Source organism: Mustela nigripes, chromosome 2, assembly GCF_022355385.1.
Source record: "Mustela nigripes isolate SB6536 chromosome 2, MUSNIG.SB6536, whole genome shotgun sequence".
Taxonomy (NCBI): Eukaryota; Metazoa; Chordata; class Mammalia; order Carnivora; family Mustelidae; genus Mustela; species Mustela nigripes.
This window is the reverse complement of record NC_081558.1, coordinates 104885263-105029441: the sequence shown is the minus strand read 5'-3', so window position 1 is coordinate 105029441 and position 144179 is coordinate 104885263. Positions and strand designations below refer to the sequence as shown.

The window sequence follows — 144179 nt, the reverse complement described above, 5'->3', positions numbered from 1 at the left end:
AGCAGGCATTTCACGTCATCTGCTTTTCTAGAATAGATATTAAACGTACACAGACAACTCATTATCCTGACACACATTTTCCACCCTGAGATTCAGCCTCTCCAAATCCAGTTTCAAGTCCCTCCCATGGAATGACTAACACATTTTAATAGATCTCTTCTGGGGTCTCACTTCATACGCAAGGAAAAGAGAGACGAGATGGGTGAAAAAAGGGAGGCATGTCGGTGGTGGGGCAAACAGCTGGCTCAGGTGCTGAAGACCAGTTGGGGGAGAATGATGTGCCGGATCAGAGGATCCACAGAACTGAAGGAGGTGGGAAGGAAGGCAGCTAGTCACCAGCAAGCTCCCACACCATGCTGTTCTGACTTCTTATTATAGTACACACCACATCTTAGGCGGTTTTCTTTTTTTAGAAGCTGTTCTCTACCGCTATATTGTAGACTTGATGATGTAGACCCTGTCTTATTCCAAGAGTCTAACAGCCTTTGGCACATAGTAATTCTTAAAAATTTTGAATGGGGGATTAGATGAGTGGATGGATGGTTGGATGGATGGATGACCAGATTATGAGAGAGAGAGAGAGAGAGAGAGAAGAGTGGAGATAATAGAGTAAGAGCATTCAAAGTATCCAATACACCTAGTACTTTCTAGGGTTGGCATGATGTACAAAGTCTGCCTTAGGTTGTGACCAAAGGAACATTTTCCCTGGGGGTGGAGAGAAGCACAACTTTCAGTCAGAAGGCTGAGTTCAGTAGGATAGAGAGAAGAAGCCAAATATATCATCACGCAGGAACCAGAATCAACATCTAAACCTGGAACTGGAAGCTGTATCTTAAAAAAAAAAAAAAAAAAAAAAAAGGTAGATTTACTTGAAACAGATATTGTTGTCTCTTTTAGATATGATGTGTCTATCTTAGGGCTTATGAGAGGACTGAGTCTTTTCTACGGAGTCAGTTATGATGGAGACACTCATTCCCAGAATGATCCTTCAGATTTATCCCAGGTTTTAGGGGTCAGAGCACCAAATTTCAGAGTCATGCCCCATCCCATACATTCTGACTTCTAAGGCCTAAGGCTGAACATGACTTTGGCAAGGGTCCAGAGGGCCTTTGACAATATATTCAGGTCACCCATGTTAGATTCTGGGATCTGAGAGATGTATAGAACAGAGTTTTAACTGGACAGATGGAGCAGAAAGTGGTAAGAACAGGTGGACAAAAATAATACAGGATGGTGGTTAGAGTTGCAAACTGCAAAATCATAAGGCTGATTATGGGTATTAAATTGAAAGACTCAAGGTCACAGTCCTTCAATATTTAGCAGGTACAAGGATTTCTTGTGTATCATCTACCATCTGAGATTCTTTGCTGGCACATTCCCTGTTCTACTGTGTAAAAAAGAGTACATTTACATTTTCTTAAACACTCTCAGGCTACTCTAGGAAATATTTTTAAAAAGATTTTATTTGGGGCATTTGGGCAGCTCAGTGGGTTAAAGCCTCTGCCTTTGGCTCAGATCATGATCCCAGGGTTCTGAGATCGAGCCCTGCATCAGACTCTCTGCTCAGCAGGGACCCTGCTTCTCCCTCTCTCTCTCTGCCTGCTTCTCTGCCTACTTGTGATTTCTGTCTGTCAAATAAATAAATAAAATCTTTTAAAAAAAGAAAGATTTTATTTTTTTATTTGAGAGTGAGACTGTGAGCTTGAGGGAAAGGGGATGGGAGAGGAATCTGAAGCAAACTCTGAACTAAGCGTGAAGCCTGATGGGGAGCTCAGTCCCACAACCCTGACACCATGACCTGAGCTGAAGCAAAGAGTTGGCCACTCAACTCACTTAGCCACCCAGGCACCCTATCAGGAAGTTTTTTGCTACTAAAGAGGTGGTAGTGCTGGGCATAGAGAGTTTGGGGGCAGAATCAGTACTTATTTGAAAAAGGTGGTCTGTGTGGAAGACACAAAGCCTTCAGGGTATGGTTTGACCCATTCCATTATCTGCAATATTCTAGGGTCCCACTGACCCTACCAGCTTGTTGTTAGCCTACGAGAGGTATGTGATGGGCAGGTTAGTATGAATGTGCAAGTGTCATAGGATCTTTGAGATGAGGAGAAATGCAGGTTTTCAGGCCTTTCTAGTACAAGAGGAACTATCTCTTGTATTTCTGTTTCTCAACCCATAACAAGCTACCAAAAGAACTCAGGATCATGTTTATGGCCTTTAGTGGGCTTTGGCAGCCAGACTGGTTGGTACAGTGTCACAGTTTCTAGGTGGGCATAGCTCTTATTATCAGTCTCTCTTGTATCCCATTCCCTGGAGTTGCCTCTAGCAGCCATATTTACTCCAAGTATTGTTATACATATATATAAGTGGATGTCTAGTTTGGATTGTCTTCTTTTTAGAACTGAGGTGGGATAGATGACCACAGAGTTTTCTAGAAAGAATGATTTTTCTAGGTGTGGCAGTCTCAACCACCTTCCAGTTTGAGAGCTTTTGTAATAGGGTTTCTGCCCATCAGTTTTGCTTGGAACAAAGAAGATGGAGAATTTGAATCAAAGAACTTGGACTTCCTAGTATAGGTCATTTCCATTGTCAATGCCCTATAGTCAAAGACCACTGGAAGCACACCTATAGTTGAACAAGTTGGATTTATCTCTTCAAGTGAGGGAGACCATGGAGAACTGTGAGATATTTCAGTTAGAGGGTGTCAGAAAGGACTTAGAGGACTTGGGCTTTGGGAGAGGGTCCAAGGAAATGTCAGTTTGCTCTGTATTGTGTGCTATCAGAATTGGGCACAATTCTGTGATTGGGTCTCTTAATAACCTTTATCAAGATGGAGGGATGGCTATAAAGCAAGACTATAGCTATAGTTAGTAAAGAAGCAACATTCACTTGTGTTAGCCAGGAGAGGGGGATGTTTGATATTTTGTGGTATGCACAGTGATTTTGCTTTTGTCTGTGCCCAGAAAAAATTATGAAGTGGCCATGTTTAGTTGCAGTTGATCATGGTCACAGCATGACCTTTTCTGATGTTGGCATTCCAAGAGATTGTGTCTAAAGGGAGAACACATGGCCTAGCTGTGAGCAGTTAGGCAACTTCTAATAATACTGAGGCCATACTTTGTCAGGCCAAGTCACTGTGTCAAGGGCTGTTTTTCTCTTTCTCACCAGGCTTGTCACAATGTTCCTTTGTTCGCCCTTGTTTGAGTCAGGGAGCATAATTCACTCTGATATTTTCAATGAAGAGACTTTAATGAAAGTACAATCAGAGATATGGCCAGGTTAAAGAAAAAATAAAGTCAAAATTAGGCACTTGGAGGGGTGCCTGAGTGACTCAGTCAGTTAAGTGTCTGATTCTTGGTTTTCGGCCCAGGTCCTAATCTCATGGGTTGTGAGATCGAGCCCTATGTCTGCCGCATGCTCAGTGTGGAGTCTACTTGAGATTCTCTGTCTCTCTGCCCCTCCCCCTGCTCACACAAACACACACTTTCTCTCTTTCTCAAATAAATAAATACAATCTTAAAGAAACCTATTATATACCTGGATATCAGCAACAATGGCAATCCATTACCACCAGTAGCACCCCTCTCCAGAGTTGACAGATAAGGAGAGTAATCACTTAAAGTGAAACCCAGTGAGAACTGGAACCCCAGAGGAGAGGCTGCCTTCTAAAAGACAGAGTTTTGGAGACATGAAGCCACTTTCAGAAATGCTTTGGTGAAGCAGGAGGATTGGGGGAGGAAATATCCAACTTTTTCTCTCCTGCTGGTGATTATCACTGCACAAACAAGAGCTGGTCTGCAGAGGAGCCTAGATTATGAAGTCAGAACTTCCTAGGGCATATGGCAGGGCAGAAAAGAACAGACAATCACTAAGGAGATGGGGATGGAAAGTAGAAAATAACTGGAAATGTTTTCATATCAAGAGAGAGCAAGGTGGATTGGGGTGAGCAAGGAATGATCAATTCATAAGTCAATTTATAAACTATGGCTGTAGAGGGGCACCTGGGTGGCTCAGTGTGTTAAAGCCTTTGCCTTTGGCTCAGGTCACGATCCCAGGGTCCTAGTATCAAGCCCCGCATCGGGCTTTCTACTCAGCAGGGAAACTGCTTCCCCCCCATCTCTCTGCCTGCCTCTCTGCCTACTTGTGATCTTTCTCTGTCAAATAAATAAATAAAAATCTTAAAAAGGATGTATTCCCCACTTTTAAAAAATAAAATAAAATAAACTATGGCTGTAGATACTGTGGAAGAACAACAGCGTGTGTCCTGGGTTGTCATAAAGGGATTAAGATATACAGAGAGTTGATGGCCTGGTAAATGTCAATTTTTCAGGTTCAAATATATGACTAGCATTGCCTTGCCAACTCAATGGAATTTTTAAAACATAAGCTCTGGGGTGAGTGTGAAGTCTGAATACTACCTCCACAAAGTTCTTTCTTTTGCAAAGCTAGGCCACTGGAACAATTTGTTGATTATATTTGAAAGGTGTAGGGGATGGAGACTTCAATATGGCTTCAAGATGGAAAAAGAGTATGGTTAGGCCTTAGAGAAAGAAGCACATAGTGGTTGGTTTTGCCCTTGTATTGGGGGTACCTGTATTTCAGGTACCACTGTGTTGCTAGTTAAAGATACGAGAGGCTCAAGGGTAAGAGTTAACACATGAGGAGAAGGGGGGATATCTGTTAAGCTATGACAGAAATGATAAGGATTTTCAATTCCAGATCAGAGATTGTTTTCGAGGAACAAAACTTTCACTATGGGAAAAATAACAGAACATCTTACTCAGTGATGTTTTACGGATGGCTGGGATTTGTTTTTAATCAGATATGGTAAGAAACACAGACATGGAAATGACAATAATGAAGGAGGAAATGTATTACATTTATAGATCCCTAGAACAGAACATTCAGCATGCTATGCAGGGGGACCACATGGAGAAGCGTCGGGGTCAATCAGGAGGCAGAGGGAGTGAGGGGAAAATGCAGGCAAGAGATTTCTGTGGGAGTGAGGGTAAGCAGGCTTAAGTTTGGCTAGTTTGAGTAAATTCAGTGGGCTCTGGGGTTTAGGGGCTGTTTCTAGTCATCTGGTACCTCACTGGGACAGTTAATTTTGGGGGTCAACTTAGCTAGGTCAGAATATCCAGGTATTTGCTCCAACATTATTCTGGATATTTTTGTGGAGGTGTTTTTTTGTTTTTTGTTTTTGTTTTTGGTGAGATTGACTTTTACATCCCTGGATCTTGTGTATAGCAGATTATCCTCCATCTAACTAGTTGAAGCCTTGACTAACACAAAGATTAACCTCCCCTGCATAAGAAGGAATTTTGCCGGAAGACTCCTTTGGGAATAAAACTGCAACCCTCCCTAAATGTTCAGCTTGCCAGCCTGCCCTGCAAATTTGGATTACTAAGTCTCCGTGATCACATGAGCCAATACTTTAAAGCAAAATCTCCTTCTCTCTCTCTATCTCTATCTCTATCTCTAACACACACACACATCCATCATTTTGTTTCTCTCTCTGGAGAAGTCTAATTCCCTGGACCTTGGATGATTGGGGCAGATGCGCAGTGGCCAGGAGTGTGAGAGCTCAGTAAAGGTAGGCAGGGATGTGGGCTCTGGGATGAATGGTTTACGTTTGAAAGTATGGATGTGAGTGGTTGACTTTCTCTAAGAATTGACTAACTCTAAATAACTTCCCTCCAGTATCAGGAAGGTCTTAAATGTCACAAAACACCAAAATACAGTGGGTGTGGGAGACATATGGTTAATACAAGTGAGAAAGGAGGAAGCTGTAGGAACTGATGGAATAGCTTGGGGACCATTCGTATCTCCAAACAAAAATGCTACAGTAGCGGGGACTGAGAAACTTCCATGATGCATGAAGACAGGCAAGGCTCCTGCTCTCAATGTTCTTACATTAGAATGGAATGAATGCCTGGAGATAAGCTGTGGGCATTTTCAAATGTAAGAAGCCTCCTAAAAGGGTGGCAAAGAAATAAAGTGTCTGGTCATGGATTGAGGTTGGTAATTAAAGTAGAGGGAGGTTTGGCTGGAAGAATCAAAGCTCTCAAGAACTCCAGGCTTAGACCATTTATTTAGAACAGATCCCTTTGGAACAGAAAGATACAGAGCACTCTTGGGCAACTCCCTCACCACCACACTCAGCCAGACATTCTCTAAATAAACAGAGAAGCACAGTGAAAAAGAATCAGTTGAGGTAACGCTACCAGAAGCATTGTCAGGTTGTAGCCCTAGGAGGAGGAAGACAGAGGGGTTGGGAGGCTGCACCAGTGACTGGAAAAGTGATGAGTTTAAAAAGGCACTGCCTTTTAATGAATTTATCTATAGGTCCCATAATTTCATATTGCTTTGTCTAATCTCTGTGGTATAGGTGGCTAACTGTTCAGAAAATTAATTTCTTCTAGCAATTAATATTCCAGGGCAGATTTTTCAGACGCTTGAAGGTCCATGTGGCCCAGTGTCTGAATCAATGGGCTGTGAGCACAAGTAAAGGGTATTGTTTCCAAGCTAAGGCTTTTAAGAAACAAGAGTGTTTTCTCCCTGCTCTTTTCCCTTTATAGCTAATTGGGATAGCAACCCCACTGGATGATCTTATAAATCATAACTTACAGAGGGCAAATGCATTGGTGGCATGGCTCCTTGGATGACTGGGGGGCCGATAGCAGACTGGCAGAGCAGGAACACCCACGTTGGACTCTTACGTGAAACAGAAACAAACTTCCACTGGTTTGGAGCCATTGCTTATATTAGGTCTATTTCACAATCCTAAGTAATATAAAGGTAAATGAAAATTATTTTCTCCATTTATAAAGGGCAAAGAGACCATTTTCCCTTTTCTTAGTATTTCCTTGGAGACATAATAAATCTGAGGTTTTGATCTCACCTCGGAATAAAGATAAATCTTGCTAGGGATTAAGCATAGTCTCCAGATTTTATAATATAGACCTATTTCTGAAGGCAAGAGCCAAATAACCTCTATTTATGTAAAATGGTGCCTTTCGAATGGGCTCAGAGGCTTCACGAGATGAACGGAGACTGTCACAAGCTTCAGCCCCTTTGTCTCTCAAGGAGATAAAATAAGTCTTAATTGCTCTTCCTTCCACTTTACTGCATAAATTTGAGTAAAATGCTTCCCAGATTTGGTAGTCATTCTTCTCTAGCTCATGCAAGTGTAAATCTATTAATGGTTACTCAATAATGAATTGTGTTTTCCCTCTCTCTTCTATATTGATATAGAAAGGTCTGTTTGTTGACAGGGTTGGATTATTTCTCCATCAGATAAAAATGAAAAGAAAAGAATGGCTTTTAGAAAAAGCCAGTTGTTTGCATGTTTGCACATGCACTATGACTGTTGGTGTAGTTAGCAAGATATTATAAAGAAGAAATAAGCATACAAGGACTGGCTGATTTGAAATTAGAAATAACGGTGATAACAATCTAGAAATTTGGGTCTGAGAAGCCCACTGTTTCCAGATTCTGAAGAGCAGGAAATATAAAGGCCTTTAGCAAAAAGATTATGTAAGAATTTACGAATTTAATGAAGAAACTCAGTCCTGCAGCGCAGGTCAGATTAAGAATGTTCCCTTCCTGCCAACGCCTATTGTTTTAGAATGCTATTATGTTGGGTGAACCCAGCATGGCTTTGAGGAAGTAACATACCACAGTCAGCTGGAGGGGAAAATTTGGGGGTATGGTCCTGGGAACATAGAATTGACAGGAAATAAACAGATCAGAAAGAAACTTTCTGTTTTTTAGGGAAATGCTTTGCTATAAGAAATGATGAACCTGGCTTTAAAAGCTCTTGGCTAGAAATCTTTGAGCCTGCAACTTCCCAGACAGCAAAGCTAGGACATAGAAACAATAGACTAGAGAGTTCCTCCCTAAAACCAGGTCCAAGATTTATTAAGAATTTCCTCTACTAAAGAACAAGAGTTTGGGGTGCCTGGTTGGCTTAGTCAGTTAAGCATTTGCCTTTGGCTCAGGGCATGATCCTGCAGTCCTGGGATCACATCTGGCTCCCTGCTCAGCAGGGAGTCTGCTTCTTTCTCTCCCTCTGCCTCTCTGCTCATGTACTCACTCTCTCTCTCTCATCACTCACTCTCTCTCTCTCAAATAAATAAAATCTTAAAAAAAAAAAAAACAACAAAAAAAAACCCAACCAACCAACCAAACAAACAAACAAAAAAAACAGAGTTCACAAGACCCATCAGTATCTCATCCTTCCCTTGGACCACTGCCTTAGACCACTGCCTCTGGAGTTGGCAAAGGGGAGCTTTAGTCTGGATGTCCTGTCCAGGCCTGTCCCTGACTGGTGGCAGGAATTCATCTTTCCCATATTCCCAACCATAAGTTGCCATATCCAGAATCGATGGAAAAAACGTATCACCAAGTGATCCTGGCCTTGGAGATGGTAAGATGGGACTTTGGATTGTCTCCCTTTGGGAAGAAGGCAAGTGGAAATTTGGGGAACAGATGGGGAAGAGTTTAGGAAGTTTTGCTTCATATATTCCATTCATTCCTACTTTTTCTCTTCTTCAGGTCTTCATCACACACTTAGAATATTTTTCAAAACTTTCAGAGATAAATTTATTTTTATTTTCTTCCCAAACACAGGTAGGTTTTAAGGCGGGAGCAAAAGTTTGAGATAAACTGTGATAAGCACATCACTACTCTTTTGGCAGGGGAGGCGCTAATGAAGCACAGCCTAAGAAAGACAGCATTAGTAAAACAATCTTCTTAAATGAGTATTATGCTCTAATATCTTACAATTTGGATTTGACTCTGAACCCTAATAGTAACTGATTTATTTTCCTGCCTCCATGAAGGAATCCAGTTTAATCGGTATATACATAGGTTGTCATTTATATTTAATTCTGGGGTATTTATGCCATGAGCTACAAAGCCAAAGAAAGCTACAGTGTCCTTACAGAAAATGCATGCTCCTCTTCCACTGTGGGGATGAGGTGGTCCACAGTTGTGCTGGCTTGATCATGCCTGCACCTGGCAATCAATCACTCTTCTGGAGACTGCAGCCCATTAGGCATCAGCACAAAAAGGACTCTTGCCAGGTAGAAACAGGAGCAAAAAATGCAATTCCAATATCTGACAGTGATTGAACATAGATAGGCCAAAGCTTTGCCCAGAATCCCTGGACTCGAAATATGCACAGAAAAGTTGCTCAATGCGTGGCTCATGCTTCCTTCAGAACAAGACTGCCCTGATTTTTTTTTTTTTTTTAATTATACAACTTATCTACAGCAAGTACATGGAATACAAAACTAGATCTGTATGTTCTCTGGAAAATGTGTATTATGGTATTAGAGGTATACTCCAAGTAGACAGTTCAGTGACAAAGAATTGGGTCCTGAATGCCCCACCCATGTATAAGACTTTTCTAAGAAGATAAGAATCTTACAAACTTAACCCTCTCCTCCTGCACATCATGCCTGAACTGCCTACTTCATTTAGTCCCTTTCCCCAAAGGGTTCATTTAAACCTTGGCCCAATCTAGATCTTTCCTGGAATCACAAAAACCACACAGTGCTAGCACAGGAAAGCTCCATAAGCAATTTTCCTTCATCCCCTTGTTGTAAGTACTGGAAAACTAAGCCCAAGAATGATGAAGCAATTTATCCACATTCAAATAGCTAATAAACACAGGACTCAGAATTAGGTCTCCAGGCTCCCATCTCCTGGGCCAGAGTTTTTCTCTTGTTTACAAACACTTTTCCATTCACATTCAGATTTCTGAATGTTGGTAGACATCAACTGAATAAAAGACATTTTTATCCGTTACTATTAGATAATCAAGTACAATTCTAAATTTTAACACTGGTGAAAAGACACATAAGAGGCAACCTCCATGCTCTGTTTGAAGAGAAGCAAACAGTGCTCCTGAATTCCATTATGAATTGCATCCTTTATAATCACAGATCTTCCTCAAACAAAGATTTATTGCTTGATAATCTGGAGTGAGAAGTATTAGCTTGTCGAAAGAAGAAATTTATCCTGGAGAGAGGGATGTAGTAATTATAGAGCAACACATAAATGACAGCGAAGACGATTAAGGTTGATAATTATTCAGTTAGTTATCTCATTCTTCACTCTTTCTGTATGTATATATTTAGTGCCTGTGATGTTTGCAAGATATTGTGCTAAGGTCCATGGGGAATATAAAAGCAAATAAGACCTATGTCTACTATCAGTGAACTAGCTACTGGTCTGTTAAGGAGAACTAAGTAATGGTATTAGACATGGTATTTTGATTCTGTAGGAGGAGCGAAAACTCTGATGTTTCTGGAGAAAAAGTTCAGCTGGCATGTTTTCCCCATGTATCCATTTAAAAACAAAAGCTTTATTATAGTATGATTATCAGGAAAAAACACATATTTTTACAGCAAACAATTTGATATACTTTGACACAGGTAGGCATCCATGAAAAACCACCACAGTCAAGATGAAGAACACATTCATAACTTTGCAAAATTTGCTAATGCATTTTTGCAACCCCTTCCTCTCACCTCTCTTTGACCCCACCCCCAAGCCCAGGAAAATCCTGACTGCTTCACTGTAAATTACTATAGATTAAGTTTCATTTTTCTATGATTTTATATGAATGGAATCATCAAATGCTTTTTTTGTTTGGCTTTTATTATGCAGCATAGCTTTTTTTTGAGATCCACCTATATTGTTGTGTGTATCAACAGGTCACTCATTTTTATCACTAATATTCCACTAAATATGTTTATATTGTTATATATAATATTGTAAAATTATATATATAATATTATAAAATTATTATATTATATTATAATGTTGTAAAATTATTCAGTGGAATGATACTATATCTATATCTCTATAGATACTATATCTATATCTCAACCACCATAAATTGTTTATCCATTTGTCCGTTATTGAATATTTGGGCAGTTTCCAATTTTTAGCTTTTACAAATAAAACTATGAACATTCATGTACAAGTCTTTATTTATGTGGATAAATGCTTTCATTTATCTTGAGTTTATACCAGGGAGTGGAGTGTTTGGGTTATATGGTAAGTAGATGTTTAACTTTTTAAGAAAAGGCCAAACTGTTTTCCAGAGTGCCTATACCATTTTGCATTTTCACTAGCAATGTATGAGAGTTTTAGTTGCTCCACATACTTGCCAACACTTGATATGGTCAGTCTTTTTAATTTCAGCTTTTCTAAAATTATCCATTTACATTCACTGACTTACAGAAAGGCTGGTAACCTCTATAAAAAAAAAAAAAAAACAAAAACCCTTGAATCCATTCTACCATTTGTTTTCAGAAATACATGCCTGATCCTGCAGAGAGAAACAAAATGCACCATTGAGGGGAAAAGAAACTTATTATGAAGGGGAAAAAGACTGTTTCACAGGATACCAGATTTAGCAACAAAGATGGAAGAGACTAGCAATCCTGAAAACTATGGTTGGTGAGAGCAGAACTCATCTTATTCCAGTTTTGCTAGCATTATGCATATGCACAGGGGAGAGAGTTATTACATCCCTGAAGCCTGTAGTAACAAAGTATGCAAGAAACCTTGCTAAGGGTCTCTCCTCTGCACAAGTATCACAAAAGATGTGTTGTCTTTTTCACTTCATAAGAGTAATGCGGGGACCTCTGTAGTTGAGTTGTTCCCATTCCACCAAGATTAGGTATGGCAGCTTACCATTTTTGCCAGGTTCCATGTGATGGCAGTGGTGTTGGTAGGTGCAGAGTTCCAACTCCAGGAGACACCACTGAGGAACTATTGGGCTCAGGCTAGTTAAGGGCTTGAGGGCAATTGAAAAGGGACTGAATTTCTGGTTGTGTCTCTGAAACAATCAAGTTGAGGATCAGAGTCATTGATACTTGGTGGAATAGATGGGACAACACTTATACTCACTGAATGCTGAAGCCTGAGACATTCAGGTAACAGACTTAAGTAAAAGCCAGGTAGAATTAAAAAGAGCTATAAGAAATGGATAACGATAGCAGACATTTACTGAGAACTTAATGATGTGTCAGGTAGTATTCAGAGTGCTTTAAATGGATGAATTCATTTGGTCTCATAACACAGGGCTTTTACATTATGGGTTGCAAAAGTAAAAAAAAAAAAGCACTAAAATGTCCTCATAGAAACTACATGTTTTTCTTCTTAAACTTTGGGGATGTAATAACACAGAGATGTATTCACTTTATCATGACTGTACCTATGAGTGGCTGTCAAAATTATCTCCATTTTACTGGTAAAGAATCTAAGACCCAACAGGTTTAATTGAATTTCCTAGGGTTATAGAGCTAAGATGTGGCAGAGATAAGTTAAGAATCAGGGCAGTCTGGATCCAGAGCCCATGCTCTTAATCACTCTGCCATATTGACTCTAGAAAGAAGTACAAAATCCTACTGAGTTCAGTGAAATGTAATATTATTTATTTTTTTTTTACTGAAGGAGTAGGAATGGGCTCATGCAAGATACAGTATTCTAAATTATCTCTTTGAAGAACTGTGAAAGTAAAAACTTGGAAATTTGTAAGAATTAGGACAGGATGGAAAGCATTTCTGTCGGACATTCAACTATGCCAATGATTTTGTATATATTATATTCACTCTGAATTTGACCATAAATACAATGAAAGCAGCCTATATCAAATAAAGCTGATTTGGCTTATTGAGGAAACATAAATATTTTATGAACTTTTATATAATATAATACATATTTGAGTTGTATCCTTCTGGTCACTTGGAGCCACCATTTGTGGTTTTTGTTGGTTTGTTTGTTTTTTACTACAGCATTGTGGGGGAAAACATGTATTAGGAATAGGAGTAGAACTTCCTGGGCTGGTGCTCTTCCTGGCTTTCCTACTTTTTAGCTGAGAGGCCTTGAATGTGTTCTTAATCTCTTATTAGAATTGTGAGGAGTCTGAGAATTTACCTAAGTGCAAGCTAGCAAGTTAGTCTGCCACTGCTTCTCGGATTCTAGGAGAAGACACAAGACTCATGAGTCAGAGACAAGGGACATCATTACTCTAGCAACAGCAGTAGCCAGAGCTTCAGCTTTTGTGCCAGGTACCTGAGCGCCAGCCTTTATGGGGCAAAGAGGGCAAGAGATGCTTACATGGGCTGTGGGTTGTTACAGGAGAGGGACCTCCAGTGTAGAGAACCGAAATCTTTTATGAGAGACAGTAAACCTGCCTAGCTTTTGCCCTAAAAGGAGATGTTACCTTTGTTACATCTGGAAAATAAACAAACCTGCCTTTGTACCTGAGGGAGACGCTACCTCTATGCTCCAAGCCTGTTTACTATACAAACATCCTTGAAAAAACAGTCTAGAAACATGGAAGCCAGTATTTCTGTTCACAAGATGTACAGAAATGTGAGAGACCTATGGAGTGTTGTCTCCCAGTACCTCTATATGTATAATTTATTCATCTACGGAAGGGAATAACTACAAATCTTCACAGGGTTGCTGTGAGAATGTAGTTAGATTCTATTTAAAAAGAACTTAGAAGGGTATTTTAAGCACTCGGTCATCATAGTTCTTGTAGCTATTATTTATTAGTATCATTTTCCCCTTCCCCCTTCCAAAGAAAGAAAACTTGGGCATGATCTCATGGAATTGTAGGAAGTCTTGCAAAGAATTCCTGGGGATTATCTGTTATACATTACTCTAAACTCCTGTTTCTCATTCAATTCTTTATTACGTAAATGTCTCCTTCTATCCTCTCTAGCCCTCTCTGACTTCCTTCGTTCCCAAAATATGGCCACAGTCCCATCTCCTTTGCTTCCCAAAGAACAACAACTGAAATATTCTTAGCCAATTTCCATTGAAGGTTTGGCTAAAATGAATTCTGCTGAAACTTTTCTATTAATCATTGTCATTCTAAAGTTCTTTAGCTGTGGCTTTTATCAGGGGATTTCTTCCCCTTAATACCATCCCTACCCAACCCAACCACCAGCAATGGGAAAACCTTGTGGTCTTTTACTCTTTTATGCAGAGTTATTTACAGCCTTTTTGTCCCAAGACTAGCCTGGGGCCTTCTTTTGTAACTAGAGGTCCATTAATGTGCTTTTCATAAGTGAAAAAGCGATTTATCCCTCTAAGATAAATTCTGCAATTTCCCTAGGATGTAGAAGTGGTTGAGGTCAAGTTAAAAAATACATTAGTTTTCCTTCTAGCTCAAAAAGAAGCCATTTAGAATTGCTAATTTTTAAAACAATCTGTAGAGTTTGGTCAACATGTTTAGTCAGTCTTTCAGATAAAAATCCAGGGTATAGAACATTCAATTGATTTATTCAAGAAAAGCAGCAAATTCATGGTGAAATCATAATGAAACAACACCTGGATGATTCATAGTACAGCACTTTAACTTTTAAAGTTTAATAAAGGTATGTGTTGGGTCGGCGGCTCTGGGAATGCAGGAGAAACAATAAAAATGACCACTGGGCCGCCATCTTCTAGCCCCTCCCCCTTTCCTTAACTCTTGACTCTCCCACCATAAGGATGTATGCCCAGGTCACATTTCCACAAGTAACCTGATACTTATGCAGGAAACAGGAGCATCAAGACTTTCCCAAACCTCCGATCACCAAATACCTTACCAGATATGGATGTGAACCCATGCCCTGCCTTGGCCCCATTAAAGACCCCACCAACTCCCTCCCAATGCGACTTTCCTGACTCTTCTCTCCAGAGTCACTGAACATCACCTGAGGGCACCTTTAATAAATCTACCTCGCCTGGTGTTGTGTTTATCTCGCCTGTAATACCTTACAGTACCTAACTTCTAGTTTCATATAGTAATATGGAATCTAAATAAAGTAGAACAATGTCTCCTCTATTCTTACAGTATAGTTGAAAGCAAAACAAATAATATTTGGGGATTCAGGAACTAAAAACTACTACTTAAATGTAGGGTACTCCTTTGCTGTTATTCTTCAATAAGAATAGTGTCAATTATTAGCACACTACTTAAGTTTAGTAAAAGGCAACATCCATTATTCTTAAGAATGGAATGCTTTTCTCTTTACCTACCTATAAAAGATTCTGATATTTATTAAGTAGAGATATTTATTTTGGCATATTACAGTTGGTTGAATTTCTTCATGCAAATTTTCATACTACCTTCTCTTTTGAATACTTATTTAATTTTTCCCACTGTTCAAAAAGCAATGAAAACAACACATTTTATATCGGCATTTTAATGATCTTTGCTTTAATGAACTAACTTCAATGTGAAGTTAGTCACACTTAATTGAGTTACAAAAATAGAAAATATTCAGATGCTTGAGTTAAGGGTACAATGGTATTCAGGTACAACAAAATCCTATTTGACTAAACTTACCAGATGGTAACTTTCAATTAAGTTTCATTTTAATTGTTTGTTTTGGAAAATCAGAGGACGGAAGAAGGGACTATTATCAGGTGAGAAAAATAAAACATTTTGTTTCAACATTTATCCTCTGTCCTGAGAAATTCAACTAGTGACTTTTATATATATTGTATATATATAGTTGAGGAAGGCCCAGAATATACATATACTTATACACACACATATACATATACACATACTTTGATATTTTAGGTACACCACGAAATGGTCTCATTGGTACCATATTCCAAAATAGACAATCCTAACTCACCTAAATTTCATATATCTAATAAGGAGAAAACAAATTCTCTATTTTTCTCCTTAAAAAAAAAAAAATCCAATCAGTTAACATACTACGTTATATTAGTTTCAGCTGTAGAATTTAGTAATGCATCACCTGGTGCTCATCACCGCAAATGCACTCCTTCATCTGTATCACTTATTTCACCTATCCCCTCTGGTAACCATCATATTGTTCTCTGTAAATAAGAGTGTGGGGGTGTCTGGGTGGCTCAGTGGGTTAAAGCCTCTGCCTTCGGCTCAGGACATGATCCCAGGATCTCTGCTCACCAGGGAGCCTGCTTCCCCTTCTCTCTCTACCTGCCTCTCTGCCTACTTGTGATCTCTGTCTGTCAAATAAATAAATAAAATCTTAAAAAAAAAAAGAGTGTGTTTCATGATTTTTCTCTATCTTCCCCCCCCTTTGCTCATTTTGTTTCTTAAATTCCATATGAGTGAAATAATATAGTATTTGTCTTTCTCTGACTTATTTTGCTTAGCATTATACTCTCTAGCTCTATCCAGGTCTTTGCAAATGCTACGACTTCATTCTTTTTTATTACTGAGTGATATTCCACTGTATATACATACCACATCTAATTTGTCCATTCATTAGTCAATGGACACTTGGGCTGCTTCAATATTTTGACTATTGTAAATAACACTGCTGTAAACATAGGGGTGCCTATGTCCCTTTGAATTAGTGTTTTGTATTCTTTGGGTAAATACCTACTAGTGTGATTGCTGGATCCTAGGGTAGTTCTATTTTCAACTTTTTGAGAAACCTCCATGCTGTTTTCCGCAGTGGCTTTACCAGGTTGCATTTCCACCAACAATACACAAATTTCCTTTTTCTCCACATCTTTACCAACAGCTGTTGTTTCTTGTGTTGTTGATTTTAGCCTTTCTGACAGATGTGAGGTGATATTTCACTATGATTTTGATTTGCATTTTCCTCATGAGCAGTAATGATGAAAAGACTTTCATGTGTCTGTTAGCCATCTGTACATCTTTGGAGAAATGTATATTCATGTCTTCAGTTCATTTTTAAATTGGATTATTTATTTTAGAAGTTCTTTATATATTTTGGATATTACTCCTTTATCAGTTACATCATTTGCAAATATCTTCTCTTATTCTGTAGGTTGCCTTTTAGTTTTGTTGATTATTTCCTTCACTGTGCAGAAGCTTTTTATTTTGATGCAGTCTTGTTGGTTTAAATTTGCTTTTGTTTCCCTTACCTCATGAGACATATCTAGAAAGAAGTTGTTAATGGCCAATGTCATAAAAGTTACTGCTTGTGTTCTTCTCTAGGATTTTTACGGTTTCAGGTCTCACATTTAGGTCTTTAAACAATTTTGAATTTATTTTTTGTGTGTGCATAAGAAAGTGGTCCAGTTTCTTTCTTTTCCGTGTAGCTGTCAAATTTTCCTAACAGCATGTGTTAAGAGACTGTCTTTTTCCCATGGATATTCTTTCCTGCTTTGTTGAAGATTAATTGACCATATAATTGTGGGTTTATTTCTGAGTTTTCTATTCTGTTCCAATGATCTACATGCCTTTTTTGGTGCTAGTACCATTTTGTTTTGATTACTATAACTTTGTAATATAACTTAAAGCCCAGAATTGAGCCATCTCCAGCTTTGCTCTTCTTTTTCAAGATTGCTTTGGCTATTTAGAGTCTTTTGTGGTTTCATACAAATTGTAGAATTATTTGTTCTAATTCTATGAAAAATGCTGTTGGCATTTTGATAAAGATTGCATTAAATGTGTAGATTGCTTTGCTTATTATAGACATTTTAATAACATTTGTTTTTCTAATCCATAAACACGGAATATCTTTCCATTTATTTATGTCAGTGTTTTATAGTTTTCAGAGTACAGATCTTTCACTTCTTTGGTTAGGATTATTCCTAAGTATCTTACTATCCTTGGTGCAATTGTAAATGGTATAGCTTTCTTAATTTCTCTTTCTGCTGCTTCATTATTAGTGTATAAAAATGCAACAGATTTATGTACATTGATTTTGTATTGCACTACTCACCTGATTTTGTTTTAGGCTCTAGCAGCTTTTTAGTGGAGTCTTTTAGGTTTTCTATATAGAGTATCATGTCATCTGCAAATAATGGATGTTTTACTTCTTTCTGACCAATTTGGATGGCTTTTATTTCTTTTTGAGGTCTGATTGTTCTGGCTAGGGTTTCTAGTACTATGCTGAATAAAAGTGGTGAAAAGTGGACACCTTTGTCTTATTCCTGACCTTGGGGGAAAATTTCTCAGTTTTTCACCATTGAATAATATCATGTTAGCTGTGGTTTTTCATATATGGCCTTTATTATGTTGAAGTATGTTTCTTGTAAATCTACTTTGTTGAGGGTTTTTATCATGAATTCATATCGTATTTTGTCAAATGCTTTTTCTGCATCTATTGAAATGATCATGCGGTTCTTATCCTTTCTCTTACTAATGTGACATATCACATTGATTGATTTGCAAATATAGAATCATTCTTGTAACCCAGGAATAAATCCCAAGTGATTGTGGTGAATGGTTTTTTTTTTTAATGTATTGTTCCATTTGGTTTGCTGACATATTGTTGAGCATTTTTGCATCTATATTCATCAGGGATATTGGCCTGTAATTCTCTTTTTATTCATATCTTTATCTGGTTGTGGTATCAGCATAATATTACTGGCCTCAGGGAATAAATTTGGAAATTTTCCTTATTTATTTATTTATTTATTTATTTGGGGGGCATAGTTTGGGAAGAATAGATATTAACTATTCTTTAAATGTCTGATAGAATTTGCCTGTGAATCCATCTGACCCAGGAATTTTGTTTGCTGGGAGTTTTTTGATTACTGATTCAATTTGTTTGCTGGGTATGCTCAAATTTTCTATTCCTTCCATTTTGGTAGTTTGGATGTTTCTAGGAATTTATCTATTTCTTCTAGGTTGTCCAACTTTCTGACATGGTTTTTTTTCATAATATTCTCTTATAATTGTTTGTATTTTTCTGATATTGATTGTTATATGTCCTTTCTCACTTATGATTTTATTTATTTGAGTCCTTTCTCTTTTTTCTTGCTAAGTTTTGCTACAGGTTTATCAATTTTATTGATTTTTTTCAAAGAACTAGTTCCTGGTTTCATCAATCTGTTTTGTTTTGGTTTTTTTCTTTTCTTCCCATATCTTTTATTTCTGCTCTAATCTTTATTATTTCCTACCTTCTGCTGGCTTTAGACTTTGTTGTTCTTTTTCTAGCTCCTTTAGATATAAGCTTAGGTTGCTTATTTGAGATTTTTCTTGCTTTTAGAGGGAGGCCTTTATTGCTATAAACTTCCCTCTTACCCACCTTTCTTCTTTTAACAGGGAGCTGAAAATCACTCTAAGGCTTAATAGACAAACCTAATGTAATTGTCTGGGAATAAAAGGAGCAAAAAGTGGACATTTGCAGCCATCACACTTGACAGCTATAAGCGGTAAGAACACATTTGAGCTCCTTAGCAAAGTGATTATAACTTTTGGTAGTTAATTGCAGGTCTCTGTAGTAGTCCTCAATGAAATTATTTAACTATATTTAACTACTTCTTAAAGGATTTAGGAAATTTTCAGTTTACACACAAACACAGAAAGACAAACACAAGCACTCACATGTATGAACATGTACACACCAATAACATGGAGAAGCTAAAAACAAATTCAGATGAAAGTTCCAGGTAGAAGAGGGCAAAGGTGAGGTGTCAAGAACCTGAGTGATGGTGGAGGTGATAATGATGGTGTATTCTCATGGGAATGGTGGCTATTATTTTTTTAGTTGCTTATAATGGCTAGTCATGGTGTCAGGAATTTTACCTCAAAGGGACTTACTACATTTAAACATTACATTTATTAAGCTCTAAAATTTTTGTATCCAGGTCAAAAGAAGGAAGCCAAAGGTGAATATAATTTAGAAATTTAAAAGCAGAATTGGAATTTGTGGCAAGAAACAATCTGCCTAAATGTAATTCAAATATCACAAACTCTCACTTTTATTACCGAATTTTCATAGATATTCTTAAATAGATATTTCTTCATTTCCTTTTTGCTCTTACAATCATTTCTAGGAGCTTTAATTTTTTTTGTCTTTTAAGGATTTTTACAAGTTTCACTGGGAAATGTATCACTGGAGTTTCTCATGCTGTCATGCCAGAAGTCAGTCTCCTCAGAACACTTTTTAATGGATATACAACTGACCCTTAAACAATGCAGGGGTTAGGGCCACCAAACCCCCATGCATATAACTTTTGACTCCCTCAGAACTTAACTACTAATAGACAACTGTTGACCAGTAGGTTACTGATAACATGTACAGTCAATTAACACATATTTTTTCATGTGATATGTATTATATACTATATTCTTATAATGAAATAAACCAGAGAAAAGAAAATGCTATAAGAAAATCATAAGGAAGAGAAAATACATTTACAGTACTGCATTTATTAGAAAAATATTGCACATATGTAGACCCAAGCAGTTTAAACCAGTGTTGTTCAAGGGTCAACTATATTTTACAATGTTCTGAGACATACAAAAGTTGAAGGTGTTTAAGGAATACGCTAGGGTTTTGTAAATTTCATGATTTATTTCAAACATAGACAAATCCCAGTTGGACTTTTTGATCTTCAGTAATCAATCTACACAATCAGGCTCAGTGTGGGTGATTCAGGTAATTTATTACATACAATAACATAAAGCCCCACTGTGTGCCTATCTTGGAGAGCACTGAAACTTAAAATAGGTTTCTTCTCTTTCTTTTTTGTTGGATTCAAATCCAATTAGATCTAGAAAAAAATTAAATCTCCAGATTTCATTTTAATCAATAAATTCAGCTTTTTTTCTACTTAAAATTTCTTTTTTTGAGTTTTATTAAAATTTGAGCAAAATGAGGGCTGCCTGGGTGACTCAGTCTGTTGACATCTGTCTCTTGAGTTTGGTTCACGTTATGATTTCAAGGTCGTGAGCTTGAACCCAGTGCTGGGCTTTGTGCTGGGCATGGGACTGCTTTAAGATTCTCTCTCTCCCTCTCCCTCTGCCCCTCCTCGCCACCTCCCCCCACCCCCCACTCTCATGCACATGTGCTCTCTCTCTGTCTCTAGATAAATAAATAAACATTTCTAAAAATGAAGCAGAGTGAATACAATTTATAATACAATTTTCTGCAGTTGGGGCACTGATCTAGAGTGAAAGGTCTATGAAACACAGATGAAACCAAAAAATTTCCAAGTAATCTTCATATTGCTTAGGATTAGTTTTGGCTGCATGTAAGAGAAAAACTAAAATAACATCTACTTAAACACTGAGGATTTATCTTTTTCTAATATAAAAGGAGGTAGAGGAGGCTACCTGGTGTTGACAAAATGCTCCAAAAAAGAACTGGAATCTCAGGTTCCTTCTCTCTCTCTTTCTGTCTCTGCATATGGTTTTCATCCTCAAGGCCATTCATGATCCAGCACAACTACTGGAGCTCCAAACATATCTAAAACTCACATAAGGGAAAGAAAAAAACAAGTGAAAGAAAGGTACACTGCCAGCTCTGTGAACTCCCTTTTCTGGAACTACCACAAACTATGATAGGGTACTACTTCCATTACTACAATATTGCACGTAACAGTTACATAGCTACACATAGCATCGGGGAGGCTGGGAAATATAAGTTTCAGATGAACATATTACCAGTTCAAATAGAAGTTGGATTCTTTTTTTTTTTTTTTTTTAAAGATTTTATTTATTTATTTGACAGAGAGATTACAAGTAGGCAGAGAGGCAGGCAGAGAGAGAGAGGAGGAAGCAAGCTCCCTGCTGAGCAGAGAGCCCGATGCGGGACTCGATCCCAGGACCCTGAGATCATGACCTGAGCCAAAGGCAGTGGCTTAACCCACTGAGCCACCCAGGCGCCCCAGAAGTTGGATTCTTTTATTGAGCAAGAAGTAAAAGTTTTTGGATAGGATATTAACCACTGTACAACAATCTGAAAAAATAGACAATCATCCATACTTTGGAATTTCCTCCCATTTGAATTTATTGAAGTTAACTATACAGACAAACCATACAGAATATTTACGCCTCAGACTTTTTAGGCAAAAAGAGAGAGCGTTTGCCTCAAGGAAATTTTAGCTGCTGGTGGTCCTCACATACGTAAGCCAGGCCCCACAGAGAGTTAAGCTTCCAGGTTGCCGAGTCAGGTGGAGTTGGGTTTGTGTCCTTTGTCTACACTCTGTAGGTGTGTGAGTTAATTTTCCTCAGTGTAAAATAAGATTATCAAAGGAACCTGCCTCTCAAAGAACTGTTGTGTAGGTGAAAGTAATATAGGATAATCCCTGAGGACTGTGCCTAGTACTAGTTGAGCGTGCTGGAAGTGTTTGCTACTGTTATTGTCTGCTACAGTTTTCTTCATCATTTATCCCACCTGGCTTTTAATAACTTTAATCAAAGTAGATGTAAAATCCTAATCTAAGCAGAACAAGACTGTCCTATTCTGTGTCTGATGACATAGAGCCACTATATTGCTCAAGGGATATAACCAGAAATGTCTATGCAAGCTAGTTAATCACTTCTCAGGGACGTGTACACACATTTCTAGGACATGGTTTTTATTTGTCCTATAATCAATCCTCCATAATTCTCATGTAGCTAAATGGAGCCAGACATCTGGTGTTACTTTTAAGTGGTACCAAAGGTGACAACCGGTCAATCTGCTTTGCAGAGTAGCTTGGAGATGTCCCAGGTTACTGGTGTAGAGTTTGGTCTTTCACCTGGATAACAGAATATGTTTCAGCCATTGTATTTAGTTTGAGTTTCCTGAAGAAATAAATGCCTCTATTTTAGGCATTGTGTTTAATTTGATCTTCCTGAAGAAAAAACAGAAAAACCTCAGATGGCCAATATTAAGGAATAAATAATGCTAAATCACTACCCTCCATCTCCCCAGTGAATTTTCTATTTTGTAAAGTGATTTCAAATTCTTTACAGTCTCTGAACTTCATAAAAATCCAACAAGGTCAGCAGGCTGGGGAAAGGATCATTTTCCTTGTTTTTTTTTGCACATGAGAAAACAGACCCAGCTCTATGTGGCCTACATTAAGTCATATGGATTTCAAGCTACAGAGCCAAGACCAGAATTCAGGCCTTCTGACTACAAGCCAGTGCTTTCTCAGCACTGCCGAAAGCAAGTCAGTGGGGAGGCTGCTGAACAGCTTCTGAGTTGTCGGAAATCAGAATTTGCAAGTGGTTTCAGTAGCAGTCCTGGTGACAGCAGGTGACAAAGGGCAGCTGTTTTTACCAGGTTATAATTTTGTGTGATAAGTATCCATAGAACATCCTTCATTTACCCTCGAGGAGTTAGGGAGATGAACCTTCCTGCCATTCGTTTCTGAGGTCTTACAGGGATGCCGGTATCAGAACAGCAAGAATTGGCACTTAGGATTAGCAAAATGACTCCCTGATGAGAAGGGCCAAATGACTGTAAGGAGACAGAAAATAAAGCAAAGGCAATGTTCATTTTTTCATTCTTCTAATATCATTTAACCACCCTAAAACTTGCAATCCTGAGTTAGCGATTAGGGACACAAATGTGAATAATAGGTCACAAAACCATCAATACTTTTGATGCTGAGGAGGTCAGAGAAGAGAGGAAAGCACCTATGTCAGGCATTGTTCCAGAAAGTTACAAATGAAATGCAATGGAAGAAGGGAAAATGCTGTTCATTTTCAGAGTGGTAACACTGGCAACCGGGCCTTGAGATCTGAGGAGTTTTTCATTGAAACAGGAGGCAAAAGGGCGTAATGGACATGGAGATAAGATGACACATGTCATGGTCATGGAATTTTAAATAGTTCAAATGCAGGGAGGACATATGGTGTAGGACTGGAGGTGGCTGGGTGGGAGATGGAGGTAGAAACGGGAGGTGAAGTCTGAACGGTGTAATGGGATAGTATCAAGACCGAAAGGAAGGGCTGAGAAATTTACACTTTATCCTGCAGGTGGTGGGGAAGGATTTAATCAGCAGAGGAACGTGATCACATCTATGTCAGGAGGTTAAACTGAGGTGGGTGGTCCGGGGTGGGCAGGAAAAGTAACGGCAAAAAAAGTGGATGCTTCCTTGGTAGTGGAACTCTTTGTATTTCTTTTCCCTTCAATTTTCTTCTACTTGTTCACTTATATTTTTCCAGTAGTTTCCAGGCATTCTGGAGATACTAGTGCTCTTTCTAACCAGTCCAGGAAGTATGTCTAATGGTTAACCTGGATATTCATAAGAGACTATGCCCATTAAATATCAGTGCGAAGAGTACTGGGTTGTGCTTTACAGAGTCGCTCTTGTGTGCATGGGGGGACTGCTTTGCACCTGCGAAGTCATGGAGACCCAGCACTCTCAAGTGTGTGTTCGCCCCTGGACCCACCACCAGCCAATTTACCATGGATAATCTTGCTGTACTTTATATGCAAAATGCTAGGCCCTGGCCTCTAAGCCGACAGTATTAGCTGGGTTAAGACAGATATTGAGAATCAGAAGCCCAAGGATTCTTGACATTTCTTATAGCAATAAGCCCCAGAGAATCACGATTTAAAGTTTAACATTAACAAGCTATGCTTCACATTGCCCTGGGAAGAGTAAAGATTATTTATCTGCTAAAAACAAAAACAAAAACAAAACAAAACAAAAAGGCAGTTCCAAGTAGCCTAGAGGATAGAAGAGATACCTGTTCAGCTGGTTCTACCACCCAATGGAATCCATCCATTTGGGCAGAGAAAGAAAACAAGGTCAGTCTGAGCTAAAAACTTGTTTTCAATGATTTAGTGTCCTGGATTGAATGATTAATTTCTGACCCAATTTTCCAGCCAGTTTGGTGATGAGTCGAGTTTTATGTACAGTCCAAACCAGATAAAAATGGGCATATATGATCCATTTTATGCAACACAATGTCTTTTATATCTTTTGAAATAAACAACATCCTACAATGTCTTATTAATGGATTTTGCCATTCTTTTTTACTTAGAAAATACTTATGTTTCTTCTGTCCTTGAATCTACTTTTTCAAAGTTTCACTTCCACCATATTCATTCAAGTGTCCACTCACTGACCACATATCTATTTTGGGTAACAACAACAATAAGAATAGCTGACACCTACATAACATTTATCAAGCATTATTCCACATTTTTATTACTTATTAATTTGTTCAATCCTTGCATTAACCAGAAAAAGTAGGTTTTCAGAGAAAATAGGAAATTTGGGGACAGGGAGATAAAGTGATCTGCCACGGTCAGTCACAGGGCTATGCATGGGTAAACTACCATAGAAAATCTGGGAATATGTCCTTTTGACCTCTAACAGCACAGCCCGGTTAAGGTGTCATATATGACAAGCACTAAAAATTGGTGGAAAATCAATGATCTCAAGGGCAATGTGTTCACCTTTATTGTCCAGTCTCTTTTTATTTTCTTTCAACTGAAAGCCAGTTTTTAATAGATTAGAGAAAGCGCCAATTTGATACCAAGATGCACCATGGATGAACAGAGGGCAACGAGCCTGTCTCCTTATCCCAGACATCAGATTTGACAAAAGATTTCACAGTCAGCAGTGATTTTCATTAAGTCCATTTTACCTGTTTCTCATCTGTGCTTTGTTGCAAAAGATATCTAAATGACTAGGCATTCATATGTCATTTATTTTAAAATGTCTGTCTCGCATGTCATCCTAAATATCATGACAAAACGTGAAAAGTTCTCCTTCCTCCTTGAATGGCTACAGGCGGAAAGAGCAGGATCACATAATGTCTGCCTGCCCACAGCAGGCGGGGTTGATGTGAAACTCTGATAGTGCTGGCACTGGCACCTGTACATTTCAGACCTTCTGATTCCAGGGTTCTGGGACTCTGAACCATTATTTTCCTCTGTGTCAAAATGCTTGAGGTGAAAAGGTAAGGAGGATCTCCTGGCCTCTTCTGTCATGATCTAGAGTCCTGTACAGGTTGCTTTCTCATCTACTGCCCCACACGTTAGACCTGAACTTCACGTCTTCACCTTGCAGTTGAGATATTAAGCCATTGGTAGCTCATGAAAGACATGAAGAGAGAACAGCAATCCTAGCGTCTCTTCCAGATTCCCTTAGAACTAGGAGGATTGTGTCATGTGCCACAGCATCAACCTGCCCAGAACTGAGCTTTGGGAAGTTCCTTAAAAGGAAAAATGAAGGTGTTGGCAAGGATGTGGAGGAAGGAGAACCCTTCTACAGTGTTGGTGGGAATGCAAGCTGGTGCAGCCACTGTGGAAAACAGAGCGGAGGTTCCTCAGAAAGTTGAAAATAGAGCTAAGCTACGGCCCAGCAACTGCACTACTGGGTATTTACCCTAAAGATACAAATGTAGTGATCCAAAGTGCACCCGAATGTTTATAGCAGCAATGTCTACAATAGCCAAACTATGGAAAGAACCTAGATGTCCATCAACAGATGAATGGATAAAGAAGAAGTGGTATATAAAAACAATGGAATGCTATGCATCCATCAAAGCCCCCCCGAAATCTTGCCATTTGCAATGACATGGATGGACCTAGAGCATATTAGGCTAAGTGAAATAAATCAATCAGAAAAAGACAATTATCATATGATCTCACTGATATGAGGAATTTGAGAAACAGGACAGAGGATCATAGGGGAAGGGAAGGAGAAATGAAACAAGATGAAACCAGAGAGGGAGACAAACCATAAGAGACTCCTAATCTCAGGAAACAAACTGAAGGTTGCTGGAGGGGAGGGGTGTTAGAGGGTTGGGGTGGTCAGGTGAAGGACATAGGGGAGGGTATGTGCTATGGTGAATGCTGTCTGATGAATCACAGCTCTGTACCCCTGAAACAAATGACTCATTATATGCTAATAAAAAATAAAAATTTAATAAAAAGGAAAAATGAATTCCTATGCAGCGTTCTAAGTGTGTGATTTACAATGTTACTTAAAAAGCTGGTCTTGGTTCTTTTGCAAAGTGTGAATAAGGATGTGAAATCAAGTAGGAAAGTATGGTCTCTGGCTCCTGTCCTCAACCCCAATCTCACCCTCTAGCTCCTTTACCAATATGATTGTGTCAATCTCTCAGCAGAGCGAACTTTCCTTAGCTTTTCCCGTTTTAAAAAAAATTTATTTATTTATTTGATAGAGAGGGCCATCACAAGTGGGCAGAGAGGCAGGCAGAGAGAGAGGGGGAAGCAGGCTCCCTGCTGAGCAGAGAGCCCGATGCAGGGCTCGATCCCAGGATCCTGAGATCATGACCTGAGTTGAAGGCAGAGGCTTAACCCACCGAGTCACCCAGGTGCCCCAGCTTTTCTCCTTTTGTCTTGTTCTGAGATATGCATGCTTTTGGTCATTTTCCTTCATCTGTTTATCCAGCTCTCTCCTCAATATATTTTTCTATCAACTCATCTAGTGGGTTTACATATGTATTTTTTCCCATGTAATTATTTGAAAATGTTTTTGTTTAATGAAACAGTAATTAAATTGGAAAGATAAGTCATATAAATGGCTATACTTTCAAGATGTGAAGGGTGGAAAAAGCAGGAGCATTACAGGGTGAAAGCACTCTATTGATTGCCTCTGGATCTCATGGTTTATCAATCAGCCACGTGATATAACTGGGGTAATAGAAAGCATAACATTTTATTAACCTGGTGATTTTATTAATCATAGTTTTCTCCCTTGCCTGTCTCTCTCTCTTTCTCTCTCAAGGCCAAATACTTTCTCACCTCTCTTTCAGACTGAGGTAGCCCTTGAGCCAGTTCTAGTCAGTAAAAGTTAAATGGAAGTCTCCTGGAAGATTCTAGGGGAGGTATTCGTCTTTCTGTTAAAAGAGAAGTGCAGAAAGAAAAGGTTCTGTCCCCAGTGCATCCTACTTCTAAAGGTGGTTGCGTGAGGACATGGTGGTTGGGGCAGCTGCAGCCATCTTGCCCCAAGGAGGAGAACACCAAGGGGATTGCAAAGACACCAACAGAGGGCCTTCGTATCATTCAGTTGCTCAAGTACTTATTCAGCCACCATATAATGAATGCTTATTTTGTACCAAACTGTACTAGTGCTGGGAATTCACATGTCCATTTGTACAAAATAAACCAAGTCCCTGTTTACAGGAAACTTACATTTAATAGAAGGAAAGACAGCCAAAAATAAATATATACCAGGTAGAGTTAGGAGCTATGTAAAATGTTAAGAAAAATAAGAGAACTGGAGAGTGACAGGGTGACATTTTATATAGCTTGATAAAGGGAAGTCTGATAAAGTGACATTTGAGAGACACAAACGAAGTGAGGGAGTTAGTTATGCAGATATTTGGGGTGTAGGAAGAAGTGTTTCAGGAAAAGGGAGCAGCATATGCAAAGGTCCTGCACCAGGAAGGCCAGGGAGGCCAGAACTGAGCAAGCAACAGGGAGAATGGAGGAATGAGATAAGAGAGATAGCAGGCATCCAGATAATTTAAAGGCTGGAAAAGCATGGTAAGACTTTTCAATTTCATTCTGAAAGACATAAGAAATCTTTGGAAGATTTTGTGTAAGAAAACAACATGATACTTTAATCTTACCTTTCTGATACTTAAAAAAAAAAAAAAGCCTTTGGCCATTGGATACAGAAATGTTAAAAAAAAAAAAAAAGAGCAAGGGAGGAAACTGGGAGACAGAAAAATACTGTGAGAGATGATGATGGTGGCTGGCTACAGGTAGGGGTGGTGAGGAAGAGAGAAAAGTTAGATTCTAGGTATGTTTTGAATTTCCTGATGGGGTTCCATGTAAGGTATTAGTCCAATGAGCGTCTATCTTCAGATTTCTTAATACATGAGAAATATTAAATTCCTCCTGTCTAAGCCACTAACTATTGATGGGCTGTTCTCCTACTTAAGGCTGAAAGTATTACTGATAGAGTTGGAAGCAAAACTGCTGTTTCTTCAGATGTTCTTTTCTTCCCATTTTACAAATTCGAACAGAGTCATTAGAGTCCTGAACCATTTTGTACCCTTAGCCTAGGGTTTACCTTTAACATTTACTTAATTATTAAAGCCCATTAGAAATAGAATAGAATAAAAGAAACCTGAGGACTGGAGAGCTTATGTGACTTGACAAAAGTCACATAGCCAATTCACAAGTATTGATATTACAGCTCAGGTTGTAATCCATGTTCAGATTACAATAAGAAAAGATGATAATACAAAAGTACTTCAACTATTTTTCCAGAACAGCTGGAAGTGGCTGAGCCAATTTCAACATGGAGCAGCCCTCTCTTGTGAGGTACTTAACAGATTTTGTCTCGTGTCCTGTGTGCTTTCCCTGGCAAACTGTACATCAGGCAAGGGCAGGGTTTCCTGCGTCTCCCAGGGCAGGTACTCTCCTCATTGCCTCTCTTGAAGCAAAGAAAAAGGTACTGGGTTGATTCGCTTAGTGGGATTTTGTCAGGGAGACTTGGATGGAAGAAAAGGAGAAAAACCTCGCCCAGAAAAAAAGCAAATATAAAGCATTTTTTTTTTTTTTTTTTTTTTTTAGGTGAAAGCGATTAGTGCTGTTAATCTCTTTATTCTGGTGAAAAGTATGGCAGGTTAATTACAGGAATGAGCCAATCTGGTACACTGGGAATGATGAGAAAAAGACCCCTTTTAAAGGCTGGGGACAGCTTCATGAGAACAGAGCTGTCCAGTAGAAAATAGAATGCTAGCCACATATGTAATTTTAAATATTTTAGTAAGCATATTTAAAAAGTAAGAAGAAACAGGTGAATTAGAGTCATATAGTTAATTTACCTCAATATATTCAAATATTATCATTTCAAAATGAGTCAAGCCACATTTCAAATGCACATCAGTCGCCTGCAGCTAATGGCTACCACATTGCACAGCACATTTTTGGAGAACTAAACATGAAAATATCTTTAATGTGAAAACTTCCGTGAGGATAAAACACAGTCTTTTTCCTTTTGTAATATTTTATTTATCTATTTATTTATTTATTGAGAGCGTATGAATTGGGGAGGGGCAGAGGAAGAGGGAGAGAGAGAATCTTAAGAAGACTCCATGCTGAGTACCCAGGGTCTGACGTGGGGCTTGATCTCTTGACCCAGAGATACTACCCTAGTTGAAATCAAGAGTCACATGCCGGGCACCTGGGTGGCTCAGTGGGTTAAAGCGTTTGCCTTCGGCTCGGGTCATGATCCTGGGGTCCTGGGATCGAGCCCCACATCGGGCTCTCTGCTCGGCGGAGAGCCCGCTTCCTCCTCTCTCTCTGCCTGCCTCGCTGCCTACTTGTGATCTCTGCCTGTCAAATAAATAAAATATTAAGAAAAAAAAAAAAAGAGTCAGATGCCTAACCTACTGAGGTGTCCCCAAACAACATCTTTTTAAGAACTCAGCAGTGTTACCTGTTTCAATGTATTTCAACCAAAACACAGACCATTTCTAAGTCATTAAAATCTAGAATAACATTTGAGAACGAATCCAGGACTAGGTAATGAAGGGTAAAATGGGGATAGTAATACTCATAAAGACTGATATTGCCCCTAAATGAGATGATATGTATGTTTGAAAAAATAGAACATTATGTGAATATACCTCTATGAGCAACATTCCTTTTATTTTATCAGAATATTGGTCCTTGGCTATGTAAACACTTCAAATATCTGTAGCATTTATAGAATCATCTGTAAATGATTCTTTCCTTCTGATGTTTTTATGCTCTTTGCCTTTAAACCAATTATACATTTGGAAGCACTGACCAGGAACACATTCAAATTCCCAGAAATAATCAGTCTGATAAAGACTTGCGGCATTTTCTCCAGCCAGTCAGGAAATATCTGAATGTGCACACATGGAAAATCTAAAGTCTTTCTCAATGTAGCTAAAAATGTTGGGGGAAGGCCAGTGTTGGGGGGAGAAAAACACTGATGGTTTCTCAAGCCTTTTCTGGTCAAATATCTGATTTAAGGACACCGTAGATAGAAGTACCTACAAATATATAAACACGCTTTTTTTTTCTGCATCATGTCTGAGATTTCTGAATTTCTCTGTAATTACATTTAGCAGGAGCAGCTCCCAGCAATCTGTCAGCTTTTCACAGCGTAGTAACCTACTGATCGCTGCCTCAGCCCTTCAATAAATACGTAGGCTGCGTGCGTGTGCGCTTAGAGAACTTCACAGGTTTCCATGGATACAGGAATTTTAGTGCTGAGGCACATTTACTATTGCTTTTCTTGTCACCGAGAGTCCTGTAAACACTTGTGTTGTAAGATTTTGTGCAGAAATTTAGCATTTTACAGAGAACCAAGTCAGAATTACCTTTTCCCAGATGCATTGTAGGATTTTCCCTTACGGCAAAGTCCCTGAAATCATTTATATTTGTGGCCTCTTTTTAGTGAGGTGCTTTCATTTATTAGACTAATAAAAGACAATAAAGGCTTAACTACATTGTCAGTATCACTTTTAAGTGGCAGATATTTACACTATGTAAATGTTACAATTAATAAATAAGACTACTGGCCCTGAATTTAAAATGGGAAGAGGCAAATAGGGAAAGTAGGAATAGGAATATTATGTATATATTGAGCCATTTTTCTGCCTGACTATGGTGAAATTCAAGTATCATTTCCAAGGATATCTCAGTGTATCTATTGACTGAGCATAATTTGAATTTATTCTCTCTTACTCATATTAAGCTTTTTGAATATTTTAAAGACCTTTCCACAGATCTATGAGAATGGCAGGATATGTGTTATTTTTCCTATTTCACACATGTGTAACTGAGGCTTAGAAGGCTTAAAGAACGTGCGCTAGTAAGTGGTAAAACTGGGATTAGAACCCAAGACTCTTGACTCACTGTTCAGGGCTTTTCCATTGTCTTTTTTCTTGGGGGGGGGGGGGGGTGGAATGCAAGCAACTTCTATAGAAAGCGTACCCCTTTCCTTCCTTCTTTGTTTCTGTGTGCCTCTGACCTGGGGCCTCATTAAATCACTCTTTTCTCCACCGATCCTCTTGGTGGCCCCAGAGACTTTGTTCAACCTGATTTACCGAGCTTAGTAATTTCAAAAGCACATGACGATTCAGAAGTAGTAATCCTAGAGAGATCACATAGCCTGGATGCGCACAGCATGAGGACTCTTCAGGGAAAGAGATTTCTAGATCCGATCATGCTGACTGAGGATGTACAAAGCAGACAGAATGAGAGGCTTGAGCACTTTGTAGAAAAATCTAGTCTGAACAGACATGAGCCCAAATATTGCAGTCAAGAAAAAAGCTTTTACTTTAATAACATGGATTTTGGGGTACAGGGGTGGGACTATTCGAGTGACTGTCTCAACTCTCACTTAACTATGCTCATGTAGCCAGCAAACTCTGTCATCTCAGCAAATACCCCAGCTAAGACTGGGAAATCTTCTTAAGACTGTTTTTTGCTCGAGGCCTCATTCACCTCATTTTGTACAGGCCTTTTGTTTTTTTGGTGTTTTGCATGTGGGTGTCTTCCTGGTTCTGTTTCATTTTTGTTTTGCTTGATTGTTTAATCTGGAAGGAAGGCTTCGCTTTCACTGTCCAATACAAGAGAGAGTTTGGGTAGAGGAAGAATTCTCCAGTAATAGGCCTGATCTTGGTCCAATCCCCATAGACATGGAGTAAGATGCTTTGAGGCTCAGGCCTCAAGGGCAGCTTTCCAGGACCTGAGGAGTCATGGGTTTGTTGTGAGGATCAAATAAGACTATGGATATGAAAGTATTTACTGATGTGTGTGTGTGTGTGTGTGTGTGTAAATATACACACACCAAAACGTTGTGTTGAGCACTCTCTCTGACATCACACAATACAAACTGGTTTTAGTCTCCATGTATTAATATGGCAAATAGTGGTTTGTTACATCACAGGCTTTTGCTAGAATGTGGACTTTATTCATTTAGCAACAAACATGACTAAATCATCTCCATTATAGTTATTTCAACATGTTTCAACCAACCCAGTTAGGCAACAACTGAGGGGGCCATGCACGTGGTGCTTCAGTTAACAGAATAACCAAAGTAATAGAAAATGGTGATTTGGCTGTAAGCTGACATCTGCTCCCATTCCATACCACGTGAAGCCCATGAGATCCCGGGATCACAGCTCTGGACTCAGATCAGCTTTGGTTATAACTGCCCAAGGTTCACTCCTCATTCCTTCCGCCCGGAAATTTGAATTCTGTGCTGCTCCTCCATAGAGAACCACTGAGTGATTAACTATTACTCCTTCCTGTAAAAAGGAAGAGAGAACTCAGGGTTCTCCTGGACTACAAGGTTCTCTCTGTTTCCCCTGCAAATTTCACTCGGGCATCAAATTGAATTTACTCTGAACTGAATGCATTTTATCTATACCTGGCAGGGATCAAGAAGTAAAATTATAAGATTTATCTCATCTTAATTCTATTATGATGCATTTAATCACAAATACCCCCAAAAAGAAATGATAATTTATCATTTTTCCCTGACTGAGCATTCCTCCTTGGTTCATATTCATGAATCCATAATACAGAGAGGAGAAGGGATGATTAAGTGTCCGATTAGAGAAAACAGATTAACCTGGCAAACATAATAAATTTAACTCATAATTGGGATGGCTTTATAAATGCTCACAATAACTCTCTTGTAGAAAATCATGAACCACTTCCTTCAGTGATGACTCAATGGAAATAGTTGGGGAACATAAAGCAATTGCATGTTTATGGCTTTCTCTTACAGACATTCAATGGGTATTGAAAGGCATATCTGATTCAGCTTAGAACTCTAAAAATATATCAAAAAGGAAACATATAATAAAAATATAAGCTAAAAAAAAAAAAAAAGCTACCCAAAGCTACAGCCTGTCAAGTGTTCTAGTTTCCTTTCCACTTTGCCAGTGATTATATCTAGATCCCTCATGCTTTCCATGTCTTTCTATGTTCTCTCTGTCTCGAAAGTTGCCAAAGCCAGACCTAGTTTCACACCATACAGATTCACCCTTAATTTTCATAACAGAACCTGATTCCTTTATAAAGGCAGCTGCATCTTTACATAATTCTTATCCTACTGTGGCAAAACACATAAAATTAGCAAGCTATTTCAGCCCTTGACTCCTCCCTTTTAGCTGTGATTCCATTTAAATCAGAGTAAAAATCTAGGTTATGACTTGTTTGAAGGAAAGTCCTGTACAGAGCTCCAAAAGGTTCATTTAGCAGTCCACCAGGCTTTCCTTACTTAGCTGGCTAGTCTTCCTGGCCTCCCTTTTTTAGCAGTAAGAAAAGGGATACTCTTCATGCCCAGCTTTATTTTTAAACCTGCATGGCTTTATTCCTGGAAACCTCTGTTGACCCACCTGGCCTGAAAGAGAGTCAGTTAGGCCCTGCTCTGTCACATGCACCCAATTCATGCTGAATAAAGGACCTGCAGAACCAGAACTTTGGCAGGGAAGGGCAGAAGAGGTGAGGGAGGGGCACACCGGCTGCTGGAGAAGGAGAGTGGCTTGTCTTTAAGGAAAGCCCCATCCCATCAAGAGCCAGGTAAACTTGCACTGGGAGAAACTAGTACCCGGCTGCGGAGGGGGTGGCAGGCCCTTCCTCTCTCCTTTCTCCTTCCTCTCCTCTTCCCAATCTGAAGCTGATCTTAGGTTAGAGGGTGGTGATACGTAGGAGTCCAAAGGGTGCAGGGTCCATGTGTGTCCTCATAGCCTTAGGCTCTGGATCAGGCTCACAAGCTCTCATCGAGTAGTGGTGTGTGTCTTTGGAAAAAGGGAAATTTTCTAAGGCCACGCTCTCCTTCTACTTTTGCTGAGTTAAAGAACCGAGCTGCTTTCCTGGGGGCACAGACACTAAGGGTCCTTTCCTGGGTAAAGGAATCTGCGCAACTCTAGCGGTGCAGTGTGCATGCATAACGAGTGTACACGAACATTTCCAGGTTCAACAAGACATTAATTTAGTAATTGCTGTGCCTAGCACAATCCTTGATACCATAAAAAATCTGATGCAAGAGTATCCCAGTGGCTAGGGGCCGGGGAGGGGAGGGCGGGGGCCCTCCCGGGAGAGTGGGCGGGGCGGGGTGGCTCCCTCATTGTTCAGGTTCCGCGCTGGGGCTGCGCTTTGACCGCTGGGTGTGCGCGTGTGTGCGTGCACGCGCACAGGGCAGGTGCCTTGTCAGGGCTCCTCTGAGCGAGGAGTGTGAACCACGGCGGCGCGGGCCAGTGCGGGAGCCCGCAAGAGTGCGCGGCAGCGTCAGGGGGCGCCGGGGCGCGCGGGGGAGCTGGCGTTGGGCTGGAGGGCGGCTGGTGGGCGGCTGCGCCTTGACCTCTCCCGAGGGTAGATGGAGTGGGCCGGTGGCCGCTAGCCAGAGGGTCGGCAGCTGTGAGTCCAGGGCGACCCCAGGACCCCAACAGCTGCCACCGGCGGAAAAGACGCCCCTGGGCTTGAGCGAGGTGGGCTGGGGATGGTGGGGAGGACCTCTTGGTTCCCAGATAACCTTGTTTGCACCACCTGTCAGATGTGAAAAACTCGAAGGACCAGTAGAGAGCATCCGTGCCCTTATTTGTTACAAATGGAAGCACCGACTCCACAAGGAGAGACTCAGTCCCCAAGTCACACAGCTATTAAGTAGCAGAACCAGGACTAGAAACTGGTCTTTCATAAGAAGTTTTTTGAAGCTATCGTCCTCACTGAACGAATACGGATAATAATACAAGTAATTGGTATTACAAAATAATAGATTTGGGGGATGGTGATATTACTTTGGCATTTGGGACTATTAATATGATTTATGTGTTGGAAAAACCCAACCACTCTGTCCTCCCTGGGCTGGGGCTTCTCATTCCCTCATTCATTAAATATTTGCTCAGCAGTTATTTGTGCCAGGCGCTCGGCTAGAAACTGAAGGTATAGGGACAAACAAGAACCAGCCCTCCATACTGAGCAGAAGGGATTATTCCCTGGACACAGTAACTGACGCAGGTGTGGGAAATGCAATAGGCGTTAGATAACGCAAGGTGGAAACTACCAAGGAGATGTCATTTCTGGCTGACTGCCACCAGACCTTGGGAAGGAGGCAGCATCTGACCTGGATCTCTAAAAGTGGGACTTTGGGGGGGGGGCATTTGGAAAGGGGCAGCGCATACCAGGTAGAAGGCTTAGTGTTAGCAACAAAATTCCAGGTGAGTGTGAGGAATAATGAATAGTTTGGTTTTCCTAGAACATAGGGATGAACATATGCGGGCAAGATGGGAAGTCAGTAGTGGGGAGCCTTGAAGGGATTCCAAGCAGTGGTTGAGTGAGGGTGGTTTATCTGGTGGGGAGGATGGTTCATCTCCTCAGCGATAGAGTGAAGATGTGGGACCAAAGTGCCTTGCAGCTCTGAGAGGTTGCGAAGGAGCTGTTCTGGGAATGTGGGGCTTCGTGGAACCATCTCAGTGTACTGGGACCATGGATGAAAAATTCAGCTGAAGTGGGAAAGGGTCCAGATCAAATTGAAAGATTGTTGGACTAGGGATGATCTGTGGCGGTGTTTCAGATTTCCAACAGCTTTGGATTTTGGGGAGGAGTTTGTGAAAAAAGTGTTCTTAGTATTCCTGTAACACAGGTGGCCTCATGGACATGAGCAGCAGGTAATCAGCCTGTCTCTATCTGTTCAGGGGACAGTTATATCTTTAGATGCACTGGGAGGGACCAACAAGGAGCTGTAAACAAGGTAGCCTGTTTTGGCAGTTGAAACGAGAAATTTCTTGTATAAAGATTGCAGATTTACCTTCATGCCACTCTTTGTTATGAGCTAGACAAACAATTCTGTGCAGATGAACTGTTAAAACAAAGTCTTTTTTATCTTAAAGGAGACTCACAGAGATTGTAGTAGAGGACTTTATAAATGCATATTTCCTTGGTTCTGTGTTATCTCCTGTTTATGAAGCACACTATTATTTTCGTGTGCCCAAATGAAATGGGTAGAGGTGGTCCATGTAAATCAAGTTACCCAAGCAGACAGGTTATAGCCATTTGTCTAAGGTCTGAGTCTAGGCGCCTTTTAGATGCTTCTAGCCCCACCTTGACACCCCTCCTGCAGGAGAAGATTAGGGATTCCCCGAGTTCCATTTCCCATTACTCTCTGGTTCTGCGTATAAATGTTTAAAGACTTTCTGTGTTGTTAGATGAAATATATATTCTATGTGCTTTGGTGGCTTCTCTATGTGATGGGTTTTTGAGAAGAGGGAAAATAAGAAAGGTTTAGTAGCAGTTCCTTTGGTTAACGGTGTTAATCAATGATATAAAGAAGGAGGCAGGCTGAAATAAGAAGACGGACATGGAATTGAATTCTCTCTCTGCCACTTACTACCTTTGTGACTTTATGTCTGACAGATAACTCATCGGAGCCTCAGGTTCCTCATCTGTAAAATGGTGATCATAATAAGCAGCTCACAATGGCTAACTGGCCCAAGAGTGTGCTAGAAGGACTGCTAAAATGCCAGCAATGGAGGCAGTACAATGTGAATGAGCAGAGGCAGTTAGGATAAGGAGCCTGATCTTAGAAGGAGGCTAATCTGAGTCCAGGTTGTGGGTTCTGCCCTTTCCCACTGTGTGACTTTCAGTAGGTTCCTGAACTGCTTGTGGACACCATAAGCCTCATCTTTAAAATGGGGGCAATAATTCTCTCTCATTCATGGTGTTGATTTGAGGATTCCCCCTAGCACCGTGTTGGGGAAACAGAAGGAGAGAACATCAGAGCTGAAAGGGACCTTACAAGGCCTCCTAGCCCTAATCACTCTCGCCTTCCACCCCTACTGTGGAAATGTCATTTTTATCAACCCTGACTGTATTTAAACATTCCCAGTGACAGACTGCTACCTGCACAAGGTGCTCTATGCCATTGCTGGACCACTTTCGATGAAGTTTTCCTCCTACACAGCTGAAATCTGCCTCGATATAACTTCCACATATCTGTCCTCTCCTATGTCCTATATTTTTAAAAAAGCATTGGTCTCTTTTCTCACTAATATTTTTGTTTTTAGGTAATTCTCGATCCATATGTAATTCTAAGAAATAACACAGAGCGATCTCTTGCACCTTTCCCCAGTTTCCCCAGTGATAACATCTGGCATGCTCCAGTGCGATATCACAGAGAGGTTATTTCATTGATGTGATTAAGATGCAAAACATTTCCATCATCTCTAGAATCTCTCATGTTGCCCTTTTATAGCGACACTCTCCTCCCTCTCACCACTTCCTTAACCCCTGGCAACCATTATTTGTTCTCTCTTTCTCTGATTTTGTCATTTCAAGAATATTCTATAGATAGAATCATACGGTATCACACTTTCTGGCATTGGTTTTTTTCACTCAGCATAATTCTGTGAAGATTCACTCAGGTTGCTGCACCTATCAATGGTTTGTTTCTTTTTCTTCCTTAGCAGTATTTCATGGTATGGCTGTCCCACAATTTATTTACCCATTGAAGGTCTCCTGGGCTGTTTCCAGTTTTGGGCTATTATGAATAAGCTGCTCTAAATACTCATGTATAGGTTTTTGTGTAAATATAAGTCTTCACTCTCTTCAGTCTCTGGGGTAAATGTCTAGCAGTACATCTCTGGATTGTATGGAAGTTACAAGTTTTTAAAGAAATTGCTTCAATTGCCGTTTTATGTTCTCACCAGCAAATGAGTGATATAGTTGCTGTGCATCCTTGCCGGCATTTTCTGTTGTCAGTATTTTTAATTTTTGTTATTGGGGTAAGTGTATGATGTTATCCCATAGTGGTTTTAATCTGCATTTCCCAAATGGCTAATGATGTTTAACGTGGCTTACTTGACATCCTTGTCTCTTCTTTGGAGAAATGTCTTTGTGTCTTGTAGTCAGGTTCTAATTGCATTCTGTGCTCTTTCACTCTTGAGTTTTGAGAGTTCTTTCTATGTTCTCAGTGCTCGTCCTTTCTTAGTTATGGGGTTTGCAAATATTTTCTCCCATTCTGTAGCTTGTCTTCTTGAGCTTTTAACAGGGTCTTCTTTAGTGCAAAAGTTCTAAATTTTAAGGACGTCAATTTGCCAAATTTTTCTTTTATGGATAGTACTTTTGGTATCAAGACTAAGAACCCGTCTACCCTAGATCCTGGAGAATTTCTTTTATGTGCTTTCTCCTCTATGTTTTATAGTTTTACATTTAATTCCATGATCCATTTTGAAATATTTTTTGTATAAGATGTGAGACTTGGGTAGAGGTTTGTATTTACTTTTGTTTTGTTTTCTGTCTGTTTTTTTTTTTTTTTAATGAGTATTCAATTGTTCTCCCACCATTTGTTGAAAATCTTTTGTAAAATGGCATATGACCTTTGCAAAGCGAGTCAAAGTATCCACCTGTTACTAGTTACCCTATCTTGAAAATGAGGGGCTGTACTAGAACTAGATGGGTGTTATTCAAGCTCCATTCCTAGAATTTCTGGGGCCCCAGAGAACCTCAGTAGCAGCAGCAATGAGAAGCAGATGGGACTCTCATGCTCCTTCCTGACTTCATCCAGGATAGAGGTACTTTTGTGTTTTATATTTTTGTGGGTCCCTCTGATATTTGACTTAATTCAGGGCCCTGCTGCTAAAAACAAGTTTGGAGAGCAGTGGATTGGATAATGTCTGATGTACCTTTCTGCAGTAAATTGCTGTGTTTCTAAGCACTTACTGTTGGAACTCACTTTCCCCTTACATATTAGCTTCCAATCTCCTCCCTCAGTTTCTTCAGTGGCTACTCATATGAAATGTTTTCCTTGTTATTCCACCATCCTTCAATATATATAAATGATAGGGTTCATGAAATCAATTAACTTACATTTCATAAATCAGTTTACAAACTATGTGTCAGAATTGAAAATGTGTTAAATATATTAAAATTGTGCAGTGGAATCATCCATTTCATGGAATTATTGTGGCTGAAAGGATAAGGAGCTCAAATCACACAAAAGCCATGAGCTACTTACTCAACATTTACGCACAGCCACCTCTGTGGCTTACCATCTACCTGTCTAGCTTTGGCTAGTTCACAAAGCCTGGTTACAGTAGCTCACCACCACTGCCCCAGCATTGGGAACCATTTTGTACCCATATAGCTATACAATCCCATTTTTCATTTTCAGTACAATTCTCAATAAATTACATGAGGTGTTTAACTCTTGATTATAAAATAAGCTTTGTAGTAGATGATTTTGCCAACTGTAGGCTTATGGAAGTGTTCTGAGCATGTAGAAGGTAGGCTAGGCTAAGTTATGGTGTTTGGTGGGTTAGAAGAAGAAAATGCATTTTGACCTGTGATATTTTCAGCTAACAATGGGTTTCCTGGGATATAACCCCAATGTAAGTGATCTGTACGAAGGTTTCAATGAGTATTTTCCAGAAGTTGGCATTAGCTATTGTATATTTTTTTCCTACAAAATGTAATGGCAACATAATAAGCTCAAATAGTTGTTTAAAAAGTTAAATAGGGTTAATTGAGATAGTGCATTTGAAAAAAAAAATGTTACACTACAAAGTGCTCTCTGTTCAAAGGATGATTATTATTGTAGGCTTGGCTAGGTCCCTGAATTCTAGTAGGCAGCTGTGTGTGTTTGCTGAATCCTATTCATGGGAAATGTGTTTGTTTATTTCATAGTATATTATCTATTTTTCCTTTTAGTGCCCATGTGGCCAAATTCTGAACTCCATCTTAATAAGACTCAAACATATTTGACAGAGTGGTTAGACTTAATGGTTTCCATAAAGTTGTTTTAATAGTTATTTTTCAACAGATGGACAGCTTACATTTGGCTAGATTTCTGTGACAGTGTGATGATTGAAGTTTTCAACAGATGGCACACAAATACTTGGGAAAACACCCTCCCAATATTAAGTGTTGTAAAAAAGACTTTTAGAGTGCCAGAAAAATGATAGTCTGTATTTTCAAGTCCTTAGCCTATGCTATTATGATTATAACTTAGATGGTTTGGAAATTTCCCTTTCTGGCACTTGGATTTATTTTGTTAATGAGCATACATATCTATATTAGAGTGAGAGATGATGAGAAACTGCTGTCAATTAGAGATTCAACACGGATATAGCACTAAATCTCCTTTTGAGTATTGATGAATGTCTCTAACTTCCGCCTGCTGAGTCATTCTACGTCCATGCCATACATACATAGGAAACCTCCTATGTAACCTCCCATAAAAATCAACCATCAGGGATTTCTATGTTCTTTCTGAAAAGTTTTGACTTTAAAAAAAAAAAAAAAATTTCACCAGCTCAGAATTTTCAGACATATTCACCAACATGGTGAACTCCCTGACCTTTCAAGTTGTCTCACTTCTACAATGGCTACTTTACACTGTTTTTGGAATCAGTAAGTAAGTGAAGCGGTAGGGGAGTGGTGGAAATCTGTGGGGATGTTCGTGGTTGTCATATGACACAGAGCATTTACTGATTATTTAGTGGGTAGAGACTGAAGTGCCTAGTCCTGCACGATACAGTTTGGCACAAGGAAGCAATGTCCTGTTTCTTACAGTATGACTGAATATCTGGCTGGCCACTCATCTGAGCCTGGAACTTATCTCTGGTTAAGTTAAATGATAGATTAAGTTTTGCAATATAAAGTATTTTTTTGCACAGAATATCAGTATCCACCCATGCCCTGTTCTTTGATTTTACTAGGCTGGTATATGAAAGGCAGAAAGACTTCTTATCTTCTGCTTCTGAATGGTGATCTTTTTCATGCTAAGTAAGTACAAGCATATGGACACTTTATTATGGGTTTTGGTACAGTCACAGACTGAGTGTTTACATAAAACAGATGTTATTATAAATTAAATTCCCCTCTCTATTCCCAATAGGACATCCTATTAATACTTTGGAAATTTTGTATGCAGGCAAATTATCCTATCTATGAATTTCTGGATTTAAAGAGAGAACTATAAAATGCTTACTATTGTAAAGGAGCCCTGGGATTGACCAGGATGAGAAGCATTACTATAGAAAATTAAGCAATTAACAAACAAAATTCTTTCTCACATCTTTTTCAACTGTATGCACATAATACAGTGTTGGAATCATTCAAAGAAAAGGACAGTGGCATGAGTTTTGATAAGTCTTTAATAAGGAATGCAATCCCAATAATTTCTGTGTGTCTATACTTCTATGGAAGTCTTAAACAGATTTTCTTTTATCAAGTCATGTCAGCTAGATCTTCTTTGTGTCTATCATTTCAGATGGCGTTTAATGATTGCTTTAGTTTGAGCTATCCTGGTAACCCCCAGCCAGGGGACTTGATTGAAGTATTTCGTTCTGGCTATCAGCACTGGGCACTGTACTTGGGTGATGGTTATGTTATCAACATAGCACCTCTAGGTAAGGTTTGTTTACAGGAACTCCTAAGAGCTTTTGAGTTTTCTTGTTATAAGGAGGAATCATGAATGAAATCATGAAATAAAATAGAAACAAAATATAGAAAGTAGATAAACCTATCTGAAACAGGTTTAGAGAAGGACATACTAAGACCAAACTGGCATTGGATAAATCACAAAGACCAATTAACATTAAGATTTAAAACCTCTGGATTGGAAAAAAAAAATGAAGAAGTAAATAATCCACTGGGGAAAATATTTGTCACAAACATGGTAAGAATTATTGTCTTTATATATCACACAAATTATATCAATACATTCAACATTTATTTATAGATTACTCAGCATATGCCAAATGCTATTCTAGATGCTGTGGATACATAAACATCAAAATCCCAACAAACAACTGGGTAAGGACCTATGAACAGTTTTTAGGAAAAGAATACCAGAAGCCAATACCTATCTTTAAAGGTAGTAATCTAGAAATTGTATAATAAAATAATAGATTTTATGACTATCACATTAGCAAAGATTTTAAAATGATAATAGTGTGGATAAGGCTATAAGGAAATAAAATCAAGGTTATTGTTTAAAGAAATGAAACATCGTTCTTGAAAGCAATTTAACAGTATGTATTAAAAGTCTATTTTAAAAGATTTTATTTATTTGACAGAGAGAGACATAGCGAGAAAAGGAACACAAGTGGTGGGGGGTGGAGGGGAGGTGGGTGGGAGAGGGAGAAGCAGGCTTCCTGTGCATCAGGGAGCCCAGTGTGAGCATCTGGATCCCAGGACCCTGGGATCATGACCTGAGCTGAAGGCAGAGGCTTAACCACTGAGCCACCCAGGTGTTCATATATATTAGAAGTCTTAAAAGAGTTCATATATTCTGACTCTGTAATTGTACTTCCATGATTTTATTCTTCAGAAATATTTATAGAAATGTGGACTAACATTCCTTATAAGAGTGTTTACTTCTACCTCATTTATAATAGTTTAAAAAATAGACAATAGCAAAATAACAAATATTGGTGAGGATTTGGAGAAAAAGGGAACCCTCTAGCACTGTTGATGAAAATGCAAACTGGTGAAGCCACTTTGTAGAAAACAATATGGAGGTTCCTCAAAAAATTAAAAATAGAAAGTCCTATGATCCAGTAATTCCACTATTGGGTATTTACCTAAAGAAAATGAAAACATTAATTTGAAACGATATATGTACCCCTATGTTTATTGCAGCATTATTTACGATGGCTAACATGTGGGAAACAACCTAGGTGTCCATCCATAGATGAATGGATAAAGAAGATGTGGTATATAAATAATGGAATATTACTCAGCCATGAAAAAGAATGAGTTCTCACCATTTGCAACAACATGAATGCACCTAGAGGGTATTATATTAAGTGAAATAAGTCAGACAGAGAGAGACAAATACCACATGATTTCACTTACATATGGAATCTAAAACACACACACACACACACACACAAATGAACAAACAAGCCAGAAACAGACTCGTAAATATAGAGAGCAAATGGGTGGTTACCAGAGGGGAGAGGATAGGGGAATGGATTAAATATGTGGAGGAGACTAAGAGATACAAAAATAGAAATTCTCAGTTGCTTAATGTTCAATAGGGAACTAGTAAAATGAATTATGACTTTGCCACAGAATATCAGATATATGACATATCTAATATTTGACATATTAGATATGTCAAACATATTCTATGTTTGACAGAATTCTTAATTGCAAGTAACAGAAAACAAACAAATTAGGTTGAGCAAAAAGGCAAATTCATTGCTTCACTGAGGGGAACTACCAAAAGGGTGAAGATGGTACTGGACTCAGGCAGGGATACTTGGATGAAAGGGATTGAACATGACTATCAAGCCTCATATCTGCATTTTCTTTCTGTATATTGTCTTAATACTCCCAGACTGTGTGTCTCTAGGAAGCTGAACTAATTAACTGTCAGTATCCTTAGGCTCTCATTCTTACAGTCCTGTGACCCAATAGAAGAGAGCTAATCCCTTCCTGTTCTAGTAAGAACTAGCATGGAGAACAATCCTAGTTCGTATAGTGTGGATCCCATGCCCATCACTGGACCATCCCTGTGCCCAGGAGAATGAGCTGCTATAACTGACCCATACAAAACCTTTTCCAGAAAGAAAGAGTCAGTTGTGGGATGGGGTGCTAGATAGGCCAAAACAATAGCTACTATAATGGCCATTAAAAAAATTCTGGCCACGTTTAATTGCATGAGATAATCTTGCATGATATTTACTTGAAAATTCCAGATTAAAAATGTAGTATGTAATATGAAACCTAATTTGCAAAGAAATAATATATACACATGTGAATGCACACATATACACACATCTGTATTCATGTGTTAATAAGACATAATTGAAGTACATCAAAATAATAACAGTTATTTCTGGGTGGGTAGATAATGGGTGATTTATATTTACATGTTTATGTAGTTTTTTCTGTATTTCCTAAATGCTTAGAAATAAGCACAAATCATTTCTTAAGAAAAAATATATGCAATTAAATAGACTGGGACACAATACCTTTAGAAAAAGTGTCAGAGAATTTTTAATGAAGTGGTTTTTTTCAACATTTTGAGATATTTGCCTCTTCTTCTAGAGTATTGGAAATAGAAATGGCAAATAAAATAACATATATGATAAAGAGCCATTAGTTTCTGCAGAGTCTGGTGATTACCATTAAGCAATGTTACATTATTTCTGCAGTTTTCACATCTGGAAAATAATAAAGAGATTTTCCTGTTCTTTCCTTATTTTCACACATTAAGCTCCATATTACTGTGGTTGTAGCATGGAGCTTTGATCATGGATACTGAAATCCAGTTCCTGGTTCTGTTGTTAACTACTCACATCATATTTTGCAAGCCAGTTTATCTCTCCACACTTCAATATCCTCACCTGTAAATTAATTGCAACAGACTAGTCTTTAAAAATTTTAGGAATTCTAACTAGGAGATACAGGCTTTAAGAACTTATAATGTATAAGGACTTTCAACGTGTAAGACAGTAACTGGAAATGCTGCTTGAAGAAAAGGAGCTTGGAAGGTAGGAAAAAAGAGAAGTAGAAAAAGGAAGAGTGTCTAACCACTAGTTATATGGAGACCCCCCACCCCACCCCATGATTTACTTGAACAAATAGCCAAGCATAGCAGTCTCAGGCAGATGGAGAGGGACCAGGGCCTGGCGTTAGAGCTGAACACTGAGCAATCATCTGTCCAGGCTCAGATACTGACAGTTATGGTCCCTGGCAGTCTAGGCAGATGCTTGCCAAATAAGGCAGCTGAAATGGAGTGGCAGGGGATGGGGCATATAACAGGTGGGTGGGTAGGGCATAGCCTAGGGCCACATCTATTGGACCGCACCTACTAGGTTAGGTTCAGTTTCAGGACCTAGTTTCTTGGTCAAAAGAAACTGGCAAGACAAAAGCAGGGCCCCAGTTGACCCTATCTGACCCTTTAGAGGACTGAAGTACCATGCAGGTTTCAAATTGTATCAGGCAGATTTCAAGCCAAATTGAAAGGACAAGTGTAAAAGGCAGAGGAAGGGGTAAGGAGCACAGCTTCGAGACCAGGATGAACTCACTGATCCTAATGCACAACTGCTGAGCTCCAGAGATACTAGTCTGGAAGGTTCAGATGCTGAAAAAGAGCATGTTTTATAGAAAAAAGTAGACAGTGGTCTTAGATGTACTGTGCTAAGAACATATACCAAGATCTCTAACAATAATGCCAACTGATAGAGATCTTATTCCTCAAGAATGGGTAGTTTTCTCACCCAGTTTGCTCTATGGGCAGATACAAATATTCATAGTTTCCTTATATTCCCACTCATATTTTACTAAGTGTTACTGATAAACTTACAGAATGAGTTGTTCAGTCTGGCAAGATTAAGTGGTAAGTTAGGAACAGAGCTTCCTTCCTTCAGGGGCCTCAGTGACTCCATCAATTCCAAAGGTGTGGCACTGTAATTATATGGCATTGGGTTTCACTGGGTTGTGTCCCTTGATCTTGCTAACTAGAATTCTCCTTATAGAGGATGGCATTTCTTCCTCATTTACGAGCGCCAAGTCTATATTCAGCAGGAAAGCCCTGGTGAAGATGCAGCTGCTGAGGGATGTTGTGGGAAAGGACACATACAGAATAAACAATAAATATGATGGGACCTACTCCCCTCTCCCCATGGAAGAAGTCATGCAACGGTCAGAGATGGTTATTGGACAGGAGGTGGAATACGACATACTAGTCAACAACTGTGAGCATTTTGTGACTTTGCTTCGTTATGGAGAAGGAGTTTCAGAGCAGGTGAGTTTCCTTTAGAAGATACATAAAAAGGTTCTTACATTGGAAAAATAGTAACTACTGACTGTAAGACTCCCAGGCAGCAAACAAAAGGAAAAGGACAAGAAAATATGAGAATTCCGAAGGATAAAGGAAGGAATCTAGCTGACCAAGGTCATGTAGCAAGTTAATGGCCAAATTAAAGCTTGAATGTGGACATCATGAATTTGGGGCTGGAAGGAACTTGAAGCGGAACCAAGACCATAGCTTTTCTGTCAGTCCTATTACTCTCTGTCCTTTCCTTCAGAGTTTTGTTTTGTTCTATTTTCCCATTTCCCTGTCATACAGCAGTTTCAAATCAGTAACCTCATGCACTGAAAAGAACATTCTGAAAAGAATGTTGCCATTTTTAAGTGGGAGATCATTTGCCAAAAACATAGATGGTAACTCCGGGATTCTTTTCCCTTAGCTGAGAGAGGCCAACTAATGACAGACATATTTTGGTGGATTTGAAAATGGTTTCTGTCTCCTTGCAATGCCAGTTTCAGAGGAATTGTGTGCTTTTAAGCAGCTCCTTTGATTCATTGAGCTTTTGGATGATTTTTTAAAAATGGATCGATTATTTTTAAAATAGCATGCAATGTTGCCATTTCTCACACTATTTTGTAGCATAGCAGATTCCTAACTAAAAGCATGCTTGATTCATTTGCCTTCTTTTTCCCTATCATATCACCAATCCAATTCCAACATGGCTGTTTTAAGCTAAAGATTTATTAAAGTGATGTAAGAGAATGAATAAGGTTTCCCAGTATCTTGAAACTGTTGAATGTGTTATATAAAAGTCTATTCTAAGGAATGAGTTTACAATTCTTCTCATGGAAGCTTGGGAAGATAGGAGAGGGAACATTATGAAAGGATACATTTGTTTTCATTAGGAAATAATTTAATTGGAAACTCATTTTTATTAGGAAATACATTAACATAATGAATGTTCTATTCACATGTAACAATAAATTGCTTCTGAACCAGAACACAGAGGCTATCCACATAAATTCCTGCTCGTCTTCGCATTGAAAACTAGTGATACAGCTGGAAATGCAGTCCATCCCTCTCCTTTGCAAATGATAAAGTTGTCTGCTGTGTTCAACAAGCAATTTTTTTAATGTGGTTTTTTAAAAAAAGGGATTAATACCACCTTTTTGCTTTGACTCTAATTTACAGTCCCTCATCTTTTAGCCTTTCATACTCAGAATCAACTCAGGAAAATTAATCATTCCTCAACAACTAGAATGGTTCTCTAACAGGTTCTGTTGAAGACAGTGCTGTGACAGCTTTAAGGAGCCATCTAAACTTTGGAATTCTGCTGACCGGAGCTAGACCAATTTCTTCCCCAGGGGTTAGCTGGGTGGTTTTGGGAACATTGTTTATCAGTTTCCTAATCTATAAACTGAGGTTGTTTGGAGGATTATAGGAGATATTTGAAGTCTGTTAGCACATTGTATTACATATTATCCATCACCAAACCAGCAAAACTTGGATGAATATTTTTAATTGCAATATTTAAAAAATTTTATATATCTTTGTTGGTACTCTTCAATAAAATGTTGACCTGATAGAAACTATAGTACTTGTATTATTATTTTCATTACTATCAATAATTAATAGTATTATTACTAATAATAGCTAATATTGGATTCATTTTTGGATCTCCTCAGGGCTTTGGGGTCTTGGGCTTAGAACTGTTTTTTTGGGGGGGGAATGGCTGTGTGTTTATCCCAATTTAAAAAACTGCAAATACATTTAAAAAGATTAGAAAAGTGGAAGGATTGTAGCTCCATCTTTTTCTTCTTTGTGTTTTTCTGTATTCAAAAAAACAATAATAGACTTTATTTTTTAGAGCAGTATATAGTTCACAGCAAAACTGAACTGGAAGTTTAGAGAGTTCCCTCAAAGCCCTCCCCATTAGTCATGTACACAGCCTCCCAACTATTAACAGTCCACATCAGTGTAGTATACTTGTTACAAAAGATGAACCAACACTGACATGTTACCCACCAGAGTACATAGTGATGAAAGCTGGAATATGTCACCTCAAAATATGTGGCATAAGGATTATTTTGAGCTGAAGGCAGTTGAGAAGCAAAGCCTAAAATTGGGACATATATTTTCAAAGGTGTCCCTCTGCCCTTCTCTAGCAGGAAGGACAAAAGTTAATCATCCAGGACAACTGGTGGTTATCATTAAGACTCTTACCAGCCTGGAGAGGACACCAGAAAAATCTAAATGACAACCTTAACTAACTAGATTTTGTCATAAGTTTCTCATATATTTACCTTCCCATGGTCTGCTGCTCTGGGAAGCCTAAAAGTGCTTTCTTTTGTCCTGTCTTTACTCTACAAACCTACTATTCTTTTTTGAACATGCCATATAAGCCTGAATTCTACTCCACCTCTTTGAGATACTCTTCCCTGAGTTTCTCCCATGTATATATGAAATGAATATGTTAGTAAACTTGTTGGTTTTCTTTTATAAAGTTGTCTTTTATTAATAAGGTTCAGCTGAGAAACTAATGGGGGTACAGGAAAAAGTTTTGCCTCTCCTAAAATAGTTTACATTAGGGTTCACTCTCAGTGTTGTATATTCTATAAATTTCGACAGATGTATAGTGACATATATATACATCACTATAGTTTCATACAGAATAATTTTCCTCCCTTAAAATTCCTCTATCTTCTGCTTGAGGATTCATCTTTCCTTCACTCTAAACCTCTGGCAACAATTGAGCAGTATGCATACTACGCAATATGCATGTAAAATTCCTCCATCTATTTTCATGGTTTGGTAGCTCACTTTTCTTTATCGCTCAATAACATTCCATTGCCTGGATGTACATTCACCTACTAAAAAACATCTTGATTGATTTCAGGTCTTGGTAATTGTGACTAAAACTTCTAGAAACATTTGTGGGCAGGTTTTCATGTGGATATGAATTTTTAGCTCCTTTCAGTAAATAACAAGGAGCATGCTTACTGCATTGTATGGTAAGAGTATGTTTAGCTTTATAAGAAACCACCAAAGTGTCTTACAAAGTGGCTCTACCCTTTTGCATTTCCACCAACAGTAAATGAGAGTTTCTGTTTTTCCACATCTTCTTTAGGATTTGGTGTTGTGATCATTTTGGGTTTTAGCCATTCTGCTATGTATAGAGTGGTATCTCATTGTCTTACTTTGCAATTCCCTAAGTCTGTGAAGTTAAGCATCATTTCATGTGCTTCTTTGTCATCTGCATATCATATTTGATGATGTGTCCTTTGAGAGCTTTTGTCAATTATAGATTTTTAAATTGGGTTCCTTGCTCATTTTCTTTTTGTTGAGTTTTAAGAGCTTTTCGCATATTTTAAATAACAGTTCTTTACCAGATCTGTCTGTTGGTAATGTTTTTTTTTTTTCTAGTCTGTGGCTTTTCTTTAAAAAAAAAAAAAATTTAAAATAGACATTTGCCACTGTTCCAGTCTTAAAAGATATTAAAATGTGCCTGCCTTTGTGGAAGATGGCAGCACCCTTGAATAGGCCTGGACAAGCTGAACTGTGATACACTCTGACTGTGCTACAGTGCATAGCACTGTGGCCTTAGTCTCAGGGGAAGAGGAATTTTGATAAGCCCTGCAGTCATCTGTGACCCAGCTACACTATGTGAGGACACAGCACTCCAGATTCAGCTAATGTTTCATTGGTCATGTATAGATCCTTGGAATGCGGCCTTTATTCTTTATGAACCCTGTAAAGGATAAAATGTGAAGAGTCAGCTTAAGTGATTTTGTAATCCTAAATTATAAAATAAAAGCTCTTGTTCATAATAGTTCACTGAGAAGATTCTGGGATGTTATATTCTTGCAGGTCAAATCCCATTACACATAACTCCCAAGAGATTATCCGAATTACTCAGAATTTTGCCATCTAGACTATAATTTGAAATAAGTTTTTGGGATTTGGGAAACTGCCTACACTGTAGGAAGTAGCTTCCTTGTCATGGTATCTGGCATATGTGCTCTCAGGGGGTTTTGGTTTAGGATCACATTGCTTTCCCCAGACCTCTTAGATCTGTGGGATTTCTCTCACCTCTTATGTTTCGAGCCGCTGAAGGAGACACAGTGAATTAGGTCTGCATTTAGCTGGGACCACCCTACCCATAGGCCTCTGCCACCTCCCCAGGCTATCTTTTGACTCCTCTTTCTAAAGGCACCAATTGCACCTTCTTATTTGTTTATTACCTTCCACACTTCCCCATCTCAGAACTTCCTGGGATCTCAGTCTCTGCCTGAAATTAAATGAGGGTTAGGCTTGATTTATAATCCTTGATTCTTGTCTGATTACTGATTTTGCCCCTCTTTGGAATGTTGTCCTGTATCTTGTATCTTCCTGTCCCTTTGGCTTTCCATGTGCCAAGTGGGTAGCTCTATGCTGCGGCAAATTCTGACTCTTCCTTGGGAAATAAACTTAGGCGGTGACTCATTAAAATGTATGAATAAAATAATCAACCAAACAGAATTAGAATTGTAAACTAAATTGGATTTGTCAGTTGTTTGCCAATGCCGTTCTCCCTGGCAACTGAGGATGGTGGCAGAGCAGGGAGCTACAATGACAGGCCTTGTCCCTAGAGACCACAGGATGGTATAACATTGTGTTTCTTTCTTGGCCAGGCCCTTGTGGTCTATTTCCAACAGGGAAGCTACAGTTGGGGAGTAGCACTGTGTAGCAGTCCTGTGGGGATGGCAACCTATGTGGGGAAGGCCTGTGGGTTAGACAGAAGATATGCTCAAATGTGAGCTGGGTCAGGATTTCCAGTATTTGGGTTGGTCCCTAGAGTCATTTGGGAGAAATGTTTTGCTTTATTTGAAAGCCTGATTCTTAAATCCCAGAGAACAACTGTTGTTTTCAGAATACCTGATGACTCTAAAGCATCTGAATGTGACCTTTGGGTCATAAAATTGCACTCAAACTCATACAGATGGAAGGCAATATTAGCTGAGTGCCATGAAAACCATGAATATTCATTAGATCCCTCATCATGATGATGATTAATATCCTTAAAGCTATAAATGTCTGAACTCCTTTATGGACAATTGAGCTTGAGAGTGGTTTATTTTAGTTTGTCTACATGAGAAATTAATTTTTGACACAATAGTTAACATCATTATTGACTTCTTTGGAAGTTTGTTTATCAAAATAGAAATTGTATCTACCAAATAAGAGCTTATAGATATTTAGCTTAGATGACACCTCTGAATTATTTTGCTAGTAAACATTCTCAAGTCAGAAACACACACACACACACACACACACACACACACACACACACACAGACTTTCACCCTGGTATAGACCCAACCAAACCTGTATATGTTTAGGAGATAATGATTGTTTAGAGGGAATTGGCTCATGACTCAACCTGTACCTAAACATCATGGTGGTATGACCTCAGGCAAATCACTTAACTTACGAAGCTTTGCAAAACAGGAGTACTACCTCCCAGATGTACTACCATGCTTATAAGGAATTGTGCCATAATGAGTTATAAATTTTTGGGGACCACAAAAATATGAAGAATATATACATATGTGTATTTAACTATATCTTTGTCATAATTGTAAAAATCATAAATTTATTTGTTCATACACAGTTAAATTTTACATGAAGCTTTAAATTTATCCTTTGTACATTAAAAAGGTCTTCGTTTTAAGAAACAAGCTAAAGTTTGGATTTAAGACAGAGATGCCTTTAGAATAAGATTTGTTTTTTGTTTGTTTCTCATTTCTTTATAGGCCAACCAAGCAATAAGTACCATTGGGTTTGTGGCAGCTGCTGCTGGTGCCTTCTCACTCCTGGGCTTGTTTCCAAAAAGACAAAGAGCAAAATACTATTAACAATTTACTGAAGAGATATTGGAACTGAAGGAATTTGTGAGGAGGGGAAAAAAAAAACTGGGATGAATACTTATTTTCAATGCATCATTATTGTTCCAAATTCCAGTGATGGATGGCAGGCTCTTTAATAAATTGCTTACTGATACTATCTCATCATTGAGCCATGGAAATTTTTCTTCCTACTAGCAAAGATTTGCTGTGGCAGCTTGAACAAGAAGCAGTAGCCTTTTGAGCAAGCCAGCAGCGAATCTTAACAAAATCACATCATATTTTATCTTCTTCCATAAATGTTGTTTTCCTTTTTCCTGAGGGTGGCTATTTTCTACTTTCCAAAGGAATAGAGAACAGTTTATATGTGATTTTAAAGGAAATGTTAAGAGCCCCAAATTGTAGAGATTGACATCTAACTTCATATTCCCTTTCTGGTCAGAAAAGAAACTGGGAGATTTGAACATTTCATTCAGCAGTTTGAGGAGCTCTGATTAGCAATCTATTTGAGAGTGCACGCCCATCTCTTAGTTCCTGTGTCAATGCAGGTGGAGTAGACAGGAGACAAAATTCTGTGCTCCAGCATTTTAGATCCAGTGATTTCCCTGGAAGTGACTCGTTTGTCAGGAGTATGTGACAAGCAAGAGTGGGCTGTTACTTCTACGTAATTCCCTTTGGATTTTGAAGTATTTCAAGGATTTGACCCTCTTAACCTTAGCAAGAGATCATTAAATGCAGGTTTAAAGTGCCATATTTAGAAAACAATATCTCGTGTTACTATTTAAGACTTTTACTGTAAGTCAAGGAGTGTCATGATTTTATTCTTGCGTTTTATTGATTATGTGTTGAATGAAACAAATTACCTTTTAATAACTTCCCAGTGGAATTCTTGTTGGCAGCAGGTGGAGAAAAGTGAATGCAGGTCTCTAAGCCCTAGGGTTGTATCAGACATTACAACATTACCCTACGAACCACACTACCAGCCAATGACATCCTTCTCATGCCATAATTAGAAGCATGGCATTAAATAAAGGAAAAGTTCAAGCAGGTGGGGGGTGGAAGGGGATGATCAGGGAACTAGAAACGTGGTAGATAAGTAAACAGAAGACTCAATGAAAGTCTTGGACCTTTTAAGCTGATGTAGATTTTACCCCAGAGTCAGAAATACTTTATGGTTTAATTGCAGCGTTAAGAGTAATGATGACAGCAGGGGTAATGTGCTACACTCAGGGCCAGTAGAGATCCTGTCTTTCTTCTTTGTTCCCTGACCAATCTCTTTTCTTTCTTATGATACCAATTCTATCTCCTGATAACCCCCAAAGTGGTCCTCTGGGAGGTGTGAATATCTTCTACCAGGTATCATGATCAAAAATGACCCCTTCAGTTTTCTTCTAAATTAAATTTCCCTTCCCTTTTATGTTTTGCATTCAAGTAAGAGTAAAAAACAAACAACCCCCCCCCAAAAAAAACAATAAGTTTTTTTTAAGATTGTCAAATAGGGATGAGATTGGCAGCAGTTTAATATGTTACTTTTCCCAAGGTGTACTTACTTTTTAATAAAGGATGACTACAGAGGGCAAATCTTACCCAAGGCAGGAGACTTGAGTGTGGTGGGATTACCATGCTAACCAATGGGAGAGGAGAGGGAGTCGAACTAGAGAAGGAGAGGACCTCCTGAGGACCCTCAAGTCAAACATTTCTAGACATTTCCACTCCAGAAGACAGTTATAGCTATGCTATGTCACAAATGCACTTTTAAATTGAATTTAAGGAAACCTTTTCAGGTAAGTACTCAGACTCCATTGGTTTTTACCCTGAAAGGAAAGCTCACAAAGTTAGTTATCAGTCTTTCCATAAAAATGGCCAGTCTTGATGATGGGCAACTTAAGACTGTACAGTTTGTGTTTCCTATAGGTAATCATTGATAGATGATCATGCTCATTGTGCTTTTATCAAACATTTCTTCCAAAACTATTAAACCTTTCTCTGAGTGTACTTTTAGCAAAGCCAAGTGTAGAGTTCAATTTTATTATGTACCCCCTCCACACAAAAGGATGAGTGAAATAAATATCATCATCTATCAGGTAATAAATAGGTTATTGGAAAAACTGGGTGGGAGAAGCTGTACATTTATTTAATAAAGTTTTTTTAAAAAATCTTTTTATGTCATCTAAATGTCATGGTGTATCAGTTGAATCTCTGATTCTAAAGGTCAAATTACTAATTACAGATATGCCAGTTCAAGGAACCTGAGCTGTCATATATTTTAGGTTGACATACATTTCTTAATCATAATCTAAAAATCTTTTTTCATCTTTTGTTCTTTCATTGGTAATCACTAAATGAAACACATTTAAAAATTATCATTCTCCAAAGCTGTGCACCAAAGAAAAGGTTAAAAAGCAAATAAAATGTAAATATAAAGGCTTTATTCCTATAGGAATTGGCATTTATGCTACTGGCTTGAATAACATAGTAAAAAATACTATTTAGAGCAATGCATTGCTGAAATGTTAACATTTTTTTCAATCCTAAAGATTCCAGAATCGTGAAGGTGTATGGAATCCATACATCCCACAGTATTTGGCACATAATTGGCACTCATGGGATAGAACTGGCTAACTAATCACCTATGCGCCACTAGAAATCTGTTAAATTGGCAAAATCAGATTTATTTTTATAAAAAATGACTAGTAGTTAATTTAAAATGTTCACTAGGGATATATGTCCTCTCAAGGTCACAGTGAGGTAGATATATATTAAAGGTAATAGTGTGCAGCATATATCTGCAGATTTACCATTCCTGTGGCTATTAAGTGGCCATTAATAATTGATTAAGATAATAAAAAGATGAAATGGAACTTAAGGTTGTTTAGCAGCTTGATAATTGTCATGCTGTAGATACAAACATCATGGGTCCCTTCCCCAGGATTGTTTTTAAGATGAGCAATGCTGATTTTGAGCCCACTTTTCAACTTAGCACTTGAGGTTTAATCTGTCAGCAGCAAAAAGTAAATAGAAGTGCCATGCTTCTTTTAGTGAAAAGTACATTTTAAAAGGTATCCCATTATCTTTGTGATTTACCCAGGATTTTCTTGCTCTCTGAGCCCAAAACCATATACTTTGGAAGATGCCAACATTGGTGGAGTTTGCTTAGATGTAAGTTGTGCCCAAGCCAAGATTATAGACAATTAACAGACATCTCCATCACTCTCCTTACCTACACTACCACAGTTAGTGTTGACTTTTCTGAAGTAAATGTCAATTCTTGTTTCTCCATTAAAGCCATACAAAAGAAGCAAAAAGAGGAATTTTGTGACCTTGGGAAAAGATATGCACATAAATGATCTTTGCAAGTAAATAGAAGATTAAACTTATGATGATTTATTGAGAGAAAGGCTTTTCCCCCAAATTCTTTTATTTCTGGAGGTGCAAATAAAAATATATTATTGAAACTTTCAAACATTAAACTGGTCTTCAATTTTCCTTTGTTCTACCAATGTTCATACTCCTAATTTCATTACCATGAAAACTTGTGCATTTTAGCCAGGATAATGCTATGCAATGTGACTAGTTTATTAGGGGTGGAAAAAAAAAAAAAAGGTAATCCAGGAAGTGCATTTTTTTTTCCTCAATAGGAGAGAATACAGTCCAAATAATCATATTTAAAGTTCTCTTTTGCAAGGTTCAGTACATTGAGAAACACCCTTTGAATCATCCAATGGAGAGAGAAAAGATAAGGATAGACTATGATCCATTTTCTATAATGGTTTAGTTTCAGGGAACAAGGAGATGCTGTGAAGCAAGTACGACAATTCTGATTACAGCCTCGTCCAAAAATGCTGTTCTGTGCTTTGGCCTCCCATTTCGAGTTTTGCTCTTGGAATCTGTTCATGGTCCTCATAGCCGAGGTTGATGTAGAATCCATTTTTGCCATCACCTGAATAATCTGTTCTGTGTGTAGGAGGCCAGGTGGGATCTTCTGCCAGCCTTTTTTGCCAGTTTTTATATTGACTTTTAGAAGAGAATCCAAATTCTTTTTTGATCCATAGCCAGAGCTTTTGGTTTTGAAGGATGACATCCTGAGAAATCAGGTAGAGAAAACAACCAAATTATGAGCCTACTTTTCCCTGCAGCCAGGTTGCTCACCACCGCACTCTGCTCCCCCAGGTCTTCCTATGAGATGTGCTTAGTACTGCTGCTTCTGAAGCAGCTTCTCCTTCCTACTGTCCCCACGATGTCTAGCAGCTCCCCCTGGTTCTTCCCTTTGAGGAAGAAGAGTGCTTGAGAGAAATCTGCCCAAAGCTTACAGCCTTTCATTTCTACAGATTTTCTAGTTAAATCCTGGCTGCTGATTCACTTAGAATTATTTTAGTGCCAGACTGAAATAATAACAAAATAATGTACTCAAAATCAAGGAAAGAAAAAAAAAATCACTGCTATCTGCCACATGCCAATTTATCAAATTGTTGTATAACTATTTAAATAAACAGCATCTCTATTTTTGAATGCATGAGTTGAGTCTAAAATTTCAGATAATACTGAGATAATACCTGATATAATACTATAATGAATACCTTCATACACATAAGTTTTCTTTCTCCTTTTGGGTTATTTAAAAATATATAGGCTCAAAAATGGAATTCCTTAAAGAGTACGAGAAATTTTATACCATTATATACAGTTATATGTATGGGTGTGTGTGCGTGTGTATGTATTTTTTAAAATTTGGTTGATCCCTTTCCCCAAGGGACTTAGAATACATAAATCTTTTTTTTTTAACTGTCCCTTTAAAAAAAACAATAGTTCCTGAAACTTTCACTGAGTAGGTGAAGTCATTTAGTGACACTGAGTAGAAGAAAAATGCTATAGAGGAAGACTTTCAAGGGTAAGAATTGACTAAAATGAGAAATGGCTTCCTTTCTCTCTTAATTAAGGAAGCCCTTCTGAAGACAGTTCTTCACTCGAAAGGTCTCATTGAATTTTAGAGCTGGTAGGTCACCTGGTCTTGTCTCTACTAGCTCATGAGAATACTAGAAAAGTATAATATAATGCCTTCATGGGAGATTACATTAGAGTTAATTTAATGTTTTGCTTTCTATGCTACAGATCCTAAAAGCACTTCTATACAGTCTTTAAGATTTTAGAATTTCCCCCAAAGAGAGCATGTACAGCTTTTACAAAACCTTAATAACTATCACTTTTGGGGACAAAAGAGGTTGCATTAAAAAACAGGCATGTGTTGAGAATGATACCTTTTTTTCCCCTAGAAAGAAAGAAAGAGATGTAAGAAATCACTTTACCTCTACAAAGAAGGCCACACAGAACTGGATGAGGGCTACCACCAAAACTGAAACCCTCCATGATGTCAGGGTTGGGATGAGCTGTTAAAAAAAGAAATGCTACCTTTATGCTTTGCATATCTTCCATTTTCAAACAAAATATCTTAATGATCTTGTTTATATTAATTAATATATATTTATATTAATTAATTTATATTTGTAACAAGTCTCTGAGCTTGGAGGGTGGGCATGGCTTTCTTCACTTCACGGATGAGGTCAGTAACTTGCCCAAGGATTCAAAGCCAATCAATAAATGGCAGAGCCAGAATGCAAATGAGAATTGACTGCCTCTGGGCCTGTGCTCCCTTAACTGCCTGACAGAGACTTTGGAAAATGTGCTCTCAGTCACACACATGAGACAAAGCACTTTGGAACCTGCGTGTCTCTCTTCATTTTTATCTTTTCAAAAATAAGAAAGAGAATACAAGATGAAGTTGTTCATTTAATAATACTATTACTTCTAATCCTCCCAAAGTAAAATCTACCTGGAGTTCATTCTTTCAGTAAAACTGATTATGAGTAAAACATAAAGGGGAAAGAGATTCAAGTTGCTTTTGAAACTAGGTGGAAATTTTCTGAACAAATGGTCCTAGCACTAAATCTAATGGCTTGATGGAATTTGAACCCACTCAACCCACCTCCTTTTGAGGACTAAAGGGTGCATACTGACCACCAAATAAAATTAGGTAATAGGTGTGAACACTACAACTTCTCATGCTGCATCCATAGCAAGAGAATATTCACACAGAGCCCTTCTGACCCAAAGTAAAGGACGGGGATTGAGCTGCCTTTAGGACTAAACCCACAGACCTTTCACCACGTCTAGAAGCTCACTTGCAACTCTCACCCCTAGTCTGATATGGGGTATTTCAAAGTAACACTTTGTTATTTTTTTTCCCCAAGTACAGACAGACTTTCTGAGGTTGTGAGACACAGCCTGGGAGCATGCTGTCTGGAGAAGGTTGTAAGGTGTGGTAGGGGGTCAGATGCCAGTGGAGAACCTGGCCCTTGCCCTCCCTGTGGCCCCTGCCCTCATCTTGGAGGTCTCTTCTCCATCTCTTGGCTTGGACGGCACCTGTCATATTGCTTTGGAATCATCTGCTTATGTGATGGTCTTCCCTCCTAGTCCCTGAACTACTTGAGAGGGGTGCCCACATATTACTCATCTTTGGAGCCCTAGTGTCAAGCATGTGCTAAAGCTTCATAATGTATTGTAAGTGACTAAATGATATAGGTTTTCACTTCCTAACTGCGTCTCTGTCCACAGCCTCTCTGGCTCTAGCATGTAGCCTTCCTGCCATCATCTAATTAGTCATCCTTAAAAACTCTGCTGAAAAAAACCTGTTTGGATATCATCAATGACTCCCTGTTGCTTTCAGAAGAGAGCCCAAACTTCCCTGACCCTCTCCATCTAGCCATGCCTTCATCATATTCCACAGCATGGTGCTGCCATCTTTGCCAGTCTTCCAGGTGTTCTGTGAAACAAGTCTGGCTTTTGATTTTTATCTCTGCCACCCTACATTCTTTTGCATTTCCAAGACAAAAGAGATTCTTCCAGCCCTCTCTGCTTGTGCTCAGGCTGTTCTCCTGGTTGGAAATACCCCTACCCTTTACCTAGCAAAACCTAGCCTATCCTCTAGACACAGATCACATTGTGCCTCCTCCATGAAGCCTCCCATGATAGACACAGGCCCCGTGAGAACTCCTCCTTCTTATGTTCTCACTTCTATGTTACACCCTCTTGAAGCATGGGTGGTCTCATGTTACTACATCATCATATCTCTTGGGTGGGACTCATCTTCACAACAAAACTATAGATTGCAAATCAAGAGTCAATCCTCTTTTTTTTTTTTTTTACTTCTCCCACAAGTATGGCTCCAAGAATGGATTCAATGACCTCTTGATAAATTTTATTTTAACTCACTGCACCCCAGATTAAATGATGTCCACTGAAATAAAACTCCCTGCAGTCCATGTCTGACAGAGAGAATATGATTGGCCTGTACGTCTACTTTTCCTTACTCCTTACAACTACATCATAAAGGATTTCTACTATATGTTAAAAAAACTAAAATTGGAGAATTAGTTATTATTGTGTTAATAGATTAATTTATTATATTAGTATAACATGGAAGGGTAAAATATCCACGCATAGTATTTTAGGTGTGAAGAGATAAATGTCCCTGACTGAAAATATAGATCATCTGAAAACAATCAGAGGGTCGCATATGGGAGAGCCAGGTAAGCTATTTGTTGTTTTAGTAAATGAGAAGAACCTCACAATATTAAAATATCAGAGAGAATATGGTAATAATTAACGGTGCAGATATGGTTCCATCGCACATGTGAGTCATTGAAGATGTGATAATGAATAGCTCTTACCTCCATTCCATGATATATATCTTGAAAGTCAGAAAACAGAATGAAAACTGTGAGACCCAAGGCAGACATCAGCAGAAATGAAAATATATCTGAAGAAACACCAAAACATTATTTTCAGATACTAAATGAATGTTTCATATAATTTGGCACACACTGCAGAACCAATGATCTCTGTTGGGCAAATACCGGATACATCTTCAGATGTTTTGATATATCCTCATATGCTTTAAAATATGTTCTAATGCTTATAAGACAAAGGCTGTATCGTAACATCTTTCTTTGAAAGGCGAGGTGCAGAAAACTGCCAATTAACTACGGTAAACTCCATAAAGGAGTCACGTCAGCTGAGAAGTCCAGGGGGGCTAGGACACCCCGCAGGGACCAGCTCATGTAAAAGGTCCCCAGAGAGGCCCTAAATCACTGCACAGCTAGTGAGTCGTGCCTGAACGGAGAGTCAGTCCCCTCAGCACCACTTCATTCTTCCTTGTTGCCTAGAGAATAAGGTCCAGGGTCTTCAACTGACATTCAAGGCCTTCCCCAATTCGATTTCAATCTGCCTTTCTGATCTGCTCTCTGATGGCTCTTCCTTATGTGTCTTAGGGAAGTTAAATCACATAGCTGCCATTTCCACGGAGGCCTTTGTTGACAACATACACTGTGTAGGTGATATTTTTCCTGTCTTGGCAAGTTCCACTTTTTCTTAAAAAAAGCCAATTCAGATACCACTTTTTAAAAAAGACTTCCCCAGCCTCTCTTACAAAGTTTTATTTCGTATGGTTATGGACCATTCTGCTTTGCCTGATCTTCCTTTATGAATCTACTAGACTGTAACCACTTAAAAGTGTCTTTGTATGTGTTTTTCTAGGACTCTGAACGGAAAGAATGAGTAACTCTCCTGTACATCTGCTAGGTTCTTTCTCTCTAACCAGCCCAAATGGCTTTGCTTTGGGGAGCTAAACTTCCCAGGATGCAATGTGTCAGCACCACTGTTCTTAACCCTCCAAGCCTCCCAACACCTGTGTCCTCAGAGCTCTTGGGCACTTTGCAGATGGTGCCTTAGAAATGTTTTTGGTAAGATTAGCATCTCCAGGCCAAAAGAGCAGCATTTCATCTGTGTTGCCATGACATAAATGACTCTTACAAGTGTTAAAATTCATAAACAAACAAGCAAAGTAGGTTTTCTCTTATATTCTCTCCACCTCATTTATTCCAGTGTTTATGGTCTGCCAGCCCCCAACTCTATATAGGCCTCTATAACCAGAAATCAGAAGTAACTGCCTATCTACTGCTGGCCCTATTCTATTTTTTTTTAAGATATCAGAGTTCTGTTTTCACCCTTGTGCCCAACGTGTGCCCACATACTCTTCCAAGCTTCACTTTATTTATTTATTTATTTATTTATTAAAATTTTATTTGTTTATTTGACAGAGAGGGACAATGAAAGAGAGAGAGCACAAGTGGCGGTGGGGGTGGGCAGCAGAGAGAGAGGGAGAAGCAGGCGTTCCACTGAGCAGGGAGCCTAATATGGGGTTCCATCCCAGGATCCTGGGATCATGAGCCGAAGGCAGATGCTTAATGACCCAGGTGCCCCAAAGTTTCACTTTAGATACACAACTAGATGCAGCACCTCCCAGAAGAATACTCAGGCTTGCATGGAAGAGGTGTGAGGCAGACAGAAGAAAAGCAGGAGCTGCAGGATTGCTTATTTCCCAAAATAAAGTGACCTGAATAGCTTGGTGATAAGAAGAGCCCAGAAAAGGGGCTGTATGGAGTTTTCATTTATTCCATTGTCTCCATGTCTCAGGGACCCAGCTAGTGGGAAAAAGAGGATGCCCCCCAAACGTCCAAGCTGATGAAGGCCCGGTCATCACAGGAACCAACTGAGTGCTATGCACATCACATTGTCCTTAGACTGACGATCTGAAAACCAGGCCAGGTGGGTGCACAAATGACCATTGTGGAAGCAAATGCTTAAGACCTTCATTTAATTCAGCTTTGATTAGAAAACATAATGAGGAACCAGATGAATGTTGCCTCCCCTGATCAATCGCTACTGATGAGGAAAGTTAAAACTCTTTTTACATAGGTAATTTGGAAAGACAAGTCCTTGGCAAGGCACTACAGATTGTTTCCAGACCATATTTATTCCACAAATATTCACACCTACTTCCATAAAAATTAAATTTGTATTTTTTTCTATATCTCGTCATCATAAAGTTGATCTCCTGTCCAAGGTTATTAAGACAGGGACAAACTTGTCTTTTTTTTTTTTTCCCAAGATTTTATTTATTTATTTGACAGACAGAGATCACAAGTAGGCAGAGAGACAGGCAGAGAGAGAGGAGGAAGCAGGCTCCCCGCTGAGCAGAGAGCCCAATGTGGGGCTCGATCCCAGGACCCAGGGATCATGACCTGGGATTATAGAATGTAAATAATTCTAAAATTAGTTTAATGTAGTAAATGTATGTTTCTAATTTAGAAAGAGGAATAAGGCTTACTTTTCTAATATCTATGACTTATTTTGAAAATTAGAGGTTACAGGTTATGCCATGGGATGGCATAACTGTAGTAAATTCTCTAAAGCAAAAATTTTATAGACTAGATTTTCTGATCATGATAATGAAAGTAAAAATTATTAATCAAATTTAAATGAAAAATCCTTTCCAACATAGCAATTTAAAACAAAATTCTAAACATCTCTTGGTCAAAAAGGAAATCAAGTCCATTTCATTTGTAAGCTACTGATAAGAAGAGTAGTAAGAGAATGAAAACAAAATCTCTTCCCACTTGAAGATGAAAAATTGCTATTCTTAAACTAGTGGGTCAAAGAAGAAATTCAATAATAATTAGACACATGAAAATGTAAAGAACGTAACCCAAAATATATTTCTTGATCTTGAATGCTTTTCTAATTTCATAAAAATAAAAGAAAATGCATATATTATAAAGACAATTCTAACATTACAATTTTTTTCAGACAAAGTAAGAAGGGGGAAAGAATGGGAAAAGCAAAAATTAACAAGTTAGAAAATGGAAGACAGAATTATTAAATTTTAAAGAAAACCAATAAAAATACATTTCCGCTAAGAATAAATGAAACCAGGGAAATCGGAGGGGTAGAGGAGAGACTGTGGACTCTGAGAAACAAACTGAGGGTTTTGGGAGGGAGAGGGATGGGAGAGATGGATGAGTCTGGTGGTAGGTATTAAGGAGGGTACGTATAGCATGGAGCACTGGGTGTGGTGCATAAACAATGAATCTTGGGACACTGAAAAATTAAATTAAATTAAAAAAAGAATACATGAAACATAAGACATACATGATGAGAACATTAAAAGTTAGAGAAGGCATTAGAGTTAAAAGAAAATGCCACTCAAAATCTGATGCTAAGGTTTGATAATCTCGATGAAATAGAATTATCCAGACCCCCCCCAAATTATTATTTTAAAAACAGTTTAAAAATAAAATAACTTAAATCAATTCTTTAAAAAAAATCTTTCAAAGGAAGGATTTTGAGGCAGATGATATTACTGGGTTCTTGCAAACTGCCAAGGAATAGACAATTCCTATCTACAAAGTACTTTTTCTGGGAAAGAAAAAGTCGAAGAGTTTTCAAATCTAATACTCATACCTAACAAAACACTGCACAAAAACATCAGACCAATCCAATATAAAATGCAGACATTAAAATACTATAAAATTCAATTTAGTAAGAGTATAATCCACCACAAATAAGTAGAGTTTGCTCAAGAATATGAAGATAATTTAATAATAAGTTTATTAATATAACAGATTCTAACAATGGGTCAAAAGGAAAAAAAAAGCATCATCATCTCAGTAGGTGATGGGAAGACATTTGATGAAATACATCTCCTGTTCTTGGTTTATTTCATGGAAATAAAAAGGTATTTTCTTTACATGAACTAATATTGAACCAATATTTGAAATCAGGTGAAAACAACTGATGTATTTTTATTAAGGAGTAGTACTTTTTGCTACCAACACAATTATTTAATATTATCCTGAAAATTCTGGACTGTATACTAAGACAGAAAATATAAATAAGCAATATAATTACTGGAAAAGAAGAAGAAGCATTACCTGCAGATGATATTAATTATCTTTCTAGAACACTCAAGAATCAAGGAGTAATTGCAAAGTTCAAAAAGCGTTCTGGATAGAAAATAAACAACACTATAACTTTTACAGGTATTAGTGATAACCAGTTAAAAAAATGTGATGGGGGGCTGGGTGGCTCAGTGGGCGAAGCCTCTGCCTTCGCCTCAGGTCATGATCCCAGGGTCCTGGGATCGAGCCTTGAATTGGGCTCTCTGCTCAGCCGGGAGCATGCTTCCTCCTCTTTCTCTGCCTGCTTCTCTGCCTACTTGTGATCTCAGTCAGTCAAATAAATAAATGAAATCTTTTTATAAAAAAATGTTTTAAAAAATGTGATGGGAAAAAGTCACTCACAATATAAAGAAAAATATTAAAAAACACAAAATAAGTTTCTTAAATGTTCAGGATCTACAACAGAAAAAAACAATAAATATTTACTGAACGATGTAAAAAAAAAAAAGCATGAACAAATAGAAAAGGATGGCATGTTTTTAAATGTGAGGACTAAATTGTGTTAACAAATAATTTTTTCCCAAAGTATCAGAATTCAGAAAGGGATTTTTTTTTTAAACCTTACAGTTTGTTATAGAGTTTATCTGGAAGGATGAATAAGCAAGAAAAGTAAGAAATTTTTGAAAAGTGAAGAGTAATGAAGATATGCCAATCTTACTATTCATTAAAATTTATTATAAAACTATAGCTAAATGAATGAAACTATAATTTTTAGATCAAGAATAGACTGGTACATTAATGAGACAAAAAAGATAGCTTAGGAACTAGTTAATTATATAAAAATTGATTTGTAGGTATATAACATATATAAATATAATATAGGGGTGCCTGGGTTGCTCAGTTGGTTCAGTGCCAACTTTGGGTTTTGGCTCAGGTCATGATCTCAGGATCATGGGATCCAGCCCCGACATGGGCTCTGAACTCAGTGGGGAGTCTGCTTGAAGTTCTTCCACCTTCCCTCTCCCTTCCTCTGTTCTCCTTGCTCCTACCCCCACAGTCTCTCTTCCAAGAATAAATAAAAATAAAATATTTAAGTATAATATAAAAACTCACATAATATAAATTATGTATATAATAAAGCCATACATATACATGAATATGTATGTATGCTAAGGGTGGCATTATATTTAATTAAGAAATAAATGATCCAAAGAAATATTAAGTAATAAAATCTTCTGGGAAAACTAGTAATTACTTGAATAAAGTAGTTTGAGTTCTCAAACTATATGCCACTATTAACATTAGATTTAAAAAAAGAATGGATTAAAAAATATAAATAAGCAATTCAGAAAAGAAATGTTTAATCATATGAAAATATGTTCATCCTCACTGGTGACTTAAGAAATGCACAGAATGGTTAAAGTAACTTGTCCAATGTTATGAAGCTACTAAAGAGGTCAAGTTGTATCTGAATTGATTAGAAGGTCTTCTACATGGTCGCCTGTGTAGCCCAGTCGTTTAAGTGTCTGCCTTGAGCTCAGGTCATGATACCAGGGTCCTGGGACGGAGCCCCACATGGTGTTTCCTTCTCAGTGGGGAAGCTGCTTCTCCCTATCCCCCTACCCTTTCTCCCACTCATGTACTCCTTCCCACTTGTGGACTCTCTCTCAAATAATTTTTTTTTTAAAGAAGGTCTTACAAAATACCTTGACATATACAAATGTGCTTTAAATCGTTCTTGATGACTCACAATGGGACAGGACTCACGTGACTATTTAATAATGCATGTGTTTATCTGCCAATGAGGAGGTTACTGCCCAATCGTCCACCACCTATGAAATGTCCTTCAATACTCAATTTAAAAAAAATTTAGAGCAGAATTATATTTTTAATGACAAGGCAAAGCTGAGAAAATAGAGAAAACTGAATAAAATAATGAAAAATGTGGATAACTAGAAGGGGAACTTAGAAGAATGAATCAAGTCAAAACAGCATTATACGACCAGTAGAAATGCCAGCGCTCCATTTTGGCATTCAGCCATCCCTTCACCACCGCCCTGGGATTCTGGGAGGGGGGGAAACGGAAAGAAAATGTGAAAAGAAAAATTAAACTTCATATACTCACAGTTTGTGTAGATGGGTTTTCGAAATGGCTTTCCCTTAGAAAAGATAAACGCCACCGTGATGCAGTTGATGGTGGCGATGGGCCACAGTGTGGTACTCTCAAAACTTAAAATTGAACCAGGAATCAGAGTCGCATTTCCAGTCCCATTTCTCTCCAAACTCACATTCGTTGAGAAATTACTTTGGTTGTCCAGAAAGCACTTACTACAAAAGAATTGCCAGCATTTATGGGATCTTTTATTCTATTTTTATCAGGTGGTACGAAAAAAAGTTTATCACTACCATGGGATCTCAGCTTTCAAATTGCTCCAGCCAGTAACCACCAGAACATATTTTGTTCACTTTTTGCAATGACAAAGCAAAAATAAAATTTAAAACAAGTCAAAATTATTCTTTGTCTAGCATTCCATTTAGAACAAGTGATCTGTCTTGAAAGGACTTGGATGATAATTTTCTATGGCATTCCTTTCAATTCAGAATGAATGAACCATGGCTATCTGCGTGTGTGTGTTTGTCTGCATATATGGTTAGGTGTGTTGTCACACGTGTGCCTGTATGCGTTAGAGTGAGTGTGTGTGTGTGTGTGTGTGTGTGTGTGTGTGTTGTTTTCTCTTCTGTGGACGAATGTAAGCCCACTGACTCAGGCCCTCAATTTGAATCTGCCTACTCTAATCCACTCTCTTACTGAGGATCCAAACATGACCCTCTCCTGCTTCTGAGTGTCCATGGCTCTATTTTGCTAATAAATTAAGTTTCAGCTTCTCAGGCAAGCTCAGAAGATCTGTGTACTCTGGTCTCTATCGGCCTTCCTTCCCTTATCTTTTGACAGTCTTCCTATGCTCCTTATATTCCAAACATAGGAATATTTTCTGTTGCCCAAATATCACAGTTTGCACACATCTGGGTCATGTACTCCATGCCCTCTCCACCCCTTTATCTGAAAGGCTTTGTCTTTAGTTCACTGGCAAGCATAACTACCAGACTCCATTCTTGCCTCTAGCACTGAATTTAGCTCACTGTTTTGCAATTATTCATTTGCATATTTTTACTTTCCATCTCAGGGATGAGAGTTCCTTGAATATGAACTGTCTCTTTTGGTTTTATTTTGTTATTGTTTTACTCAAATTTACAAATCCTTAGCACCTAGCGCAGATATGCCACAGAATATTTGCTCAGAAAAGTGCTTAAGTGATGGGTTTTCCCAGTCCAGATTGATCTATTAGCAATATTCATTTTTTTAAATAATCAAACTTACAAATTAGTTTCTATCCACTTTCTTGTTCAGCTTGAAACTTTTTACTCCTATAACTTGTTATAGATGAAATTAGTTCCCAAAAAATAGACTTAAGTCTTTTAATCCTTGGTTCCCTAGGGTACTGAGATGTGCTTTCCATAGAGCAGAGGTTCAGTGACTATTTGCTGAATACATTAATCATCAGTAGCCACAAAGTGTTTTTGCACAAAGGTGACAGATAGACCAGAGGCCTGAATTATAGAGTTTAACATAAAAGTGTATCTAATCTGTTATACTTACATTGCAGATAAGAAAGTTAAGGCATAGCATAGCATAGCCGTTAGTGATAGAGGCAGGACTACCTATCTATCACCCTTGGGGCTATACGTTCTTGTCCTCCAGATTCAATCAGAATATTATCTCTGAGTACACACACTCCAATTAGGAGAAAAATCTTGTTTTGAGAAAAATCTGGTTATGAATTCTCACTTCAAGTAATACTTGAATTTCTGAATTTAGGATCTCAATGACAATCCTGGACATCATTTGATAGTTTTTCATCTTTCACTGATTCCTGGGGCTCGGCTCCTTCAGGATCACAGTAGAGTGTGTGTAAAGGAGTTTGTACAAGCCTTACTTCAAAAAGAGATGCTCCTTTTCTGCCTTTCCTTTGGAGGTCAGGCAGGTTTTGTCAGAAAAAGCAAAGTTTGAATATCTATGGCATAGTTCACTACATTTTACCCTTAATTTACAGTTAAAGACTTACCCTAAGTCTAGTGTTCAGTTAAGTCAGAAAAATGGTACCATCTACTAACATATTATTCATTTGAAAAATGTAAATAAATTTAAACAAATATATCTGGTAAAACAGGGGTCAGCTTACTACAGCTCATTAGGTCAAATCCAACTCAACACCTCTTTTTGTAAATAAAGTTTTTTAAATTAACATATAACATATTATTTGTTTCAAGGGTATAGATCTGTGATTCATCAGTCTTACACAGTTCATAGCACTCACCATAGCAAGTACCCTCCCCATCTTTGTATAAACGAAGTTTTATTGGACATGGTCACACCTACTTTTTTACACATTGTTTGTGGCTGCTTTTCACTACAACAGTAGCACTGGGTAATTACAACAGAGATTGTCAGGTCCACAGAGCCTAAAATGTTTACTCTCTGACCCTCCACAAGAAACATTTGCTGACCTCTGGTCTATATGATCTCCAAACCACCAGGGAATGAGTACATTCATTCAGTCAACCAATGGTTGGGTCTACACATCAACAACAAATGTGAAGATCTTTTCCCACCCACTGCACATGGCTCACCCCAGGACTCTACCCATTAACTGTGTTCTGTGTTCTATCTGGTCATTGATATTTTGCAGTGTGGAGACACAACTTTTGTTAATTAAAAAGTTACGGACTGGGGAGAGGGACAAACCATAAGAGACTCCTAAACTCAGGAAACAAATTGAAGGTTGTTGGGGGTCAGGGGACGGATAGTGTGGCAGGGTTATGGACATTGGGGAGGGTATGTGCTATGGTGAGTGCTGTGAATTGTGTAAGACTGATGAATCACAGACCTGTACCCCTAAAGCAAATAATATATTATATGTTAATAAAATAAAAATTAATTTATTTATTTATTAAGGGTATATGTGCAAAACAAGTTGTACAATGACATTGCGGACTCATTGTATCACCTTCAGAAAGGAAAACTAAAAAACTGAACTTTACCTGTATCTGTAGACCTCACAATACCAGGGCTGCTGCTTCACATAGAGAAATGCACAGATTTGCACAATGCAGGTGAAACAGGTGTTCAAAAAGACTGAGAGCAGCAAAGGTGGAGAAAGGAGCTGTCCTGCTGGTCGGTAAGAAGCCAGCTTTGGGTAGGCGTGAGTTGAACTCACTGAAAAACAAATGCATTTTCCCCTATTATGATTTCATTATTGACAGTAAAAATTGGGATGCATCTTATCTCAAGACTTGCATTAGGGTTCAGAGTCAGCAAACATGAATGAGGCTTTATATCTAGATAAGCACATTGCCTAGGTGCATATCCAATGCTACCAGTCCTTGCCTCTTCCATGTTTTGTTTCACCTTCAGAAATGAAAACCAATAGGTTTAAAAGTTCTGCTAATTATACATTTACCATGTTTCATGGTGCAAATATTTTCTCCATAACCAGACTGACCAGGAACGGTAGGTAAAATAGAGTGTGGGCTTTCACATGAAAAAGCAGTACTATGATCTCTCAGTAGAGGTGGGAAGGTGGGGAGTTAAGAAGAGGAGCATAAAGGTCGCCTGGGCAGTTCAGTCAGTTAAGCATCTGCCTTTGGCTTAGGTCATGATCCCAGGGTCCTGGGATTGAATCCCCTGTCAGGCTCCTTGCTCAGCAGGGAGCCTGCTTCCCACTCTACCTGCCTCTCTCCCTGCTTGTGCTTGTGCTCTCTCTCTCTGAAAAATAAATGAATAAAATCTTAAAAAAAAAAAAAGTGGAGAATAAGAGGCATCAGGCTAGACTAATCTTTATATACTGGTGATTTTTTTTTAAAGCACTCATTTTATTATTCATTCAGTCAACATTCTCTAAGTACTTCAGTGTACCAGGATAGATGCTAAAGGTGTGTTCTGTTCCATCCTGCTCACTGGTTAAGTCGCAAGTGGAGAACTGTTAGAACACATTACACCTGGTCAGGGAAAAGAGTTCATAAGATAAACTTGCTTCCAGATGAGAGTGTTAAAATGTATTATAGTTTGGATCCTAAGGTGTTATTTTTTTTTTAATTTAAAGGTTTGACAATAGGCAAAGGTTAAATAGAACAACTATAAATAAGAAAAGATGACTGCATTCTTCTTAGAAGCCACATATTCTAACAAGCTGATGAAAATGGAATGTACTTTACTTCTTAGTGCATCACAGGAAAGAAGCATGGAAAGGTCAGGAATTAGATACAATGCATTCAAAGGTTTACATTATAGTCGGGTTTCAGTTCTTATCTTCAGTTCTTATCTATTGCCTTTTCCTTTTTTATAGCTGATCACTGGTTTCTTTGATGTAAAGAAGAAAGTAGGGTATATATGATTAGATTTATGTTCATGAATGTAAGGGCAAAGCAGTAGGAGCAGGTGTCCAGTTTGGGATGATAACACTCTAAAGTAGGTCTTCAGTTTTCTCAGTGGGTTCTCAGGTAATCACGTGGACCTTCTGGTACTTCATTTTCTCATGTAGAAAGTGGATGTGTAGGAATGTCTAAATGGTCTCCAAAGTCTCTCCTGACTCATTTACTCTAAAGCTCTATAACTATCTAAGGCTTTAGCTTTACCAATTTAATCAGTGTTTCCCCAGGAGGATGCTAGGCTATAGACCATGGGGTATGCAGAGATGAAGAGACATCTCATTTGCCCTGAAGAGCTTGAATTCTGATGGAAAAACACAGATGGGTTGTGTCATAAAGAATTTGGCCAACCTTTATTCCTAGATCCTAGGATGTATCCTCTAAACTGTTGGGATTTCTTGAGTTGACAAAACTGTCTTTTTATTCATGGTAGCCCTGATGGTTTATGCAAACAAGATCACAGATGGTGGGCCCAAAGAAAGTTGGTGATGAAATGATGACTCAGGATGGAACTGGGCATCCCACAGAAAAAGCTAGAGATTGTGATCAACCTCATGGCCAATGATACAACCAAACATGTCTACATAAGAAAAACCCAATAAAAATTCTAGACAAGACACCAAAGTTCAGGTGAGTACTGTTTGGTAATACTCTGCATATTGTCGCCATGGATGTGCCAGGAAAGTAGGGCAAACGGACACCCCGGGAAGAGGACAATGGAAGTGTTGAGATCCTCCCACCATGGGATCCTTTCACCAGACCTCACCCTGTGTGTCTTTCCCTTCGGCTGGTTCTGATTTGTATCCCTTTGCTATAATAAAACTGTAATCCTATGTAGACCACTTTCCTGAATTTTGTGAGTTATTGATATGAATTACTGAACCTGAGGAGAAAATGAGAACCCCTACATTTGCAGCCAGCTGGTCAAAAATGGGAATGGGACCCAAAGCTTATGGCTGAGGTCTGAAGTAAGGACAGTCTTAAGGACGTTATGTCCTTAACTTGTGAAGTTTGGCATCACTCTGGGTAGTTGGTGTGAAAAGTCATTGCATGGCATGCAAGGAAGGGGCACACAGTGTGGCCTCTTGTCAATGCAAAGAGACTGCTCTGGCCACAGAAGGCAGAGGGTGCCATGCTTGGAGTTTTTTCCACGTTCCTATACTCAAGGATGAAGATGGCTATAGAGTGCATGAAGAAGCAGTGGGTGATGGAGAGAGGTGCAACTATATCTCTATGCATTTGGCTCTACCTCTCCAGTCCTCCCTTTTTCAGATGCTCACTGAGTTTCTGACTTTTCTATTACCCAGACACCATACTGGCTTGAATTATTGGCCTCATGGTGGTAGAGTGCACTTTATCAGCCTTTAATTTCGGTTTCACTGTGTGATTTTCTGAGGCCAAAGCAATGTTTTCAGAGGTTTCAGGTGTGCTTGTGTGCCCAGCCTCACTCTATGTGATCACAATGAAAGCATGCCCAAGTCTGTCATTCCATCCTGGCTCCAGAATGAAAAATGTGGAGCAGACCTGAATGAAACCCATAGCCTGGACCAAGACTACCTGATCTACGTCCTAAAGCTGATCCGATTCAACTGACCTAGATGTGCTGAATGACAGTCTATCTACAGAGCAAGAGTGGGTATTGTAAGCCACAGAATTTTGGGGAGAGGTTTGTTATACAGTATTATTGTGGCAATAGCTGATTGAAGCAGAGTCCTTACATAATGATTATTTTAACCCTTTCTATATTAAAAATTCTAATGCTTTCTGATAGAGAATCTGAATATCTGATCACACACACACACACACACACACACACACAATAAATAAATAAAAGACTAGCATTTTAGGGCCCCTATTATGTTCCAGAGGCTCTGCGAAGTGTCTTACAAACATTATTTCATTAAAAAGCAATGCAAGGGGCACATGTGTGACTCAGTCAGTTAAGCAACCAACTTGTGATTTCTGTTCAGGTCATGACCTCAGAGTTGAAAGATCGAGTTCTGCCTTGAGATCTGTGATGGGCATAGATTCTGTTTCGGATTATCTCTCTGCCCCCCTACCCCCGCCTCTCTCTGACCCTATCCCTTGCTCATTCTCTCTCAAAAAATAATAATAATAATAATAATAATAATAATAATATATTTTTTTAAGTAATGCAAAATAGGTATTTCAGTTTTATTTTACAAGTGAAGAAAGTGAGGTTCAGAGAAGTAGGGTACCTTATTTAAAGACCCATAGTTGGTGAGCAACAGGGTGATAATATCAACTTAAGCCTGCCTAATTATAAAGCCCCCCATTCTCTGCTCTATAGCACATTGCAGTAGCGTGGATTTCCTGAACTGAAAAGGATAAAATGAGGAGCACTACAATGCCAACTTGTTATTTCTCAGCAGCCAGAACTTTTCTGAATAGTCCAGGTTTCCTTAAAATGGTGATGATATATGTTATCATACTGTATGCAGAGGAATGTAAGCCTGTGAAGTGCTCTATTTCATTCAGAATTAATTATTCCCTCCTCTGAGTTTCCACAGCCCATTACTCATTTTGCTGCTATGTAGTGAGAATGTCTTGCATTAAATCCAGTCATTTACACATGCACTCAGCAGACTGTGAGCTCCCCGAAGGAGGAAACTCTGTCTCATCCCACTGTCTGTCCCTCACTGAACCTGGTACAGGGCCTGCTAAGTAGGAAGACATTTTCAAAGTCTTCTTTTTAGTTGTTCAGCATCATTTGGATATAAGGTAGGCATGCTTTTCCTAAACAGTTGGCTTAGCTTTATATAAAGGACACTTCAAGTCATGTACATCAAATTTTCAGAGGTTCCCAAACCCACCTAAACTACATGCAAAATTTTGAATAGGCTTCATGAGATTTTTAAGGTGAAAAGATCTATGTCTTCATGAGATTCTCCAAAGGGACCGAGACCCCAAAAATGTGAGGAGTCCTTGAAGCACTGATGGAATTTATGTAAGAGAGGCATTTATATAATGGATGGGTTCCCTCCCACAGTCTTCTCTGGACACCGTCTCCATCCATATGCTGGAGTGGTTGGCCTAAATCGAGCTAAATTACATGACCTCATCTTTATTTACAGAAAGGACTGGCTTAGAAGTGGACATTTTACCCAAGTTAGGTCCATAAATTTTCTCTCCAAAATATTTGCAAAGGAGACACTGAGAGGCAGAGCTAATTAGCTGTCCAAAGATAAACAGAAAGGTTATGGAGGTTCAATAGCAGAGTCACCATTTAGGGTCATTTGCAAGGTGAATGAGTAGAAGTCATACAAAAACAGTAAGAATAGAAAGAAGAAGAAAGAGATAAGATGGCCTCTTGGAAATAAAAAAAGGTGGCCTCTGTTTTCTATTCTTTAGTGCTCTAGACCTGCTCTGACCCCAGGTGCTTCTGAGTTTCTATTCTCAGATTTTTTTCTTTTGAGAATTATGCTCTTAAACATCCCCCTACTTCTTTTTTCTTGATCTAATTTGAGTGGGTTTTGTTAAAAAGAGTAGAGATGCAGCTAGAACAATTTCCTTTTATAATGACTTTGGTAACTTTTAGGGTCAAATTGGGCTTTAAGACATACATTTTCTTAATTGAGTTCTCTGACTTCATTTTACTTTTCTCCTTGATTTCCCTTTAACATATTATATCTTGTCTTATTAGCTGCTTTTGTGTTGCCTTAAAACCTATGGAAACAAGACAAAGTATATATAGATAAGCAAGTACCTAAATTAATTAAATATATTATAGTGTTATCTTTGTCCTATACTAATTCAGGCTTGAGGTCAAAAGCCCTAATCCTGGAACCTGGAAAGGCAGGCCAGGCCGCTTGGTGAGTGTGATTTTACATTGATCATTCAATTGCCAATGACTACTAACATCCACAGATGAATGTCCACAGTTCTCAGCCTGGAAGTCAGGTTCTGTGATCTGATCTGACTCACCTTCTCAAAATTTATCTCCGGCTGTTTTTTTTTTTTTTTTTTCCCACATATCCTACAGTATGGTCAAATTGAAAAACTCATGTTCTAGCTCTCTCTTGATCATGCTGCTTCATTCTACTTGAAGTACCCATCCTTTAGGAAAAGATTTTTGAAATCCGTCCTTCTTTTTCTATTCTGATGCAAATGTTACTTCTTCCATGAATCAGTCCTTAGTATTTCTCTCTTTTCTCCATTGCTAGCTCTTCTTCCCTAACCCCAGATTTTCAGCAACAATCTCTCCTTTCTCTGAACTTCCAAAGCACCTGTTGTTTCTCTCTCACTCTCACCAAGGTGCCTGCCTTTTTAGGTTCCCACATTAGGGCTTTTGACCTCAAGCTTAAATTAGTATGAAACAAAAACAACACCATCATGTATTAATTAACTTATGTACGTGCTCATCTATATATAGCCTGTCTTGTTCCCACAAGATTTTATAATCTCTCCTTTCTCTGAGCTCCCAAAGTATGCATTGTTTTCTGGCACTTACTACTTTTGACTTGCATTTCCTTATTCATGTATGTGAATCCCCCACTAAACTGTAAACTTCAGTGATCAGGCTTTTTATGTCCCAGACACACCTATGTGCCTAACACATAGTAGAAGATGAACACATCTAAGAGGATATTAAATGGGGCTTTTCCTTTGTTTGGGCCTTTCCTTGCTGAGCCTTATATTTGCTGACCATGAATGGTAAACGCTAACTGAATGAAAAGAGAGATGACAGCCTGTTTCTAATGCACCCATTCAGAGGGATCCATACTGGTCCCTCAACTGTAAGCACGCCCCTAACCCCAAGCAATTACCTATGTGCAGAATATATAAAACTACAGAAATTAAGAGATTTTTAAAAAGATTTTATTTATTTATTTGACAGACAGAGATCGCAAGTAGGCGGAGAGGCAGGCAGAGAGAGATGGGGAAGCAGGCTGCCTGCTGAGCAGAGAGCCCCATGCGGGGCTCGATCCCAGGACCCTGAGATCATGACCTGAGCTGAAGGCTGAGGCTTTAACCCACTGAGCCACCCAGGCGCCCCTAAGAGATTTTTTAAAGGGAATTGTGAAGAGTAGCGAGAACTGTGATTTTCTTCCTGGCATCATTCCAATCCAAAATGAGGGGTAGTCATAAGAACCCCTCCAGGAGAGACCTGAAGTATTTGGGGAGGCGGAGATTAGCTTGCTCATTCTGGTTACAATACCAGAGGGAAAGACAGATGGCAGCAGTGAGAGCAGGCTACATCCACTATCTGGTAGGCCAGGTAGAAACAATGGAAATGAGCCAGGCTAGAGTTGTCTCGGAAGGACTCTGCCCAGTGTGGGTAGAGGGCCGAGCAATAGAAAAAGGCTTCAAGGGCATACCATTAGAAGGCAGCTCCTCAGAGGAATCCTGAGGAGTCAGAGAGTGAAAGCACCACCCATGTCAGGGAGTAGTCTAGTCCAGAGTAATTTGCAGGAATTTCTGAAGAGCCCAAGAACTCACCAGTGAGTCCCATGCCAATTTAAATCAATGATACTGCTTCAGCAATATTGAATATTTTTAAGCAATATGTATGATTTACTTGTGAACATGAATTTTAGATGGCTGCCATGTTAGAGGACACTTGATAGGACAGATTAAAATACCCCCATGTAAGTAAAAAGTCATTGGCTCTTGTTGCTCCTAGAGTCCCTGAAGCAAGAGTGGAGAGTAAGCAACACAAGCAGAGTAGAGACCATGGCCTTCTCTCCCATTGCTTGCTCCAAGGTCAGGCTTGATCTAGAGGAAGAAAAAGTCTGAACTGGATGAAAACATGAAATGTTAGCTTACAATGTCTAGACTAATGTCTAAAGATGAGATCATTTTAATACCTGATACTGACCAGGAAATGATCTGCCTGTGGGATGACTGGGCTTGCAGTAATGGAAAAACAATAGTCATTGAAAGCAGAGGATAAAAAAACAAACACTGAGGTGTGTGGGTGACTCAGTCAGTTAAACATCCAACTCTTGATTTCTTCTCAGTGTTGTGAGACTGAGCCCCTCATCAGGTTCCCTCCAGCTCAGAGCCTGCTTGAGATTCTCCCTTTTCCTCTTCCTCTGCCCCTCCCCCCGTCTCTTTCTCTCTTTCTGTTTTTCTATCTCTCTCTCTCAAACAAATAACTAAATAAATAAAATCTTTAAAAAATACCCCAAACACACTATTCATATTTTTGGATTTCTAATCAATCTACTTGTACTTAGTCTAATTCTGTTCAAGGGTTCGCCGAGTTAGCCAGTCATTTCGAAAGAAGAATAAAAGACTAGGTGCAAGGTGATAGCATTCATGTTGTGACAAGGGCTTACAGTATGTGGCACACTGCTGTACATGTCACATGCATTGTTTTGTCCGATCTTCTCAACCCTAGGAGGACATCTCATATCAGGAAATTATTTCATGAATAGTTTGCCAAAGTTTGCAAAGATAGGGAGTGATCGAAAATGGCCATGGCCTTCTCCACCATGCTACCGCCTTCTAGCTTAGCTCCTAGAACTTTCTGATGTATTTTTGTCTTTTTTTTTTTTTTAGCATCATTGACCATGTTCACAAATAAATCATACAAATTACTTAAAAATGTCCAACACTGCAAAAGCAATATCACCAATTCAAAATGTTCCAGTCGTGTGACTATTAATAAAACACAGAAAATATGTTAATGGACTATGAATATATATTTCAGCCTGAAGAATCAAAACTGATGTTACTTACATCTCTAATGCTGGTAACTTCTGTCATCGGGTTGATATAATAAACGATTTCTGTATCAGTTTCATGTTTTAAGATGTTACATGAAAATTCTTAAGGTTATTAATATCCTGCATTGCCTGATGTTTAATCTGTTAGTTTTCATAACACTTCCATTGTTGAACAAGGAAAAAGAGATGACTATGTCATTCTTTTTCTTTGCTCTCTGTTGAGGTAGTCACCTTTCTTGCTTATTAAGAGTTAGTATGAAGCCCTGAGTTCTTTGATAGGTAATACTTTATCAGTGTCATCTTAAAGGAGGAAAATGAGCAATAGCTACTGTGAGCCACACCTTGCTTTTGATAGAATTCCTAGAATTAAATGCTAGCATTTGTTTTCACATGTCAAAGACCTAGCAAAAATCTGGTTTTACGTCAATGTGAAGTATAGCTGAATAACAGAAAGTGACCTTTGGGTTTTAAAGATTTCCCTTTCTAGATTTCTTGTACATTTTTCTATGTAAAAGACACACACCTATGAAGAAGTCAGAATACATTGATCATTTTATGAGACTAAGACCTATTTGCTATCAGGATGTTTTAGTGCCAGATCCGAGGACTTCAAGACTCAAATTACTCCAACACCTCTTTCAAAAAACTCACAGGTGATGTGGTTTTAGTACATAAAGGTGCATCTTTCTCAGAAGCTTCGGTTTATGTGAGCATTTCTGAAGTGTCATGGATAAATAAAGATAATTCTGTTTACTTTGCTAAAACACTTACTTGTTAAACAGACCATCAAAGTAATGGCTACATCTTGCATGAGGTACTGGTAATTCCCAAAGAGCTGTAGTTGCTGAAAAGGAAATACAAGTAAATATAAAGGGACGCCTGAGTGGCTCAGTCAGTTGAGCATGCAACTCTTGGCTTTGGCTCTGGTCACGATCTCAGGGTCATGGGATTGAGCCCCACCTCTGGCTCTGCATTCAGTGTATAATCTGCCTGAGATTCTCTCTCTCCCTCTACCTATGTCCCTCCCTCCCCAGGCTCTCTTTCTCTCTTTCCCTCTCTCTCTCTAAGAATAAATAAATAAATAAATCTTGAACAAAAAGTAAATGAAAGCAGCATTGTTATCACTGCCAAAAATCTTTCTGAAAAGTAGTCAGGAAGCAACAGTTATTTTTCTTTCCTCTTTAAAAAGGAAGTAATTTACCTACAACCTTTAGCATCTCATTGGAGAGAATGAAACCAGATGACGATTTTGCAGTGTTTGCCTTAACTCTATGTTAGCAATGAGAGTCAGCCAGTTGGGAAACACCCTCTTTATTGGCCACAGTAATCTGGCAGCTGCAGTCTCAGCCTGGACAGTTGAATTCTCAACATAAGATACCCACTGGGAACGTCAAACTTAAAATTTTGAAATCCAAGCCACAAATCATTCAACAGGTATTACTCTCCATCCTTATCCATAGATTGAGTTCACAATATCATTCTCTTGGGGTTCATTCACTTTCACAAAATGAACAAGTACCCCCTACCCCAAGTAAGCCCATTGCAGACTTCAGTCTGGTATGCTTGACTTCCTAGGTTTGTATAGACACAGAACTTGTCTGAAGTTACGTTTATGGAGTCTTATATAAAGGTCAACTCGTTACCACCAGAAACATACTTTGCAATACCTGTTGCAACCAGCTGTTTCTCTGCTTCATGGCTGCTGACTGAACACTAAATTATGATTTGAACCATTGGGGACCATATTTATGCGAATAAGAAGTATTTCTGGATTTTTAGAGTGTGAACTCAAGACCCTGAAGTTTCTAATTAAAGGTTTTTTGTGGGGTGGGGGGTGCACAGCTCGGTGGCTCAGTTGATTTAAGCATTTGCCTTTGGCTCAGTCATGATCCCAGAGTCCCAGGATTGAGCCCCACATCAGGCTCCCTGCTCAGCAGGGAGTCTACTTCTCCTTCTGCTCTCCACCCCACTGGTGCTCACTCTCTTTCTCTCTCTCTCAAATCAATAAGAAAAATCTTAAAAAAAAAAAAAAAAAGTCTTTGTGGAACACTTTTATTTAAGCCCAGACCATCAGAGTGAATGGCTGCAGAGTGGCCTATCTCTATGTGGACATGACTTTATGTATAAAGACTTGGAACTGAGAAGTCTTTCATATTTTTGAGAAGACATAAATTGTTCCTCATCCCCATAAATTGTTCCCCAAGGTTCTCACCCTCCAACTCTCTCTCTATCTTCTTACATTTCTTCCTCATATCTTTTCCTTTCTTTTCCCCTCAGAATGCAGGTGAGATGCAACAGGGAGAGATTTCCCAAGGCAGCCTTAGTTTTTGTTCTAGAAGCTGCTTTCCTAGAACTTTGGAAACCTGCCAACCTGATTTCCCAGAGGCACATAAGGGCTTGGCCAAGGGCAAAATCTAAGGTGTTCTTAGTGATAGAGGTAGAACTTGAATCTAGGTTTTCTGACTCTCAACCCAGTTCCTATTTCTAATCTGCCTGGTTGCCACTTAGCCCTCTGCATATGATTCTTGCACACAACAGCCCACCAGATTCTAGAGGCCTGTGGTCCTCTCATTCATCTCTCAAATGTCTCAGAAAAACAGTATAATAATTGCCTCCTTGAAGTGTTTCCTGAGGCTGTTGGATCATCTCACTATAGAGCAAGCTATGACTGAATTAATGAAGATTACTTTTGACTTATACATATTTCTTCCATACAGTTAGTTAATTTTAAAATGTTCATTTTTTATTATTTAATTTCAAAAATCTTTTTAAAAAGTTTTTTAAATAGGGACACCTGGGTGGCTCAGTCAGTTAACTATCTGTCTTCCAGTCGGTCATGATCCTGGGGTCCTACGATTGAGCCCCACATCGAGCTCCCTGCTCAGTGGAGAGTCTACTCCTCTCTCTTCCTCTGTTTCTCTCTCTCTCTCTCTCTCTGTTAAATAAATAAATAAATATCTTTAAAAAAATTTTAAATACTAATCCTCTGCTAATGACATGTCGAAGTGTGTACATCCTGACCAGGTTCAGCAGTAAATTTCTGGTCTGGGAGTTTTTCTAATTCTTGGTGCTTCAAGGTCAATTCAAAAACTTCTCTTTCTTTTTATCTCCTCTTAGTCTTTTGTCAAAAATATTCCATAGTTGGAGACTGATGCATTTCCTGCTGAGTTATATTTAGGCTGTTCTGAAGCTCTCTTCATATTCCAAGTAAAGAAATAGATGCTCAAGAGGTCAAGTGTCTCCAGTTATCTAGAAAAAACACCACTCCTAGAAAACTGATCCCCAGCTACTTATTTCTAGCTCCATGTGTCATGTGCAGCTATGCCAAGTTCCCAAGTTTGCAGACATCTATTTTGAGAAATGTCATTTATTTATAAAACATTAAATCCCATGTAGGAGCCACACCCCAAAGAATAAACCAAGGATGTAAATGCAATTAAAACTGGGAAGAAATTATTTAGGTTCATACCCAATAGAGCAGTGAAGTACCAATAAACTGGATTATGCCGTACATGGTCAAGTATTTAAATACCCCGAAGGATGAAACCAGAGCAGCTCGGCCCTCTCTGTTTGAGAAAAATAAAAATAAAAATAACTGGTTATGCATGATATACAGTTCTCAATCTCTTATATTTCAAACAGAGTTCAAGTTTAATAGCTTGTTGATATACATTCACTTAATCAGTGATTCATCCTCTCGATTATTTATTGAAGCGCTCATTTGCTCATTCATTCTCTGCTTCAATCATGACCTCACTCACTGACTCATGCACGCACTCTTATTTAGGACTGATGAGGTACCAACATTCTGCTTAGAGTCGTGGAGGATATAAACGAATCAGGCACAGTCTTTATTTTCAGTGAATCAAAAAGATTAACATGGATATTATAAACACAAGACATCAGGATAAGGTGCAAAATGTCAAGCTTTGACTCGACTGTGACTCGTTACATCCTAACAACTTGCTTCTGAGAACTGAACTGTGTACATTTTAGAGTCCCACAGAGACTTCCCGCTAAAGGACAGGTGTTCTCGCATATTAGGAAGCATGTCTATGACTCCAATATGTGAGATGAATGGGGTTTTGTTAGTTTCAATGCTCCAGGAAGATCCCATGGTAATAATCTGAGCTGGTGTGGAGTTCAAAAGACATAAAAACAACAGTAGAAGCTGCAGGTTAAAAAGTAAGTATTTCCCTTTTAAAAATGCTGTTTGAGCTCTTATTCCCTTAACTGAGGCTTGTTTCAGTGGTGGATGATGACAGGCAAAGAAGACAGTGTGGGGCAGGAGCTCACAATGGAGGAGTGAGGAAACCTGGCAAATAACCCCTCCTGTAGCCTGCTCTTGTCATGACAGAAGTGAATTCACATGGGAGGCAGCCCAGGTCCTCTCTCCGTGGCATGGACATCTGCACTGCTTGAACATTTTGTCAAAGGATGGGGTACCCGAGAAGGAAAACCTTAAAAGCCAAACTAGTAACCGCTTCGCCTTAGACATGATGAGAAGGTTTGGGAGAGATGGGCCAGGATGCCTTGGCCAGATGTTTTTCACCAGTTTTAAGGCACTGCCATTTGTTTTCAATGCAGAATGGAGCAACCTACGAGCTGAGGAGGGGCCAGCATGTGAAGCCTGGACCAATTTCTCACATAAACCTTGTGGTTTCATCCTTTTTATCCTTCTGTGTGTACCTTTCCAGAAAAAAATGAAAGCACCCAGATTCAAAGGCAAGTGCAAAAAGCCATTTTGAGGAAAGTATAAGGGAGGTTTGCACAGGCCTCCAAAATTACCGCTATCCCTAATGATGATGAATTTTAAGAAGCTAACTCATCATTTATGCATTCCACAACCACTCCTCGAATGTTCTGATGTATCCAGCTTAGTACTGGGCATGATAATACAAAAAGGAATGAGGTACAGTCCTTGTCCTGAAGGGCTTCAACTAAAGAAACAAGTCAATCATGTTTCAAAAGATACAAATGAGAACCTGTGGATCTACGCATCTAAAACGGTACCTCAATGCCCCTGGGGTGGGGAGGATGCTTTCCCAGGAATAAGCATGCTTCAAGGATAGCAAGGGTAAAATGAACCTAACAGAGCTGAACCATACCTAATTTTTATGAATCTATGAAATATAAAAGCAAAAAGCTTCTACCCTGAAATCTTACTAAACCATCTGCCCCTAGAGAAATTTTACATCATGACCTGGATCTTAAAATACTACACTGCATTCACAAATGCATTAGGTCACATGTGTGAGACAGAGCATCTGAAGTTCAAATGTTACTGTCTTTGGATGGATCAAGTAGGCACTTTGTGCAACTGTCCCAGAGTTTAAACTCTCTCCACACTTGGCACTCCAGCTTACCCTGCGTCACTCCCACCTGAGAAGCTCCTTAGCCCAACTGGGCCATTGGGTTTCTACACTCCCAAGTCAAAACCCCATTGCTAAACATGGCTCTCCACTTCCCCAACCTGGAATATTCTCCCACCTCCTTCCTGTTTACACATGTTCTGTCCCTCCTTCGAGTTCCAACTCCCCTGCTGAAATCTTCCTTTCTGGCTTAAGTCATCAACCTGAACTACTGGAAAAAATTACCATATTTTCAGGGCATTAATTCATTAAAACTAATTTGCTGAACACTTCTCACTTATCAGGCAGAAGAGTCTCTGTTCTAGGATTAGATTTCTATGTATCTGTACCTTTACTAGGATGTGAGTCTTCCAGGGCAAGATTGGTCTCATCCTTCATCCACTACATTTCCAAGCACAATATTTTAAAAAGCTCCATGAGTTGTGTTGATGATGGAAGGCATGATCTAGGGAAAGGGTCCTGGGCACTGACATTTTGCAGTTGTCATAATATAAACCAAAATTAAGACAGTAGAGAGAGTAAGGAAAGGGCTTGGAGAGAGTCTCTGAAAGATCAGGAAAACACAATGCTCGCTTGGCTATGGACAAAGAAGGGAAAGAGTTCAAAATGCTCCGAGGTTCTCAGGGCTCTAAGGACCAGAGAACACAGGAGTTAGGAAGAGGAGATGTTCTGGAGGCAGGGGAGGTGCTGATGTTTCAGGGTGTGGAAGGCATAGGTACATGCACCCTGGGATCAGGTAGATGTGTCAAGCTGTCTTGCTGCTATGCAAGACGCGGGTGTGGAAAAAATTGCACTGGAATATTTAGGCCAATGACTCCTACTAGTAGTTGCCCATTCAGATGCACAGATGCACCAAGGGACATACTGGAGAACTTCAGGATCATCCTTTTTGAATATATCTCAAGTTTTGGTGCTTTCAGTCCACTGGCTATGAATATAGACTGAAGTTACCCCACCGTGTTACAGGTGAATAAGATTTGTGAACGAAACATAAAACTTAATGTTTTATTTTTAACTACATTTCAAATATGAGTAGAGACAAAATCAGCAATGAGAGTTGAGGGGAGGTGACGGACCTACTGAGAAAATCAAGTTTTTATTCCTTAAACTTCCTTCAAATGTAGTCTTCCATGTGATCATTTTGGATTTTTGCTGATTTGTATCTTAGAGATGTAACACTATTTGGGGAAGCTTTCTGATGCAGTGTTCCCTTTGTGCTTCCTCACCCACCCCAATCCTAGGGAGGAAGGTTCCAGTATATATCCAACATATAAAATAAGGGAGAGAAGAAGTAAGAAATGCAACTGTTTTTTAAATATCAACTCTACCTTTCAACTATTCGCATGGCATAGGCTTTCATCCTGTAAGCCTCAGCAAAAGTCACTTTTTTGGGTGGCTGTTACCAGCATTCCCAAGCACTGATGGTCCCTTAATTGGTGCTCTGATAACATTTTACCCATACCTCTGTTGGGACATTTATCGCTTTAAATTATGTTGAATTCTGCCCAGAGTCAGACAAGGAGCCCATCAGTCATGAGGGTGGAAGGGGAAGTAGTGGCTTACTTGATGAGCTGAGGCACACACTTGATGTTGGCTATTTTCGAGGTGAAATGGGAGGCCACAGATGCTTCCTGCTCTGACAGCGAAATGCCTGCGTGAGCCATTTTCAAAGCCTAGAATGACAAGTCCACATTACACCCAGGACTCCTCAGGCCACGTTCTAACTCTTCCAACTCCACGAGGCTATTCTTCACATTGTCGAGTTTATAACACTGTAACCTTCCAGCCCTGGGTTTGTGCTTATGCTGTTCCCCCACCTGGAGTACCCTCCCTCTCCTGATCCAGAAAGTCATCAACTGAAGAGGGACCAGCTAAACAATGACCTCAGTGTAGGAGAGTGGTGGGTGTGTTCGTGTGTGTGTGTGTGTGTGCGCGTGCGCGCATTGGTTGCAGGGATGTAGATGTGAAAAGAAAATGGAAGCATTCATTCAAATAGTCCATGAAAAAGATGACAGCATTTGGGTGGACATTTGTGGGGGCTGTCACAATTCTTACCACTCAGCAGGCTATCTTCATGAACAAAAGGAAAAGCTATCTAATCCTCATCTTTTCCTGGGTATCCTGATCTAGCCAACCAGCTAACTGCTGGGATGAAGTACGGGACGGAAAGCATCTTCACTGGAGACAAGGACCGGATCATATACATCACAGATCACTCCAGGACATGTGTTTCCTCACTGAAATAAAGGCTAATTCATTCTCATCAAGACGAGAAGCAGCCCAGAGAGTGTACAGAACAGACAATGGCTAATTAGCAGGCCAGCAAGTTCCTAATCCTACAAGAATTTTATGAGCATAAAATGGGATTTTGTACTTCTGTAGTTCTTAGCATGCAAAGTACCTTGTTACCACAGCCAGTACATGCTAAATTCCTATTCAATAAATATTAGAATATTTGCTTCTTCCTCTTTTCTCCTTTAGTATTTGGTTTCTTTATTACATATTTTAGGACTATCTACTTTATGCTTCAGTTAATATTATGCAAGATTCTTACCCTGACTAGATAATGAATTTTAAGGAGACAGAGACTATGTCCTTTTTAACACTTACTATTTCTTTTGTACTAAATTCTACATAACTATGGCAATGGGTACTCATTTTTGAAAAGCAGACTAACAACTGGCTTCTCATGAAGCATAAGGTAGAAAAATGTATAAGAGATCTTTAAGTGTGAGCAGTTTTTCCATAGCACTTTGAAGAAAATATGTAAAAAGAAAGTAAAACAGCTACTCAGATCTCAAGTATCTAACAGCTTTAGAAATACAAAGCAATACTCCTCAGTTTTATACTGAAAATTTTGTACTAAAAATATTTTCTTATTTTCAAGGTAGGCTATGGTTTCATCATATCTTCAAAACTCAGAATCCAAAATATGTGCTGCCTTCTATTGTGCATGGAATGCAATCTGCTGAGAATCATTAATTTAGGCTTGCTATAGTTTGTAATAGCCAAAGAGTTTGGTCTATGATTTTACTGATGATAAGAATTTGGGGTTAAAGCCAACTTTTAAAAACTAACCTTGGGGAAGTTTAGCAGGGGAAAAATGCAATTTATACATAATTCAAAACTTAAAACCATCTGTTTCAAATGTTTTCTTCACTAAGCCTTTACCAAGTTGTGTGACTTAAGACAAAATAAATAAATAAATAAAAATGAAAATGAAACAAAAGAGAAGAAAAAGAAAGAGAATAAAGAATTCATCTCCTTGAGATTCACCTCTGTATTGGTAACATGAGCGATTTAAACCAGCTCATCGTGAAAAGTCCCTTCTGGGTCTGAACCACAGGAGTCTAAGTAGACTTTCATTGTCCTTCTTATTCTAGGAGTTGTCAGAAAACAGAAATGGCTCATCTGACTTTACGCCTCTCAGTGTCCAGCTCACACTCGGGTGTGGGGAATATAAACAGCAGACTGATGAAGTGATTGCTGACAGAAGGGTGAAGAGACAGACCCTGGGGAGCTGTGGGGTCCTCGAGAGGGACAGTAGGGAACCACCTGCATTGGTTGAAGTCATTTCTACTCACCCCACAGTCATTAGCCCCATCTCCACACATGGCCACATAGTAACTGCAAGGGAAACCATGAGAAAAATTAATACCTTAATGCCTCACTTGGATAATTTTCATCACAACCAACTTGCATGCAGTGTGTGTGTGTGTGTGTGTGTGTGTGTGTGTGTGTGTGTGTTTTGAACACATCTGGAATCAGGCTGACAGAAAATGACTGGGAGAGAAGTATTCCTAGACAAATAAGGCCATTGTGTTATCTAAATTGCTTCAATCACATAGAAAGTATAGTGATTCTGCCAAAGACATTTACCAAGATGAATATACATTGTGTAAGAAGTCCTGGGTGATTGTATCAACTAGGGCTAAGCCTTAGAGCGTGCAATCATAATCATAGCACTTTCCACACCTAACACACAGATAGAACATAATCCATCTGTGTTTTGGTAGCTGACAGCATGGAAACCTCAGAGTTTAGACACGAGGAGGAGAAACACTTTTTGGAAATGGTTGAACAGATAAAACCAGAGACAAAGACACATAATCTTGGTGCAACCTGGAGTGATATGAAATAACATGTTATACCAGTTGATGTGCAAACACAATGATTTAAATAGAAGGTAAATATAAAGCTGTTGCCAAAGAAAAGGAATTTCTGATCCAGGACATACTCTGTCTTCTCTTATAGGTTAAATAATACATTATGGGTATTGATTAATGGCAATACTATTAAAGGTTCAGAGACAATTTGCCAGAAACACACAAAATAACAAAATTAATACAGGCAAAAAATGAACTTCTCAGAAATTTCCTTATTATTAGTTGAAACATAAGAAATACTCATTTTTTTTAAGTCTAAAATGGTCAAATGTAAACAAACTCATGAGGTTTGAACAAACTCCTGAGGTTGGCTGGGAGACATGAAGATCCCCCATGAACATTTCATGCGCTCACATGAGTGTCATGACCACACACATTTGCTGAAGTGGTTTCCTTTCTTCAGGCTTGAAGCCCATGATTAGTCTTTACATCACACAAAGAATCTTACATCTTCTAGTGTTCCCTGAATGCAGACAAGAACCTGGACAACTTTATGTGCATTGCCAGTGATAAAGACAGGAGGAGTAAGATGGGGAAATCAAGAAGAGGGTTCATTCTGAGACAGCATCTATCTTCCTGAATCGATTTTAAAGGGAATATAGCTTTTCAAAAGTAAGCATATAAATTGGTAACATATCTTAGGCATTTGAGAAAGGTAAAATCACTTTCTTCAGCCACTATCATATAATGACCATGTAAGTAAAATAGTCATTTTAGAGGTTACTAACCCAGCTTCAAGGCATTATAGGAGTTGGTAGGCAGTTTCTTAAAACTTCCCTAAGAATGTTTTGACAACAAAAAATAGTAGTGAAAGTCAGTCTCCTGATTTTACCTACTACTTCTTGGCAATTATGGGAAGTTTCACTATTCTCTTTTCCTTTTTACTTTCCTGAAGTCTGTAGCCCAGAAATTTTAACATTCCCAGAAAGTTATAGGTAGGTCTGGTCTCAAGAACTATTTTGTTCTGATGTGACTCGGTCATCTCTATTTTTAAAAACATAAGAAAGGACTTTTTTTTTTTTTTTTTTTTTTTTTTTTTCTTCTTTGCCTCTATACCCAAACCCCTGCCAGGGCCAGATACAGTGAAAATATCACTCCACCTCCTTCCTGGAAGACCTGAAATTATTCACCTATCCTCTAATGAACCAACCTTAAATAATTCCAGGTGACGACTCCAACACTTCCCCATTTTTCCTGTTTTAAACTATACAAGCCCCTATTTTTTCTATTCTCCACATTCAAGCCAAGAATCTTCCTCTAAATTATGCTGTAGAGGAACGCTGTCTGGGGTAGGCAGCTTCCAAAATTGCTCTCTGCGATTGCCACCTCTTGGTATTCATAATGTTGTTTAAGTTCCTCCTTCAGTGTGGGCTGGACCTACTGACTCGTTTCTCATGAAGAGAATACAGCAAAAGTAATGGGATATCACTTGTAAGATGAGATTATTAAATATAGTGATCTCTCTCTCTGTTCTCTTGCTCACTCTTGTGGAAGCGAGCCACCACACTGTGAACTGCTTTATGAAATGACGTGTGTAGAAAGGAACTGTGGATGGCTTCTGTCCAATAGCCAATAGAAAACTAGGACTCTTAGCCCAACCACACACAAGGAACTAAATCCTGCCAACAACATGCAAGGGAGACTGGTGGCAGTCCCCTCCAACTCCAGTGCTGAGGGAGCTGCTGTCCTGGCAGACCTTTGATGGCAGTCTTTTGAGAGGCCCTGAGCCAGAAGATTCCACTCAGTACACCTGGATTTCTGACCCATAGAAATGAAAAATAATAAATAGTGTTATTCTAAACTAGTAAACTTGGAGGTAATTTGCTACACAGCAATAGATAATGAATACACTCTCCTTTCATGCAATAATACCTACTTTAATTTCTGAAATTCTTCAATAAGACTAGATTTCTGTCCAGGCGACATTCTTGCAAAAATGGTTCCATTCACCAGAATCTGAAGAGAAAAACAACTATTGCAATAAGATTAGGATGAGGAACACCTTTTAAGTTAAAGAACAGCCCTGAAAATCATTCCTGGCCTCTGTTCGAATATAGCCTTGGGAGGTGTGTCATTAGCGCAAATGTCAGGACAGGGAGAAAGGGGACTCAGTGCTTTACTTTTCAGCTTTCACTTTCATCCCCCATCACGACTTTATGACTTTCTTCCAGGCCATTTTTCTGAAATGGGATAACCTTGAGTTAATAACTGGAAAGCAGCAGAGCATATGGGACAAAAATGCTTAAGGAAATACAGTTCTTTCTACTAAACACCATCCCCACAATTGCAGTACAGGTAGAGGAAAAACAACAAATGAGGAGTAGAGAACCAAGGTTCTGTTCTCAGCTCTGGTCCAACTAGCTGGGCAAACATTTCACAAGGGACCTAACCTCTCTGAGTCTCAGCTGCCCCATCTCCTCCAGGAGGAACTCCACTAACAGCTTTCTAGAAGCCTCTGGGGTTGAGATCCAATGGTCCTTGACTGGTAAGGCGACAGAATTTTCAAGAAACTGCTAACAGATGGTTGCTGCCCTCAGCTTGTGCTTCACACTTATCTCCTTCACACTGACAGCACAACCCTGCACAGCACTATTTTTAAATAGACACACAGAGGACAAGATAACAAATGATTTTGAAAATAAACCATGAAGCCTTTGTTTCCTGCTGCCGTAATTTAAGAATCCAGACAGGATGGGGAATAGAGCTTAGCCTGACATTGAGTTGGTGGCTTTTAGAGAGAGACTGACCCACAAAACAGGCAGCACATTTGGAACTATTTGGAGATACTCCCTGCTAGGGAGGGAGAGATGGAGGAAGCCTGAGGTTGGGCTGGCCATGGGGGTGAGAAGCTGGACCAGAGCTCAGACTCTGAAGAAGGGGTCATGTGCATATGTGGGACCAGGTAGGTCTGGGGAACTTCTGAAGGGACAAGTGCCCCTTTGGGGATGTATATTCCCCAAATCTGAGACAACCTCACTAGTTATCACCTTCACTACTCTCTTCTTTTTTGACTCACTAGTTTGAGGCAAAACAAAACACTTCATTTCACCAGTACTTACTTTTGGAAGCAAGCTGTTGAAATGCTGAAATATCACTTGGTATGATTTCCCACTCATTGCAAAATGGTAACAGCTCCCTCTTGCTCCATCAGGCACTGAACTGTTCCCAATGTTAAGGTATGTTTCCTAAATTCAAAAGAGCATGGTTTTCACATGGGTTCTCAAGGAATGTTTCTGCTTTCCTATGTTTTATAGAAGGAAGTATGTTTAAGTTATGTAACAGTGGGAGGACCAGCAAATACATAACGTATAATTGTTCATGGAACGTAGATACAGATGAAGAAGATGCTTACAATGTCCTCCCCAAATTATATGAACATATGAGACATTGACAACATAATGCTTGGGATTCTGTCCCAGGAGATAATACATGCATTATCGGTCTACTGAGAAAATCCTTCCAAGGTATCACTTAGCAATTCCAGGGAAGAACAGAAAACATTCTTCCCTTCTCTTTCTTCTCCTCTTCATGCAAACTAATTTTCTAAGATCTTTTACTATTCATTCATTCATTCACACATCATGCCCCAATATCTTTTCTGTAAAAAAGGCAGACTTCTTCTTTGGAGCCTAATTCCTTATAGCACCTGCCTTCTCCCCACCTCAGCAGGTGACACATTCCTTCACAGTGGCCAGCATCTCTTGCATACCCTAGGTGTCATTGCACCAGTTTGACTCCTTCGCTGAAACCCTTCTCTCCTGTCCTCTGTATGTCAATGTGTCCCACCTGGCTCAACCTCAAAAAAGAGCTCCCAGTGAATGCATATGTATTCATCATACCCACAGCTGATCATGCTTTTTTTTTTTTTTTTTTTAAGATTTTTATTTACTCATTTGAGACAGAGAGAGAGAACATGAGCAGGAGGAGAGGGAAAAGCTGACTCTCCACTGAACAGGGAGCTCAATATGGGGCTTGATCCCACAACCCTGGAGATCATGACCTGAGCCGAAAGCAGATGCTTAACCATCTGAGCCAGCCAGGTGCCCCGCTGATCATGCTTTTTAATGCAACATTTCTCGAGGTCTTTACATTAGTGTAGGACTCTGAGTTCAAATGGTATAAAAGGTGAGAACTTTTTTTTTTTTTCATTAGAGGGATCCATCTGAGGAAAAGCATTTTTGGGGGGGAAGAAAAATATTTTGATGTACTGAATTAGGAGGCAAAGTGATAGAGCCCTCCCTTTGCATTCCCCCATGCAAAACAGCCAATAAAGGATATGCTTAAAGAATTCTACATGAGGGGCACCTGGGTGGCTCAGTGGGTTAAGCCGCTGCCTTCGGCTCAGGTCATGATCTCAGGGTCCTGGGATCGAGTCCCACATCGGGCTCTCTGCTCAGCAGGGGGCCTGCTTCCCTTCCTCTCTCTGTGATCTCTTCCCTTCCTCTCTCCTACTGTGATCTCTTTCTGTCAAATAAATAAATAAAATCTTAAAGAAAAAAAAATTAAAAAAAAAAGAATTCTACATGAGGTAAAGACAGAATTCCTTTTATTTTCACTGAAAAGCTGGAGAAGAAAAGTGTGGTGGGGAGCCATGGAGGAGGAAAAAGCCTGAGACTGTGATGTGACTTCTCCCAGCAACAACTAAAAATTCACTAAAGGTATTACACAGGTGAATGGGTAGTGTGAATGGACTATTTGTTAAAAATTAATGCAGACTGATCTCTAAAAAAAAGAAAAAAATTAATGAAGACTTGAGTTTTATCACACAGTGCAATTGAGGCAAAATGTACTGACACAGAAGCAAGTGAGTTTGCAAGGAAATAAGCACCAGAAATCTGCAAAACATAGAGAGAGCTGCCATCTTTTACAGCCAATGCAAAGGGGTTTGAGCCAAGTAAGGGCAAAGTTACTCTGTACAGCTGTGCAGTTTGTATACTGAACAAGGCCTACTCTACACTTAACAATCCAAAGGGCTGGTCAGTCTCAAGGAAGGGAGCATTTTTATAATTTGCCATCTGAAAACCACCTCCTTGAACTCACATGTAGGCAGAGGCATTACACTTAGGGATGGGATGTCAGGCTGCAGCTCATTTTCTTCACAAAAGCATAAGAAACTTGCTATCTAGAGAAGCCCAACACCTGTTAACTTTATGTCACAGGCACAGCACAATCTAAATGCCCATGGTTCTGGGTGCAATCAGACAGACTTAAATTTTATTTCCCACTCTGCAACTTGCCAGTCGTGTGTCTTGGGTAAGCCTACCTTGCTGGGCCTCAGTTTTTTCATTTGCAAAATGAACATTTTGTCAACTGTATAAGCTAACTGTGAAAATCAAATGGGAAATACGGATGTAAATTATTGGTTCTCAGCCACTATTGCATATCAGAATCTTGGGGAGAAGTGGGCTGCTGCAAGCTCCCAACACAGAGATTTGGATTTAATCAATAAAGCCTTGGCACTGGAAGCTTAAAAACTCTTCCAGGTGATTTCTTTGCACAGCCAGGGCTGAGACGTGCTAGTGGAAATGCTAAATGCTTTGCAAATTGCAGAACTCTGGACAGCGGTAAGGGGTTTCGACTGTGGTGACTTCTAATGGTGAGAGAAGGTTGCTGGGACCAGGGCTATATGCCATCAGGGCAGGCCACCAAGGGGCCTTCTAACATTTGCTCACATTCTTCCTCAGGCCATTCTCTTGGTTCTCGACCAGTTGCCAAGTCACAGAGGCAGGAACAAAATCTTCTGGTTCATTGGCTTCAACAAGGATCACCTGGCTTCCTCTAGGAATCATTTCAGAATTCTTTGCCACAGTAATAGCTGTTTGAAGGTTGTCACCTATATGACAGAGAGAGTTAGCTTGCTTCTGTATTAATCTCTCAGCAGCAAGAATTGAGCTCTGCCTCTTCTGAGTGTCCGTACTACATTGCTGGTGCTCTTTGGGGGCATTTCCCTTTTTCTGCCTTATTTTATAACCATTTGGCAGCATCTCTTGCCCAAGCTTGTCTGTCCCTAGTGGTGAAAAACTATGTCTGAAGCTCCCTCCCATAATAGCATCATGTCCAGAACATTGCATATTCCCAACACATGCAGGACTGAAGAAAGACATGGTTAGACAATTTATGACAGATCTCAGGAGACTGACAGCCCTGAGTGGTTGAAGGTAATATGGGCCCACTCTGATAGCATGGGACCATCTTGGGGATCCGGATTGCTGACAAGCAGAGAACAGAACACTGAAAGCTGTGCCGCTCTTGGATTAGATCAGCATATGACTGCCTGCTCCACAGCCCGAAGGATAGTCCAATAGAGTCTTTACATCCTTTACACAGAAGTCTCACTGTGGTTCCTGGTGATCACATATCTATTCTTATGTTTAAACATTTATTATGAGCTGACTAGCATTGTGCCAAACCCAGGTAGGGAGAGGGGACATGAGACAAAGAGTATGAAGTATGGTCCCCGCCACCAAAATATATGGTCATATTAGGGCTGCTGCACTTATGCCCGGGTAATGGGAGCCCAAGATAACAAATGACAGCTAAGCATTTTTCCTTCTACCTTAGCCACCTGAACCCACTCAGCTCACATGGTCTTCTCTGATTCCTGGGATACATTGAATGTTTCAGGCCTCCAGAAACACACACCAGTAATCATCACCGTCCTGATGCGGGCTTCACTCAGTTCCTTCAAGACTGGTTTCGTTTCCTTTTTCAAGCGATTCTCCATTATGAGAAGTCCCAGAAATGTCAACTCTGACTCTGCTTTCTCTCTTTGGATTCAGGAGAAAATCAATTTTAAAGCTTATTTATGTAGTTTTGACAATTGAACTTTATTTCTTCCTTTTAAAAAAAAATTTGTTTTATCAATGTAGCACATGCATATGTTTTAAAAATCGGAAAGAAAGAACCCAAAGCTTATGATGAAAACCAATAGTCCCTGTCTTCAGACACCCTCTCACCTTCAGCTTCCCAGAGGAAAACACTTCTATATCTTTTATCAACTTCTCCCAGTTTCAACTTCATTTTTAAAAACAATGTGCTTCTCTACAACTCTTTTGTTGTTTTTAAAAACTTTTGTTTTTAATGTGCTTATCTAACAACTCTTTTGTTGTTTTTAAAAACTTTTGTTAATCATATATACATGCCATATTAATCATATATATATTTATTTATTTCAAAGAACTTTTTTGACCTTGTAATTATTTTAGACATTGATTAAGTACGTACTGCATATGAAATACTATGGTAATAGTTGAATATGGAATCACTCATTTCAACCTTCATCTGTAACCTCCAGAAATTACATGACATCAGCCAAACATTTGAAAAGTTTTCAGAGTTTGAAATTGGAAGCTTGGAATCTAACTGCGTCACAATCATTATGTGGGACAACTCCTCAGGAATGGAGACCTTTTAAAAAGTAAATGTGGGACCAAAATCTCTTCCCTAATCTTGCATCATTTCTTTTTCTGTCCAGAGAGGAGTTAAGATTGAAGAAGGAGAGGCAGATTATGGTCAGTCAACCCTGGTGCTGGGTCCTGTCCCACCTCCATATTCCACAGTATATGACAGAGCTGAGTCACAGCCTCTCAGCTTCCACAGGGTGAAGCAACTTCCCTCTCCTGCCATCTCTCTTTCTGGTGTGGTGTAGACTATACTTCTTCCATCTGCTGATTCAGCTGCCTCTCCTCCTTCCCCCACCCACCTACTTCACATCTTACAGAAACGTACAGAAATCTCTCATCTGTACTTATCGCTTGTCTAGTTTTCTTTGATATTGTTTCTTTTCTATCACGTTGGTAGAACTGGGAGGGAGAGGAAATAAACACAGAAAAGAGAAAGATCAGAGTTGGATGTCCTGGTGAAAAATATAACTCAAACTTAGATGGGAACATGGTGAAGAAACTTCTCTCTGGAGTAGAGAGCAAGTTACTACATCTTCATTCAAAAGTCCATTCACCAAATAACTACTCTGTTTTAGACCAAATAGTAGGCACTTTGGTGAATACTCAGGTAATTAGATATGAGTCATGACTTAATGACCTCAGGAGAATATTATAAAAGAAGATCTATCTAATACAGATTGTGCTAAATTCCCATCATTTAACTTCATGAGTCTCTATTACAGATTGGACTAATATTTTCTAATTACCTAGAACTAAAAGAAAGATCCAGAAATCTTCTCACTCTGTTTTTGATCTCTATTTTATGACTCTTCCATCTTTCACCAATTCAGACACTTAGGCCTCTTGTTACTCTGCAACATTCTCAGCAAGATCCTGTGTCAGGGCTTGTACTGCTTTTCCTATTGCCTGTAGTGCCCTTCCTCCGGATAGCAACGTGCTTTGCTCCCCTACTTTATGCATTTCTTTGTTCAAATGTCACCTCCTCAGAGGACTCACTGATCGCCCCATGTAAATTGGCATTATTATCTATCTCCCCTAATTAGGATATAAACTTCTGAGGGCAAAGATTTTGTTTTATTCACTTCTGAATTTTCAGTGTCCTGAAGAGCATCACACAGAGTCAAGCTCAATAGAAATTTGCTAAACCAGTGAAAGAGGGAATTTTGAAAAAGTACTGCTTCTGCTTTCTAGTTTGCTTTTCTTTTTTTTTCCTTAAAAAATGAAACTCTTCTAATTCCCTTTTATGATACCATTTTTAAAAGAAGCTTTTGATTTTCCTGATTGGGAAACTTTGCTAAATATAATTTGATTGTGCTAAAACTCAAAACACTTTTCCTTTTCTCTGTTTGAAAATAGTAACTAAATTTTAAGAAGCATAATAGGGGGCTGATATTCTCTATGAAAATATGAGATGGTTGGAAATCTAGCACATTATATCATCACTTTCTTATTTTGTTATATTTATAATAATAGCTATCTCATTAGTTACTAGTATGTGGCAACTGGGTGATGGCTATCCTCCTTGTCTAAATACATCAACTTTTTTCTTCACACATAACCCTAGCTTTTGTTATTAAAATTGTTTTGTCTTGAAAAATTACAAAATCCTGTGTGTAATGGGTCTTCATGCTTGCTTAAGAATAGCTAACACCTTGAATATTAAATCTGACAGTGCCATTCATTTATTTCAAAATGATCTTTGCAATTCTATTTAGAAGATTAAAATGTCATGGTTGAAAGTCTCCTTGAAGATCATCCCATCCTACACTTTACACAGCATAAAGAAGAGACAATGATTCCATTAGAGCAAATGGACATAGGTTGCAAATAGTTACCCTGAACCAAGGATATCCACATCTTATGTATGCAAAGGTGTTAATTGAATATAAATGAGGGTCTTTCGATCAGCAACACAAAATCAAAGATAATAATGCATAGATAATTTGTTATTCAATGTTCCACAGTATTTCACTATTCCTTTGTCTTAGACAATTCAAAAATAACCTTTAAAAACTGAGAAACATTAAGAGAAAAAAAAAGAATCTGCAGATTATCCTCTAATGGAGATGATTTATACCCTTAATGTAATGAAGAATGCTGAATTCTATTTCATATAACTCAACTTGCACTCAATATCTCTCCAGAACTGAGGGAGGTGTACTATTGAGCCCTGGAAGAAGCCAGGTCTGAAGGATGCTGAAGGTCCGTCACAGTGCCCATTGTCTCCTTCTTTCAAGGAGATGGGACCCCAGTGAGTCAGCCACATAATGTTCCAAGGCTGAAGGAAGGTCAGCTATTTTTGATGGGATGTTGGAAGGTAGGGCAGAGATAGCACACTGACGTCTGGGAGTCAGGAGATCTGGACTGCCATCCTTGTTCTACCTCTAACTGGCATTGTGACCTCAGCAAGTCTTCCCCAGTGTGGCTTAGAGTCACCTATCTCCAAATTAGGAGATTGGAGGAGATGAGTCTCCATCTCCAGGAGGCTTCCCTGTGATTTGAGCTTCCCTGTCCGTCTCCAGCATTCACTTACTTGATGCACACAGAGCCTGCTCTAGTGCTGATTTCTGAGTTCCTTACCGGGCTAAATTCTGTAATTCTGAAAGCTTCTCCATCTTCAAGTCTTTATGGGCAAGAGCAATAACACGGAAGCCTTGTACTGTATAATTCCTCAGTTTCTGTGGGAAATCTTTGGGTACTGTCAGGTGAGAGGAAAGAGGTAAATGTAATATCACATTGAAGGCTACCCAGCTCCTAAACAAGACTGGGATCCAGTCACTGTGCCTTGTTTTAACAAATCTTTTTTTTTTTTAAGATTTTATTTATTTATTTGACAGAGATCACAAGTAGGCAGAGAGGCAGGCATAGAGAGAGGGGGAAGCAAGCTCCCTGCTGAGCAGAGAGCCCGATGCGGGGCTCAATCCCAGGACCCCGAGATCATGACCTGAGCCGAAGGCAGTGGCTTAACCCACTGAGCCACCCAGGCACCCCTGTGCCTTGTTTTAAAACTCCAGAAATACTTTAATAGAAAAACTAAAGCTCCAACTAAAAGTCACTAACAACTTCATCAATGTGATCTTATTATTTTGACAGAACGCCAAAGCTACACTGGTCATCAACTGGGTGTCAAATCCCCTGGCTAGCTTTAATAAAGATGGCCCTCAGGACTGGGTCTACCTGGGTAAAACAAGGGAAACAGCCAATCCTCTAGACTAGAAGTCAGCAAACTACTGGCCAAACCCGGCTCATTACTTGTTTTTTAAAATAAAGTTTTACTGAAATGCAGCCATGCCCATTTGTTTACCATCTATGACTACTTTGGAGTCACAATGGCAGAGTTGAGTGGTTGAGACAATACCATGTGGCCTGCGAAACCTAAAATATTTTCTACCTGGCTCTTTGCAGAAAAGCTTGCCAATCCCTGCTTTAGATGACAGATGATACAATGCCAACATTTGTGTATTTTGGCATAATAGTCATAACTACTGTTAAAATACTTACAAAATCTTTATGGTTTGTAGAATGCCTATAAGGGTATTAGAAAGAAGCACAGCATAATGGAAGTATATTGTGGCTTAGGTAACAAAACACCTAATTTTTAGTCTCTACACTACCACTAACTAGATCTCTGACCTTGGGCTTGTTAGGTCTCTCTGCTATACTTTAATTTCCCCATCCATAGAATGAGGGGATACGGAACTCTATGTCCCCATTCAGCTCAGACTTTCTGTAGTTCTAAAATGTTCCAGGAGGCGGGGATTGAAGAAGATCCTGGCTCTCTCTCTTTCTTAAATACAGAGTCCTTATTAGCCTATGTCAAAGATCTGAGATAAGAACAATAAGAAAAACTGAAAGTTCTACCAGAAGGATGAGAGGTGAGAAGTGACAGGCTCAAACCCTCACAGTAGTCATTGGCAATAGTCATTGATTAGAATTTCAAGAAGATACTCACTTGTATCTGTGAGGGAAAAAAAAATTAAACAGCGAAATATAGGACATCAGTCTGTGAAGGTTAGAGTGATAGAGGTAATGAGAGCTCTGAGAAAGATCAAAGTCAGAAAAAAAGGGCCCGCTTCCAAGGTAAAAATGGCTCTAAGTAGGAGGCAGAAGTTAAAGCAATCATTTGCCGAATCTAGAATTGTGTGCACAAGTTGATGGTTATCAGCAATCATAAGGAGAATATAGATGAAAATCAGGAGAAAAAGACCAATTTTATCCAAATGAACTCATTTGAATGCAACAATATTCTTACAAATCTGGGCTGCCGCTTAGAGGGTGCATATATTTATAAGACTAAGAAACAATACAAATCAACTCAAAATCTGTCCCAGAAAGATGAAATTGCTATGAAAATGATCAATTACACTGCTCTAATACCACCTAATTTACTCCAATCACTTTTTTTGGTAAGAGATTTATCTTGTCTATATTCTCCTTCCATTGATCTGCACAAGCTTTTACGTGGTGTCAGCCCCCAGAGGGGGCAGGCAGAGTACCCCAGCCGCAGGAAGAGTGCAGGGTCCAGACCTGTCCCATTGGTTCCCAGTGCATGCTCCTCATTCTTGCCCTTCTGGAGACCCTTATATAGCTTCCTGTTTTGGCTCCTGATGGCTGCTTCATATGTCCTTCCCTGATACCCCATTGTGGTTAGACTTTTCTGGATGGACCGAAGTCAGATATTTACTCTCTGCCTTTCTGCCTTGAAATTCTCAACCTCTGCCTTATCAGATGTATTCATTGATTCAGAGTTGTGTGTTTAATGTATTTGGATTTCTAAAATATTTTACCTCCTAAAAGAGAACAGGGTCAGTTAAATGAGTACCTGTTTCAGGCTTGCAGAACTTGGCCAGCATCTCTGGGGCACCCTTCATGTAGACATGGAAGTGATCCTCCCCGGCCACCTGAGTGACCACAGACATCCTCTGCAGACTTGAGGAGAATGGAAACTGGCGCAAGATGGCTATGGCTTCCACAGGACTCTGCGAGAGCACCAAGAAAGGGGAGCTTAAGATGCCTATAAGTGAAATTTAGCAGGTGCACACCAACAGGGTTTGCTCTGCAGTGAACCCAGGGACATAACAAAGTGGTGTATTTGTCACAACATTGATACTTTTCTGCCTGTCTCTAAGGTGATTCCCTCATCAAATTGTCTGGTCTGCAGGGCCCTTCCCCATGGCTGCCTGGGGAAATCCTAATTATCTTCCAGGCAAACTTAACAGGTCACTTCATCTGTGATGCTTCTCTCTGTCTCAGAAACAGTATTCACTCCCACCTCTGGACCCATGTAGCTCTTTCTTCAGCTTTTATTAGAGCACTTGACACATTGTCTTGCACTTATTTGCACCTATATGGATTTTTCTACCCACCCATGTATTCCTCCAACACAGAGGCCAACACATCTAGCTCTGAATTCACTCTGTCCTTTAGCACATAACATAGTGCTGTAGCACATATAGGCACTCCATGAGTGTTTGTTGAATAAATTAAAGGACAGATTCATTAATAAATTAAAGGATATATTCAGGAATTCATTAATAAATTAAAGGATATATTCAGGATATATTCAGGAATAACCTATGCATACTGTTAGGAGAAGGCAATATAATAGGAATATAAAAATACGTGCAAGTCCAGAGAAATTTACCAATTTCAAGGAGAAAAAAACCATTTGATTTAAAAAAGCAAATCATACCCAACTGGCTTTTGGTCCTGGTTTTATTACAATGTTTGAATCTGACATCCCAAATTTGCCATAGTCTGCATTGCAATCTTCCATTATCTGTTTTAAAATGAAAACATTCATAAGATTCCTTAGAGAAAAATAAGAAGAAAGAAATACCTCTCATTTGTATAGCATTTTAATCTTTTTAAAGTTTTTTTCACATGTTTTCTCTTCTAGGCCAATTATCTGAATACCATCATTGTCAAATTTCTGTTGCATTGATTAAGATTAAGGACCTTATTGTAGAATGTCAAAAAGCCAGAAATATTGTGAGTACCATTTAAGTAGTAACTAATGGAAGAAATGTTAGCTATAGGCCAATGGCTCTTCCTAATTAGTATGTCTAGTAACTGGACAAGAGTTTAAGTAGAGATCTACCTCTAATAGAGCTGAGCACATTAGCCCTCAGATAAACATGATCTTGAGATAAATATAGGGTTATTTCTTATTCTATATTTATGTTACAAACAAATTGGTTAGCTAGAGAATTAGCAAGTTAGTTGTTAGCAAATTAGAATGCATATTTGAAAATGGTTTGTATACCTTGGATGTTACAACAGTGTAAGTTATATCATCTGAGAAACTGATATTAACAAAAAATATGGAAAAGGCCATCCATTGTACAAATCTGTTGTACAAGTCAGAAAATAGGAGACTACATCTGGCCTTTGTTCTTTCACTTACTGTTTAACCTTGGGAACATTACTCCATTTCTCCAGATCTCAAATTTCTCCTGAAAAATATTCTAATATCCTTTTTAGAGCTAAAATTCTTAGAGTCTACAGGGATGTTTCCCCTCCCCCTTATGTTTCATGAAAGTTTCCTAACCACCAAAGGATATTTAACTGGAGGCTGCTTCTCACCCAGCTTTAAACTCAGTGAATCACCTTGCACTTTCATGCTTTGTTTGGGGTGGATACCACTGTTCTTAAAGACAATTCTTCTTATAGAGCTAATACTAAAGATTTATGTTCCCATGCAAGACCCCAACTTGTAAGTAATTTGTACAAATAGATCAAACCCCCTCGATGGAGAAGAGGCACTGTCAGAACCAGGATCAATGTCACATACAGTAAATATTGACCCTAAGAAGCTCATCATTGTGTCAGCTCAAATGATGCTGCTAAAGACATTGGTTATAAGGATTACACCAATTACTCCCCTGTAAGATCCAGGAAAGTGATCACTGCTTTGTCTTTATGTCAAAAATTTCTCCACAACACATGCTCGAATTTTAACTTCCTGATATCAGAAATTTCCCTGCTAACTAGGTTTCTTCTTTCATTACTTTTGCTTCGAGAAAGCTGCTCTTTTCTTACTCCCCATCTTTAAATTCTCTCTTGTGAGGTGTATTTCACATCCCTGCAATCATTTGTTTTCACCCCTTCACCATTCTGTTTAAATGCTGTCCCAGTAGTTGATGCATTACTGTCAGTACCTTTAAAATTTATTTTTTGAGAGCAGAATAATGTAATTAATTAAATAGTGAATGAATGAATGTGTGCCTTCCACTCATGGGGCACTTTACAATGCAAGCAGCCCCTGTAGGGTCATAAGCTCAATGCTTACGACAAGTCTGTGAATGAGGCATCATTATCACAAGGGCACACATGAAGTTAACAGACACAGTCTTGGTTCCGGTTTGGGGGTCACAGAGCTAGAAAGTGGTGGAGTTGAGAAGCCTGCCTACCATGTCATGATGGCCACCAGGATGGTTTTGTACCCTTCAACTCTCATTCACACTCACCTCAGAAAACAGCCAGTTGGAGTGGGGGACTTCCAGTTTGGTGTCTAGACCTATACTGTCTAACACAGTAGCTACCAGCCACTTATGGCTATTGGTATTTAAATTAATTAAAGTGAATAAAATTGAAAATTCAGTTTCTCAGTTGCATAGCCACACTTCAAGTAGTAGATAGTTACATGAGGCTAGTGGCTACCATGCTAAACAGCACTGCTTTAGACTACTGTTTCTCTGAGGGTGTTAAGGAGCATCATTGTACCATATTTTGGCCTGTCAAGAGTTTGTGGTCAAGTAGGCTTGATAAACGCTGCATATCATAGTCACTCTTGAATATTCATAATGTACCACAATATATCAAAGAAATTCCATAGTTAAGAAATCCACTTTACTTTCTTAAAATAGCAGTTCCCTTAAATTATTTGATCGTGGAACACTTTCATGTTGCACTCATTAATAGAGTTCTTTTGCGTATAGATCCGGAAATTTGGGAACAGTCAGACCTTCAATCACATATTGTTATAAGTCTTCTCTGGGTTTCAACTGAAGTTAGAAAAGCTTTACCACTCCCTGTAAGAATCTCTTCAGGTTTTTCTCATTTAGTCACACCAAGAAACTATCACCTTACCCAGGCAGTGCCCTCCAACATTTTGAGGTCCAGTGGGTCTCCCTGGATGGTCCCGTCGAGAAGGATCAGAGAGTGGCAGCTGGCCATGGCGGCACACAGCGGGCTCCATGGCAAAGTCTTGCCTGAGGCAAAGCTGTGGACTTCTTGAAAACTGATAGAGAAGATGATTAATAAGTGAAGGTCCTCAACAAAATCATTTTACACATTCTGCCCCTTAAATCTCACCAACATAGAATTTAAATAATATGTAAACCTTATGCTCAAATCCTTCCATAGCTCCCATGCCCTATGTAATAAAGTCTGAGCACTCGGATATAATCACTGAAACTTCTGTCAGATTACTTGCAGCCAGCCCCTATGGTGGGAGTGGCAGGGGAAGGCTCAGACTGACACCTGCAAGCTCTTCAGAGTAGTTTCTAGAAAGCCACACCCCCAGGCAAGAGGTCTCTGGGTCAGTGAAGTAGCAGGGATTGGAAGGAAGACTGCCTACTGGTTTCTTTTTCCTTCAAGTAAAAGCGCACCTGGACTGTGAAATGTTTCTCAAGACTCAGTCCTTCACCCTTTGTCCTATTTCTGAAATTCTGGGCATGGATATCCAGCATCTGAAGTTCACTTTCCTCTATGCAAATAGGTTGGCTGGTTTACCTTTCCCTCCTCCCATCTTACAGCCAAACAGTAACTGTATCCAGTTTTCTCTACATCCCAAAAGTTTACTTGGGGAAAGCAAAGAAGAGGAGGGGTAAAAGCTGCAAACACCCCATTCCCCTTTCACTGGTCTGGCCAATAGAAGACAAAGTGGTACCTGTCTGAACAAAAGCCTGGACCAGACATCTGAGCAGCCAGGAGCTGAAGCACACAAGTAGGGTTGAACCCAAGTATCTTCACATGTCTCACTGCCTGTCTGCTGTTATCTTGTGCCAGATCTACACTCTTCCCATCACTGTCTTGGGTAGCTCCTGTATGACTCTTTCAATGACAGAGACCGAGCCATGTTTGGAACCAAAGTAGAGTATCCAGAGCTCAAGGGCTGAGGGATTTGCACTTGGATTGAGAAGGCAGATCTCATCCCTACTACAAAGGCAGCTAGGGCCTTTCCCTCTCTAGCTCCATCCTGGGGTAGCATCTCTGTGATTGCTGTCTCCACTCCCATGGCCAGCTTTAAGCCCGTGTCTATAAAAATTTTAGCCATACCTGTTTCAAGATTCTATTTCAAGTGGTATCTCTGTCACGTGGTTTTCCTCATTCAATTCATTTTCAAAATTAATTTCTACCATTTATTATGTTATTCTAAAATCTGACTGTGTAGTATATCAAGCAATCATTATTGTTTCTCCTTCTCTATATTGATCTGTGTGTCTTAATAGTAGCACTTTCCACAGCCTGTATTGTGCATAGAAGGCAGGTGAACATTTTTCCCATGAAATGTGAGCTCTATGAGGGAGGAGACAGAGCTCTTTTTCTCTGGACTCCTCCTCAATCCCACCCCCACCAGCCCACTAACCACTAGCAAGTCTTTGCAGTTTTTAATTCAGCACAGTTCTGATTTCACTCTTTGTTCTTCCATTTTATTCATGCAATTCCTTACTCATCCAGCTCATTCTATTTTTCATGTGGAGTTTGAAGACCTACTTTTCTTGTCTGATTCTGTACTTAGAACTCATTTGACTTAACAAATTAAAATAATTGAGAAGTAGTTCTAGTAAATTATTATATATATTTTATGTGACATTCATCCCTCACCACTGGAAAGATGGCTCTGAGTAGCACCAAGATAGCCACACAAATCCCACAGTCCACCTTCGCTAAAGTACCTACCAGTTGTCAACAGTTGGGACAGTCCCCCAGAGGTCCAGCCCATCTTCCGTAAGGGTGCCAGTCTGGAAGAAATTAGAATTGGTGTTAACATAAGATTTAGAGCTTTTACTTACATCATGACTTAAACTAAACCCAAGCTCCCAAGAAATCAAAGTAGATCTAGTTGTCCAAAGCCCCTCTTTGTAAACATCAAATTTTAAATCAGAGAAGGGTACCTGAAGGAAAGATTCAGCAAGGAAAGATTCTCCCAAAGCCTATGTTGATCATTAAATGACTCTAGATACTAGTCATTACAATAAAATGTAAATGTTTTGTTTTTGTGTGCTTATTGTACTTGCTATTGTTCAATGGTAGGTGCTCAGGGAATGGAAATCCAATAAGAACCAGTGCGAGTCTGACTTTTCAGTTGGCACCTGCTGTCTTTCTAAAGCAGAGTTCAGAATTTTTTCCTTCTTTTCAAGACAATTTAGTTCATAGTGTGCCATCTGGTTCATAACAGTTTTATAAAATATGGGTGACATGGTGACTGTCCAGATTGATAATGAAATGTTGATAAAGGACTTTGAGAATTTGGAGATAATGAAGTGCTAATAATAAATATTCATTAATGCCCATGAAAGACTTTTATTGTTAGATCAAGAGGAAAATGGTTGGGAGAATTTGATTTGCTGTGTTATGAGGATATTTGTCACATAATGTAACAGAGAAAGCTACATGAAACTAAGTACTATCACAGCACTTTGAATTTGCTCTTTGCTTCAGAGTCCACTATTAATTACAGACGCTGGTGTCTTTATGCAAGAAGCCAACACCCAGAGTAAGCATGAGGCTACACTGCTTCAGCACTATCAAGGCTAAACAGAACACTACCAAAGGGCTGGGGTGTGTCCTTCAATACTGACACCCAGGTCTATGTCATCATTCTTTTAAAATCATTTCTGTACAAGGCACTGAATTTTCTAGTCTTCTACCAATGACATTTCTGTCATTAAAAAAACATAAAATAGGCATAATGTTTTACAATGAAGTGCTTATGATGCTTCCAATTCTTACAACTGAGTAAACAGGGAAAGGACATTCTCAGGTTAGAGATGAAAGGAGCAGCCTCAAGGTCCAGTGGCCTGCAGGTTGAAAAGAAAGAGCCAGAATCCAGCCTGTCTAGATAAAGTTAAATAAATTTTGTAAAATATGCAGAAAGACAAAACCCATACTGGACTTTCAATTAAAGAATGAAGGAATTTTGGTTTCATTAATTTATTTGGACTTCCCAGAAAGCTAACATGCTTTGTGTGAGTTATTCCTTGAAGAACAACAGCAAAAATCTGTTTGCTTCATTTCCCTCCTGCAATTTGTAAGGGTCCCAACCTGTGTGTTTAGATTTCAAATCCTCTTAAGTTTTTCCATAAAAAAGTTAGTAGCTTAATTCAAACTGAAGTGTTTTCCTGATGATCAGATTATATTTTTAAACATCAATATTTTGAACATGAAAACAGAATTGATACCAAAACAAAACAGGAATGGGACTGTGTTATTTCTCTGTGCGAAAATGATCTTTATACAATAAAACTAGACATGAACAGAAAGAAAAGTAAATTATAGTTGCAGTAGTAAAGGGAGTAAGACAGAGAAAGCAAACTTCTTAGCATGAATACTAGCCCAAGCATAGGATGAACTGGATAGAAAAGAGAGAACTTGTTTTATAATAAAGCAACATAAACTGGAAATATATGGAACAGATATATGCAGAAGCCCAGTGGTGAATGTCTTCAAAATGGAAATAACAGTAGATGGGGCTTCAGTTCATCGTGGGGTGCTTTATTCCAACAGCATATTGATAGAGTTTTACAATGTGAAATCTAGAAAGACACTTAGAGATTATTAGAGTTCAAAGTTTTTCTCTTAAAAGATCACACAGAAACTTAGTGTCAGATCCAGGATCTGACTTCCCATTTTGAGGATTCCCAATCCAGAGTTCTTTGCACTCTAACATGCTGTCATGCCACTGGGGTTTGGCCAAGCCTGCTGAGAAGCAGTCCTTCAGCTGTTCTGGCAAAAGAGCACATGAAGATGCGGAGGAAAAAAAACTTTATAAGAGATGTAAAATGAACATCCTCTGGAAGAACTAGTTTTAGAAACAGATGACTATGAAATGAATGTGTTTTATAATCTCCTTATTTTACAGGCACTAGTGAGGCTCCTGGATAAGTACTGGGAATCGCTGCCAGAAAACTTCCCAGGGGCTGTTCTCTGGTCCTAAAACTAAAAGGAGGTTACTGTTAAGTTAACCTTAGTGGTTCCTGATGAGTGGGGTTAAGGGCTTTCTTGTCAAAGGCAACTTGACAAGAATAGAACAAAAATAACTAACCTGCTAACCTGTTCTACTTCCAGCTCGGGGCCAAGACCCATGAACTCTACTCTTGGTTTTTCGCCAACTGCATTCAAACGGACAGGAGTTAGACTCCTCCACCTCTACTCTCCATTTTTGCCCTTCTTGTCTAGGACAATGTTCCCAGATAGCTTTTTGTCTCAGTCCTATCTCCCTTCTGTCCCTTCTCACCAATTACCCTGGATGAAATAAATAAAATACCACCTATAACAATGTCATCCATCTTCTTAAAATAAATGGTAAGACCCCCATTCTCCTTCACAACAAAACTCCAGTCCTTAGCTTGGCACATCAGGCCCTGAGCAATAGGACTCACTCCTCTCTCCACCTGCATCCCCTACCATGCAGCCACCCAATTTAGCCACACCCCACTGTCCTCTGTCCCCCATGTGCCAAAGGCCTTGATATCACTGTGCTGCTGAACCGCTTGCTTCTGAGGCCAGGGCCCATTCTGTATAACACCCAAAGCCACAGCTCTTACCCATGGCAGGTAACTTCACCTCAAGGCCTTGTTCATACCTCTTTCAGCATGTATTTCACTGTGTTATCATTGTCTACACTTCTGCTTTACCTGCTTCCTCAGCTAAGTCAAGAACTTCTGCAGAGCAAGGAATATCTCATTAACGGGGCTCTTGGCCAATGCAGATTAGATAAAAAGTGGCAAAGCCTTTATCAATTACTCAAATGGGAATGAAGTGGAGACACGGAAGAACCAGGCCAGGCCCACTGTATTATAGCAGTTAAACTGACCTGCCCAAGCAGAGGCAAGATCTGATCAGCAGGCAACTGTGGCTGAGGTCCCTCCATATCCCCTACAGGAGAGGCACCGGAAGGAGTCTTAGAACCTGTCCCAGAGTAGCAATCCTCTCCATTTAGACATACTTCTCCCCTGCCACTTCTAGGACTCTAAGCACAGGGACATATTCGCTAATGTGGAATTTTGCTAACCTGAGGATCAAAGGAGAAAGGAGAAACTGAGTGCATAAACAGCCATGGTCCCCTCCCTCCCTTTCCTTAAAAGAAGCAGAGGAAATGAAGGGGATATGCTCGATGAAGCACAGGACAAACATAGCACTTCAGAGAACAGAAATGTCCCAACATTTTTTGCCTGAAAAGTCAGTCATAGAAGTTTTTATAATAGGAGACTGTTTTAAAACCCAACATGGGCACAAAAATATTAAATTTTATAGGAAAGGAATTCATGATGTGATAGCTAAACTACTTCCTTAGGACACAGTAGAGTGGTCCTCTAGAACATGGTCTCACGCTAGCTCACTGTATGGCCTTCTCTGGCTTCAGTGTTCCCATCTGTAAAATGAGTGCAGTGAGCCAAGCATTCTTGGAGTCCTTTTCCAGCTCTGCTGTACCTTGAAATCATTAACCTCCAACCTGGAAAGTTTAGATCATACTTTGTCAAAGCACACGAGGTTTATTTGCCCACACATATTGATTCTCTGTGGGGAGATACAGAAGATTTTCTTTTTCTTCAGCCTCTTTTGTGCATACACAATGCCTGTGGTCAGGGCAGCTGGCAGCACAGGAGGGACAGTAACGGTGAAGAGGAGCAGGGCCATGGTTGTGGTATCTCTTGAAGAAGCCTGGGGAGGGAGGGACATACAGATTAGCTCAGCAGAGCAGGCTGGCACCCTCTCTGGCCCTATCTCCTATAATACCACAAGAGTATTCAAAGTGATCTGGCTTTCTTGGTGGGACTAAGAGCTCTTTTGGGTGTGCCTAAGGAATAGACAAGTTGTCTCCCACTGAGAACAAAAGGGGACTCTGATCCCTACTCTATGTCCATCCTGCCCTTGGATGATTCTGTTTCTTTTAACTTCGCATTCTCTCCACCCAGAGCACCATCCTTCCTCTGCTCATCATAACACACTGTCTGGACTCCCAGGCACAGAGACCACCTTGAATTTGTAACATTTCACACACCAGCTTGATGGTTAGGTTATAAATCTCTCTCAAAAGCTTCCAAACTCCTTTGGGCAAGCAGCTTTAGCTTATACATTTTTGAAGTCATTTTCAAGTTCATCTTATTCATTTCTAGATACAGAGTCTTAGCACAGTTTCTGACAAAGAGGAGGTACCCAGCACATATAAGAAATGCATGGTGACCTGATAAAGATGATGACCAAGATTCTGCTAAGATCTCAGCATGTATTATCTGTTATAGGGAGGTCAATAGTAAAAATACTTTGCTCTCACTACTCATGTTCTGGGGCAGGCATTGTATTAATCAACATACATTATTTAGTGATTTCTCATGGCAACCTTGTGTTGTAAATACTGTTATTTTTTTCTATTTAACAGATAAGGAAAGCAAAGCTTAAAAAATTAAATAACTCCTCAATCCACCTGCTAATTAAATGGTGAGGATATGAACGCTAGTCTGTCCCACTCCAGGGTACAAATATGTGACCATTGTGTTGTATTATTTGGCCGGTTCTCATCAAGTCAAAATCCCAGTCAAGTCTGCAGGAATTCACATGACTGATGAGAGTGGAGCCAAGATCAAATCACAGGGTGGTTTGTTGTATGTTTCAAATACTTTAGATACTATTGGCTTTACCTTAGATTTTGATGAAATCAACCATAATTTCAGCCATAAAATCCTCTTCTGAGTACTGGAAACTCAGGTTCAAGTTCAGTAACAATGCCTGCTCGATACATCATTGGTTCAATCTCAAATTTATTACAAAATCCATCAACTCCTGCTTTTTTTCAATTACAGCTGTGGAGTGTTGACCCTGAGGACTCAGCCCTGTCAAGTCCTGAGCCAATACAAATAGAAGCAGCCAACAGAGCCCCAGGTTATGACCAAGAAGACGGGGTTTGTGATTAGTGTCATTATTTTGGTGTATATTGGATAATGAGTCTCACCCAGGAAATCTTCATTCCCAAACACTGCAGGGACTTTTTACTTGTTTTCTTGCTCAACACTCCTGCTCCCCATATAAAACTGGCACATTGTCTCAAGTTCCAGTCCCATTGGCTGGAGCTCTTTTCAAGATCTATTCTACTGGTACCATTACACCAGGACTTCCTTTGCCCTCTCCTACCTAGAAATACTCCCTGGGGGCTTATATCAGACTGAAATGACTACCCAAAGTGCAAGTGTGAGCATGAACCTTGCCTGGAAATTCTTGTGAATCCCCAGCAATATTTACCCTTCTCCCCAATAACACACATAGAATGCACTAAAGTTACCAATTTGGGCTTTGTAATTAGGTCACCCATACCCAGTTTCATATCTATGTTTAGATCCTTTTATTCATAATTTTTTCTTCTTCCCTATGAGCTCACATTCTTAAGATCCTAATATGTCTTACAGAAAGGACCACACAATTCACCACAAAATCAGACTCTCAGGACCAGAAAGGACTTCAGAGGTCATCTACTTCTCTGTCCAGCCAACACAACTATTCAGAGGGACATCAAATGAAACCAGATACCATGAAGCTTAAAAGAAAGTGGGGATCCAGGCCACATACAGTTCTGTAAAAGTGGACATTTATAATTTTTATTCTTTTTAAAAGAGAGAGTATGTGAGTGGGGAGAAAGAAAATGGGAGGACGGAAGGAGAGAAAGAATCTCAAGAGCTGAGGGTGGAGCCTGACACAGGGCTTGATCTCACAACTGAGATCATGACTTGAGCTGAAATCAAGAGTTGGACCCTGAACTGACTGAGCCACCCAGGCACCCCTATAAAAGTGGACATTTAATTCCATTTTGGAACCCAACAGAACACAGAGCAATTCATTGCCTACATAGCCTGTCAGGTATGTCTTGGACAGTGTACACTCTCAAATATTTCAACATTCTCAAATAATCCTAAATTTCTAGGCATGGAATTGAAGATTCCCTTCCATGTGACCTATTTCTACCTTGCTAGACTTAATGTCTCAGTTGCTTACTGTTTCTAGAAGACACATCTGCATTTCTTGCTTTGTCCTTTGCTCACTCTAATTAGTATGCCCTTCTGCTCTCTGGTATGATTGACTAAGTCCCCTCCATCCTATCAGGCTTGAGAAGCATGTATTACCTCTGAAGCTTCGGTATTGCAAATACCACACACACAGTAACCTCTCATTCCATCAAAATGGTGAAAGGACTATGAACTTTGCAACTTTTCGTAGCTGTGTCATTCAATACAATTTTAACTAACCACATATGGGCACTTAAATTGAAATTAATCAAATAATCAAATTAGTTATATTAAATTTGATTAATTAAAGTAGTTAAAATGAAGTAAAATTGAAAGTTCATTTCCTCAGTCATACTAGCCACAGTTTAAGCATTCAATAAGCACACGTGGTTAAGGGCTACCAAATTGAGCAGTGTATGTATAGAATAGTTTAGTCATCTAAGAAAGCTCCGTTGGACATGCTGACTCACAGAATGATGGGGCTAAAAGGTAACCTTATCTAATCCTTTTGAGTTAGGTCAAGTTCCTTGAGAAAGCTTCGCTATTAAAAACCCTACCCCCAATACTTACTCCATGGTACATATATACACCAAGGGCATAGAAGAAACCCACTACTCCAAGGCAGGCCAGGAACACTATGAACTTGAAGGCATCATTGTATAGTTTGAAGTTCAGAGGCCGAGGGTAGAGGATGGATCTTACCAAGTCCCCTTTGGCAGTATTGTAACCTACATAAAGATAATTGGAGGTGGAGTAAGGTCCTTTAATACAGTTTCCCCCAAACCCAAAATGGTTTGCATCGAGTTAAGGATTGGTTAATAGTGTCATTTGAATATGGAATGAAAACACCATTGCTAAAAGTATATTTATATTTATTATTCTTACAAGATTGCCAGGAACAATAAATGGCACTCCTTAGCCCCGCTCAGTTTCATTTGTTCTGGAAGTCAGTGTTTCAGTGGCTCACACAGTGCAGCTCCTCACTCAAGCACATGACTGGGGGAAAGAAGACTAAGGAACCGACAGATGCAGTCACCAGAGAAGATGAGCTGCTGAGAGAAGAAGACTTTAAAACTCAAATATGTGTTGAAAACAATAGAAAATTAAGAGAAAAGGAAAGCACAAAACAAGTGATTTCTTAAATATATGTGCCTCTCATCATGTCATTTTTATGCTCAAAAACCTTCCAGAGCCTCCATTTTTTACAATAAAGTTCAAATTTCTAGGCATGGCATTCGCAGCCCCATCAATCCAGTAGACTACTATCTTGCTAGACTTTTAACTAACACTGCTCTCAGAAGACTCCAGTGCATTCTTTCCTTTGTGTTTTGCAGAAACAGATCAGGATCTTTTTAGCTCTGTGATAAGCTTGGCTAAATCCTTCCCATTCTATCAGGCTTGGCTCAATATGCCACCTCAACAACAAAATGCTTCCTGAATTCTACTCCCATATCAAAATATGGGACTTCATACCAAACTTCATATCAAAAATAATTTCTCCCCTTCTTTGGAGTCCCTATAATACTTAATCACATGACATCTATCACTGTTCTTTGTTTAGATAGCTATAAATTCACGTGTTTCCTGCCCCAGACCACAGTCTTCTTTAAGGTCAAGGAGTATCTCTTTTTTTTTTTTCCTTTAGCCCTCAGGGCATAGCACTTTGTAGGTAGCCATTAAAATTTAAGTCATTGGCCCAAAAAAAAAAAAAAAATTTTGACTACCAGAAATAGGTCACTATTTTTAAGTGTGAAATGCTTTAATTCCTATGCCTTGTGAACATCTTGCTTGGATCCTCAAGCATGGCTTTGTAGGCTTTGGAGAAAAGGAGCAGAGCTTTCTCTAACCTGTTGCTTCAGCATTTTACAAGCTCAGATAAGGGTGCTTCCATGATTACCATCCATTAGTTCTTGTTTATCAGCTAGCTGAGAGATTTTCTTATGCCTATTGACTACTTTGAAACAAAATGATATTTTTAATTAAAAAAAAATCAGGTAGAACAATTGAATCATAGCCTAACTAAAACATTGAGACAACGAAGTGTTTTGAATTTGTACTTGTGTGGGCTGGCAGAAACAAAGATCACGGGTAAATATAGCAACCTAGGATAGGTCATGGAAGGTATTGGCTGCATCATGTAATATGAAAGATTGGGCATAATATTAATAGTTTTGAAAAGTTTTTGAGCATGGTGTGAATAAACTGCTTCAAAATATGTTTTAAGAAATATGACTTGGTGACAGAGCAAGGGATAGACAGAATAAAAGTCAAGACAAAGTATTTCAGGCCAAAGCTCAAATGGAACAGTCAAAAAAACATTTCTCTTGTAATAGTTAGACAGGAGATGATGAAGGGCCTGGACAAAACACCAGCTGTGGGGATGAAGGAGAGAGAGACAGGACTTGGGAGGTATTTGTAGAATCAACAGGATGTGGTGCCCTACTTGGTTCGGGAGAAAGTAAGGAGTTAAGGGTGATGTGGAAGGACTGGCTAGATGGTAAAGCCGTCAACAGAAAGAGAAGGATGAATGCTTTAGATGCCTCCACTTTGAAGTGTCTGTAGGGAAACTAAGTGGAGGTATCCAGCAGGGATCTTGAAATAATATCTAGCAAGCAGCACTTTAAAAGGAAAAAGTCCTCAAACAATGATTTTGGAACTGATTTCTTGGTAATCACTCAGAGTGGGTATAGAAGGAAAAGAAAAGAAGCACGTGGCCATAAAACAAAAACAAACAAATAAACCTATAATAACATAGTCTTGCCTTTGAGGAAATCTGCTTCATCTCTGTATATGCTTCATCATAAACACATGGTTTAACAACGAACCATTCATTTGGGTATGGTGGCAACTTAGAACAACAAGAGCCCGACTACAAATGAGTATGGCTGTTATTACCAGAATGTAGCAAATTCCATATTCCCAAACAAAATTGTTCCAGTCTAATTTCCCCACTTCTAATCATGAACTAAATTTACAAAAGTGGAATCTACCAACCTGTTTGCAAGACAACTGCTCTCACTGGCCCCTGCCCAGACGGCTTGACCTGGATAACGTCTGTCCCACAGAAAAGGACATGCTTCCGATAATCTTCCAAGCTGTGGGATTTCCAGGCCATGGTGCTGTCCACACGGGGCAATGGTGTCTTTGTGACAGGTATACTTTCTCCTGAAGAAGATTGTCTTTTGTTGATTCCATGTGATCTCAGGTAGTCATTTAGAGCTGGTACTTTCCAGCTTCAAGAAAGTATACAAACACAGCTATTCAGGTCTTACTTAGCATTCCTGAGTCAGATGACTTCTCAGGGATGCTGGTGATGTAAGCAGTGGTATATTTGGCTATATATCAGATATTTACTTAATTTAAATGTACCTATATTTTCCATACCTGGTCTGCATGGCATGCTGTTATAATTTAAAAAGCAGGACATTTTAGCAAAGGGAATTGTCACTTAAATGTCCACACTAGTATTCTTTGGCCCAGATCTATGCTAGGCAATGAATGAACTATAAAGTAAAATGTGTATAACTGGGGCACCTGGGTGGCTCAGTGGGTTAAGCCTTGCCTTCGGCTCGGGTCGTGTTCCCAGGCTCCTGGGACTGAGCCCCGAATAAGGCTCTCTGCTCAGCAGAGAGCTTGCTTCCCTTTCTCTCTCTGCCTGCCTATCTGTCTACTTGTGATCTCTCTGTGTCAAATAAATAAAAAATATTTTTAAAAAAATGTATATAACTATTATTATTCCCTTTCATCTACTTGTTTATTGGTCCATTCATCCATTCATTCAACAAATATTCAACAAAAAGTGCTTTTTCTGTGCCAGGCACTGCTCTAGGTGCTAAAAATATACTAATAAACAAGACAAAAAGAAATCCTGCCCTCAGAGGCCCAGGGGCTAAGCCAATAAAAAGTAGTATATAATTAATAAAAATACAATAAGAGAAGTATTTTTGTAATAGTACCAGGTGATCTGAAGATCTAATCCAAGAGAGGATTAGCCAGGAAAGAGGTCCTGGACAATTAATAAATGACAACTCAAAAGGAAATGAGGCCAGCTAGATCAAGGGGAAGAGGAAAGTATTCTTGGAAGAAATGACAGCAAGAGCTTGCTATGCTCTGGGCACTAAAGATGGCTGAGGATGTTTGGAACATTGAGTGTGACAGTAGAGGTAGAGTCCTAGAAGTACAGAGATGAACAAGAAATTACACCCTCATACGATCTATAAAACATTTTTCATGATGTTTTTGGAGCTTGTAGCGAAAACTAGAAACCAATATAACAGGACATCTTTTTTTTTTCTTTCTGCATCATCTCAGCTCTATTCTCATTAATTAATACTTCTAAATCATTAGATCAATGACATCTATCTTCATCTTCCCTCCCTCCTGTGTTCTTGTTTTTTATTTCCCAGTGGTGGGTTGTTCATCCCAATCTGGATATCTTACTAGCATCCCCAAGTCACCATATCTACAATATCTACAATCTATACTAATATTTTCATCATGAAACGTCCTCCTGACTACTTATGGTACCATCCTTTTGTTTACAGTCTCAGAATCACCACCTTTTCCCATGCTTCTCCCTCTCACAGATTGATTCTCCAACTCTTACTGCTTTTGCCTGTGAGTGGGTTTCACTGATTCATTCTTGGACTCTTGCATTTGGATTCCAAAGGCTTCATTGGTAACTGTTGGCTCATGGTGATTGCCTTATCAATAGATTACCTGTAATTGCTTAGCCCCTTGACACGAAACACATTTTAATAATAATAATTTGAGACTACAGTAGAATTAATACCTCTTTTTTAAATGAGTAAGTATTTCACCCACAATCTGGCTTGACCTCCTGAGTTGGGAGAAACCTTCAGTCCTTCCTCCTATGAGTCTCCTTTGCTATGACGCTACTATCTTACACACTCTTGATGCCAGGTGGGTGGGGATTTTCCCCACAACAAGCAATTCTGTGACACTAGCTGGTTGTCCTACAATTTAACTGAATGCAATTCAATTCTCACACTATCTGCCTAGAGACAGCATCAGATCTCACCGCTTAAGGACATAGTCACATAGGACTGTTCCCCCACCCCACCCCCATTTCAGATGCTAGTTGCAAATCTACATTGTCACCTGTGCTCCTGACTAATAAATCTGAGGTTCCCACAATCCCCTTCTGGGGTTCAATTAATTTGCTAGAGTGGCTCACAGAACTCAGGAAAATACTTGCATCTACTAATTTGTTAAAGGATATGTTAAAGGATACAGGTAAATAGCCAGAGGAAGAGAAACAGGATGAGGTTTGGAAGGGTCCCGAGTGCAAACATTCTCTCTTGCTAGATTTTCAAAGCCACCACAAACTGGGCATCACTGGCTCTTTTTCCTACACATTCCAGTGAAACCAGGCCACTGCATATCCTATTACTAACTGCGATTCTTTGCTGGTACTATTCCTTTACTTTTCCTGATAGCAGCAGGAAGACGGGTTATTTAAAATACAAAGAAAATTAACTTGGAGTTGAAAAGGATAGGTTTCAGAGACAAAATAAAAATGCTAATAACACTTCCTGGCTCTCAGATTTAAAAAGCATTAGAATGAATTTAAAACTCCATCAGTCATTTGCTAAATGTTCAATTAGCAAAATAACATGTCATATTTCTAATTTGGAAATAGTATTATATTTATTATACTTATACAAATTCAGGTTCTCTCTCTCCTAGGTAATAACTGAGGGCAAGGACTTGGGCATTATAACTTTTTATACTGCTCATTTTCCTTGCTGATATGTAATAGGTTCAAAAGACATATTTTTGCTGAATGCCTGGGTGAACTGAATAAAAACAATTACCCAGGTTTTGCTATGATTGGTTTTTCAAAACTAGTTTTCTACATGATGCATTTTTTACATCCTAAGGTACAAGAAGCTATACAATTTTTATTAGTGATCTTGAATATTCTCAGGAAATTCCTTTAGCTGAGCATTGTTCCTAACTCATTCTCTTTAAAACAGTTGTGCTATTTATTCTTTGTTTGGCTTTACCAGTTATGTTCTAAGTGGTTTTGGAAAAGGGATAGAACCTTTTTGACAAATCTCCAAATCACTGTATCCCCATTGTTTTTGAAATCAGCCTTCGTAGAAGCAGATACTTAGAGACAGTTTCTACTGTTTTTCTGCTTTTGAATCACAGAATATTAATCTACAGTACAGTCTTAGGCTAATATTAGTGGATAGCTTCTGCACACACTACCCACATTTCTAGTGGCAGGCAGGCATTCAATCAACCAGAGATGGAAGTCATTTGGAGATAATGTTCCAAAGATAACATTCAAATCAGATATGATTTTAACACAGAAATGACTTTCAAGGCTCTTTTACGCTATTCACATATTAATGAGGAGTCTCGTGCTTGGCCTTTCTCAGAATCCCAAGAAAGAGTGATTTGCCTACAAATGTTTAGAGGTCTAAAGAGTCTGGAGAGTGTTTTAGAAGGACAAACACTCATCATCAACTTCTGCTGACTTCTGGGACCTGGAAGCACTGGCTGCTGTGAAGTGGGATTCTGCCTCTTATCCTCAATGAGCCAGTGCCTCCGCATGAAATGCCACGTTCTTGTCCTGTTCTATTTTGGGGCCATTCGACTGGAAGCTGTTTGAGGCTAGTGGTCATCTCTCATTTGTCTTGCCACTCAGGAACAACACAGTGCCTGGCACAGAATAGGCATTTCCGAACCTTTATTGAATAAATGGATGGACGAACGAATAAATGAGAGAAAGGGAGAAGTGAAAGACAGAAGGAAAGGAAAAGGGAAGAGAGAAAAGAGCTGACCTAGCAACTCATTACAAGCTTGTCTGACAGGATGCAAATGTGAAATCACCACTTCAGGAAATTCCTGTGTGTTCGACTCGAATCTCTGCACACTACCCACACACACATTTCAAATATGTCACTAAGTCTAATGAGTAGAGGGAAAAGGAAGGGATTGTGGCAGCCTCAATACTACTAATCTGTCCCATAATTACTCCTAAGAGAATGAGGGGCCTGTAGTTTTAGGCCTAGGTTCTCAGGTCAAAAGACCTGGATTTGAGTGTTTTACTTTCTTCTTGGCATTTATGTTCGAAAACGTGTCATTGGAAATTTATGTCACTTACCAATTCTCGTGGTTTTTTTTTCTCCCCACTAGACTGTCACCCCCATGAGGGCAGAATCTTATCTGCCGTGTTCACTGATATATCCCCAGCACCTAATAAAGTGCTCCATAAATAGGAGCTAATACACATTTATGGAATGAATGGATGGATAAATAAATAAACAAATGAATCCACAGAGCAACTCTACCACTTTTAAAATGTGTGACTCTAGGCAAATGGCTTATCCTCTCTGGGCCTTAGATTCTCCCACCTAGAGAGTTATAGATTGAATGAAATAATATATGTAAAACATTAGCATAATGCTTAATATATACAAGAATGAAGAGAAATGAGCTATCGTGCCAAGAGAAATTTCAGAACATTAATAGAATTTCCCCCACAGTATTTATTCCCTTTTGTCTCTTGACTGCTTTGTGAGGAGCTATAACTTGAAGGGGTTCACCTCCTTCAGAGGCAGAAAGGACTGAGGAGTTGGTAACTGGCTTTTGGGTCTCAGAAGTCATTCATAAGTTTGACCATGAACTTTAGAGACCACCTGAGAATAAAAATAAAACTTTTCTGTTCCCTATGCCTTCCCTCTACTACTTTTTTAGCTAAATAAAAATCTCTGGATTGGAAATTAGAAGGATCCAAAGGAAACTTAGATATTATGTATCTCTGAGAGAAGCTTAAGGAAACACTCTAGAAGTTTCTGAAAACTGAGCAAAAGGTACCACTTGGCTTCCTTTTGCAGGAACACAGGCCTGAGACACTTCCCAAGTCCAGAGTGGGGAGTGGGGGCAACAGACCGAAGAGTTACCCTAGACCAGACCTACCTTTTCAGTGCCTTGCATCAGGGGGCCCGCCAACTGATGGGAACGACTGACTTATACCACTACTTACTCTCAAGGATGGCAAATTTGGAACAAAAATTAAAACTGCTTAGTTATAAAATTACATTTCTTGCATAATTGAGCTTATGGCAATAGGATGAAGCTAAGGAGATGAGGAGGAGGAAGATCCTATAATGGGCATGTGCTGTGAGTAGGACTATCCATTTGAGAGAAAAAAAATGATAAGGCACAAGAAATGAGAGCTTTATCCCTCTTAGAATCCTCCTCCTCCTCCTCCCATGGTCCCTCCTGTTTGGAAGCAAAAGCCACCTCTGACCCTGACACTTGCTAGCTGACCAGTCTGGTCTCTCTCCACCTGGGTTTCCTCATCTGGAAGTTGGGTATTATAACAGCTCTTCATTTATTTTATGCTATGATGAAGTGAGATATAAAAGTTAGTTATAAAATGTAAATTGCTCTAGAGATGCTAGGAGTATTTGCTATTTTTCTTCTAAATAAAGACATAAAGACTCCCGTATATGCAAAGGACTGGTTTGCACATAGAAAAAAAAATAAAAAATCTGAGTCAAATTTGTGGACAAATGCTCTAGGAAGATTATGCATTTTCAGGAATCTAAGCATAATCTGATTGCTCAATCAGGATCCTTTTTACAAATAGTGTACATGAGCGGGCAGATCTATGTTGACTGCATAATAACGTATTTAAAGCATGGTAGTATTTAGATCTTTCTGAAGAAAACAATGAGAAAGAAATACATGTACTTCTGTTTTATGTGTTAGTCCCTAAAATTGACATTTATTAGTACTTAGGTTACATAGATATTAATGCTGGTGACCTTATTTTTCCAGAAACAGACCTAAGAAATGCCACTTACTTCTTAAGGTCATTTTAGGTCAATTCTGGAAAACTGTGGAAAAGCAGCATTGTTTACCCTCTCTACTTCTCCGGAACTCTCTGAGTTTTCCTGGAATCAAGGCAAGAACGATGTACCCAAGTCAGTACACCCAGGGGCACAAACCTGATCAGTCCTCCCCTGATCAGCCATGCTCCTTTGCCAGTGAGAAAAGCCATTCTTCACTGGCAGGCTGCTGGAAATGTGAGAGAGTTGCTACCTGGGAGTGAGGAGGACAGTTTTTCTTGGGCCTGAGGTTTGTGCATCGGGTACTATGGCAACATTCTGGGTGAAGGATATGATCAGTATGCAAATCCTCATCGCTATCATTATAAGGCAGTTAGATTTCAACACACTAAAGGAGGATTTTGTAATTATACCGAGCATATTTATGTTTACTACATTTTCCTGCCTCAATTTTAAATTAAGCAGACCCATTTTTAATATGAAATCTGCTTATGTTGAGCAATTTAGGAATTGGTAATGTACTTTACATTTAGGTGATATTAAAAACATTGTGTGTGTGTGTGTGTGTGTGTGTGTGTGTGTGCATGCACATGTGCATGTGTGTGTGTATTTTTCCTGTCTTTAGCAACTCGGAAACAGAAAAATACAACAATTTGTAAGCAGCAAAAACCAAATATTTTCTATTTTGTGTTATTGTATGGTTTCTTCTTATCATGATGTCCTGTGTATTGCAGGGTTTTTGGACTGAAGAATATTTTATACCTAGTGCCTTGCTAATTACACAAATTCAAGTGAACTTTACAAAATACAATCAAGAATAAGAATGACAGTTCAAAACATTACAAGAAAACTGGCTTTCTGCCCAGTAAGATCAACTGGAAACACAATTCTAAAGAACAGAACTTTATACGGCCTTTCCTTGAAGGTTCAACTCAATCTCCTTCCCAGGGAATCCTGGGGCTCAGTTTTCCATCTACAGAGAGCAGGGTTGGATAAAATCTCTGTACCCTGCCAATTGTGAGAACTGTTGGTTTCCTGTTGTGTTGTGTTTGGATAGGCGTGTAAACCATATTCATGTTTATGAAGATACCGTGCACCAAGTAGTCTTATGCATTCACCCAATTCACCCGATTCACCCCACCCATCAGGAAATGAATCAATCACATGCATTAGACTTTTCTTCTATTTAAAAAATTTTGTATTTATTGTCATTTGATTCTTAAGTTATTAAATGTTTCCTCTTTGTATATATGGAGTCTCCATCTGCATGAATAGCCTAGTTGTGTCTCCCTCACCTGTCTCCCCACATCTTACTATCAGGCTGGTATAAAGCAGGTAAGGATGTGTTGATGCACTTTGCTAACTCTTGGCCTAGGTGTTGGACAGGAAAGGAGAAGCTCCATGACAACAGCCTACCTGTGAGCATGCCTTCATTCACCACACAGCTTCCATCAATCAGAATAGCATCACAAGGCAATGAGAATTTTCCTGGAAGAATAAGAGTATCTCCAGGAACCAAGAGACGGGATTCCAGCTCCTGCAAACCTACACAACAGCAAAGGTTTCATGACTGGCTTATCTATTCCTGTTTTTACTGAAAAATGCAAGTGGCTGAGAACTCTAAACCAACCTGTTGACCAAGGACCACCCTACACATTCACTTGCTCCAGCTCCTTTCTGCTCATTTGTAGAACCACAGAAGCCGGATCCATAGCTAAAGATTACCAGAGCAACAAGATTCTACCTTGATCTTAGTACTTGGGACAGCTCTCTGTCCATAGGAGATACTCCAGGCTATCGGTCATCTAAGAGGTGCCCCTTTAATGCTGCTTACTTGCTGGGGCTGGGTTCTTAAACCACTTGGCACACTTTGGATTGGGGCCTAGTGTAAATCATTCAGACAGCTTCTGCTGCCCTAGGGTGAAGCTCCTCACTCCTTGCAAAGAACCATGGCCTCCCCACCCCAGGCTAAATCCAGAGAAAATGCCAAATGCCCAGCCATCAGCAATTTACAAGAATTATTCAGGGCTAGATTCTGGATAACGGATTGAAATGTTATGATTCAGGGTCTGTTTGGGATGGTTATTAAGGGAATTTAAAAAGCCTTAAGAAGGTTTACTGAGCAACATTCAAATGAGTGAAGTATGGAAGGCAGAGGGAACTGGAAGCAGCCCAGACACTGGGTTTAAATGATTCAATCAAGGCAAGGCATGCGAAGTACCCAGGTTACAAAATTCAGTGAGGGGTTCACCTTCCGGGTCCTGCAAATGCAGAGGTAATTTAGCATGATCTTTCCTCCTTAAGTTTTGCATCTTAGAAGCCTTATTTGCCTCACTTTAGCCCAAGACCTGGGTTTAATCAGAGAAGACTTTTCTCCTCAACTAATAATCAGTAACAGATGAGACTGATTCCACCCTGAAATATTAGGATGCTGAAGCTGACAGAACATATCACTTACCTGTGCCCTTTACCGTGACCGTAACCTGGACTTTGTTGTGATCCTCCACAAGGTTGTGCAGCTTGACTGATTGCTGCCAATTCAAAGTTCACATTTAAACATCGGATAGTCCATAACTTGAAAACTACATAATCTTAGCACGGTAAAAACAGAGCCTGCCATCACAGCCAAAGTGACTGTGGGCAAAGGGTCAAGCTCTGCTTTTGATGCTTCTGCTTCCCTACCCCAACCCCTAGCCTGGCCATCCCCCAACCAGTAGCAATAAAAATGTTAATACATTTAATACTATTTCAATTCCAGGAAACATAATGCACAATCAACCTGCCCCAGGACCAACACTAAGTCCTGAGGCTGCACTTCTTCAAGGTACATGATGAAGCAGGGGAAAGACAAGACCATGAACAGGTTACTTTCCCTCTTGGGACCTCTTTCCCATCTATAAAATAATTAAGCTGAATTTGATCTTTACATTGCAAGAGCCTGGGAATATTTGGGCTATTTTGATTTTATGTGGAACAGCCATCCCTTCCTTTATAAACAGGTGGATTTTCATCTTGGAGATGTCTGCAGACTAGACCAGTGTTTCTCGTTTTGGAAGCCTGGCACTACCAGTAAGGCATTATTATTCAACCTAACTCCCTTTTCCTCATCTGAAAATGGAGACAATAGCAGTATCTGTTTCAGATGGCTTTTAAAATTTAGTTAGTGTTTATCTTGGTTCTCCCTTTGGAGGTACTTATTACCATGGTAAGAGCTCAGTAAGTACTAATGATTAATAAAAGTTGTTGCTAGATAAACAATTGTCGAAGTGCGTCAGCTGGGAAGATCTGCTTGGGGTGGAATTCATTGAGATATGACCCTGGGCAGAGTGAAGGAATTGGAAGCTGCCCGGAGAAGTGGAGGCAGAGTCTCCTGGGAAAACTCAGGAGAGGGGAAGGCAGAGGTGAGAGAGTATATTCTCCACACAGTTCACCATATCGACTGTAGGGGGCGCCATCAGCTGGAGCGTTCCTGGAAGGCACAGCCCGGCTCACCTGGATACTCAGAAAAGATCTGAATACTGTCAACAGTACTGAAACACAGCCCAGCTTAATGCAAGTATAAAATTTTCCTTTCAGATGTTAGGGTCAATTATTTTTATCTGTCCTATTGATGATTTTTAGCTGATGGTAGCCAGTGTCACCAGACTAAGACAAGTATTACACACAATTACGTAACTTTCCTCTTGAGAAATATAATAAATTCCGTGTTTTTATTTATACAGAACAATTTATTCTTTACTTCAATTTTTTTTTTAAGATTTTCTTATTTATTTGTCAGAGAGAGAGAGAGAGCATGAACACAGGCAGACAGAGTGGCAGGCAGAGGCAGAGGGAGAAGCAGACTCCCTGCCGAGCAAGGAGCCCAATGTGGGACTCGATCCCAGGACGCTGGGATCATGACCTGAGCGGAAGGCAGCTGCTTAACCAACTGAGCCACCCAGGTGTATTACTGTTAGTTAGGTACATATTCAGTGCCTTAAATTGACTTCCTGTGGCTTGCCAAGTGGGGCATCCATTTTAATGATGGATAATGGTGAGAAAGTCAGCCTCGGTTCTGTGACAAGAAAACTGGATTCAGTCAGGATTCCTGATTTGTGGGTCAGGTGTACACACTAACCAGCCATGTACCCCTATGTAAGAAATTTCACATGATAAGTTATTTGTTCCTTCTCCCTGAATAAGTGACATTGAATTGAATCATTTTCAGTTACCTTACAAAACTGAACATGGTCTGATACTGATTTATTTTGCATATCAGAGATTTATTCAAAGCCCCCAAGGCTTCATAGGGGAAATACCCAGCGTTTCTAATGGCTCACGTTTATTACTTTTAAACGGTTTAGAACATTAAGCAACTACTCTGTGCCAGGCACAGTGGGTAAGCACCTGGAATGTATTGCTTGATTTTTTTTTCTACTCCTCAAACTAATCCGACAATGAAAATGTTATCATCTCCAATGTACATATAACAAAATAAAATCCAAACAAAAGCAAAACCAAGACAAAATAGGGGCTTGAAAATGTTAAAGTAACTTGTCTACAATCATTCACTTACTAAGTATTAAGATTGACAATAAAACCCTAGTTCATCTGGCTCTAAAGCCTTCACTGTTGATGAATACATTCTCCTAAAGTGCTTGAAAATAGCTTTTTTTCCTGTAAGAAGACAAATAACCTTCCTTATAAATTTCTTTAAGTTACTTTCTTGCTTAGCAAACTCTTTTAGTCAATGCCATGATAACTTCAACCTAGCTTAAGAGGATGATAATCAACACATTTGGAAGTGGTGAAGTATGAGTTCATAATGATTGACTGTAACTCTCAAAACTCATTATGGCATCAAGCCGGATTTATTCATCAGGCTTCGTGTTCTGCGAGACCTGTCATGCTTCCGCGCCTTTGTTCAAGCTCATACTCCGAATGCTCACTCAGGTTTTCCACTAGCAAACTCTTCCGAATCCTTCACATTAAGCCCTTCTCAAATGTCACCTCCACCCTGTATGTCACTAACATCCCCAGAAAGGATTAATTGTTCTGCTGTCTGTGTTCCCACCAGTATTAGTGACCTGATCACATTCCATTACAGCTGTTTTTTGTCAGGTGTCCCCTGGGAAGCAGGCCGTTCAAAGAAGACCCAAGTACTCATCCAGGTACCCTAGGAGTCTATCCCATAGTAGGCCCTCAGCAAACACTTATCTAATAGAACTGAATTATTTTACTCCTCCCAACAACACTGGAGAAGGATAATGTAAGCATCTTCTTCCAGCTAATGTACCAGGAAACTCTACAAACGCGCGTTTCTATGACAACGAACCAGTTAGGAGAAAGGGAGGGCTGTGATGCTGCCCTGATTTGGAAGCTCGCTGCCTGCTTTTCCTCAGGCCCCCTCTGGTTTCTCCCGTCCCTGTTTAGTGGGACCAGGATCCGTTTCCAAGACTAATTTGCATATTGTTATTACTCGGCATCTGTTGCTGTGTGTCCTTGTGTTTGCTGTGGCTGGATTTCCTCCAGAGATGAGTCATGAGGGCATTAACTCAGGTATCTTTTGAGTCCAGTTCCGTCATGACCGAAGGCAAGGCACTATGGGTCAGATACCCTCCGCGCTATTTCTAGCAGCGGCCTGTGGAGCCAGCGATGGAGTGTGCGAATCAGCTCAGTGTAAATACAGCTGAATGCCAACCCAACTTGCACTCACACCTGCACCAAACTTGTTAGGGGCTGCCACGGGGTTTTTCTCGGCTTAGGCAAGGTTACTCTCTCTCTCTTTGCGGCGTGATTTGGCGCTAGGTTAGGTAGAGAATGATAGCTTATTCCGCTCCTGCCGACACCACTGTCCCTCTTGCAATTTTCAAGGCTGGTATTTGTTTAGCAGGATTTAGAGAGGGCTGAAGATGGTCCTTCCATTCCTGGCAAAGCCTTTCCCCAGTCTTTTTGAAATAAAATGATCAAACAATGGTTTACTGCTGCAAGGAAACTCCTAGGTCGCTTTGAAATTTTGTTCAGTGGGACGGTGTGAAATACTTGCCTTGGAATCAGGAAACCTGGGGCCATGGTCCTCACAGCCACCGTCACACCGCAAGCCTGAGCAAGTCACTTCCCTCCCTGACTGTTCCTGCTCTTCCCTCGCCGGTGGTGGGAGAATACAACCGTCACAAGTGTATCCTTTTAGAGTTTGCCCTGCCCCACACAAGCGCCTGTTACGGATGTGGGAACCCGCTTTAAATAGTGAAGAGCTAAAGAAATACTGATTGTTGGGGATTTGTGACTTCAACTGCAAAGATAGTTTCAGGAAATTAGCTTATTTGCAGTGGTGTTACCAGTCGCTTTACAGGGTGTCAGATAAGCTTTGTTAACAAATAGGAGATGCTAATGGGATTAGTGTCTCTTTGTTAAAGAATTCTTGGCAGTACTGTGTTCAAGTGAAGTTCCCAGGCCAGTCGCTGCTTTAAGCAAAGGCATTTTGGAACTATTAAAATGTAGAAACTGAATGTTCAAGATTCATTAAGGATTTTAAAATAAATATTAAGAAAGCTACAAATGGAAAAACAGAGCATACCTACTTTTGGAAAAGGAGAACTTGATAAGCAAAACAGGAAACCCAGAAACCCAGGAAAGAAAAGAGAAACATATTTGACTACACATTTTTAAATACCTGGGAAAAGTCAAGGTCAAAAGAAAAAAGATGGATTAATAAAATGAAATTTTCCACATGTACAATGGATATGAAGAGACAGTAAATAGAAAAGAAAAATGCATATATCTATTAGAGAAAAATGTGTCTAATCTCACCAATAATCAGCAAAATGTAAATTAAAACAACCATGGGACATAATTTAAAAAATGTTAGCTTGAAAAATTATAAACATTAGTATATAACACCAAATGCTGGTGAGGATCTGGGGAAATGGATACTCTCATATGTTGCTGTTATTTTATTTGAAGAAAATAATATCTCAGTATCTATTAACATCCAAAATACATGTATCTTTTGATTCAACAACATGGCGTTTGGTTGCTTTGCTAAAAAAAAAAAAAAAAAAACTGTGAACACTAAAATGTAAGGATACATCTATAGTGTAGTTGTGTGTAATTCAGGATACTTAGGGAAAATTGGAGAGGAAGCCCCTATTTTCCATAAAGAAAAGGATTGTTGAATAACTTATGATATACCATGGAATGTCACACCATGATTTTTGAAACATGGTTTAGAATTATTTATTCTAAACTATTCCTGGTGGATGGCCACTGAATGTATTATAAGTGAAAAATACAAGTTCCAGATTAATACTCAAAGTACATTCCTGTTTTAATAAAACAAATTAATAAGTATATAAATAAATCTCCATATAAACTAATATTTCTGTGCATCCTATAGAGTAGAAAGAGTGAAAAATATGTCCACTGATGATGCCATTAATAAATAAACAGATGTATTTGGATCCTAGTGCTTGAAATTGTCCTTTAGTGGATTCCTCTGGAACAATAGCTCTTAAACTTTTTGCATGCATAGCAATCACCTGTAATGAAACTGTGAAAAAGCACAGATTCCTGTTTTACCCTGAATATTTTGATTTAATAGGTCAAGAGCTTAGGAGATTTGAGTAATTCTCTCACTGAAACATTGCCCTCTAGAGTGAAGAATCAACCTATTTTTTTCTGTAACCCTTCCCCCAGGAATCTCCGTATTTCTTTTCTGTTTCCCTCAAGACAGTTATACCTAAGTTCTAAGTGAAGAAATGGGCATTGTAAAGAATTTTTTTTTAAGATTTTATTTATTTATTTGACAGACAGAGACCACAAGTAGGCAGAGGGAGACAGAGAGAGAGAGAGAGGAGGAAGCAGGCTCCCCGCTGAGCAGAGAGCCCGATGCGGGGCTAGATTCCATGATCCCTCGTGGGATCATGACCTGAGCCAAAGACAGAGACTTTAACCCACTGAGCCACCCAGGCACCCCTGTAAAGAAATTATGAAAGAGAGACTGAAGTTTGTCATAAACATGTAGATAGGAAATGTGTAGAACAAAAACAGTATTTAAGTGGGGGAAATATGTGGAAACACTCGGGGGGGGGGGTGTAAAATAGCATGTGGTAACACCCCATTTAATTGGGACCCATTGATTACAGGTAACAGAAATTTGTTAAGTTGGCTTAGGCAGGTGAAAATTTGTGAAGATACAGGGATGTCATATAAACCTAAGGTGGGAAGCGAAGCCAGGGGTCTCAAGGGATCCCAACAGAAACAGGAAAAGCTATGAGGAGCAGGTCATTCATTCTCTTTCTCCCTCTACCCTCTCTTTCTCCCTCAGCCTCTCCCCTGGACTCCATATTGTTCACCTCTGTGTTTCCCTGTGTATTTGGCTCATTCCTTTGCTCTTTCTCTGCATAGTGTTTTCTCTGTTTGTCCCCACACAGGAATCAAAGGTAGCCATTCTGGTCCTAGCTAGCAGCATTTCTCAGATCACATTCCTAATAAAGTGTAACAAACAGCTTCAAGCCCTTAGGCTTGGATCCCAGGCAAAAAGTTATGTTGGCATCATTCCTGTCAACAAACTGGCTTCTCCAGAGTTTGGTGACCCCTGTTCCAACTATGCGTGCCAGTGCAAAGAAAGATAGAGCCAGTGAAACAAACTAGCTGCAGGCTGCTAGAGCTCGGGGTGCTCTCAATGGTCAGAGAAGAGGAGGGTGGCAGAGCGCTTGCTCCAAAATATGTGTACTTAATTTCATGCCTGTCAAAGAGTTGGAGGCTGGAGAGAGTAACCCAAGTTCATGGGTCCAGCCCCTGTTGAAGTCTGCTATACTTTATGTCCTTGGGTTCTATGACTACTGGTACATATTTATAATATATATCCATTGGATGATTAGGGTAGTTTAAGTAGGTTTCTATTATTTGTATACATCCTGACCTGATTTGTTTATCTGATAGGCAGGCTAACACCTGATAGTTGCACCTAAGGGTCTAATAGGAAGTGACTCCAGTCTAACACATGCGCCCAGATTTCTAGTGGTCAGAAAATTTCTTAGTAGTGTTCTGAATTTTCAAGGGCTCTTTTTCATTCCTTATTTGTGGCCCGGGCAAAATAATAGAACCCTCATGGTGAGACCTAAAAAAAATAGAGTATAGCCTCCACCATTTACGGCTGAGGAAAATGAATCCAGGGAAAACAGAGTCCAGAGTGTCATACAATGAGTGAGCCAGTGGTCATTAGCAGCCCTGTCCCCATATTCCCATGACGCTTCCCTATTCACATTATAGGGCTCCTCCCTTCTATCTCTGTGCCCGCTCCCATCTGTCCACTGCCAACTTTGCCCACTCCAGACATAATAATAAAAACAATGACAGAAATACTAGTGATAAAAAGAACTAATATTTTGTGAGTATCTACTATGTACCAGGAATATAAATATTCAAATTCATGGTTCAATTTAATTCTCTCAGCTGTAACATCAAAACACACACACACACACACACACACACACACACACACACACACCTCTTAAAGATGAGGAAGCTTATAATAGTGTCAAGTAACACAAATAGGAGAGGTAAGGGGGAGATTTTGAACTTGTGTAGATAAGATCTCAGCACCACAAACGTCTTCAGAGAGTTCTGTATTTTTCCTGAGAACATTTAGATGGTTTGTGATGATGTATTCGAGTGAATGTATGTAACTGTCTTTCCTGTGGAACGAAGGACGTGAGGGTAGGACCGTATTCACTGATGTTTGACTTAAGCCAGAAAGTGTATGAATGGCTTGCAGGTATCAAATTAGATATTCTAATAAAGCAAAGATTTCTCAAAATCTGGGATTTTGAGGGCTTCACATTACATACATTGTCGTACGACCAAGGTAAAAGCTTAGGACACTATGGTTTCCTATTGTGGCTGGCAGAATGTGTCAGATCTTTTATTATCCTTTTATTATCTATTTTCAGGCTTTTGCATGCTTTTGCACCCCCTGGCTTGGCAGCCAGGAAGAAAGTATTCACCACCACCAAAGGCGGTTTACGGGTCACTGTTAATATTTTCATGACTTAAATTAGTTTGTGAAAAAAACACACATGAGCACTTATTTTTAAAAAAGAAATGAAAAAACAGAAACAAATAAACAAAACAGGGCCCTGTCATCCCCTCTCTCTAGTTCATAGAATTTCCATTCATTTAACTTTTCATGTTTAGGTTCTGTTTTCTAACTTTTTACATACTTATTGCTTCTCTCTCATTTCTCATCCAACATTTCATAACTCAAAATTTGTAGGATCTAAACCAGATAAAGAACCAATATTAGACCTAATATTTGTTGAGCAACTGAAATAGAGTTGGAATAAAAGGTCCCTTTCAGTGACTCTTGTGTCAACACCCCGTGTCTACCTTACTGACACATGCTCAGAGCTTGCTCTGCGGACATCTAGAACTTGTCTCTCTTCTCACACGTGTGTTCAACTTCCATCCCCAGCTGTGGTACTAGCTTTCTGCTGATGAAATATTGCCTGTGCAGTAGAATTTTGTTGTATAAGGAGCCAGAAGCCCCGACTCTCTCATGAACCCCCTGGATCTGGAACCCCCCTCTGACCTGGAACAAGCACTCTGGATCTTAATTCCTTCTCTCTCAGTGAAGGATGAAGTTGGAGACGAGATGGTTTCAACAGGTCAGTAGGATTGACAGACTGACACATTGTGCTGTACCACCATCTGCCCCTCAGCCCCATGTATACAAAGCTAATTCCATGCTCAAGTTTTCAAAAAATATACAATAAATACAGCAAGACATCTTTTTGGAGTGGCCTCATGATTCAGCCTGATGACTCTTAAGCAAAGTTGCAGAACATTTTCTAGAAAGATGTTGTGGGAAGCTGAGACTTGCAGGGACTATAGGATTGTAAGTAATATTCCAGAAAATTTTATTTCAGAATGCATTGTCATATTATTTATAAGACTTATTTAAAAAAAAAAAAAGGAAGGCTTTAAATGGCTATAAGATGAATAATGGAAAGTTACTATGTTGGCATCATTAACCCATCACAGCATTCTTTCCCACCATACTCAGACACAACCTCAGAGTCCTTCCAAACATAGTATGCCATTCGGCCTTCAATAATTAGACTTTACAAGAACATTTTCATCTACCTGCCAGTCCTGAAGCACTTTTCCTGAGATCCCTCATTGACCTTGCTTTTTGCTTTATGACATAAGTTTAACAAAGCAACTCCTTGCTCTCAGTAGAAATCCTGTAGGTTTTGCTGTGTGGGCACCAGAAGCGAAATAGAATCCCAGACAGCTCTTACCTGTCGCAAATCATACACACTTAAGACAATGGAGAGAACAGACAAGATGATGATGGCCACAGAGTATTCTACGTAACCTTGAGACAGCCACAAAGTTAGGGTAAAGGCTTGGAACACGTAGAATGGATTTAAAACCTGCAGGTACAAAAACTGCATTTTAGTCACTTGCAAAGATCTTAGTGGCAATCAGGACCATGTCATTTCTTTATGGAAATTTTTTCTTTAATTTTTTACAACACACAATGATCTCTAATATTCAGAAATTCACTTAGAACTCAATTTCGGTAGAGAAAATGTCAAGCATGGAGAATGTGCTATGGTGGAAGCAAAGTTATTTTAAGCACTCAGAGCCTGACCACACATTGATCATTCTTATTTCTTTTGAACTTTGAAAAATATTTTAGGGCTGTCTGGGTGGCTTAGTTTGGTTAAGTGTCTGGCTTCGGCTTGGGTCATGATCTCGGAGTCCTGGGATTGAGTCCTGCTTTGAGCTCCCTGCTTAGCGGGAATCCTGCTTCTCCCTCTCCCTCTGCCCCTTCCCCCCACTCATGCCCTCTCGCTCACTCTCTCTCTCAAATAAATGAATAAAATCTTTAAAAACAAAATATATATATATTTATCAATAACAAAATCTAACAAGTTATCTTTTTAAACAGTATTTACCCATAATGGAAGAGAATTATGATTTAGTCTCTCTATTTTTTCTAAAGATTTTATTTATTTATTTGACAGAGAGAGAGAGAGATCACAAGCGGGCAGAGAGGCAGGCAGAGAGAGAGGAGGAAGCAGGCTCCCGGCTAAGCAAAGAGCCCAATGCGGGGCTCGATTCCGGGACCCTGAGATCATCATCTGAGCCGAAGGCAGAGGCTTAACCCACTGAGCTACCCAGGGGCCCCAATTTAGTCTATTTTAAAAACAAACTTCAGCTTTGACTATTTTATTGCATTCTTCACGTGATCACATGCTGCAGATTGAGTCAAGGTGTGTGAGGAAGATGCAAGACTGCACTTGTATCCAGGTCATTTAAAAATAACAGATTCTTCATGTCACAGGTCTTAGCATGATGCTCTGAGAGTCAGGCAAGTCAGCACAGGCCTGCCCTTAAACAGGGACCATTGTACCCACAGCTCTGGTGAACACCATGGGCGGAATCTATCCCCAGCCCAAAGCTGGCCATCCATTCACACAGTTTTTTGGTCTCTTTATAACATCTTTAACTTTTTTTAAGCCCTCAATTGTCCCCATTTTGGCTTTGCTGACCCCACTATTAATGATAGCAGAGAAAGCAAACCTGAGGATCTATGAGTCATATGATGTACACACATCGCATGAATTAAAGAGCCCATCTGAGCAAAACAAGGATTCTTTTCTTTTTCAAAGATTTTATTTATTTATTTGACAGTCATAGATCACAAGTGGGCAGAGAGGCAGGCAGAGGGAGAGAGGAGGAAGCAGGCTCCCCACTGAGCAGAGAGCCTGATGCCGACTCGATCCCAGGACCCTGGGATCATGACCTGAGCCAAAGGCAGAGGCTTAACCCACTGAGCCACCCAGGCCCCCCAAGGATTATTTTCTAGATAAAGTGCTCTTTATGATAATTATGAATTAGATGCAGTATTACCTAAAACCAGTGCTACTCTTTCTACCTCTATCTTCTATAATTCTCTAACATGTTAAGTAAACTTCTCCTTTAGTCCTGAAAATGAACTGATATCAGGTTAATAAGTTAATAGGCTTTATCTTAAGAGTTCCTTAAAACCCTGGATATATTTTGTACATTAACAAAGATTTGTTCCTTAATGTTTCTTATTATTTCCATTGCAACATGCTTTCCTTAGAAATTATAGCTCTTCTGTCATGTATAAAATGTTTTAATTGTAGATTATGCACTAATGATAATATGATTTTGAGTTTGTATAAATTCAGTAGAAAATTGGTTAAATACTTCTTGTGTAAGAAACAACACCATCATAATTAATTTAGTTCTCTTGTTCAATATTCTTTTGAAGTCAAATACAAAATAGTTTTATCTGCTTTTTTCCTACTAAAGGCTTAGTAAGTAGGTGGAGATAATACTACCACTACTTTCAAAATAGATCAAATTGATACCTGGGAGAATCTTCAGCAGTTTGAAAATAAATAAGAAGTTTATTTATTTTTTTAAAGATTGTATTTATTTATTTATTTATTTATTTATTTATTTATTTGAGAGAGAGAGAGAGAGAACACAGCATGGGGAACAGCAGGCAGAGGGAGAGAGAGAGAGAGAAGCAAGCTCTCCAAGCAGGGAACCCAATGTGGGGCTCTATCCCAAGATCCTGGGATCATGACCTGAGTTGAAGTTACAATTATTAGTGGTGGTGGCGGTGGTGGCAGTGGTGATGGTGAGCCACCCAGGTGCCCCATGAATAAGAAGTTTAAAAAGCAGCCTGCTTTTTGATAGTGGAGGAAACTGTGTGTATGTGGAGAAATAGGATAAGTGGGAAAATCTCAGTACCTTCTAATCAATTTTTCTGTGAACCTTAGAGTGCTCTAAAAATAGTCTAATAATAAAACATTATTTTTGAAAAACATGTCTTGCTAAACAAAATGTTTTAGAAATAGATTAGAAACATGCAGCATGGAGTGGAGGCTAGCACAATCAGCCCACTGGGTTCCACATAAGTACTGGAGAGTGATGGCTAGGAATTCATTGCTGTGGGGAGTAAGACCAACAGTGTTCCGCAATTAGCAGGAGACCAAACCAGGGTTGCCCCCCTGCTCCAGAGCAGAGGCCAAGAAAAGTCAGAACCATAAACTGTTCCCTAGCAGAGGGTGGGGTAGGAAACAACAGAGTTCACGGTGCAACTGTGAACCTGGCCACATTCCAACTGGCTCAGGGCCTATGTCTACTAGATCCTGGGGAGCAGAGCCCCAACCCTCAGGAAAGGCCCTGGCTCTGAATGGAGAACCCTGGGACCACTAAGAGGCAGTCAAACTCAGAGCCTTCTAGGAGTGTGAGTGAACACAGAGAGAAAGAGAGAAATGGAGGCAGGGGAAGGCCCACTGATGGGAAGCCACCACCACCACCACCACTGCCACCGTCACCACCACCACCACCGTCATCACTGCCATCACCACTTGCACTACCATCATCACCACCACCGCCACCACCACCATCACCACTGACACCACCACAACCACTACCACCACCACCACCATCACCACTGCCACCACCGCCACCACCACTAATAATAGTAACTTCAAAGCACACAAAGAAAATATTCCAAAAAAATAAATAAATAGGCTCACTAACAAAAAAATCATTCTCAAGAAAATTAATATGATAAAATAACATGAGAAAGACCAAACAATTCCATTTATAATAGTCAAAAAGATCATAGAAGTAATAATATTACTCCCACCACCAGCATTACAATCACCATCAGAAACATAAGAAAATAATTAAAAAAAAAAAAAAAGAAAATTATGAAACAGCAATATGTCTCTCATACTGGGATGGGATTTTTTTAAAGTGGATTTTACTTTAAAACAAGTGGTTGTTATTGAAAAGGACCAGTTAGAAATCCTGGAATAGGGGCGCCTGGGTGACTCAGTTGATTAAATGTTTGCCTCTTGATTTTGGGTCAGGCCATTATCTCAGGATCATGAGATTGAGCCCCACAACAGGCTCCATGTTCAGTGGGGGGTGGTCTGCTTGGGATTCTCTCTCCCTCTGCTCCTCTCCCTACTTGTGTGCATGCTCTCTCTCACTCTCTCTTTTCTTTTGCTCACTCTCTGAAATAAACAAATAAATCTTTTTTAAAATCCTGGAATAAAAAATATATATTTATCAAAATATTTTTTAAAAAAGAAAAGAAAAGGAAAAAACCTCTATGGACAGGAAAACATAGACTAAAAACAATAGGGAATAAAAAGAAGTTATATGAAACACAGATTTTGTTCAAATCAAAGTATCCATGTGTTACCTGAAATTCCCCTGTGTACCAAGAAGTAAAAAGTAAACAACCAAAATTTTTTTTTCAAAAATAGATAAAAACAGTTAGTTACCTGTTTAACAAGCAGCTTCCATATAGGCTGGATTTCTACCTCAATGGCATTGGGCCCGCACACTAATCTTCTGTAGGAGATTGATCACCTATTAGTAACATATCTAAAACCTCATTGGTAAGTGAGTACAAGCCAAACTAAGCAAAAGTCACTGCTCTACCCTCTAGGCACTTTGTGCCTTTAATCAAAAATTAATGTGCAAATCCTAAAAAATTAACGTGTTTTTAAAAGGAAAGTGCATGATGGACAAAGTTATTTTTCCTAGTTAAAAAATATCTTAAGTACAATGTAACTCAATAATCAAAATGAAGTTAGTAAAACATTTTGAGTTATTTTTTAATAATTCAATTTTATTCTAGGAACAGCTAAAAAGACACAGATATGAAGATGTTCCTAGAATTCTCAAGCATTCGAGATTGCTCTTAACTGTAGAGATCGTATCCATTTTACCTTGGTCTCTTCAGCACCTAGGACAGGCCTTTAATATATGAAAATAAATACATGAATGAATAGTTAATGAACTGGAAGAGGACATATGGTCCTCACAGCTAACCTTTGTAAATCCACACATATGTACATTCCAATAAGAAGCTCTTATGTTTGTGTAACATTTAAAAATTTACAGAGTTCTCACACAAGATTTTCTCATTTGATTGCCAATCAAATGGTCCAAAGGGAAGGGACAACATCCCCATCTTTCCAATGGGAAAAACTATTCATTTGGGTGTTTTGGCAAAAGCATGTATATCTAGTATTAATTGCGACAATACAACTTTTAAGCACAGGTGACTGTCAGAAACTGCACTTAGCCTTTTGTATGTATTATCTTCTGCAATCCCCATATTACCCCTATGAGGTTTCATATTACCATCTTTAATATAAAGAACACTGAGCTTTGGATAAAGTCAGTAACTCTGCCAGTCTCAGAGCTAGAAAGAAGCAGATCCAGGTTTCACACCCTGGTTTCCATGCCTCAACTTCACACTCCATGAGCACCAATGGTGCAGTGTGTATTATGGGTTCTTTAGCTAAGCCATGACATCACTGAGCCCAAGTTTGTCTGACTTCCAAGCCATGCCTTTCCAAGTGCAATTATTGCTTGCCTGAGTCCAAGAGGACTCAAACCAGGGTTTTCTGACCCCATATGTGAAAACCCTGAGGTGCAGAGATGCTGGAGGACAGAAGGGTCAAACAGTATGTGCTACTGGTTTGGAATGTTACGTGTCTCCAAACTTCACACTGGGAAGGAGACGTAACCAAGCCACTTGGTGCTCAGGATCCTTTCCAGAATCTGTGGGAATAACCTATTGTTGGCAAAGTGTCAGAACTTCTCAAAATCCTGAACTTGGTCTTCTCCCTTTCTATCTCTCTGCTTAGAATACCCCTCCCACAATCTTCAATTTATAAAGGCCCACTCAGGCTTTGAGAGTCAAATCTGTTGATAGAGCTTAAGGCTGGAGAAATCCGAGATTTAACAAACCTGGATTTGAATCCAGCTAAGGCTTAGCTGCTCCCTAGACCTGGAACTAGATTTCCCACTATCTTTGTAGGGCCAACTCTCTCATTTCATTCAGGTTTTTCTTCAATAGCACTTCCTTAGTGGAGTTTTCTTTAACAATTCTATTGAGAACAGCCACCCTGATACTCAATTCAGATTCTCTTTATCTCCTTACGCTATCTCATTTTTCTTTATAGTGTGTTGATAATCTGAAATTGTACCTAATTTTTTACACGTTAGTAAGCATGCAACAAGAGACTCTTATCATTCCCTATAATATAGGCTTCTAGAGGACACTGATATATCTTGAATGCCTAAAAAAGGGCCTAATACATATACTACTCTCAAATAATATTTGTTGAATGAATGAGGGGTGAGCCTCAGTTCCCTTACCTATAAAATGCGTTTCATAACACATTCCTCATAAAACTGCTATCAGTAACATATAACATAAACAAGTAAAGCATTTTGCACAAGTGCCAAGGGCATGACAAGCTCTCAGTAAATGCCAGTTATCTTTCAAGTCTTCCTTAGTCCCACAGGCACAATTAACTGTGTTTTCCTCTCCTCCAACATGCCTCCTTTTCTTAGTGGTAGCAGGCACCTCTTTGAATTGTATCATATAGTTATATATCTTTTTCTTCAAATTTCCTAGACCCTCTTTAATGGCAAGGATGGAGCCTTTTCAACTCTGTTTTTCTAACATCTAGAGGCACACTGTATGAAAGAGAATGTTCCCTAAATCTTGGGATTAATTAATGAGGAACTTTGTGAACCATGTCTAGAATGCTCTCTCCCCTAACAAGTCTGAAAATCCAGTTCACAGAACTATAGAAGCACACAGTTGTGAAAAGTCAGTTTAGAAAGAAACAAGGCAAGTCTGATGTTCATCTTTTTCTGTCTGGTGACATGGTTTCTGGTGTTACCATCAAAAGGAGAGGAGCTCATTTGCCATGAGGACTGAGACCCAACAGATTAATCAGTGCCTATAGATTATCCTTTTTAGGGCTTGTCTGAGACATGTTTGGATCACAGCCTGGCATACCTCTGGCTGCTTGGTCTTTTCCACCATCTCTTGCCAAAAGATATTGCGTGTTTAGGGATCATGTACTCATCTCAATCTGAGCACAAAGAAGGATTTTCAGGGACATTGACCAATGACTGAGCAATCAGAAGGAATGGAAGTCTTGAAGCTGGTAATGTGAGGAAAGTTCCAAGGAACAGAGATTACATACCCTGACTTTAAAAATCTGACAAGCTGAGAGGGAAAAGTCATCCTAGATTTATTCCAGAATTATTCCATTATATCCAGCCTTTTTAGAACTAAATAGGCTGAATAAAATTATGTAGACTTGCCTAATATTCAGAACTATTTATTAGGAGTATAATTTCTTTGGAGGCAGAAGGTCCCTCTCCAAAAGAGATTGAAATACTTCTTAACAGGGAAGCTGTGGAAAGCATTTCTGGGTTGGCTCTAAACTACACTTGAAGAATCACTGAGCTTTCCTGCAACTGTTCCATAATAGTAAATCTACTGCAATGTATTTATTTCTGAAAAACCAAATATAAATGACTAGGAATACTTTCTTTTGTAGTATGGGATGGTCTTTGGGACCATCTTTTGGAATGGTCTATGTCTGTTTCAATTTTATTGTTTGTTCATTCATACATTTTTCAATTTATTCACCAAATAATTATGGTGAATATGTTGTGTGAGGCTCCAAATGGTGAATCCCAGAGTCGGGGTCCTCAAGGAGGTAGAAGGACTGTGTCAGAATCACTAGTGACCTTTTTCAAACCACACATGTCCACTCTGATTCCATTCTGAGAAGCCACCAAAGGAGTCCTTGGCAGAAAGGGGGACCTAAAGGTTTCCTAAATAGCTAAGGCTAATCCAGGGGGTTCTGGCATGACCCACTTCTGTGAACTTTAGAATTTTCAGGGAGCAGGCTTGTAGAATTAAAAAAAGTTCCCAGTCCTCCAGTTCATGAATGAATAGAGATAGGAGCAGGGGACCTCCTAGAGGTCCCTGAGACCCTCTGAAAAGTTCTCTTCAGGACAATGTTATCTCTCCTGATGTCCCGAGTTGCCTTTTTGCTAGAGATATGTGCGTTTTTCATCGTTGCCTGGCGGCAAGGAAGCCTAATGAGAATGTTGTATTTAGACTTCGTGGCTTTTCGTTATCAGAGAGTTTTGTGATTCTCCTTCCTTTACTGCTCGTGTTGCATCCTTGCTTTTCATAAAGGCAAGCTTATATCCATTCAGGAAATCAATCTAATATCACACAACCAACAAATGAATTGATCACATTTAATTTTTGAAAAAAAGCCCTAGTCTTACAACTAAAAAATTAAGGGGGGATATAGTTTACATTCTACTTACTTGCTTTACTGTTCAATTTAAAAAGGCCATAAATAAAGTCTGCCTATATATTTATAAGGACATTATCTCCTCTATTCTTCATATTTGGGATACTATTATATATATACATATATATGTGTATATATATATATATATATATATATATATATATATATATAAATAATAAGCAAGACTCTTTGTCTTGCTTATTAGATTGTCAAGTTCTTTACTGCATGGGCCAGATTTAAATTTAATTATGTATGATGTTTTTTAAATGTTTATTAAAGCTTGGCACTTGATAAATAAGGACAAACGTGAGGTAGCTACATTGATGGGCAATCTTTCCTATGGAAATGGTGTCCTAGGCAAAGGCAAAGTATATCTGTGATAATCAATTAAATTTCCTAATTAGATCCACTCTTTGGACACCTGGTACTTAATGCTATTAAACCAGTATGTTTTTATGACTTTGAAAATATTTTGTGTTCAGAGTATTAAGCATTGCATCTGAAATCTTACATAATGATATTCTTTCTAAGGCATTTTGCAAATATTGTCATAATCTAGATGTCTTGTTCATTTTTCAACATGTTCAGGCAGTAGGAAAAGTTTAAAAACAACAGCTGATAGGTAATTCTCAGAGTTGGTATGTGTATGAATCATGGGCCTGCTAAAAGTACATTTTCTGCTCTAACCACCACCCTTTACACCCTTTACTCAGAATTATGGGGGTAGGCCCAAGAACCCGTATTTTAAGTACCAGATTGCTTCTTAGCTTGAGAATTTGTGTTTCTGATGGACTGGAAGAAGGGCAGGCAAGAAATGTCTTTAAAATGGGCAAGAAATGAATGTGATTATTAAGATTCTGGAGAAGGCTTGCAATGGTTTACTTTCAGACTCATCAGGAGTCACCATTTCAGATGATAGATGTGGGAACCAGAAACTCAAAATCTCCATGGGTTAATGAGCAGCATAAGCATTTCTGTACTATTATTACACTATTATGTCCTAATCTATGTGCATTTATAGATCTCATTCTCACAATTATACCACTGTTCTTTGTCTCTCTTTCCCAATAGTCAATGAATGCCTCTGGAGCAATGACTAAGCCTTATTTATCCTTAGATCCCTAGTTCCTTCCAAAGTGCCTAGCATAGAAGGAGATATTGAGTTCATAGGTCAACAAATATATTACTATATTCATTCATTCTGTAAATACCTATCAAACCTCTACCAGGAATCAGGCACTGTTCCAGGTGCCTGGATACAATGGTGAATGACAATACAGTGGTGAATGACACAACTACCTGAGCAAACAAAATCCTCATCTCTAGGCTGTTTCTTCACAGGAAAATGCAGTCATAATATTGTCTTTCTCTCTCTCAGAGGATTTGAAGGATGAGGAAGCAGATGTCTATGAAATGACTCAAGGTTTTTTGAGGAAAGAAAAAAAAAAGACAACAAAAAGGAGACTGTTTTGCAGTCCTGAGAGGGGAAAAATCAAATATTATTTGATTGGCTTTTCTTTTTAATAAGTTTGCCTAAGATGAGAACAACTTAAAATACATCTTTGTTGCTGGTAAATAAACTGGGATTATAGGAAGCTGATGAAACACTATGTCAACTGTTCACTGATCATAAGCCATTTGATATCTCACTTTTTACTGGCAGAGTTCATCTCAGGGAGTGTCACAAACCCTACCTGACCTCTTGTTCTTCACTGGTCAGGCCCAATCCAAATGTGTGATGGATGTCGTGGCAGGAGTTGCTGTCTTCCAGTAGCCTAGGATGTGGTCAGGACAAGAAGCGTGCTTCAGTTCATGGCATTCAACATATCAGTGCTTTTCCTTTATACCCTGATGAATGTTGAGAAAAAGTCAAACTTACCCGACTTTCTGAAACCTCTTCTCCAAGTAATTCCAAACGTACCTGATTTTCTGCACTTGGATACATCGCAGCTGCAATTACAAATGTGATAGGACAAAGTAAAGCCCATGGTGTTAGTGAGGTCTATTTGGCACAAGTCCCAGTGCCATGCTCACTTCCCTTGATACCCTGCAATTCCCAGCGCAGCAGTGTGACATTCAGAACTTCCATCCAACAAACATTTGCATTATTCTTTTTATAAAGATGATGATTTTTATAAAACATGCCATAACATTGCACTCAAAATTACTTACTTTTAATTCTGGCTTCAATACGGCTTGGTTAATGACAGAGTGGCGGTCAGCCACCACGGGTTCTTCTGGATTCTTGCTTATAGGGAACTTTAGTGTGGATAAGTAGAGGCATATAACTTTCTTCCTCATATATCTTTGAAATTCATCCTAGAGAAGACCCATGAAATCCAGCCCATGAAATTCTCAAATGTCATTTATTTAATAAGACAATCAACCAAATATCTACCTAGACTAATGGTTAACAAGAGCCTCAGCATTATATTGGAACTTGCTAGAAATGCAAATCCTCAACCCCACCACAAGCCTACTGAATCAGAAATTCTGGGATGAGGTCAGCAGTCTGTGTTTTAAGGAGCCCTCTAGGTCACTGATTTGCATTAAAATTTGAGAACCACTGTGCTAGAGAATACAGAGAAAGACACACTTTACTGGAGAGTTTTATATCCAGAAAACATTTTCTGGCTATCTTAAAAGTGACATATAGGAGTTTCAACTGTCTTCTTTCCCCTCAGAATATGTATTCTTAAAAAACTGAACTATTGGGGCACCTGGGTGGTTCAGTCGGTTAAGCGTCTGCCTTCGGCTCGGGTCATGATCCCAGGGCCCTGGGATCGAGTCCCACAGTATGCTCCCTGCTTAGAAGGATCCTGCTTCTCCCTCTCCCTCTGACTTCTGCTCCCTCTGCTTTTGTGCTCTATCTCTGTCAAATAAATAAATAAAACCTTAAAAAAAAAAAAAAAAACCAGAAAACTGAACTATTCTTTCTGTGTTTAGGAGTTATAAGATTGTATGAGTTTTGTCTTTAAGAGTTATAAGAGTGACAGCCCTAGCTTGTATAATGGCTAAATCATTGACAATTAGTCTGACATGGTAGAAACTTCCCCAGGGTGACATGGAGGACATGTTCTTTCCTTAGTCAAAATAAGAGATGGTAAGTATGTTCAGGAACAGTTTGCCATCTCCTATTTGTGGACAAGGAAGCTTAAGTAAAGAAAGGTCTACTCTGGAATGCCAACCAGTCATTAGTTGTACCATCAACGCAATGCTGAAGGGCACTCACCGTTGTTTTTAGCAAAACAGTGTCTGCTTCTTGCAAAGGGCAGGGGATGCAATTGGCCCACACCCTCCACTGGGGCTTCCAGTAGAACACAAGCAGAAGAACCCCACAGGTAAGCACGGAGGCTATAAGGCAGAGGGCTCTGCGGAGATTCTGGGTCCGGTAACCAAACACCTCCTGGAATGTAAATAAAACATGACTCTATTTTTCTTTTTTCACATAAACACATCACTCTGTTCCAAGAAACACAAGTGTTAGAGGCAGCAATATTAGTTGGGAGGGAAATCTGGTTTCAGCCAGTTGAATTAGTTTGATTGCTTACAGCTGTCAGCTGATATCATAAAAAAAGAAGGACTCATTTTGCTACCCTGGCATATGAAACTAAAACATGAGGCAGGAGGAGCAAGAAACGGGCAGACTTATTTGGTTCTAAACACCTCAAGAGTCACCTTGACAGGCCCCCCCATGACGGCCCAGGGACTGTTGATGTCCCTCCGGAGATGTTTCAAGACTTCTTGAAAAGCCTCTCAAGGCTTCTTCTGGTCAGGAGTTACCCTCAAACTGGTTTTGGAGCAGTTTTACTTTTTTCAGGTATAAGATTTTTAAAAAATATATTAATGTAAATTTACTGGAGGAGGATGATACAAAGGGTAGGATGATAATGAATCAAGAGATTATCTGTGGACATGAAAGACTTTTAAAAGATTGCTCATATGAATTTACCCTGACAGTAACATGCTGAAGTAGTTCTACTTTTAGTAGTAGAGTAGTTGCTATTAACTTGAATGGAGTGAAGTGTTTGAAATGTGGTTTTAGAGCAAAAAAAATAGATTCCTTTATTTCAAGCCAATTTCTATTTTCTGTCTTCCACAATGAGGTTTCATAGCATCAGTTTTTAAATTTCAAAAACTAGACTTTTATTGTATTTGGATGACTCAGAGGGATGCTGATTGTGAATTTTATCATTACTATACTATTATTTTAGGCTCTGCTGTTATTTTTATGTGCTTTTCCCCTAAGATTCTGAACTCCTGTGTCCAGATCACAGAAATGTAATGTCAAGAAAATAGGTTTTTACTGAGTTTCTATACCGTCTTTAATGACAGAATCTCCTGAATCTTATGCCGGTTTAGATCATGTTATAATTAATCTCTTGGCTTAATACTTTGGAAAAGTTCTCATCTTCAATATGGTCATTTTCATTAATTGTTTCTAGCAAAGAACTCTTTGGTAGATTAAGATTGTAATAACAGTTGTTGAAAGTAATCCTTAAATGTAATGGGAAGGTCACAGGTAGCAAAGATGTAAGTTTGAGTCACTGCTCTACTAGTTATCAGCTATGTCACCTTAGGTAAATCATATCACCTCTAGGGAATCCTCATGTATTCCTTTACAAAACAATTAGAAATACCTGCCTTACAGGGTACTTGTACTCAAATGAGATAATGTCTCCTTAAGTGCTCTGCAAAGTAATTACAATTTTAAGAGTTCCTTTCCAATGCTCCTCAGTATTATCATCCACCTGGGAAAAAAATGTTCATTAAGTTTACTGATGCAGCCCCTCTATTTTGAGATTATTCATGATGAGGTTTAAATGAATTTAAGAATGTGTTCACACTACTTCTAAGCATATTTTCAGCTGGGTCTCCTTTCTGTCTTCCTATCTACCTTCTGATTCTATAAACCTGCTTTAGTTTTATTTGTGAATGATAGTTGTATTAGACCCAATAAACTGCATATGCCAGTTCACATATTATGTCATAAATTTGCATTATTTTATTAAGTTACTCATGGAGCTTATTGTCAAAGTGTTCAAAATTGAAGCAGAGTGGTTTGGAACTTTAGGTCAGCTTGTAGCTGAAAAATCAGATCTCAAATGTCTTACCCTTTTTTGTTGTTGTTGTTGACTTACATACAATGATGACATTGGTAATCATAATTCTGATACCCCTTCAGTTCTTTTCTATACATTTTTTATTTAAAAAAAAAAAAGGAACTGACAATGCCAGCAACATGTCAATAAAATCACTACAACTACATACTGTTAATAACCTTATAAACTGGAATAATTCTTTAGAGAAAGCAAGGTGGCAAATTATATCAAGATCTATAAAGATGTTTCTATCTCTTGAATCAGTAATTTCACACTTGGAAATACACTGTAAGGAAATGATACACCAAGTAGAAAGTGATGTGCATAGTAGTGTTCAGGGCAGTATTATCTGTAATAGCAAAGTTACTGGAAGAACCAAATGATAGCTAATAGCTCAGCAAGATATGAAATATCAAAATGATGGCCAAGGTGGCACCATTAAAAAGAAAATGTATGAAGTTGATTCAGAAATATGGGCCAGTCTATGACATAACGTTAGGTGAAGAAAAAGACAAAGAGTAGGTAAAGTAGATCGGAAACAAATAGTCATGTTAACTCAATGATATCAGTAATTACATTACACGTAAATGACATTAATACTGTGATTGAAGGGACGCCTGGG

The 144179-nt window shown here is 39.1% G+C and overlaps 2 protein-coding genes across 2 annotated transcripts; one reads left to right on the top strand and one right to left on the bottom strand.

Moving 5' to 3' along the window:
- Positions 1–41913: 41913 nt before the first annotated feature.
- PLAAT1 (phospholipase A and acyltransferase 1) lies at positions 41914–52376 on the top strand. The gene is made up of 3 exons (XM_059388018.1): positions 41914–42052; positions 46136–46404; positions 52202–52376. The coding sequence occupies exons 1-3, from the start codon at positions 41914–41916 to the stop codon at positions 52301–52303; spliced, it is 510 nt and encodes a 169-aa protein (XP_059244001.1). The 3' UTR covers positions 52304–52376.
- A 3736-nt stretch (positions 52377–56112) lies between these two features.
- ATP13A5 (ATPase 13A5) lies at positions 56113–142151 on the bottom strand. The gene is made up of 30 exons (XM_059388338.1): positions 142134–142151; positions 141688–141861; positions 140628–140774; positions 140335–140405; positions 140150–140230; positions 134589–134658; positions 130539–130673; positions 121715–121787; positions 120673–120801; positions 113420–113590; positions 110996–111153; positions 107904–108092; positions 104109–104170; positions 102294–102444; positions 99895–99981; positions 99025–99181; positions 96783–96900; positions 93442–93566; positions 92472–92632; positions 89859–89984; positions 88676–88755; positions 86218–86260; positions 84197–84306; positions 80731–80827; positions 78033–78105; positions 69184–69358; positions 66209–66411; positions 60016–60104; positions 57595–57675; positions 56113–56373 (listed from the first exon to the last, which is right to left on the bottom strand). The coding sequence occupies exons 1-30, from the start codon at positions 142149–142151 to the stop codon at positions 56113–56115; spliced, it is 3615 nt and encodes a 1204-aa protein (XP_059244321.1).
- Positions 142152–144179: the final 2028 nt, after the last annotated feature.

Excerpts from the sequence above, each read along its gene's own strand:
- PLAAT1 (XM_059388018.1), top strand. The coding sequence starts at position 41,914 with ATGGCGTTTAATGATTGCTTTAGTTTGAGCTATCCTGGTAACCCCCAG. Across the intron at positions 42,053-46,135 it reads TATCAACATAGCACCTCTAG|AGGATGGCATTTCTTCCTCA; the intron begins GTAAGGTTTGTT and ends TTCTCCTTATAG. Across the intron at positions 46,405-52,201 it reads GAGAAGGAGTTTCAGAGCAG|GCCAACCAAGCAATAAGTAC; the intron begins GTGAGTTTCCTT and ends ATTTCTTTATAG.
- ATP13A5 (XM_059388338.1), bottom strand. Across the intron at positions 140,231-140,334 it reads AAGAGGTTTCAGAAAGTCGG|GCTACTGGAAGACAGCAACT; the intron begins GTAAGTTTGACT and ends ACCACATCCTAG. Across the intron at positions 134,659-140,149 it reads AGTGAAGAACAAGAGGTCAG|AAGATTAGTGTGCGGGCCCA; the intron begins GTAGGGTTTGTG and ends AATCTCCTACAG.